This window comes from Lithobates pipiens, unplaced genomic scaffold (assembly GCF_037356315.1).
Source record: "Lithobates pipiens isolate NorthernLeopardFrog02 unplaced genomic scaffold, aLitPip1_a1.2 Scaffold_18, whole genome shotgun sequence".
Taxonomy (NCBI): domain Eukaryota; kingdom Metazoa; phylum Chordata; class Amphibia; order Anura; family Ranidae; genus Lithobates; species Lithobates pipiens.
In genome coordinates, this window is record NW_027507758.1 from 405,699,855 (window position 1) to 405,844,033 (window position 144,179).

The 144,179-nt window shown below is 43.7% G+C and overlaps 3 protein-coding genes across 8 annotated transcripts in view; 1 reads left to right on the plus strand and 2 right to left on the minus strand.

Annotated features, from left to right (window-relative positions):
- Positions 1–4,879, plus strand: part of GNB4 (G protein subunit beta 4) — a 153,837-nt gene extending 148,958 nt beyond the window's left edge. For all 5 annotated transcript variants that reach the window (XM_077487924.1, XM_077487926.1, XM_077487925.1 and 2 more), the window contains exon 10: positions 1–4,879. This exon is cut by the window's left edge and continues 3,692 nt beyond it. The gene's annotated coding sequence lies outside the window, so the exon portion shown is untranslated.
- A 38,899-nt stretch (positions 4,880–43,778) lies between these two features.
- On the minus strand, positions 43,779–108,276 carry MFN1 (mitofusin 1). 2 transcript variants are annotated; one of them, XM_077487928.1, is made up of 18 exons: positions 108,171–108,276; positions 101,247–101,369; positions 99,323–99,458; positions 97,032–97,194; positions 93,031–93,155; positions 84,235–84,343; positions 83,940–84,047; positions 82,336–82,489; positions 81,392–81,459; positions 73,845–73,966; positions 73,455–73,581; positions 71,741–71,845; positions 71,339–71,441; positions 68,629–68,855; positions 61,519–61,671; positions 58,496–58,692; positions 53,237–53,371; positions 43,779–47,800 (listed from the first exon to the last, which is right to left on the minus strand). In XM_077487928.1, the coding sequence occupies exons 2-18, from the start codon at positions 101,359–101,361 to the stop codon at positions 47,731–47,733; spliced, it is 2,217 nt and encodes a 738-aa protein (XP_077344054.1). In that variant the 5' UTR covers positions 101,362–101,369; positions 108,171–108,276; the 3' UTR covers positions 43,779–47,730. The 2 variants fall into 2 exon arrangements, with proteins under 2 accessions (XP_077344054.1, XP_077344055.1); XM_077487929.1 differs by lacking the exon at positions 108,171–108,276 and adding an exon at positions 107,397–107,418.
- Positions 108,277–117,053: 8,777 nt separating this feature from the next.
- On the minus strand, positions 117,054–127,723 carry ZNF639 (zinc finger protein 639). Its single transcript, XM_077487931.1, has 5 exons — positions 127,537–127,723; positions 122,565–122,634; positions 122,150–122,245; positions 120,910–121,017; positions 117,054–118,974 (listed from the first exon to the last, which is right to left on the minus strand). Exons 3-5 carry the CDS (start codon positions 122,232–122,234, stop codon positions 117,872–117,874), a joined length of 1,296 nt encoding a protein of 431 aa, XP_077344057.1. The 5' UTR covers positions 122,235–122,245; positions 122,565–122,634; positions 127,537–127,723; the 3' UTR covers positions 117,054–117,871.
- Positions 127,724–144,179: the final 16,456 nt, after the last annotated feature.

Genomic DNA, 144,179 nt, shown 5'->3' on the forward strand with positions numbered 1-144,179 from the left:
TTTTTTTTTTATATTATTATTACTGTGCCTCTCACCATGTTTCTAATGAAGAAAGTGCCAAGCAGCCATACAGACCTCTACATTCTAGGGCACTTTTTCTGCCGAAGTATTCTAATTCAGTGTGAAGGACCAGTAGGGTAATGGTCATAGTATTGCACTGCACTAGTGCCACTTCCCCTTCTACTAGCTAACTGCTTTTATTTTGTTTGATTTAAATCTGCCAAGGCCACTGAAAAAATCTGCAGAATAGATTACAAATGATTAAAGCTGAATTCTAGGTTTACTGTTCTGTTAACTAGTTCATTTGGGCCAAGGTAGCCCAAACAAACTATTTTCTACACCATTGGTCTCCAAACTATGGTCCAGGGAGCAGTTGCAGTTCTCTGTTTGCTTTTATCTGGCTCTTGGGGCAATATTCCTCCCACTGATACAAGGCACAATTTCTCAAACTGATCCCAACAATGGGGCATAATTCTTGACATTGACACCAATGATGGGGCAATATTCATAGTTAGTAAGGTTGAATAAAGACACCAGTCCATCCTGAGTGTCTACAATTGTCCCTGTATATTGCACGCTCACATCGATCCCTACACTCAAAGAGCCCACAATCCAAGGTCCCCATTCATATACTAGGGCCAATTTTGTACAGAAGCCAATTAGCCTACCTGCATGTCTTTGGATTGTGGGAGGAAACCGGAGTACCCGGAGGAAACCCACACAGGCACAGGGAGAACATGCAAACTCCAGTAGTGTCATGGTTGGGATATGAACCAGCGACCCTTCTTACTGCTAGGTGAGAGTGCTAACCACTACACCACTGTGCTGCCCAATATTCCTTCCCCTGATACCAACAGGGAATTTTCTACTCACACTAACCCCCCTGAAAGTCTGATGGGGACAGTAGGCTGCCCCCTTTGTTTAGAAAATGTGGAGACCCCTGGTCTCCACTAACAGGTGTGCCAGCTGGGCTCCTTGTATAAACTGTATGTAACCTCAGCTACATAACCGTGTACAGTGCTTTGTTCCAGCAGTGGGATATGAACTCTCATCCCACTTCTGAAACAAAATAGATGGGCTGAGCACTGCTTAGCTATTCATAAGCAGCTTTGTATTCTCTGGCTTTTTCTGATTGGCCCAGTAGGAGGTTATAACGTTATTCGCCCACCGCAGCAGAATCAGAGGAAGCTTTGTATTCAGAGAATGCAAAGCTTCCCATGAATGGCTGAGCATAATCCAGCCCAATTCTCCTCTCACTCCTGGCAAACAAGACTGTATACTGTAAGTTTAGACCCCTTTCACACTGAGGTGTCTAAAAATATTGCCTGAAAGGCGCCTCTCATGCCTCCCCAGTATGAAAGTCTGAATGCTTTCACACTGGGGTGGTGTGCCTGTGGGACAGGGAAAAAAAAAGTCCTGCAAGCTGCATCTTTGGGGTGGTTTGGGAGGGGTGTATACATCCCTCCCGAAACACCCTGTCCATTGAAATGAATGTGCAGCTCTGCCAAAGCATCTGCAAAGCGCTTTTGGCAGCGTTGCAACAAGGCACTATTTATTAACCCTTTCTTTGGTTACTAGCGGGGGTGAAAAGTGCCGCTAAAATTAGCGGTGCTTTACCACTAACGCACCCCTGCCCCAGTGTGAAAGTAGCCTTCGTTTGTACAGCGGGCACACCTGCTAGTGTGCAAAAGTTGGCCCAAGCAAACTAGTTAAAGGAAATGTAAACTTGGAGTTCAGCTTTAAGGTCCCCTTTGAAAACAACTTTGAGATCATACTCACTAGACATAATGAATATAATAATTTAAAGCAGAATAAATCATAAAATACATGGTTGGCGTACATATATTTATATACAAATCTGGGTCAATCTTCTGAAACACACACCTGACACGCAGGGACTGCCAGTTAGGTGAGTTGTCTATTGCACAGTTGTGGCTTTTAGTTTAATTTGCCAGCCTATAGGACAATTGGTCAGACGTGTTTTGATTTTGTCTGTTGAACAGAAAGGTGAACCTGCAGAGCTGAGATAGGAAATGGCAGTTTCACCTTCTTAGCTGTGCAGGGTGGTACCATGCTGTAAACCACAAGGTTGGCTCAACAAAAATAAAAATATTTGGGTATGAAAAATGGTTGACAGGTTTGTATTTCAGCTGTTCATTTAGTGTTTTTGTTTGAGTTCTACGCTAATGTGACTTTAAATAATTTTTTGTTTTTTTCATTTAACCCCCTCCCCTGCTTCCCCGATGGTGAGCTGGCCACACACTTCAGATAGTCACCCACATAGAGGATCCAGCATTTTCCTGCAGAAATCCTCTTCTCTGCAGCCGCCGCCGGGTCCTGCACCACTATGTTCATCTGTGACGTCATTGGGAGACTGCGCCAGCTTTTATGGGTTCTGGCACAGCTTACCGATACTGCGCTACTGGGCCCATCCCCCTCCTCTGTTAGTGAATGGGCTGCGGTTCGGGACTCCCAGTGCCTCCTGGGATATGCACGTCGCATATCCCAGGAGTCGTTGGCACTGATGTCATTCATCTAGGTGGGCTGAAAGGTAATAATAAAAAAAAAAAACATGATGTGGGATGCAGCGGAGCCAAGTCAGTGGAATGGGTGAAGATCCACTATACCTAACCACACTGCAGTGCCATCACCTTGTCTTTATAGCCCCCAACCTTTTAAGATTTCTCACATTTAAACAGTGGATGTGTTTGTTGTGCAGCAGCTGGGAGTACCAGGATATCTGGGTCTCGGCCTACCTGGGCTTTGTGCAGTGCTAATTGGATATCCAGAGCACTATAAATACTGTATGTAACTCTTTGGCTTGTGTTGCTGTGAAATGATTGAGAGTAGTAAGCAGGATTTTCTAGTATTTTATAAGAGTACATGTGAAGTTTACTATGAATAGACACAAAATGACGGTTATGGTAAAAAGCATTTAATTCACACTTTTCTCTAGACACTATCTGTGCCAGTTGTGTAGTATATGTCAGGTATTGCATCCTTGATTGTACTTCCTGATCACCAGGGTGCCCACATACTGATTTTGTGATATGGTGATGCCTAAGATTCATTAATATATTTGTAGCTGATGTTAGTTCGGTGGTTCTGATGAGGAATCAACAATGTGCCAATATCTGAAATCTCTGTTATGATGCCAACTGTAGCGACTGACTTTTCATTCTAAGCGTGTTTCACTCCTGACATGTGGGGCAGATGCTACCAACGTGGTTACCCCAGCCCACTCACCTCTCTATGTATACCAGGGGTGAGGCCTCACATTGCCAAATTCTAGCAAATGACAGCATCTGACACTTCTAATGTGCATATAAAGACTGCTCCATTATATATGCACAGGCATGTTTGTGTGTTAGGTGAATAGGAGACTTTCTGCACTAGAATTGCCGGTTTTTAAGACTTGACACATTCATACACAAGTGTCTGTGTGTGCCAGTATAATAAAGAGACTAATCGGGGGCGGGCTAAAAGCATTTTTTTGAACAGCCAGGCACTTTTGCTTTATACCTCACAGAATTTCTAAATGTTCAGCTGTGAGCTATAAATTGTACTTTGCCAAAATATGCAAAGCACAGCAAACTGACCCTTTTTCAGCCTGCATGAGCATTAGAAGGATCCTTTGTATAAGAAGACCCAAGCATCTCTATTGGACTAGTATGTGGTTCTCCTAGTCCCTAGTGGGGCAGGCCCTGCTTTCTGCCCTGTGTGGGACTATATTGTATAGTGATCTTTCTCCTGCCACCATAACCTTCTCTCCATTCAGTACATTCCAACACTATGGTGTAATAAAGGACCGTTACCACTACAGGCCTCATATACTGTATCCTGGTGCCTGCGTAATTCAAGCACACCCTGAACATTTGTATCCGCAATGAGGTTTTCCGGAAGAGTGACAGAATGTGCGAGTGCGTTTCATGTGCAAGTAATGAAGCATGGTTCATAGAGCACCTTGTCTACTCTCTGGCATGCATGCTAGTGAAATATCTTCCTGAAGTTCAGAGGCACCACTGGCCTTGTCTCTTTTCTCTTTTTATCCAATTGCTGGTTGTATAAAATACATGCAGAATGTTTTAATGCCGTGTTGTATGGTAATATGTGCAAACAGTGTTACTGATTGATATAACCTAATAACACATATACATGTGTCTCACCAAATCTTCTACCACACAGTATGATAGGGTTCGAATATTATGGACTTCAGTGGAGACTAGTTCTAGAACTTTGCAGCCTTTTATTGCTTTCTTTACATAGTGGTGCTTAATCCTGTGTGTTTCTCCATTCTGGGGGAATAAAGGCAAAAAGAAAAAAAAAATAATAAAGAAAAAAATAAATATATATATTAAACAAAAAAAAAAATCTTCTAACATGTGAGTTATACACTTTATATCCATTGAAAGTCCAGGGTTTAGTTGCTTTTAAAGAAACATTGTTTGGTTGCTGTAATATACACTTTAAACAATTTGACAATTCTAGCACATTCATTTTATAACATTTTTACTCATGTGTTGCTGACTTTTGACAAAAGGCTTTATAAATATTGATTCTGAATTAATTCTGCACTGCCTTTTGGATTGTGTATGTATTAAAAACTGTCTTAAAGGTTTTAAGCCAATTAAAAACCAGGACATGCTTTTTTTTTTTTTTTTTTTTTTTCATTTCTTTTATTCTGTTCTCCTTTAACAGTCGCTGTTGTATAAACAAAAACAAAATAATTCCCTGTGAAATAATCACTTGCTATAAACGTTTTGTTTATATTTTTCCACATTTGATTTTTTTTTTCTTTGTATTTGTACAGTGGCTCAGTGAAACCAATATGTTGCCATGAATTGATATTGTAACCAATAAACAAGTGCTTTTAACCAGAGGACTGTTGTACATTCTTGTTCATGAAAAATCATGTTAAAGGCTAAGTTCATTTTTTTTTTCTAAGTTCCAGCGCCCCTGTACCAATATATTATTAAATGTATCCCCGTTGCAGAAACATAAGATTTCAGTGATTTTTTAGAATGAGGCCTTATCTCAGCCCTGGTGTGTTCCATAGAAAGGTTTGACTTCCTGGTATGTATATTTGAAACATGAAAACTGTTAAGACACAGGAAGGAGTTCACCAGCTGACTTCATTGACACACACGCACACTGCACCCACCAGCTATGTTTGCACGACATTCTGGCATCCCTCCAGGTGTGCAAGGGCCTGCCTGATTGAATATTGAGTGAATAGATAGATCAGTGGGTCCTCCTATTCCATCGTTTTTGGGAAATTGTAGAGATGCATGCATGCACATGGTAGCACATGCACACACAAGTGTAAAAAAAACTGTAAAGCAGAGTGTGTAGGTGCAGACCTGCCCATAGGAAACTTTTTACAGCAGGAAAATGGATGTGTAAATAGGCCCTTAAAAAGCATTTAAAGCCAGGAATTATTACTTTTTTTCTGATGGCAACTAAAATTTTTGGAATGACAATGGTCACCAGGATGAAGGGAGGGTGCTGCATACAGCAAAGCCTGAAGTTCTTATTAAAACCCCTTTCGCTCTTTAAATTGATTGTAAAGTCTTTTTTTTTTCTTAAATTAAAATAACAGCTTTATACTTGCTCCATGCAATTGTATTGCACAAAGTGGCCCTGAACCTCCTCTTTTGAGCTCCCCCACTGGTGCTCTTGGCTCCTCTTCTTCACAGTGCACCATCATAGGAAGCTGCTTCATTTTTTGGCATACCTGGTAACTCGCTCTGTGTGCATGTATAGACATGCATTGCAGCTCAGCCGCACTCCCTGCTTCGCACAATTTGACAGTAGTAGGAGCCAATGGCTCCAACTGCTGCCCCTGTCCTTTGAATGCAGGGAGAGAGCCGCTACAGATGGGCACATTGCTGATCGACTGAGCTCTCATAAGTATTTGGGTGGGTCGGTTCCATACAAATGCTGGCACATTTTTTACCTTAATGCAGGGAATGTATTAGGACAGTGATGGCGAACCTATGGCAAGCGTGCCATAGCCGGCACACTGAGCCCTCTGTGGGCAGGCGAGAAAATCCTGTACGAGGTGTATCTCATCCACACCACCTCTCCCCATAGAATTACATCTCCCACATGGCTCTGGGGCCAGGGGTGATGTGTCTAGGGTGGGCGTGGACGAGATGAAGCGGTGCTGCTGGGTTGGAAGGCAGGCAGACCACATGGTGGGGATTAAGCCAATGGGGGGCCATGATGGTGCCTACTAAAGATGCCCAATCACAGGCCTTTCTCATGCCCGGGAGCCCAGTCGGCTGATGTGTGCATTATTGGAGTGCTGTGGCAATCGTTAAAGTAAGTGTATATGCTGTGTGGGGAATAAATGTTTGCTTGGACCAACTCGAAGGGTATGGCCAGAATAATGTGTATATGTGGTCTGTGTTACACTTCCTCAAAGCTGTCAGAGAAGCATTTTCCATAGGATATGAAGAGGGAATAAATTAAATCTGCAGACATTTCATGCTTTGTGTTGGCTATTCAGGTTTATCTGGCTGTGAATGCCTCCTAGATTTTGCAGAGACCACTGCAGTACAGCGAGAAGTGAAAACGTATAGTTGTGGTCTCTGCCACCCCCCTGTATTTCATGACAACAATCACCAACAGACACAGTCCGGAATCACTGGCATTATACAGGGAGGAGGTGTAGAGCTGCTTCCGGGAGTGTGCATTCGACGTGCAATGAATTGCACAGGCATTGTGAATGAACTGCATTGCTACAGTTGTCCTTGAGTGTTCACTTTCAGTACGATGTTTCCTGGAAATAGGGCTATGAACCTAGTCAGGAATGAGAGATTTTCTAAGAAGTCTTCCGCTTTAGCAATGCAGGGCAACCAGTACTTTAGACCATTGAGTTGTTGCACCACCTTTAGGAGAGGACTAGGCATAACATGTAATGAAAAAAACTCAGAACTTCTAGTTCCGCCCAAGGGGTGGTCCCTTAGGTAACAACCCCTCAGCCTGCCATGCAACTTCAGTTTTATTTTGCTTCGTGAAGAAGGACCTAGGAACCCTGACGGGCCCATCGGTCCATGTTTTTTCTGCAGACGCTTTGCTTTTTGCGCAAGATTAAAAATCCTGTGATCTGCTATCAACAGCTGGCTGGGTGACAGACTGGATACCCTTATCTTTGTAGTCTCCCCAGCCTGACCAGCGAGTGTGTGTAGACCAGAGCTACGCGCTGGGTCGGCCACGACAGGCCCCAGCTCCAGAGGTGGCCGGTGAGCTTTTGCTCCGGGGCACACATATGACTGGTCTACTGATGTCTGTGTCACAGTGCCGGGCCAGTAGCCACCCCGTACTGATCGGAGAGTGGGTCTGTGATTGAATGTCTCCCAGCTCTGCAGGACTGGTAAGTACAGCTCTCCCTGCTTCGGTGGGGCTGAGCAGCTGGGCATTCCCTGGGAGGTCGATTCGGGGGTCCCTCACCTCCCTCTCTTCTCTCCCTGTCCTTATCTTCCCTCCCCCCTCCCTGTGGGGGATGCTGCATGAGGCTGCTGAGCGGTGTGTGTGTTATATGCAGGGGCTCTCATCTGGTGGGGGACTGCGCTGGGGGTGACTGGACGCTGTACCTGTCGATCGCTGTAGCGCTGTTCACTGCCATTCTTGCCTGCTTTTCACTGTCCCTCATGGTATACAGTGTTCGGCGGTCATCTTTGGTGGGGCAAGGAGTAGCATGCTTTCCTGTAGCTCGGCGGCCATCTTCCCTGTATCTATGTCCTTTATACTGGACGCTCGGCGGCCATTTTCTTGAAGCCTGAGTACGTTTTTGATCAGTTTCGGCTCCATTTGCAGCAGCGCTGGCCAGCTCAGTGGGTCCTATGCACCTGGGAGCAGACACAGGCACTACTACCTGGACAGTGCAGAACCAGTCAGGGTGGTGAGTCCTGCGGGAAAGCCTCTCAGCCAGCAGCAGTTAGGAGGGTGGGACCATCACTGTCCTAAGTCCCCATCAGGTGGCAGACAGGGTAGGGTCAGCATGGCTTCAGAAACTGGTGTTTCTTCCCCGGAAATCAAGGCAATTGCAACCAGTTCGCCTGCAGACTGTGCAGTGCCTCTGGACGCTTTGTTGGCGGTCCTCAATTCGTTCGTTGCCAAGATGGAGGCGGTGTGTGGGCGCAAAGGTGCTAAAAAGCGGTCCCCCCACCACACCATCCTCCAGGGAATGCTCTGACGCAGACTCTGGCCCTGCTGAGGCTGGTGACCCCTGCTCTGTCGTTTCAAATGACGCTGACCAGGACAGTGAGGATGAGTCACCGTCCGGGTGCATGCGCGACAAAACTCTTGTTGAAGCACTTATCACAGCTGTGCATGATACCCTGATGATTCAGGAGCCAGCAGATCCCTCTGCTGATGGGGCGGTCCCGTAAGCCAGCCCGTTCACCTAAGGTGTTCCCGTATCTGACTTATTTTGATAAGTTCATTTACAAGGAATGGGGTCAACCGCAACGGACCTTTTCAGTCCCCAAATACATGGCGGTGCGTTACCCCTTTGAGGAGAGCCTTCTCAAAAAAAATGGTCGCTCCTCTGGTCGTGGACCCCCCCGCCCCAGTATCCAGGTTAAACAAAGTAACCACGATCCTGGTAGAGGGGACTCCTGCATTTAAGGAAGCTAAGGACAGGAAGGCAGTGGCTTGTTCCTTGTTTACGGTTGAGGGGTCAACCATGCGCCCAGTACTGGCATCCGCACTTGTGTCGCAGACACTAACCGAGTGGGCAAAACTGTTGCACTGCGAATTGGGAGAACAGGCTTCTCTTGTCTGCGTGGAACTAGTAGCCCAACTAGTGCAAGGCCTGAAGTACATTTGTGACGCAGCCTTGGATACCCTTCCTCTGTTATCCAGGGCTTCAGTGTCAGCTGTGGTGCTGAGGCGCCTAATTTGGTTAAAATGCTGGTCTGCTGACCAGGTATCCAAAAAAGCCCTGACGGATCTTCCCTTCCTTGGCAACTGACTCTTTGGTTGATATTATTAAAAATGCCACAGGTGGTAAGAGTACACTACTCCCACAGGCCAGGAAGGCTAAGGAGCCACGCCATAGGCAAGTGCCCTCTTTCTACGCTCACAAACAGCTTTTTCGTCCGCCCAGGGCGCTTCGACCAAGCGTCCCCAGCCCGATAGGACGACCTCTGAAGGACCAAAGCGTCCCTGGAACCGCAAGCCGAACAAGCCTGCGAGCAAAAGTGCTACCACATGAAGGTTTGCCCCCGCCCGCAACACGGGTAGGGGGTCGCCTTCGGGCGTTTGCAGCTCGGTGGACCTCTCGGCTGTCCAACCAATGGGTCTGCGATCTGATTTCTTCAGGCTACACGATAGAGTTCCTCTCTTGGCCGCAAAACAGATTCTTCCCCTCCAGCATACCTGTACTCGCGGCTCGCCAGGAGGCCCTTTTGGGGGCGGTAAGGGACCTGCTGAGTCGTGGGGTGATAGTACTGGTTCCGGAATCAGAACGGTTTCAGGGGTTCTACTCAAACTTGTTTGGACGTACCCCTTCCTTTTTGGGGACTACAATCTTGGACCTGAAAGCCCTCAATTACTTTGTGAAAGTACAGAGGTTCAGAATGGAATCCGTTCGCTCAGTAGTCGCTGCACTCCAAGGGGACTCCCTGGCGTCCTTGGACATCCAGGATGTGTACCTGCACATACCCATATGCCTTCGGCATCAAAAGTTTCTGCGATTTGCAGTTGGGGAAGCCCACTACCAGTTTGTGGCTCTCCCTTTTGGTATGGCAACAGCCCCCCAAGTCTTTACCAAGGTATTGGCTCCTGTATTGGCGTTGTTGCGGGATCGCGATTGTGGGATACCTAGAGGATCTCCTCCTGAGAGCATCTTCTGCTAGAGTTGGAGGAGGATGTGGCGATCATGGAATTTGGGTGGCTGTTGAACCTAAAAAAGGTCGGTGATCGTACCGACTCTGTGTTGGGAGTACCTAGGCTTGCTGCTGGACTCCATGGAAGCGAGAGCGTTTCTCCCTTCAGACAAGCTGCAGACTCTCAGAGCCGCGGTAAAACTGTTGATGAACCGCAGGTGGTCGTCGCTACGCTTCTGCATGTGAGTCCTGGGACTCATGGTGGCCTCCTTCGAGGCAGTACCATATGCCCAGTTTCACACCAGAGTCCTGCAGAAGGAGATTTTGACAAAATGGGACAAATCTCCGTTGTCCCTGGATCGCCAGATTCAGGTGAGCCAGTTAGTCAGGGATTCCCTGATCTGGTGGCTGAGGTCCCCCCGGCACTTCGGTCCTGGAAGACGTTCCTACCTCTGAAGTGGACAGTGATCACAACGGATGCCAGCCTATCCGGCTGGGGTGGAGAAATGGGAGTTCAGTCGACCCAGGGCCTCTGGTCGGTGGAGGAATCCAAGTTGCCGATCAATCTGCTCGAACTGAGAGCGATCAGGCTATGCCTCTCCACATGGTCGATAAGACCTCAAGGTCGTCCGATAAGGATCCAGTCAGACCACGCCACGGTGGTGGCATACGTCAATCACCAAGGAGGAACAAGAAGCTCCCGTGCGAGCTGTTTTTTTTTGTGGGTGAAAAAGTTTAGTTATTCCCACACACTGTCGATTTTTTGTGGGTTTAAGTTTTGGCACTGCTTAGGGACGTCCCAATGGTCTAAAGAGAGGAGCTGTCAGTTGGTGAATATAAGAGAAAATAGAATTTTTTGTACTCGCAGTAAAATCCTTTTCTCTGTAATTCACCGACTGACACAGCACCCCCTCTACTATTTTTTTTTTCTTTAAGTTATACTGCTTTTTGACGTACTGAAGCTGCATGGCAGGCTGAGGGGTTGTTACCTAGGGTGGAGCTAAAAGTTCGGTGTTTTTTTTTTTCATTACATGTTATGCCTAGTCCTCTCCTAAAGGTGGCGTAACAACCCAATGGTCTAAAGAGAGGAGCTGTGTCAGTCAGTGACTTACAGAGAAAAAGATTTTACTGTGAGTACAAAAAAAATACTATTTTTATAGTTAGTAGAAGAGTTCACTATGCGAAGGTCAGTGATTTCTAGTTACCGTTTAGCAGATTCCGTTTTCTATTTTAGCTGTGGTTGGTGCATATGAGTTGCACCGTGCTAGTCTACTTTTCTCATCTGTTGCTCTTCTTGAGAGTAAATGTAAACTCTTGACTTTTATATCTTTTTGCTTTCAGCTTGGTGTGTCACAAACATATAATATATAAAAAGGATTGACAATGTTATCACCCTAAAAAACACTCAAGGGCCCAGGCACCGTACACATGCGTTCCACTGTCAAGCATGCACAGCATAGTGGCTAATCACATACATAGCTGCAATCAGATTACTGCTCCTCATGACCCAGCCCAATGATTTCTATTGTGTTCCATGTTCACCCCCCCAGACATCACAGCACACGCTCATCAAGTGCTGTATATGTTGGCAGTCTGAAATAAATACATTGGTTTAATGTTACTGTTTGGGCACTGGGGCTCAAAAAGGTTCAGCATCACAGTATTAGGATAACGTGTAGCCTTTATAACCACTTCAACTGGCCCCCCTAACTATTACAGTTGAGACATGCCATGTGTTCTCAATCAAATTGTCGAACCATCAAATAAATGGCTGTTGTCTTAAGTGATCACCATAACAGTTGATGATCAAACAAAGACCAAGATGGCAGGTTTCTTGGCTAAGAGCAATAGGAGGGTTTAGTTCCACTTTAACCAGTTCAGCCCTGGACCATTTGGCTGGTCAAAGACCAGAGCATTTTTGTGATTCGGCACTGCGTCTCTTTAACTGACAATTGCGCGGTCGTGCGATGTGGCTCCCAAACAAAATTGATTTCCTTTCCCCCCCCCCACAAATGGGGCTTTCTTTTGGTGGTATTTTATTACCTCTGCGGTTTAAATTTTTTGCGCTATAAACAAAAAAACAGCGACAATTTAGAAAAATGCAATATTTTTTGCTATAATAAATATCCCCCAAAAATATATATTTTAAAAAAAAAAATTCCCTCAGTTTAGGCCGCAAAAGTTAGTGTCTACAAAATAGGGGACAGTTTTATGGCATTTTTACTGTTTTTTTTTTTCTTTTTTCTTACTAGTAATGACGGCAATCTGCAATTTTTTAGATAGGTATCCCCACGGACATAGAGTCCGCGATCACACTCAGAGCTAGTGGCGGCACGCACGCTCCCACAATGCCGTGTCTTAAAGGACAGAATACAGATACGTTAATATGCATGTACATGCCCTTCAGCCGACGTATATCGGTGTGAGCCAGTCGGCAAGGGGTTAAAGTAAAACTTTTTTTTTTTTATAGTCATGTGAAAAAGAAGTACAACCCTTGGAAACGATGTTCTTTTTACCATTTGAACAGGTATATTTTACACTCTTATACAGTGCTTACAGAAAGATACAAGAATATTTTCTATTTATTCAACAAAAATTTGAATAGCTGTAATTGTGAATTATGGGAAAAACAGGATTTTTTTTTATAACAGCTTACCTGTAAAATCCTTTTCTTTGATGTACATCAGGGGCCACAGAGCCCTAGTACTTACTATGTGGGTTATAGGGCAAGAAGTGTACTCCCTCTATAACCCCTCCCACAACTGGGAGTGCTCAGTTTTGTAGCCAAGCAATACAAGTGTATACCAAGAACGGAGGGACCTCTGTGTCCCCTGATGTACATCAAAGAAAAGGATTTTTTTTTACAGGTAAGCGGTTATAAAAATCCTGTTTTCTTTTCTTTTCTTACATCACGGGACACAGTAGCCATAGTACTTACTATGTGGGATGTCCTACCTATAGCAATGGCAACTGAAGGGAGGGAGACAGAAAGGAGGCCAGAGGACTCAGACTGCAGCCTGCAGTATACTGCACCCAAAGGCAATAGCCTCATAACCTTTAATATCGATTTGATAAAATCTGATAAACGTATGAACAGAAGACCAAGTCGCGGCCTTACAGATCTGAGCCATAGAAGCCTGATGATGCACCACCCAAGAGGCACTAATCGCCCTGGATGAGAAGGAAGAATTTTCTTCTTTGAGTCTAAGCTTGAACAATCACTTGACTAATCCATTTGGAAAATAGTCAATCTTGACGCGGCCTGTCCACATTTTGGACCCTCTGGCAGTACAAACAAAACATGTGTTTTGCGAACCTGAGCGGTAACCTTTAAATAGACTCTGATCGCTCTTACTACATCAAGGGAATGTAGTGCCTTCTCTTTCCTAGATTGAGGCTCTGGGGAGAAAGAAGCAAGAATAATATCTTGGTTTAAATGAAATCCTGTTACCACTTTTGGTAGGAATTCATCCTTATGCATGATCAAATATGGCTCTTTACAAGACCAACCAGAAAGATTATCTTTCTTGTCAAAAGAACCAAGGGAATTTCTCATAAAGGCTCAAACGGCTGATTCAACAAAGCCAATAAGACCACATTTAAATCCAAAGGATTTAGAGGTGCCTTGATAGAGGGAATAAGCTACGCACTAAGATTAGGAAGCAAGAGGCCATTGAAAAAACACTGACATGGCCGGGATCTGGCCCTTGATAGAAGTCAAGGCCAACTTCATTTCAGATCCCATTTGCAGGAATCAGGGATCCTGCCTATGACATACTTCCTGGGGTTCCATCCCCTCGATTAACACCAAGAAACATATGCCTTCCAGACTCTATAGCAAATGATTCCGGAAGCTGGATTCCTGGCATTAATCAAAGTAGACACTTCCGAAGGAGATCACCCACGATCCTTTATAAAGTAGGATTCAACCATCAAACCTGTTAAATTTTTCATCTGTAAGGTAGGATAAAATACCGGACCTTGTGCGAGAAGGTCTGGCTATAATGGCAGAGTCCGAAGCACTCCTACTGCCCTCTTTATGATCTTGGTAAATGAAGATCTTCTGGGACCCACCAGAATCACCTCCTTTCATTCCTGCTTGATCCTGCGGAGAAGGCGCGGAAGTAGCAGAACTGGAGGAAACGCATAGATCAGAGAAAACTGATCCCATGGGAAGACTAATGTGTCTGTTCCTCCTGCTAGCGGATCCCTTGTCCTCAACACAAAGTTGTCGAATCTGGAGGCGAATAGGTCCATGTCCAGAATACCCCATCTCTGACATATCGCTAGGAAGATGTGGTGGTGAAGAGACCATTCTCCCGGAAATAATTGTTGGCGACTCACGTAGTCTGCCTGCCAATTCTCTATTCCTGAAATGAAAATTGCAGATAGGCAAGGAATGTGGGCTGCACGACTTCTCGTGCCCCCCTGGTGATTGATGTAAGCCACCACCGTGGCCTTGTCGGACTGAATCCTGACAGGTCAGTTCCATAGTCTGACTGTCCAAGATTCTAGGGCCAGACATACTTCCTGAATCTTCCAAAATATATATATTTTTTAATAATCAGGAGTGCTTTATTGAACTTTAACATAATACAGAATCTACATACAAGGTATACAGTTAACATTGTACAAGGTCATTATAGTAACCATAGTGAAACATGAAGATAAGTAAACTAGAGGATACCAATTGCAGTGTTACAGCCCGGGGGGGGGGGGGGGGGGGGGAGAGAGAAAGAGAAAAAAAAAGGGGGGGGGAGAGAAGAGCAGAAGAGAAGAAAAGGGAGGTGGAAAGAAGGGAAGGAGAGGGAGAAGAAAAGAAAGACAGTGAGGGGAACGAAAAAGTAGGGGGGGGAGGGGAAGCAGAAAAATAAGTCTCTCCTAGTCTACTATCCAGGGGCAAACCCAGTCCAGGGGGACCACACCTTGTCAAACTTCCAAGGACATCCCCTACTCATATATGTTAACATGTACATGGGTAACACAGTATCTAGACGTGTGGAGACTTCGGCCAAGCTTTAGGGGCAAAGGTCAACTGCGGGAAGTCGGAAGTCATGCTCTTCGGAAAGTGGTTCCTGCCTTCTTCTGCACCCATGCCCTTCAGCATCAAAGCAGACTTCATCAAAATCCTTGGGGTCTGGTTTGGAGCAGAGGGCGCAGCCCTGAAGTCCTGGGAAGAACGACTGACAAAAATGCGACAGAAGTTTGGACTTTGGAGCCTCCGAGAACTCACCATCGAAGGTAAAACACTGGTACTCCGCAGCGAGATTCTCCCTGTGTTGCAGTACCTCGCCCAGGCCTGGCCCCCCCGGGTTAACACCTGCAAGGCCATCACCAGGGCAGTGTTTCACTTCATCTGGAGCTCCAAAATGGACAGAGTAAAGCGGGCGGTTATGTTCAAGGAACCCCTCAAGGGCGGTAAGGGCGTGCCCCGACATCGCCACTCTACTGAGGGTCTTCTTTGCCTGTAACTGCATCCGCAGAACTTTGGTGGACAGAACTGTAGACTCTGGTGGTAACTCCATGTCCCGTTTTTTCCTCCTGCCTCTCTGGAGGTCCCTTGGATGGGACAAATGGGACAGCTCCATCCCCTACAACTGGGACACTCCTTGGTATTACTTGGACACTTTCAAGTTTATTAAGGAGCTGGGGCTACATGGAGTGAAGCCCGACTTGTGGAAGCCAAAAACTATCCACAAGTTGATCAGAGCATCGGACATTGTTGAGACTGTTCCAGGCCTCCCTTCAGCCACTTGTAAAGTGGTCTGGAGGAATGTTTCTTCAAAGAGACTTACCAACAGGCACAAAGATCTGGCATGGATGGCAATCCAAGGGGGGGTTGCCACTCAGGACATTCATGCATGCCAGAAACCTGTGCAGATACAGACACTGCCCCTTTTGCATCATCCAGGAGGAAACTGCTCTGCATGTTTTCTGGGAGTGTCCCTTTGCACAGAGCCTGTTGAGGGCTCTGGAACCTGATCTCAAAGACTTTGTTCCACAGACTGCCATTACACACTTTGGTGTGCTGAACGGACTCTTTTGTGGAACTCATTCACAGGAGGACATTGATAGTGCCTGGCGGGTGCTGTGTTGCTTTAAGGACGCTGTTTGGTGTGCCAGAAAGCGCCTCATCCACCAGAGGGAGAGGATGTCCATCAAGGACTGCCGCAGACTGATTCACAGTCTGCTCAGAGACTATCACCTGATGGACAAGGAGGAAGAGGAGGTCTGAAGATTTCCCCTCCCCCCCCCCCCCCCCCCCCTCCCACCACTATGTACCCTTTTTGGCAGTTCAATAAAGCTTCGGGCCTGTGAACTCTTTCCCCTCCCCACCTTCTCCGCCCCCCCCCCCCCCCCCCATCACACCTGTTGCTCATTGAAATGCCATTTTGACTTTGACTAAGACTGTATGACTTGATGACATGTTTTTGGTAATGCTTTCAGGGTAATGCAGCGTAATGCATGATGTGATGTTTCGGGGTATTATTACTCTGCGCAACACATCAGGCATCATACCGCAGGATGAATGTAATTTATATGTATGCTTGGAACTGTATTGTTATGTAGTGTATTTATGCGCTGCGTCGCAGTACAGTGTGGAATGTACCCTGTTCAAAGTATTTTGTTTTTTGTATATTTTCTTGCAAAAAAAATGGGTAACACAGTATTTATTTTATCCTCCCATGCAGACACCCTAGGTGGAACTGGGGATGTCCATCTTAGTAGGATCTCCCTTTTAGCATAAAAAAATAAAAAAAGTATAGAAATGAGTATTCTACTGTGGTGCGGTCTCTGGGCATCCTCCTGTATTCCCAAAAGAGCAAGTTCTGGCGTTCTGAGGACTGACAGATCCATACGGACATTCCCAGAACATGTGAAAAAATGTGCCGAGATGCGTTCTACAGCGTGGGCAGTGTGGGTCCCTGCCAGCGTACATCTTCGACAGTCTGACCGGAGTAAAAATATACTCTATGAAGAAATGTAATCTGAATCAGCTTGTCACCTGCTGCTATCATTACCCTGGGACCATGATTTAAACATTCTTCCCAATCTTCCCTAGTGAGTGTTGGGATGTCACTTCGTCACTCCTCCCACAACCTAGCCATTCTGGGAATGTCCTTAGGCAATAGGGTGTTATACAAGGCCGAGAGGGGCTTCCGCAAGGCACTATCAGACAGGAGATCCTCCACTTGGTCCAATTGGAGCAGGGGGGGGGGGGACCGGAAATTGGGCCCTAACTGTGTGGCGCAGTTGTATGTAGCTAAAGTACATCCACCCCGGGAGACCATGCCTCCCAGCTAGATGTGCATATGTCAGCAGTGTACCTGTAGGCATGATGTCCCTAAGGGTCCTTATCCCGTATCTAACCCACACCCGATGGTCCGGAATCGTACGAAAATGATGTAGGGTGGGGTTACCCCAAAGTGGCTGAGCAGGAGACCACCGTTTGTTGCCCGAATACCTACGCCTAGCCACAACCCACGCCTTCAATGTAACCTTTGTCGGGATTGGGAGATCCGAATAGGCCCTCACCCCCCTGTATACCAAATCCTGAAGGTCCCGTCTCACGCCCACCCGTGCCGCCTCCACACACACCGCGGCATTAGAGCAACTCCCTTCAAGCCACCAATAAGCAGTAACCAACATTGCTGCCCAGTAATAAACCCGCACATCAGGGAGGGCAAGTCCCCCCAGATGTGTAGGGAGGCGCAGCGTAGCCCTAGCCAAGCGTGGAGTCGCGTCATTCCACAAAAAGGAGGTGAGGCAGCCATCCAGTTCGCGAAAAAAAGAGGCCGGGACCCACACCGGACTATTCCTAAAAATATAGTTGAGTTTAGGCAGCACCATCATCTTAAAGATGCTGACGTGACCCAACAGATTCAGTGGCAGCCCAGCCCATGAACGAAACCGGTCCTTAACAAAGCTGAGTAAAGGGCATACATTGAGAAGGTAGTATTGGGCGGGGTCTCTGGACACCAGCACTCCCAAATACTTAAAGGAGGACACCCATTCCAATGGGCCAGAGGTCGGTCCACCACAGTCCCCGCCGTCCAAGGGGAGTAGAATAGATTTAGCCCAGTTCATACGAATACCCGAGTGGGCTCCAAATTGATCAAATATTCGCAGGGCAGCTGCTAACGAGGGTCCAGCATCACTCAGATAGAGAAGAGCATCGTCCGCATATAGCAAAATCTTCTCTTCCACTCCATCCACCACCAGCCCCTGGACTTCCGGGGACTCCCTAACCAAGATTGCCAAGGGCTCTATTGCCAAGGCAAATAGCCCAGGGGATAAGGGACATCCCTGGCATGTGCCTCTGTGGAGCGGGAACAAATCCGAGAGTCTATCGTTGGTGCACACCCTAGCCTTGGGCGCCCGATAAAGCAGTTGCAACCAATGTAGAAACCCAGGGCCAAACCCAAAACAACGGAGTACCTCCCAGAGGTATCCCCACAGTCAAACGCCTTTTCTGCATTGAGAGACGCCACCACCCTACAGCCACTATTGTCATGTGTGACAGACAAGTTGAGAAAAAGAGACGTATGTTGATGTCCGTACCTTTACCTGGAATGAAGCTGGTCTGGTCGCCATGAATCAATTTAGCAATGACCGACGTAAGGCGAGTGGCTAAATCTTTTGCTAGAATTTTGGCGTCTACGTTTAGTAGAGAGATGGGCCTATATGAGGTGCACTCCTGTGGGTCCTTACCTGGTTTGGGAATAAGGAAAATGACTGGCTCCTCCATAGACTCAGGGAGGGCCTCAGCTGCCCCAAGTCCTGAGAACAAAACAGCGAGTTTAGGTGCAAGGAGCTCCACATTTTGTACATAAAATTCGGAGGGCAGCCAATCCATTCCCGGAGTCTTACCCGACTAAAGGGCCCCAATCGCTGCCTGCACCTCCTCCAATGTGATTTCACTATCCAACATATCCCTATCCATATGAGACAACGTAGGGAAGGGGATCTGCCGCAGATAATTCCACAACTGCTCTGTATTAAACCTGGCGCGAGAGGCATATACCCCCCTAAAATATTCCAGAAACCATAGGTTAATGTCCGTAGGGGAGGACAGCAGTTCCCCACTGGCGTTTCGAATCTGGGCAATATGTGTGGACCCAACCTGACCCTTTGCCAACCAAGCAAGCAACCGCCCATTTCTATCACCAAATTCAAATATCCGTTGCCTAGCGTGCAGCATAGATTTTTTAGTCTGCTCCACACTATACAACGAAAGTTCCCTCAACGCTCTCTGCCAAGTCAGGTAGTTGGAGTCACTGGGGTCCAAAATGTAGGCCGCCTCGTGCCCCCCAGCCTCCTCCTCCCGCAGGGACCGCTCAGCCTCCCTCTGTGTGTGAGAAATATGGGAAATGAAAGTCCCTCTCGTCCAGGCCTTAAATGCATCCCAAGCACTCGGCACAGATGCCAATTCCCCATGATTAGTCCAATACTGACAGAGCGCCTCAGTCATTGAATCCTTTAATCTGTCATCCGTCGCCCAGAAAGCCCGATAAGCGCCACAGTCTCAGTCTGGTAGGTCTATCTAGAGATACAGCCAGGCACAGTGGGGAGTGGTCAGAGATGCCCCTGGGCAAAATATTGGACCTCCTGTGTCCACACAAGCGCCCCGGATGAAGCATAAACCAAGTCAATTCGCGAGAGGGCCCTGTGGGAAGCCGAGTGGCAAGTGTATTCCCGGTCATGAGGGTGATGATGCCGCCACACGTCAGTTAATGCAAACGTGGTAGCCCACTGCTGCAGGTCTGAGGAAGGCCTACATCCGGGGTGTAGCCTATCAAGATCATCCCTAGGGGCCAAATTAAAATCACAGAATATAATAACCTCTTGTGTAGAATACCCCATCACTATCTGCATAATATCATAGAGAACTGCAGAGTCAGCCGAGGGAGGGGGGGGGGGGGGGGGGGAATACAGACCCACTAGAACCAGGTGCCTTCCGCAAATAGTCATATGTAGGATCACATATCTTCCCCCAGGATCAGTAAGGACGTCCAAAACTTGGGACGGGAGTGATCTCCGGATCAGCATACTGACCCCCCTAGCATAACTCGAGTAGGTAGAGTGGTAATGCGTGCCAACCCACGCCCTCCGAAGGCCTAGGATCCACTGACTCACTAAATGCGTCTCTTGGAGTATACAAACGTGGGGGGCATACTCCTGCAAGTATTTAAACACCAGCGACCTCTTAATCGCAGAGTTCAGCCCCCTCACGTTCCAAGATACAATAGAGACACTAGCCATGCTGCACAACATAAGGCCACCAGATCCCAGCCCGCCCACCCCCCTCCCCGCCCACCCCCCTCCCCCATCCACCAGACCCCAGAGACCGCACCACACCTCACCATGGTAAATTGGTAAATTGCAAGACCATCCATGTATGCATGTATACCCCTGCAGGGCAGCTCACTCCTTGCAGTACATTAGCAACTCCGAACAACAAAAAAAACCTTAAACAAAACCCCACCGTCTGCAACTGCAGAAACTGAAAACCCCCCACCCCGCACCCCCCTAAAACTGGCGATGCATTGGATACCGTACCCGATTACAAGAACGTAACAAAAAGGACTAACAAGGGGACGTTAGCTGTCAGCAAAAAACACCACCCTACAAGACAGTAGAGATGCTGGATAGCTAACGGGTCAATAATCACCTGAGCACGCTCAGGGGCCCTCAACTTAGCTGGAACATAGCACAGATAATTCCTCCCTCCTCTAAGAGATCTCCCAATTGCATAGTAAGACATACATTCCCCCCCACCGCGCCCCCCCTCCAGACACCTTGGATGGAGTCACGCGCCCCCCACGCCGGAGCCAAGGCGTCCAACTCCGGAGGTCAGAGCGAACCCACACAGCACCGGGGCAAGGTCCATTGCCAAATGTCCAGGATTCCAATCACCGCTCAGTATGATCCCCCCCCCCCACCCCCACCAAGCACACCCAAAGGTGACCCAGGCAGAGAAGTCAATTCCTCACGTGACATCCGACAGTTCCTCGAGGACACAGCGGGGGGGGGGGGGGGAGGGAGACACAACACCCTCATCCAGGAGCAATAAAGTGAAAACAAATCCATCAGTCTGGCAGGGCAGCGCATCCATGCAAAAAACCTGGCGCAGTGATGGTCAACACCGCACTTCAGCCGCCTTGGTTAGCCAGCAGTAACAAAAAAGCACTAACCATAAGTCCAGTGTCAGAGGAGGGAAAACAGGTACTGTCCAGAGGGGGAGCAAAAATTAAAGCATAAAAAAGAAAAGGGCAAAGGAGTAGAGAAAAAAGCAGGTAGAGAGCGTTCTCCCTTCACCCCCCGAGGAGGCAGAGTCTCCAGCCAGGCGGCAGCATCCCAAAGGGGGGGTAAAAAATTGCACCGTCTCACCATCCTGGACTCTCAGCTTGGTGGGAAACAGGACGCTATATTTAATGTTTCTTGCCCGCAAACCTGCCTTCACCTGGTTGAATGCACGGCGTAGTTTCTGTGTCTCCAGGGAATAGTCTGGGAAGAAGAGAAGCTTGGCATTGTGGTACATCAGTTCTCCTGCCCGCCTGGCAGCCTGTAGAGCTTCGTCCCGGTCCCTAAAGTTTAGCATGCGGAATATTAATGTCCGAGGGTGGGCTCCGGGCGGCCCCGGAACAGGGGGTACCCAGGGCGCACGTTCCACAGTATAGTAGGGGGAGAATTGCGCAGCCGGTAGTAGGATCTGTAGTAACTCCTCCACAAACACTGTCGGATTTTTCCCCTCCGTGCCTTCCGGCAGACCCACCAAGCGGAGGTTATTCCTCCTATTCTCGGTGTCGTCCACTTTATACTCAAGGGCGGGCACCCTAGTTTGGAGGGAGCGGATGGAGGCCGTATGTTCCGCCACCGAATACTCTGTCAGGCCAGTCCGGTGTTCAACCTCCGTCACCCGGGACCGCAGCTTGTCCAGGTCCTGCCTGATGAGCCCAATATCCACCTGCACTGCCTCGATCTTATTAGTGAGAGCCGCCTGACAGGTAGCGATTGCCGCCATCACTTCCTGAAATCCAATCTGCGTCTCGCCCGCCGAGCTCTCCATCTCAGTCTGCGAGGCCATGTGACACAGACGCCTCGGGGGGCCGCCGCACGCGAGTCTTCTTGCGAACCGGATTCCTCGGCGAGCAGCGAAAAATGGAGTCTCTTACCCCTGTGCCTTGTTTTGGAGGACATCTGCTGCAAGCTAGCCAGTGTTTGAGGCCCAGAGTTAGTCAGGGAACAGGATAAAAGCAGGATAGCCAGCAGAGCTCTAAATCTTGCTTCCTCCTAGATCGCCATCTTGGCCACGCCCCCTCCAAAATATTTATAGGCAAGGTCCTCTAACCTGGACCATCTCCCCTGGACAGAATCTTCTTCCAGGGCTGCTCCCCAGCCTAGAAGGCTGGCATCTTGTTGTTAACACTTTCCAGGATACAAGTAGAAAAGATTTTCCCTTTAGCTGAATAACCACCAATTTAGGCTCTGACTTACGTCGGGAGCAAAGCGTATTGGAAAAAAAAAACAAGGCCTGAATCTTTTTATTCCAGACCGACAGGATGGTGTTTTGAAGCAATCTTGAGTGAAAACTGCGCGTAAGGGATGGCCTAGGAGGCCACCATTTCCCCTAACAATCTCATGCACAGCCGAATGGAAGGATTTTTCTTTGTTTTGATAAGTTGAATTAGTCCTACAATGGAACGGATTCTTGTCTGGGGTAAGAATACCTTCTTCTATACAGTATCTATAACAAGCCCCAAGTACTGTAATCTCCTTGATGTTTTAAGGAGGATTTTTCTAGGTTGAATATCTTACCCAGAGATTCCAGGTAGTTTACAGCTGTGATCAGACTCTGGTTTAGACCTGAGACTGAATGATCTATTAAAAGTAGATTGTCTAAACCTCTAACCTTTCCACCATCATGTGTCACAGTTAGTATGAGGTTCATCTTTGGTTTGCACCAACCATCTCTACTGCATCTTTAATGCATCAGTCCACATCACAATGTTTTAGGGTTATTTTTAGGACTACAATATTTTTTTTTTAAATCTTACAGTACAGGGCACAGGATCAGGACCTAGACTGTACACTGGCAAACAAAGCTGTAAGAACAACCCACTACCAGCAAGTCTGTTTTGTTTTTTTGCTAGTGTTCTTGGGTGATAGACATATTCTGTCTGTACACCACTTTTTAAAAATAATTTTACCAAGATTATTCTAGAAAGTTTCTAGCTGCTACATTGTTACTGCGGGTCCCCTATTTGCAGCTTTCCGGGTCCCCTATTTGCAGCATTCCTGGGCTGAGCCTTGGGGAACCGCACCTGGATACCCACCAGGAAGAAGGTAGAGGCTTTCAATTTTGCTTTGCGCACTGTGTCCTGCATTAGCACTCACCTTGACGCGTAGCGCAGCGCATTGTTAGCTGCAGGGTGCTATTCATATCTGGTGCCATTGTACATCCAACAATGGAGCCCTGTCCTTATGGCTTAAGTCCTTATATGCCAGCCAGAAGGGTGAAGAATTGGATGGGGGTTTGTCCTTAAAATACTAGTCTCTTGCTGGGAGAACCACAAGTCTGGCACATTAAGTAATGCCCCCCCCCCCCCTTTTGATAATGGCCACAGTACTGTTGCTCCAGCCCTCTGCAGCTTAGTTGTGGAACACAGATTGCAACACGTTAGGATAAGCATAACATGAATCACATCAGATGTTTCCATGATGATATACATGAAAAACAGAACCGCAGATAGTGTGATATTGTATGGTGTTTAATGATTTAAAAAAAAAAAAAAGGGAGGGGGAGTTTACACGTACAGTAAATCCAATAAAAAAAGCTTGTTAGTATTATATAAACATGAGCAACGATTCCAGAAGTGTTACCTGACATGTTTCACCCTATTGGACATCATCTTGGGTGTGAGGCTCACATGTAATCACATTTTTATATACACACACACACACACACACACACACACACACACTATATATTATGCACACACACTATCATATATATACATATAGATATATACACACACACACACTATATTTTATATATATATATATATATATATATATATATATATATATATATATATATATATATATATATATATATGGGCAGGTATCAGTTTTGGCTGTCTTTTTTCAGCGACCGTTGGCAACTCACTTATTGGTGCGCACGTTTGTTCAGGGGGTTTGGCATGAGGCTCCTCCTGTACGACCGCCACTGCCGTGGTATTTGAATCTGGTGCTCTCAGAAACCGCCATTTGAAAACATTAGGGAGATCCCTTTATTGCCACTCTCTCAGAAAGTAGTCTTTCTAGTGGCTATTACATCTGCAAGGCGGGTTTCTCAGTTGGCGGCCTTGTCATGCAAGTCTCCAAAAGCCCCATACACACTATCAGATTTTCTGCTGACTTTTTCCTTCAGATTTACCAAAACCATGTAGTACAAGGGCCTGCCTGATTGCATACAAATTGAAACTCCTAAGGTTTGACCTCATATTATATGGTTTTGGTAAATCTGAAGGAAAAACTCAGCAGAAAAACTGATAGTGTGTATGGGGCTTTACTTGGTACTTCACAAGGATAAGGTGGTGCTGCGTCTGGAGCCTTCTTTTCTTCTGAAGGTTGTTTTCGGCTTTTCATCTACAGTAAATGAAGAGAAAAGAGCAAAGAGGAAAAAACTGCGCTACGGAGTGAAAATGATGTTGGACGGAAGCTGCAATTCAAATGTACACAAAACAGAAAAGAAAAAAAGAACTGCGCTAACCTCAAATTCCCAAAGTGAATGGGAACCCACAGTATAAGCCTTGGTGTCTTAATGTCTCTAAGGCCACCTCAAAAAATATAGTGCATACTGTTATATATACAAATATGTAAAATTGGCGTGTGTCCGGCCACTGCACGCTTCTGTTTTGAGCCTGCTTTTAAAGTCTTTTATGTAAGTGTATACGTTCGTTATTTGCAAATTAAAATCATTGGTTTTACACTATCTGGAGCCTATGTTTTTCCCTATGTGACACCACGTTGAGTTGGGAGTGATATGTGGAGCAACAGCCATAGCCCTATTGTGTGAAAGATTTGGGATCGCCTGAGGGGGAACCGCTACCTGGATATCCTTTGATTGTTTTTTGCCTGTGGTGACCCTCTGTAACGGGGGGTCTCTCGGATCTGGTAAGGAGCCAATTCATTCATTTGGTGATGGGAAAAGCACATTATACTCCTGGAGAAGATTATTAATTTGTGCACTTCCAATTCAGCTCTTCATATGAAGTTTTTCTTCACTGGTGTTTGTTTACCATATGGACACTTTATAGCAATAATTTGTCATATAATTATATGGAAATTATATAGAGTTTTTTCATAATATTTTTCTTGGTAATCTATTTTATGTTCTTTTTCAGTTTTAAGAAAACTTTCATTCTTTATTTTTAGCAGTATATGCACAGAGATCTATACAATCTGTACTGTGTTTGGGTGATTCACATCATTGACACGCACTTGTGCCTTATCTTTGTATTCAATTTTACATTGTGCTCCCGTCTTTATGTCCTCGGCTGTCGATCCCAGGGAGGTTGCTTTACATTCTTTGGATGTGGTCCATGCTCTGCGGGTGTATCTGTCTGCTACAGCTCCTTTCCGGTGGTCGGACTCTGTATTGGTAGCCGTCGGTCTCGTCTGCCACCATTTTTCGGTGGATCAGACAGATTGTGGTTCAGGTTTATGCCATAAGGGGGCGGGCGCCTCCCTTTCCTGTCACGGCACATTCTACCAGGGCAATTGGTGCCTCTTGGGCTTTCTGACATCAAGTGTTCATTTCCCAGGTGTGTAAGGCGGCGACCTGGTCATCAGTTCACACTTTCACCAAATTTTATAAAGTTGATGTGAAAGCATCTTCAGATGCGTGCTTCGGCCACAAGGTTTTGACGCCTCTGAGGAGGGAGTTTTTTGTTATGGGTGGGAGTTTATGTTCTTGCTGTTCCCACCCCTCGGGAAGCAGTACAAACATAAAGCAAACTGAGCTGCTGGAAGCAGAGTGAGGGGTTATAGCCAGTAGGACCGCCCCTGGGCGGTGCTGTGTTTTTTTTTATGGGTTCTGCCTACTCCTCTCCTAAAGGTGCCGATATAACCCTAAGGTCAAGATTAAAGTGCTGTGTCCATTAATGAACATCAGAGAAAAGGATTTTATGGTGAGTACAAAAAAATCTCTGTTTTCTTGCCCATTTTTTAGAGAACATGAATGATAACACAAACATTTCTTTTACTCATGGTTAGTGTTTGGCTCAAGCCATTTATTATCAATCAATTGTGCGTACTCTTTTTAAATCATAATGACAACATAAACTACCCAGATGACCCTGATCAAAAGTTTAAATACCCTGGTGATTTTGGCCTGATAACCTGCACAAAAGTTGACACAAAGGGGTTTGAATGGCTATTAAAAGGTAACCATCCTCACCTGTGATCTGTTTGCTTGTAGAGTGTGAGAGTGTATGTGAGAGTGTGAGAGTGTATGTGAGAGTGTGAGAGTGTATGTGAGAGTGTGAGAGTGTGTGTGAGTGTGTATGTGAGAGTGTGAGTGAGTGTATGTGAGAGTGTGTGAGAGTGTGTGTGTGTGTGTGTGAGTGTGAGTGTGAGTGTGAGTGTGAGTGTGAGTGTGTGTGTGTGTGTGTAAAAGGTCAATGAGTTTCTGGACTCCTGACAGACCCTTGCATCTTTCATCTTGGGTTGCACTGCCGTTTCTGGATGCTGAGTCATGGGGAAAGCAAAAGAATTGTCAAAGAATCTGTGGGAAAAGGTAGTTGAATTGTATAAAACAGGAAAGGAATATAGAAAGATATCCAAGGAATTGAGAATGCCAATCAGCAGTGTTCAAACTCTAATCAAGAAGTGGAAAATGAGGGGTTCTGTTGAAACCAAACCATGGTCAGGTAGACCAACTGAAATTTCAGCCACAACTGCCAGGAAAATTGAGATGCAAAAAAAAAAAAAAAAAAACACAAACAACATCAGGCGAAACACAGGACTCTGAAAACATGTGGTGTGGCTGTTTCAAGATGCACAATAAGGAGGCATGGTCGAGTCACCAGAAGAATGCCATTTCTATGCACATGCCACAAAGTATCCCACTTACAATATGCCAAACAGCACAGAGACAAGCCTCAAACCTTCTGGAACAAAGTCATTTGGAGTGACGAGAACAAAATTGATGTCAAACATGCAGTTCATGTAAGACAGACCAAGAATTTACAGCAACTTGGAGTAGATATTGCGTGGGAGTTCCCACACTTTTTTTCCCCAGGACTTGACCCCTGGTCTGCACATGCTCGATGGCCAGGCTGAGAAGATTACCAGGATCTATGTTATCCAGCCTGTCACCCAGCCTGGCTGTGGATTGTAGATCACAGGAATCAAAAATAGCTAAAAAGAAAAAAATTCCAAGGACCATTGGTCCCCACAGGGAGCCAGGGTCCTTCTAGCCACTTCAGCCCCGGAAGGATTTACCCCCCTTCCTGACCAGAGCACTTATTACGATTCGGCACTGCATCACTTTAACTAACAATTGCGCGGCCGTGCGACATGGCTCCCAAACAAAATTGACGTCCTTTTTTCCCCACAAATAGAGCGTTCTTTTGGTGGTATTTGACCACCCCTGCGGTTTTTGTTTTTTGCGCTAGAAACATAAAAATAATGACAATTTTGAAAAAAAAAAAAAAACACGTTATTTTTAACTTTTTGCTATAATAAATATCCCCCAACAATATATAAAAAAAAATTTTTTTCCTCAGTTTAGGCCGATACATATTCTGTTACATATTTTTGGTAAAAAAAATAAAATCACAATAAGCGTTTATTGATTGGTTTGCACAATAATTATAGCGTCTACAAAATAGGGGATCGTTTTATGGCATTTTTATTAATTTTTATTTTTTTTACTAGTAATGGCGATGATCAGCAATTTTTATCGTGACTGCGACATTATGGCGGACACATCGGACAATTTTGACACATTTTTGGGACCATTGGCATTAATACAGCGATAAATGCTTTAAAATTGCATTGATTACTGTAAAAATTTCACTGGCAGTGAACGGGGTTAACCACTAGGGGGCGAGGAGGGGTTAAGTGTGTCCTAGGGGAGTGTTTCTAACTGTCAGGGGGGCGGGCTTGTGTGATGTGGACACTGATCACTGACAGTGTCCTGTCATTAGGCAGAACGGGGAGATGCTGTTTACATCGGCAGCTGTTATAGTCAGTAGGACCGCCCCCTGTGCTGTTTTTTTATGTGTTCTGCCTAGTCTTCTCCTAAAGGTGGTGATATAAACCTAAGGAGTGATAACAGTGATTAGGGGCGCTCTACAAATATTAACTAAACCACTAATTTACAAACACTGTGGAAAAAATATTTAAGACAATATAATAATCAGCAGAGTGAAAATATGCACATATAATGATAACATTCATTACACTGAAAAAATAATAGTGAACATTGGTGAACCACCATAAATAATTCAAATAATTAGCAAAGTAAAGTCCAAAATGACGTGTCTCTACAATAAATTCTGCTGATCCAGAATATGGAAAACAAATATTAATCGTGATAAAACAGTAAGTCGGGATAAAAGGCGTGCGACTCCCTCCACCATAAACGCAGCACTACACCAGTTGTGAAGATGCAAGTCCAAACTGCTTACCAGATCCGTTTGACCACTTTAATTAAAAAGTCAAATAACACTTGTACAGGAAAATGCCTGCTCATATGGATAGTGATGCAAATGGCAGTAGCTGGGATGTCTCTCTTCACAGACTCAAGCGGCAAATGTGGAAGAATACAAAAAGATCCATAGCATAATACTGACTTTAATAAAAAATACGTAAAAAAAACAGACAGCCAAAAGGCTCCTTACATGGTTATGTGCCCGACCTGGCACTGGGACTGCTCGCTCTGACCAAAAGACTCACTCTCCGAATCATAGAAGGCGTCCTTCCGCAATCGATATTGGCGTGCGTTCCAGGCCTGTCGACGACAAACCAGAGGGCCGGAAGTGGCGTCGAATAGCGTGACCAAGTACCGCTCCAAACCTAAGGTCAAGATTAAGGTGCTGTGTCCACCAATTAACGAAAGAGAAAAATAATTTTATCCCCTGACGATTTTGTATGTTTGCCCACTGACAAAAAAATGATCAGTCTAGAACTTTATTGGTAGGTTTTATTTAACAGTGAGAGACAGAGTAACAACAAACATATCCTGTGCTCCCCCTTGGCGCCCTACTGTGGGCCCCCTCTGTGCTCCCCCCTCCGTGTGTTCCTCTGGGCTCCTGTTCATTCACCTTCAGTGCAGATGAGGGTGCAGAGAAAGGGACTGGGAAATTTGTGTCCTTAGTCCCTTCCCCAATCTCAAAGGAGAGATATCAGGGGTCTGTTTAGACCCCTGATATCTCACCAAAGCCCCCCCCCAAAAGGGTTGATAAAAAAAATAAAGAATTGTAATAATATAATAATATTTAAAAGGTTAAATTGTAAAAATAAAATAAAAATAACACTGACACCATCCACTCCCACCCACCCCCCTTTTATTGAATACGTCCAGAAAGTCATGGTAAACAGAAGGCACAAGTTTAACAGTTTCAGGGTCCATAATTGATGCAAAGGAGTGGTTCTTCGGGATTGGGTGAAGGAGGAAGGCAGAACTCTCTGCAGTAATTTGAAGGAAAGGTCACTTCCCCTGTGGCCCAATTCATGAGGGGGTTATGTGCCTTCAACCAGGGCTGCCCAAGGATGATAGGTAATAGGGTAGATGTAATGACATCTAAACGTAGAAGCTCACGAATACCCAGAAGCTGTAAGACAGGCATGTCCAAAGTCCGGCTCGCGGGCCAATTGCGGCCCCGTTACGGTTTCAAGCAGCCTATCTGGTTATTTGGACAAGTATATCTTTGGTGGCCCCCAACAAATCCCCAAGCGCCGGGGGCCACAAAATATATATATGCTGGCTGCCTTGGAGGGGATAGGGAGGGGGCAGGATGAGTGCCATACACACAGAAGTATTACCTGTTTACGAGGCGGCCTCTGTAATAGGAAGTCCCATTTCCTGCGCTGCCATTGGACGATTGTTTTGTCCATCATAGGAGGCGGGACTTTGTATTAAAGAGGCCACCTCGTAAACAGGAAATAGTCCTGTGTGCACAGCACTCGTCCCGCCCCCTCCCAGGCTGCAGATGGGCATGGTTAACTCTGCACTATAGCAATGAGTCTGCATTCATGGCAATGGAGATGCTGCAATGGTGGTGCTGCATTCATGGCAGTGGGGGTGCTGCAATGGAGGTGCTACATTCATGGCAATGGGGTGCTGCATTCATGGCAATGGGGGTGCTGCAATGGTGGTGCTGCATTCATGGCAACGGGGTGCTGCAATGGTGATGCTGCATTCATGGCAATGGGGATGCTGCATTCAGGGCAATGGTAAGGCTGCATTCATGGCAACGGTAAGGCTGCATTCAATGCAACGGTGGGGCTGCATTCAATGCAACGGTGGGGCTGCATTCTTGGCAATGGTGGTACTGCATTCATGGCAATGGGGGTGCTGCATTCATGGTAATGGTGGGGCTGCATTCATGGCAACGGGGTGCTGCAATGGTGGTGCTGCATTCATGGCAACGGGGGTGCTGTAATGGGGGTGCTGCATTGATGGCAATGGGGGTGCTGCATTCATGGCAATGGCGGGGCTGCAATGAGGGTGATTCATGGCAATGGTAAGGCTGCATTCATGGCAACAGTGGGGATGCAGATGGGCACTGAGCCTTATTTTGCTGAAACTTCCCTCTTGAAGTGAAGGTACGTGTTATACAGCGATAAATACGGTATATCCAAATAACAAGCCCAAACTCATCTTTTCACCACACAAAACCACAAAGGCAAGAGAATTCTTGTTGGTGCCGTGTATTAGTGCTTGGCCGAACAGACAGACCGAATTTTAAAGGTTCAAAGAATGTCAGGCAAAATGGTCGGCCCTCACACATGAAAAAAGTTTGGACACCCCTGCTGTAAGACATATTGGTTCAGTCTCTAAAGTGACAGATCCCGATTTAATACCTGAACCATCTGCCAGGTGGACTGGTTCTTCTTGTTACCTGAAGAGACTGGCAGCAGGGTGTGGTATTGGCTGGAACTTAGTGGCGCCACTGTAGAAGATGGAAGGAAGGGTTTCCTATGATGTCCTTGGGAACAAGTCTGTAGAAAACGCCCCTCATCACCACAGTAAAGACAGAGGTTGTTGCGGCGATGTCAAAAGCGTTCTTGTTTGGACAGAGGAGGCCTGGGAAAGCTGGCATGTGGAATCTTCTCGACATAAAAATTTGTTCGGCATGGTCGGGAAGGAGGCAGGTGATGGGTCCACGGAGCAGGCAGGCATTAGGTGAAGATTCCCGACTCTTTCCAACTGTCTTGCATGCAGGCGATGGTCAATTTGTATACATAGGTGGATTAAGTCATTCAGGGAGGTAGGTATTTCCACTCTGGCATGTTCATCCTTGATGGCTTCTGACAGGCCAAGACAAAATTGGAAATGTATTGCTGAATTATTCCACTCGGTATCAGTTTTCCACAAACAAAAGTTCGAAACGATTGCGAGAGCCTGGAGGACACCATCCCTGAATATAACTGAAACTAAACAGAGTCACACAGGCAATGATTCATGCTAAGATAGAGGCAGTCGTTCTGGATAGAATCCCGTTATTTAATAAAATATGGCAACCTTGGGTGGACCATTTCCTACCGAAAGATTTTGATACTTGTCTTATGGCTCCTTAGCCCAGAACGGGCTCCAGTTTGTGGTTCGTGGTTCTCGTGGGCCTTCCGACCATACCCTTTTTCTCTTATCTCTTCTGTCTTGCCATCTGGTATCGCCTCTTTTCCTTTTTTGTGTCCCTACTCCTTTTTTCCTCCTCACCCCTCTCCTTGTTTCCTACTTTCTTTTCCCCTCCCTCTTTTCCTTATATGTGTAAAATGTATCCAGCGGAACTCTTCTTTCTACCATTACCCCTGGTAATAGTTGTCATTACAACAGTGTTTGTCAAATGTTTTTCCTCCTTTGGAAACCGTCAGTTTGCTTTTACTCGGCCCTCTCCTCGGATGTTATATGTCCACTATACTATATATGTGAAGGGTCCATAAGCTCGCTTTAGATTTTTCTGGTGTATCCACTTCTGCAAATTTAGGTAGCAGCTCATTTGATTATTTTCTGTTACTGTTACCACCGTAAACTGTTCTGCTTATTCCTGTGTGAATTACTTGACTTTTCAATAAAACTATTTGAAACGAAAAACACCTGTCCCCCACATATGTCCCACTAAAATCACATGTCCCAATGGTTATCTGCACACATATGTCCGTGATCTCCTGCGCACATCTGTACATGATCATCTGCGTACATCACACAAACCAATTATTATACACTTAACAGAATTTTTTTTTTTTTACCAAAAACATGTAGCAGAGTACATTTTGGCTTAAATTTATGCCAAAATTCGATTTTATTGGATATCTTTTAAAATAGAAAGAAAAAAATATATTTTTTTTTTCTAAATTTCCACTTTTTTCACTTATATCACAAAAAATAAAAAACAGAGTCCTGAATAAATACCACCAAAAGAAAGCTCTATTTGTGCGAAAATTATAAAAATTTTATTTGGGTACAGCGTAGCATGACCGCGCAATTGTCATTGAAAGTGCGAGAGCGATGAAAGCTGAAAATTGGTCTAGGAAGGAAGGGGGCGAAAGTGCCCAGTATTGATGTGGTTAAAGGCGTGTTCTGGTGCCAATTGGCGCTAGGGACACACTCCTGCGCATGCACCACGCACAGGCATTTGTAGCTGCCCGTGAGCACGTGCATGCGCGCTAGGCGATTTCCACTGGTTTCCTTACACTGTGTATGTATATATACATACAGTGCCTTGCAAAAGTATTCACAACACTTTGGCATTTTTCATGTTTTGTTGCCTTACAACCTAGATTTAACATAGATTGTTCGAGGATTAGCATCATTTAACTTACAGAACATGCCCACAACTTTGAAGATTTTTTATTTTTATTTTTTTATTGTGAAGCAAACAACAAATAGGACAAAACAGAAAAAGTAAATGTGCATAACTATTCACCCCCCTAAATTCAATACGTTGAAGAGCCACCGATTATGGCTATCACAGCTCCAAGTCACTTTGGATAAGTCTCTATGAGCTTGCCACATCTTACCACTGGGATTTTTGTCCATTTCTCCTTGCAAAACTGCTCCAGCTCCTTCAAGTTGGATGGTTTGTGCACAGCAATCTAATTATGACCACAGATTTTCTATTGGATTGAGGTCTGGGCTTTGACTAGGTCATTCCAACACATTTACATGTTCCCCCTTAAACCACTCAAGTCGTGCTTAAGCAGTGTGTTTGGGGTCATTGTCCTGCTGGAAAGTGGAAGGTGAACCTCCACCCTAGCCTTTAAATCACACAGAGTGGTTCAGGTTTTGCTCAAGAGTATCCCTGTATTTAGCACCATCCATCTCTTCCTCAACTCTGACCAGTTTCCCAGTCCCGACTGCTGAAAAACATCCCCACAGCATGATGCTGCCACCCACGTTTCTCTGTGGGGGTGGTGTTTTTTGGGTGATGTGATGTGTTGGGTTTGCGCCAGACATAGCGTTTTCTTTGATGGCCAAAAAGTTAAAATGTTAGTCTCATCAGACAAGAGCACCGCCCTCCATACATTTTGGGAGTCTCCCACATGCCTTTTCACAAACTCAAAATGTGCCATTTTGTTTTTTGCTGAAAGTAATGGCTTTCTTCTGGCCACTCTGCCATAAAGCCCAACTCTATGGAGCGTACAGCTTATTGTCGTCCATGTACAGATACTCCAGTCTCTGCTGTGGAGCTCTGCAGCTACTCCAGGGTTACCTTAGGTCTCTGTGCTGCCTCTCTGATTAATGCCCGACTTGCCCGGTCCGTGAGTTTTGGTGTGCGGCCGTCTCTTGGCAAGTTTGCTGTTGTGCCACATACTTTCCATTTGGTTATGATAGATTTGATGGTGCTCCTAAGGATCAAAGATTTGGATATTTTTTTTATAACCAAACCATGACTTGTACTTCTCAACAACATTGTCCCTTACTTGTTTGGAGAGTTCCTTGGTCTTCAGCGGCAGTGTTTGGTTAGTGGTGCCTCTTGCTTAGGTGTTGCAGCCTCTGGGGCCTTTCAAAAAAGGTGTGTATATGTAATGACAGATCATATGACACTTAGGTTGCACACAGGTGGACATCATTTCACTAACTGGTTGCACCAGAACTTTTTATGGGCTTCATAACAAAAGGGGGTAAATACATACACACATACCAATTATCAGTTTTTTTTTTTATTTCTGAAAAATCATTTTACGTATATATTTTTCAAATTTTACTTCACCAACTTAGACAATTGTGTTCTGATCCATCATATACAATTCAGATGAAAAAAAACATTGAACTAAAGGCTGTAATGAAACAAAATAGGTAAAAAGCCAAGGGGGTCAATACTTTTGCAAGGCACTGTATATATACACATACATATACAAACACATTATATTACCAAAAGTATTGGGATGCTTGCCTTTACACGCACATGAACTTTAATGGCATCCCAGTCTTAGTCCATTGCAGCTATAACAGCTTCAACTCTTCTGGGAAAGCTGCCCACAAGGTTTAGGAGTGTGTCTATGGAAATGTTTGCCCATTCTTCCAGAAGGGCATTTTTAAGGTCAGGCACTGATGTTGGACGAGAAGGATTGGCTCACAGTCTATCGGGTTGAGGTCAGGACAGTCAAGTTCCAACACCACAAACGCACTCATCCAGGTCTTTATAGACCCTGTTTGTGCACTGGTGTGCAGCTATGTTGGAAAAGGAAGGAGCCAGTCCCAAACTTGAACAAATGTGAACACACTGCATAGACCAGGGGTGTCCAAACTTTTTTCAAAGAGGGCCAGATTTGATGAAGTGAACATGTATGAGGGCCGACCATGTTGCCTGAAATTCTTTGAACCATTAAAATTCGGTCTAAGTGTGTCCGCCCGAGCACTAATACACTGCCCAACAAGAGTTCTCTTGCCTTTGTCGCGCTCGTTCCCGACACACAGACGAATGCTCTGCTCTTTAGGGGTACCGTTAATTCTTAATGGTAACCCACACATTGGAAAATGTGGGGTGCTTTTGGTGCAGTGCAATAAAAAAAAAAAAAAATAAAAAAAAAGTTTGGGGACTTCTTTCCCTGCATTTTTGTGGGTAGGGAAGCCCATTGAAATGAATGGGTTGCCCTACACGCAGCCACACAGATGTGAACCAAGGGCTTGTTCACATGTCAGGTTGGAGAGGCAGTAAAACCACATGGTTAAGCTGTTTTTACCACCCCCCACTTCTCCCCCTTTAGCTTCAGAGGGAGCAGCTGGGGGTGTACACATGCATTGGCTGTAGCTGGAGGTATACCCAGGGTGAATGGGCCTTCACTGCAACTACCCCGCAACTGTGTGGATTGCACAGTTGTGGTATAGTGATGCTGCATTTATGGGCTTAAAATAGGTGGTGAGGAGGCAACATAATGCCTCTTTACTGCCTTTCAAATGCCTCTGAAAAGCGATCTGTGTATGGATTGCTTTCCAGAGGAGCAGCAGTCCTGGCTGTCATCGCACACAAGCCCCACAAAAACAGTTCTAATGGAACAAGGATGGGGGGGGGGGGGTCCGGATTAAAAGTAACATACACACAGACACATATGCACACACATACAGACACATACATACAGACACATGCACAGACACATAAATAAAGCCCTTTTAACACAAATCTAGCTTTTAGCACAGTACTGTACCTTTCCAGCTTCCTCATTCAGTGGGGTATTGCACTGTAGGGGGAAGCAGAGAGCACAGCACACTCCCCCCTGCACTTTACTTTCACTTTTGAGGCTGAAGAGCTTCTCACAGTGCCGATGCACAGCTCGGCAGGGGATCGCTCATCTGACAGCCCTGATCCCGTGGCACACTGGTTGAGAGAGGCTGGTTTAGATAACCAGGCGGGCTGTTCAAAACTGGACCGCAGGCCGCGATTGGCCCACATACTGGACTTTGGACATGCCTGGCATAGACAGTACAAAAAGAAAAGAATGCCTAAAAAAAAAACTAAAATTAGGATTTTTTTCTACCGCTTACTTGTAAAATCCATTTCTTGGAGTACATCACAGGACACAGAGCAGCCATATTAACCAACTCGGTTATTTGCCACCTATAGGTGAATAGACACTGGCAAACCAAAGACAGGAAGTCCTCCCCTATATAACCCCTCCTACACAGGAAATACCTCAGTATTGTAGCAAGCAATAAACTTCCCAAACAAGAGGGGAGGGATCTCAGCGTCACTGTGATGTACTCCAAGAAAAGGATTTTACAGGTAAGCTGTAGAAAAAATAAATATTTTCTTTATCATACATCACGGGACACAGCAGCCAAAATAACTAACTGGGACATCCCCAAGCAAAGCTTTTGAGGGGTGGGAACCCATTATGACCAAAGAAACACCATCACAACAGGATCTATATTGCTGCCTGCAGTACACTGCGTCCAAATGCAACATCCTCCTGAGTCCTAACATTCGCTTGATAAAAACAAAGAAAATGTGGCGCACAAAACAAAAAATATAAAACGCATTTAAAGTAACGCATTCATGTGTAAAACTCCAAAACAGGTACTGAAAGTTCAGTGAATCCACAACAGATCTCCCTCCACCTCATTCAGCAGAGATGAGGATAATAGGGGTCCCCTTACCATCAGTGCAACGATAATGCACAAAATAAAAAAGCCACTTTGCTCCACTACTCCTCACAAGCAGTACACTGGAACCAGAAATCTCTCCAATCATGAACAGGTATTAAGATTCCCATGCAGTTCAGCAGTCATGTGGATATAGAAAAACAACAACGCTCATTGCGCAGATATCTTAAAAAAACGATGCCCAATTTATTAAGAAAAAACAATTCCACTCACATTTAAGTTGATTAAAATAGGCAAAACAACTGAAGCGTCCATCGCTTCAGCGATAGTCGCTGTAGTGCAGTCTGTCCAAGTCCCACGTTAAGCCAGGCTCTGCCCAACGTTTCGTCACTTCAAAGTGCATCATCAGGGGCATCTGTGGCTCACAGTCTATCGGGTATACCCTTGAATGGATGCCAGCCAATCATGAGGTCTCAAATTCCCACAAAATCTAAATCCTCCTTGTACAACAGTATTGCTAGTTCACCCATCTTGTCCGCCAGGCTCCTGGCATTGGTGCACATGCCACGTAGTTTAGACCGGTCGAATATTATCCTCTTATCAGGTGTTCCGATATTGCAACTAGGACTTGCTACTATACTTACCTTGGGTTTATGTGCTTTGGTCAACTTATCACTAATGCCCCCAATACTACCCTCTGGAATATGTTCTGCGCCGACTATCTCTACCTAGCTCCCAAAATCATTCTTTAGGACACTCCATCTGCCTGTGACTGTCATTGGTGCCAACATGGACCATGACAGCTGGGTCTTCCCCTCCCAGTAATCTGTCCACAAGATCCATGATGTGCTGAACCCGAGCAACCCGGTAGACATCATACAGTATGGCGCTTCAGGTCTTTGTTACAGATTGCCCTCTCTGTCCTAAGAATTGAGTCCCCCATCACCAGAATCTGTCTTTCCTTTCCCTTCGCGTCCCCCCCACTCTCACTGGAGGAGTTCTTCCCCAGGCAGCTAGGAGAGTCCCTCAGCTCCAGCAGTGCTGGTCCCTGACTGGTTTCACCAATGTCACTCAATGGAGTGTTCTTATTGGGATGCTCCAGCCCAGGATTGGCCTCCCTGGCAATTTAACCTGTCATCCATCTACTCTTTCCTAGTGCCTGCACCTCTGTCTTCACCTGCCTCTGTGCTGGCCCCTGCTAGAACCTGTCCTGTCAGTTCCTGGCTCTCCTTTAGTATGGAAGGACTTCTCAGTGCTGACCGTTGCTTCCCCAGATTCAGAACCTGGGCTACCAGGGAAACAATGTGCTTACATTTTGCACAGCAGTATTCACCCTTGATCGGATGATCAAGGAAAGCATACATGCCGCAAGATGTACGAGTCGCCTCTCCACACCCACCTGGCACCATACCTATTTGATGAGGATTGGGAAATGTACCTTGTCCAAATTACCTAACAACTATCTTCCTGACACTAATACTTAACAAGACAATATACAGGTACTCACAGGCCTACGTGCACCCGCAGACCTATGTGCACCCGCAGACCTACGTGCAATCACAATACACAAGTATACACAAGTAGTGGATGTATACACCGAAGACCAGGTAGCAGCCTTGCAAATCTGAGCCATCGATGCTTGATGATAAACTGCCCATGAAGCACTTACTCTCCTGGTAGAGTGTGCCCTTAATAGGAAAACGGTGGGACCTTACATCTTAATCCATACGCCTGAACAATCACTTGGCCGAGCCATTGGGAAATAGTCAACTTAGATGCTGCCTGTCCAATCTTGGGACCTTCTGGCAATATAAACATAACATCAGTCTTCCACATCTGAGCCAACATTCTAAGATAGCTCATACTACATCAAGAGAATGAAATAATTTCTCCTCTGTAGACTGTGGATTTGGAAAAAAGGAAGGCAGCACGATATCCTGATTCAGATGAAAACTGGACACTACCCTAGACAAAAACTCTGGTTCTGGCTTTCTGGCATTCAACATGGTGGACAATACTGGCCCAGAAATTCCCGGTGTTTTAAAATCCTAGTTTCAACAGCCAAACCATTAAATTTAGAGACTGTAAAGCAGGATGGAATATTGGACCCTGCAAGAGCAGATCCAGATGGAGTGGAAGAACCCATGGGTTTCCCACTGCCAATCTTACAAACTGTACATACCAAGTGCTTCTGGGCCAGGCTGGAGCTACTAGAATCACCGGCTTTCTCTCTTCCCAGATCCTGCCCAGTAGCCTTGGCAACAGCCAGTTTGGACAGAAGGCATATATCAGGGAAAACTGATCCCACGGAATTATGAAGGCATCTGCCCCTAATGCAAATGGGTCCCTGGTTCTGGACACAAAACGGTCTACTTTCCTGTTGAACCTGGATGCCAGCAGGTATGTATCTGGAACTCCCCCCTCCCATCAGCGGCAGATCGGTGCAAAGACCTCTGGATTTAGGAACCACTCCCCTGGAAACATTTGCTGGCAACTTAGAAGTCTGCCTGCCAATTCTCCACTTCTGTAATAAACACGGCTGATAGGAACGGAACAAATCTTTCTGCCCAGGTCAGCATGCGATCCACCTCCTTCTGGGCTGTCTGACTACTGGTGGCTTCCTGGTGAGGGATATATGCCGCAGCTGTGGCACTGTCAGACTGGACCATCACAGGACAGCCCTATAATCTGGAAGCCCAGAAGCTTAGGGCCAAGCTGCCTGAATCTCCAAAATATTGATGGGCAAGCTCCTCTCCCTCCAGGATCACCCTCCCTTGGCGGTGAGCTCTTCTAGGACTGCCCCCCCCCCCCCCATCCAGAGAGACTGGCGTCTGCCGTTACCACCCTCCAGGGACTTTCCTTTTTCCAGATTCTTGGTTATTATCCCCCAACTGAGACTCTAACGCACTTTCAGCCGAAGTGACATGCTCCATTCCAGAGCCTGGACAGTCTTTTAGTGGTCTGGAGTGGAATTGTGCATAAGGGACTGCTTTGAATGAAGACACCAGTTTCCCCAGCAGCCTCATACACAGACGAATGGAGACATCTCTTTTCCCTTCCATGACTTAGAATAGGTTTTTAATGGCTCTGACTGTCCAAGTTGATAAAAAATGCCTTTGCCTTTACCGTGTCTAATATTAGCCCCAGATACTCTAGGTGTTGAACCGGCTGCAGGGCCAATTTTGACCAGTTCAGAACCCAACCCAGACGATCTAAGAATTGAACGGGTTACATTCTGCCTCAGGTCTGGAACCCCTTGATCTGTCAATATAATAGAACATCCAGGTATCCTGCAACCGATATTCCCTGAGATCTTAGAACTGCCAATACCGGAGCCAGCACCTTTGTGAATAAAGGAGGTGCCGTGGCTAACCCGAAGGGCAGCGCCACAAACTGAAAATGTTGGTTGCCTACTGCGAATCGCAGAAACCTTTGATGGGACCTGCAGATTGGCACATGTAGATACATGTCCTTAATGTCTATGGATGCCAAAAATTCCTTTCCGTGAAAGGAGGCTACGACTGAGCGAACTGATCCATCCGGGAAAAGCGAATGTCTAGAAACCGATTCAGAGCCTTGAGATCCTGAATAGGCCTTACATCTCCGTTCAGCTTTGGGACTATGAAAAGATTTGAGTAAAAGCCCTCGAACCTCTCCTTGGTTGGAACCTCTGAAATCACTCCTTGTGACCTTAGATAACCTATTGCCTGAAGAAAAGTCTTTCTTTACCGAATCTATGGGGACGTTGGACCTCAAGAACCATGGGAGGGGGGAAGCCCCCGGAATACTATTTTGTACCCCTGAGACAGCGTAGAAATAAACCACTTGTCTCGGATCACTTCCTCCCAGAAATCTGAGAACTCTAATAGCCCCTCTCCCTCCTGCAAGTGGGGGCACACCTTTATAAGGAGGACTTGGGACTGGATTTAGGGAGTCTCTGAGCCCAGGGCTTTTTCTGCCCTTGGCCTTAAGGCTTTCATCCAGACCCGGATGGCTGAGGCTGTTCAAACTGCATGAAATTGGAAGTGCTGGATACTGCAGCACTAGACACCTTAAAAGGAAGGTCATTTGCTCCTCCTCTTAACTGGTAGAAGTGTACTTTTCCCCCTTGAAATCTTCTGGATATATTTATCCAGATCTTTTCCAAACAGCCACTCCCCATGAAAGGTGAAACCAGCTAATAATCTTTTGCAAGGTAATTCTGCAGATACGTTTTTTTAACCAAAGAATCCTGCACATATGTACTGATAGCAGGGCCAACCGGAAAACACCTGTTGTATGGAATCCTTAAAAGCATCTACTGGCAAACATAAGGCAGGAGGTAACTCTGCCAAGTCCTAAGCAGATACCCCCTGATCGGGGACACTCTTAGATACCTGCTTCACTTGATCGTTTAAAGACCGACAGATACCTATAGCTGCCATAGCCGGTTGTGCAGCAGACCCAGCAAAAGCAAATTAAGCTTTTAATAAAGACTCCAATTTCTTATCTGCAGGACAGGTAAGACTCTTATTCACAGAAGAAATAGCAGCATCCACCGAAGGCATGCCCCATTTCTTTATAAACTTTTCCTACATAGGATACAAAAGTGCAAACCTTTTAGGAGGAATAAAAAGCTTATCAGGGTGATCCCAGTCAGCATACACAATTTGCTCTAGCAACGGATGCAAAGGAAAAGTTTGCGAACTCTGTGGAGCCCGAAGATAGCCTAGAGATGAAAAGGCAATCTCAGGGGCCTCTACAGGCGGAAATTTAAATCCTGATTGGACCATCTCTGTGAGGGAGTGGATTAACTGTCTCTGAGATTGAGAGGCTGAAAATGTTAATTCAGAACACTCAGAAGTGGAGTCTGTGGCCTGACCTCCCTCCCCGTCATGTACTGCCACTTCTTCCACATCATCTGCCCAATCCTGTTCCAATGCAGGTGGGGGCTCAGGTGAAATGGCTCTATCCCTTATCCTTCCACCTTGGGAAACTGAAGCAATCGTACCTGCTATCTTTCACTCCAGCCCAGCTAGAGCTGATGCCAAGTCGTCCTTCGAGACGTAGGTTGAGGCAGAAGCATTAGCTGTTGCTACAATGCCTGACAACTTTAATGCCTCAGACTGGCCAGTTGCCTCAGGTCTTTCAGGAGAGTTAAACACAGCAGATGTAAGGCTACCATCCTCCAATACTGATGGTGGTGCACGTGCGCCCCTTCCCGCTGTACTTCCCACACTCCTCTTCTGGGAAGATATGCCCGAGATAAAAAAAACTTCAGGTAACACAAGCGCCACCTTATGCACTCAACCGTCCTGCAAAAGACTGCACCCAGTCTTTGCAGTACACAGCTCTTACAGGACCTGCAGTGCCCTAGTCCATCCACCCAGAGTGACTCATGTGCCCAGCTAATGCCGCTGTGTCCCTTCTGGCCTGCTTACAGACACCAAACCAGGAACACTTCCTAAATATGCCACTTTCGCCCCTATTGTGCATGTCCGGCATGCATGCTTTTATCACATGCAGGCTCGTAGCATACCGCAAACCTCTCACTTGCATGATCTCCGCGCTGTTCCCACGCATGTGTCTACCATAGCCACATGAACAGCAGGCGCTGCCACAGACTAGGTGTGCAGACGGAGGGAACCACGAGCTGCCTGCTGCTGGGTTTAACCAGGCTGGGGCTTTTCCATGAGAGAGCCCCCGCTGGCCGTCACTGCCCCAAGTGGATATAAAAAAAACATAGCACCTGGTCCCACTCAAATTAAGATGCTGTGTTTTTTTTTCTGTTTGTGCAAAAAGAGAAAAGCTTAAAAAAAAAAAAAAAAAAAGAGAAAGGAATCTTCCCCCATCATGGAGGGTTTCTGTCTCTTGGACCTTCAAGGACCAGGTCCCCCTTGAATTTGGGTCCACTCCCTTGGACCTGTAAAGTACCTTGCCGGATTTCCCTTGGAGTATTTTTCTTACCCAGGGTCCAGTGCTCAAAGGGTCACATTACAGCCAACACCTCAGTCTTCTTAATCGAGGTTTGAGTACCATTTTAGTGCATCACCATCCGGATGGATCCAATTATATAGTTCCTTAAATCTTTTAGCATCTGTTTCCAGGACCATTCTGTTAGCTAGATCATGGAGAGCTTTTCCAATCATTACCATCACCTTACAAGAGACTGGCGAAAAAAACTGAGTTACTTCCTGTGTAGGAAGGAAATTACATAAGGGAGGACTTCCTGTCTTTTTGGTTTGCCAGTGTCCATTCACCTATAGGTGGCATATAACCCAGTTAGTTATTATGGCTGCTCTGTGTCCTGTGATATACGATAAAGGGGAAAAAAAAAAAAAAACACACACACACTGCAAATGCATGCAAGACACACACACAATAAATGCAGAGATTGCTTTGTAAACAAGCCATAACATGTATGTGCAGACGGTAGTGCAGGATATTTAAACACCTTTCTACAGCCGACTCCCAGCCCTTTAAGTAGGTTCTAAATGCTGGGAGGTGGAGGTGTGCATTCCAATCATCTGACCACTGTTATTAGCAGTCAGAGTGGTCACATGATCAGAAAGCTCCCGATCGCAAGTATGCACCAGGAGTTTGCTGGTACCCGCTGTAACTGTGGAGGGAGTGCACTCAGCACAGAAATCCCTTTACATAGGAGACGCATATATGAGTCCTCACGGCACTAAAGCCCACCCACCAAGAGGCCGCATATATGCGTACCTCTGGCAGAAACTGATTAAACCAGGGTTCTGCAACACAGTTGTTCAAAGGAATGTATTTTCCACTAGTATCCATAGTGTTTCGGCTGAGCCTTAATGCACATTTGGTGTTCATTTACATTTTTTATATGTTTTTATTATTAGACTTACATCTAACTAATCACGCTAATGCCCTATTAACTGTAGATCAGAAAATTGATTCAGGGGTTCCCAAGGCATAAAAAGGTTGAGAAAGGCCAATTAAGATGATGAGAAAGGGCAATTAAGATGATGAGAATGAACACACCAAGTCAATTTTAAGCGTCATGTGTTCAAGTTTACATCTGTATTTCCAGGCTTGGGGACAACCCCGCTGAAGTTAGAGTTAGAGATTCTGGTGACCACTCAAAAAACAAGGGAAAGTCAGTTCACTGAAATCCCTGTAATCTGAACATGTCTACGTAAAAACACAGAAGCAACTGTGGGAAATCCATATGCTCACTTTATTGTTTTGTCTCACAAACAGATTTATATACATATATATATATATGTAAATTGAATAGAAAAATGACACCTGCATCTTAAATATACCATAGCATCAGGAACGGAAAGGAAATTGTAAACATGTATCAAACCTGAATAACTCATTGTAGCCCTTCTGCTCATCTCAGTTTAACTTAGTCTTTTTGATGGGAAGGGATGCATGTTTTCAATATACCTATGGGCCTTTTTGGCTGCCCACACTAGCCATCATTTATATTGATCCAGGTACAAGAAGTGAACAGACTAGAGAGTGTCTAATGAAGTATATTCTGCATTATTAAATCATGCGCTGTCTCGATTTTCCATCTAGACAGTTTTTGTATCTCAAAAATCCAATCATTTCTGCAGCAATTATCAGGGGGAAAAAAAAACAGTATATAACCCTCATAATGAAGAGTCGCAGCACATTAGCTGCCTTGCCTAAAGGGGAATGATCATAAAACCGACAATATTTGGGAATTGTAGGCCAAGATCTAAGACTCCTAATAAAAGCTGGCACAGAGGCTGGTATTGCGGCCTTCCTTCAGAAAATTCTAGTTGACAGGCTGGCTGACACTCTTAGTTTAAAGCTTTCAAGTGACTGATGAAGATGAGTAAAGTCACAGAAAGCTAGGCGTGCTAATCTACATACTTGTTTCAGGACAGTGACAAGCTACTGAAGCATGTAAAATGCTTTTACGTGCTTCGGCGTTGTCTTAATATATGGGGCAAAAATCAGTTCAGGCACAAAACCACATTTAAATGAGCCCTACAAGAGTGCTCCAGCTGGAGAAATAGCCAACATACTTGTTTCTTAGTTGCAGTCTATCTAAATTATAAGGCTATGTTTATACTTGCAGTTGGGGGTGGGTAAAAGACCACAAAAAACAAAAAAAACAAACACACAGCTGAGATGCATTTTTACCACTCTCCAACTACTCCCCTTAAGCCATTAAGGCAGTGGACAGGGATGTACACATGGCACAGCAAAAACTATCCCATTGTGTTCTGAACGGAACTGCGTCTCAACCTTTCAAGCACTCCTCTGTGGATCACTCTTTAGAGGTACAAGCTTGTGTCAACAAACCCTATTAGTTTTGCCACAATAATGTTCAATCATGGCCAGAATCCACTTGTTACGTCATAAAGCATCATATCAGTGTCATCTATCGGCTTACAAAATCACACTTATGGATACCTGTACATAATCCATGTACAGTGGGGAAAATTATTTGATCCCCTGCAGATTTTGTAAGTTTGCCCACTTACAAAGAAATGAAGGGGCTATCATTTTTTTTTATCATAGCTGTATTTTAAATGATAGAGGCAGAATATCAACCAAAAATCCATAAAAAACACATGGTACAAATGTTATAAATTAAGTTGCAGTTCGGTGAGTAAAATAAGAAAATTTGAACCCAAAGCAAAGTATGACTTGCATGTGAATCTTCTTCCCTCAGCCAGAACACTGAAGATAAGTCATGGATGGCTCTTTCAGCATGACAATGACCCAAAACATACGGCCAAAGCAACAAAGGAGTGGCTCAAGAAGTAGCACGTTTAAAGTCATGGAGTGGCCTAGCCAGTCTCCTGACCTTAGTCATATGGAAAATTTATGGAGGGAGCTGAAACTTCGAGTTGCCATGCAAAAGACAAAAAACCTTAAGGATTTAGAGAAGATCTGTAAAGCATAGTGGACCAAAATCCCTCCTGAGAGGTGTGCAAATCTTGTCACCAACTACAAGAAACGTCTTACCTCTGTACTTGCCAACAAAGGTTTCTCCAACAAGTACAAAGTCATGTTTTGCTTGGTGATCAAATACCTATTTTACTCACTGAACTGGAACTTCATTTGTTTTATATGTCTTTTTCTGGATTTTTTTTGTTGATATTTTGTCTCTATCATTTGAAACACACCTATGATAATTATAGACCCTTCATTTCTTTATAAATGGGCAGATGTACAAAATTTGCAGGGAATCAAATAATTTATTTTCCCCACTGTATACAACAGATCATTGAAGATGTAATCCGTTACCTCTGCTTTGAGGACTGCCATCACATACCCATTGCTCGGTTTACATTTTGCCTGTCTGCACTGTAGCTACATAGCAGGCCAGAGAAAAATGAAGGCATCCAAGTCCACATTCTTGTGTGAGGCAGCTTTTGGTGCCAGGACCTAGAAACTATGTCGCACTGAATGTGTGTAATCACTTGAAAAACAGTCCACAAACTTCTGGAAGAATCTATCCCATGTGTTTGAACGTTTCATCACACTTTCAAAGAAAACTGTCATGAGATGTTAGAGAGCCGTCATTGTTGACTGTACATCTGAAGACCTACCGGTCATGCAGACTCTCTTGCTTAATTACTATAAGAGCGTATTCACACATTGGGGGGAGGAATTTCACAACTGGAGCACACATAATCTACAGACACTGTACATAGTAACCAATCAGTTCCAACTTCGGTTTGTGCAGTTAAACTTTGAAAATGAAAGCGGATTGGTTGCCATTTACAGCTGCTCCAGATTCTGTCTGCTACTGTATCTTGCTTTGTGTATTGCCGTTCATTTTTAATTGCAATGCAATGTGCTTACACCAAACAAATGCACATACCTAGTTCTCAGCAATTTGCAATGCATGCAATAAGTATCATGTGCATTGCCTTGCAGTGCACTGGATAATTATGCAGGTATGTTTTTCGGGCCTTGAACACTCAGAGGACCCTTAAAAATGGATGCCTAACACAAGAAGTCATGGCAAAAACGTACATCAACATACACAAATGTGAATGGGCCCGTTTCCTGTCCCAAAACAGGAATGCAAATGTAGACCTGACTTTACTTTTCTGATATGCATACATGACTTGGATTACTGACTCAAAGTATTTAAAGTAGAACTATAGCTAAAACCTCTTTTTTTCACATTGGATAGTGTAAGGGGGAATTATAAACCCTTTATTGTTGCCATCTGTGTTTGGGGAGATTTCCCTTCTTCGTCTGTTCCACAGCAATAGCCAAAGTGAGGGAATCCCTGGTTGTCACCAGAATTAGTGTCCCATTGTAAGATTTTCCCCCTTTTACTGTTCTGGGGACAACCCAAATCGAGGGATTTTTACTTTACCTTTCGATGGCAACAGTAAACATGACAAATAGAGAGGATGAATCTCCCCAATGGGGACGACAGCAAAAAAAATAAAAATAAAAAACTGACAGGTGTTCTAATCCATCTTCACTGTAAAACAAAAAAAAGTTTTGCATTTAGGTTGGGAGGTCAGAACAGCCAAGAACCCAACATATGCAGAAAGTTTAGCAATGTTCTTGACAACTACATGTCAAAGACCTCTGATATTTAAATGTCTAAATAGAAACTAGCTGCTCGTACATTTATAAATCCCAAATGATATTCACCCAAGTAGGCACAAGGTGGGGTGTAGTGAAGCAGAAATGCAGTGTGGACTTATCTGCCATTTTCAAACATTTGTTACAAACGTTTTAATAAAATATTACATTTTGCATTCATCAGTGTGTACATATTTAATATATATTAAAATAAATATATATGTGTTTTACGTTCAAATGCTCTTAAATCAAACTTTAAATTTAGAGGAACTTCCAAAATTGTCTTTAGAAAAAAGTGAAGATGGGTGAAATAAGGATTCAGGTAGCAAAGATAAATTTGTAACCTGTCTGCCAGCTAGCTGACCTATAACTGTGTAATACCAACTTTTGTAGTCCTGAAAGCATAGTACAGTATCCCGCGAGCAGCCTTAACACTGAACAGCAAGTGCCACATGGTTTTCCAGGTCCAGCTGGTAAGCGATATAACCATTAGTTAGGTGGAACCCATTGAAAAGCTTGAGATTACTCATCTCTACAGAGTTCAGAAACTTTATCCTTTTCACATTTTTACTTGTCCTGGTTAAGAAACATCTTTGTAAAATGATCCAGCTCATTTTCAAGATGGACCGCTTTGTTTCTAGAAAGAAAAAAAAAGGATAAAAAATAAAATAGCAGCTTCAAAAGGTGAAAAACTAAATTCTAAGTATAGCAAATTATTTAGGCAAAAATTGTAGTGACCTATTCAAATATAACAAATAGAAGTAAATCACTCCAGTTGTGAAATATATCTGCATATAAGTAGTATCCAAAAATGATCACACATCAATCAACCAGATCAACTAAATGTTCTTAAAATAACATGGGGATGGTACATAATAAAATTTGTCAACTGTACTCCTGTTGCTTCAAGACAGACCAATTCTATTAGGATCACGGTGCTGGAGGACTACAATAGTCAATATTATTCCACTATAGGAGTTCAGACTGCAATATCCCTAAAGGATAGCTGTTATAAGGAAGATATTACATCTAGCATTGTCCTCCACTGTGCCATTTGCTTTCGCATGAGAGTATTAGGGTTGATAGTAGTCGAGAAAGTCCCCTTAAAGTGGTTGTAAACCCTTTACAACCACTTTTGCCTACAGGTAAGCCTATAAGGCTTACCCGTAGCTACCGCAAATTTCTCCTAAACTTGTATAGTTTAGGAAATATTCACTGTATACGCATGTGCCGACGTCATCGGCACATGCGTAATGAAAAGGCAGCTCATATGCGCAGTTTCTTCAGCTAATGTGCCGCTACTGGCAGCTCCCACGTGCATGTGCGGCAGTAACGTCATCGCAGCTCCGGCCAATCACAGCACCGGACCCCACGATACCTGTAAGTAACTCCGGGAGACATGTTGCTGGCCAAAGCGGTGTGCAGAGATCGCTGCAGGGGCTTCAATGTAAGGTAAGTATATCATAATGAGCCAGTATGATATGCATACTAGCTCATTATGCCTTTGTCTTACAGGTTTTTTTTTTTTGTCCCTTGGGTTTACAACCACTTTAATCGAATCTCACTCCAAACATCTGCAATGCAATATTCTGTCATCATTGAGCAATGGTCTCTGGAGAGGCCAGTTTAGTTGATGCCAAATGCTCCTTGCCTTGGTGACTCTGGAATTTAGCTCATGAGTTGAATGTTTTTTTCTTCCCATCTTTGGGAAGATTCTCATGATGGACACAAGTCTGTTGGGCTTGGGAGCAGTCCTGGGCACCCTGTTGGTGCAGGTGCTTACTCATTTGAGGAATTTCACACCGAGATTACACTGCGAGACAGTAGATTTAAGGAACTATATAATTGGACTGTAGAGCTGCATCACAAGACCACCAGGACCTAAAACTACATGACTTTTGGAGAAGTAGATTCAAGAGGTGGCAGGTTAATATTTGTTCTGCCCCAAATCTGCCAAACAACTGTGGTTCTTTGCTTTGCCTGCGGCAAAAGGACCTGAGCCTTCTCCCGTGAGGACTCCTGATCCTTATTAGCTTAATCCTTTCCTACATCCTTACCTAAAGGATGATCCTCTGACACCTCATCTTCTCACAACATGAAAGGAAGGGAGGGAGAGTGCCCAAATTTGTGACCCAGGTGTTCCAACCCAGTGAGAATCCCCTAGAGCTGGTAGCACAGGCGAGAACGGCTGCTATAAACTTCTCCCTGGATCAGAGGAATATGCCACGGAAACGGTGGAAAGACCAGATGAGGGCAGGGATTCAGAACTGATCTGGCCCTTAGGTGAACCATTACAGAGGAAGCTATGCTGGGTGCCCTCTTCACCTAAGAAATTAATTTGGGAGCGCATCCCTTTATTCCTTCTGGGCACAGCCTGCATACACAGTACCTCTCTCCACACAGGTTGCTCAGACACAGCCAGCCCTCCACCAGCAGCTGAGCAGCAGTACAGCCACAACAACTGTGGCTTCCAGCAAGTAGGCACTCAATAACTCAAGTGGCATGGGGCATGACATTCTCACAGGTGATCACCACCCTGAATATGTAGCGCACCCTGCCAAGGACATTGCAGGATGTCAGGTACCATGTTGACTGGCAACATGACAAGCCATGCCTTATATTCTTTGCAGAGGAGTCTGAGAAATCTCTCTTTTGGCCCCAGGGCTGTAGGAGACTGATCCAAGCCCTTTCCTTTTTTCGCATCAGGGGCTTACAGAAATAGGCAGAAAATTTACAAGCAAACACCCATACAAAAATCTTCAGAGAGACTTCACAGGTACATCCATCATCTAAGAACACTAACAGAAAGCTTAGGCCAGTGTGAGAAAGCCTGCCTTTATGTCTAGTAACCTGTAGGTGGCACCATAACCCATGCAGGCATGAATATGAAGAAACCCCGTGTTCTGTGATTAAGAAATCTTGTGTCCCTGTGAGATCAGGAAATGGTTTCTACAGCAGCTGAAAAGACCTCAATTCACTTAGGACACTAGTCATGCTGGTAGTAGGAGGGGTTTTCCTGGGCTGATCTACAGTTTGTTTGCCAAAGTCCAATGCTTCTGTAGATGGCAGTATAACCCACAAGTTAAAATAGAACTAAAGCCCAAACTTTTTACGTTTTCATTTTTGCTAGAGTATGGGATGGTTATAACCCCTGTCAGTTTCATTTTTTGGTGATGTGTGAGCTACAAAGGCATAGGAAATTTGGTCAAAATTGATGGAAAGTTGAAGGCAATACGTTATCTACCTTACATCTATCAGTCCCTTGCACTCCAGATGTTGGGCTTTTGGGTGTCCTTAATTACTTCCTACACAGGACCCGCAAATGAATCCTGGTTCGAATAATACTGTTTTATGCCAGAAAATTAATACTGTTGCAATCGAAGACTGTATCCACTCCAAGTGTTCAAATGTTGTTCCGTATGACCATTACAAACCACTTTGACCTACAAGTAAGCCTAGATTAAGGCTTACCTGTAGGTCCAAGAAATATCTCCTAAACCTACATGGTTTAGGAGAGATTTGCCAAAAGACAGGCACCGCTGTCTACGGCGCATGTGCCTTAGACAGCAGCACGCAGGCGCACTGAGAGCGCCACTGTCAACAGTGATATGCCGCGAATGGCGGCTCCCGTGCACATGCGCGGGAGTGACGTCATCGTGGCTTCATCGAATGACAGAGGCGGAGCAGCGAGACCCACTGAGAAGATGGATGCTCCAGACTACAGGGGACAGCGGTGACTTTGCTGGCTGTGTCAGGTAAGTGACACATAATGGACTACTATGCGATGCATAGTAGTCCATTATGCTTTACCTTTGCAGGGAATCAAAGAGGAAGTAAACCCATCAGGGTTTACTTCCTCTTTAATAAGGTTATACCAATCTTTAGACTCATTTACAAGGGCAGGGCCTGCCCCAAAAACTTTACCAAGATCTGACAGCCTTGGCTTGATATTGAAGACTCCTTTTGGAAAGACACCCCGCTTTCCCAACAATAGGAGGTTTCACCCCCCTATTAGGGGCATAGAGAGCCTATGATAAATAACTACCCTAAAGTTGAATACAATAATCCTATTTTTTGGTTAGGGATCAGTGGAGGGGGCGAAGGTGGAGTGTCACTCTGCCGAACTTCCGGCGGGCAAGTATGAATGGGTGGGTATGGATGTTTTGGATGATGAATGCCAACTATTGTCTACAGCACTGGGACTTGCCAAAACTGGCCCTGTGTGGTCCACGTAAAGTAACCTGAAACACTTTTAGACAAAGGTTTGCTCCTCCGTTGAGGAATAAAGGAACAAAGTGCATCTGGGTCTGCAAATCATGTGTTTTTTACACACATATTGGTTTAACGTTTCCTATACAGTCTGGGCCTGCATAGTGCTAGAATTATTCTGTACGAATAGACAGTAAGTGCATATACACATTTACAAAGATGCATATTTTGTGCACCTTTGCAAACTCGTATTTCGCAAACTCTGCTCATGCATTGTGTGTAGAATTTAGGCCTCATGCTGTTGGTGCATTGCAAGTAAAAAAAAAAATAAAAAAACTGGTGACTAGTCACTTCAGCACATAGGTGTGTGAAGGCAGAAATTTTCAGAGCCATGTGTGACAGTCTGAAAAGACTCTTCCCCAGAACATTGGAGATCACCATACTGCAACCCAAGTTTTATTTTCTAACCACATTTTGCAAAGGTGTTTAATGTACTCCAATTCCCTTTATTACCCTGTGTGTAGACAGGAAAGGTGTAAAGCATTTCTGTATGTTACTACAATGATTTTACATTCTGGCTAACCCTGAACACAGGATGTATACAGTACATGGGGACATCAGTTGTTAACACAACTAGGGTTGCCACCTCCCCAATATATTAGGTTGTCTTGCTAGTGCTAGTATTGCAAAAAAATAGTTTTCATACACACTGACACAAACCGCAAACACACAATCACCTATTCCAAATGTATTGTTTTCATTGCAATAGCATACATTGCATAATTAATAATTATAAGTAAAATAAAGAGGGTAAAAATTTATTTGCCCTGGATTCCCAGAGCTAGCAGTGAAACTATCAAGCAAAAAGTTGTTCAAGCTCTAATACTGCCTTTTCCAGGGTACATTATGAAGTGCAGTGCCCAGGACAGTGGGAGGAGCATTACATTAAGGAAAGCCAAGCTGAGAATCGTTTCTGTAAGATTTAATAATGAGGTGTAAAGTCAGTGTGGTTTGGCAAGATATCAATGCACAATATCTCCGAAACCAAAGCGGCACAAACATTTTTGCAGCAGAAGCGAATGACGTGTTTGTCTTTAAAATTCAACAACACTGGGTGCAAAGTGGGCGGGGCTTGCGTTAAATTGAATGTTTAATATATCATAAACCGAACTGGCACAAACGCTCATTTTTGCGGCACAAACGAATGGTATATTTTTATTCAGGTTTTACAAACATGGGGTGCCAACTTCACACAGCTTGGAAAATACATGTGCGTAACATCGCCTTGTGCTAAAAAATGCATAGGTGTGAACCAGGCCTTTACTATATACATACTTGAGCACGCACATGCTCATTTTCTACTACACTAAAGCAATGGGAATTTTCCCTGCACTGCAGTTCCTTATGCATGTTTCTTCTGCAGAGAGAAAGTGTTGTTGGGGCAGGACTGTTGAAGCTCTGCCGCCATAGATTTCAGTGATCATGGGGGGTGTACATGGACACTGCTTAGGGCCTGCAAGAGAGGAGGTAGAGACTGCTCGATCTGCAATGAAAGCGGCTGGAGATGGAGTACTGCAGAACAAAAAAAAAAAAAAGTCTATGGAGGGAACTGATATGCAAGACCATTTATGCACTGACAAGTTCAAGACAGGCTTGTGACATTTGCTGTATATGAAAATTCACCAGGCAAAGCTATTCATTTAATGTTCTCTTCCAAATAGAGAGCACAGCTGTAGTAGATTTGCCAACACAGAGATGGAAGAGGGACTTTTTATGAACTGAGATGAACTGAAACACCCTCCCACCCATTAATTGCCCCATTCTTAGACATTCATGGCTTCACAAAAATCCACTTAATGATTACCTGGAAAGTTTGGCTTGGTTTTGAACTTTCTCAAGCTGTTTTATTTCTTCTGACCGACTGTTGATGGATTCCATTAGGTCTCTTTGAGTCATATCAACCTGCTGGCAAAGTCGGGTAAATACGTTGTCCAGCTCCCTGAAGAAGGTATAAATGTGATATAAATTGACATTAATCAAAAGTCAAACATTAACATGCTTTCCATTAGTGATTATGTGAAGAATGTGGGTGAATTAGAAAACGATAAGTGAACAATTCATAGCTGGGAAATGTAAAGTTTTTTTTTTTTCAGTTAAGATTTGATTGAACAAACCTACACAGAGAGAGACAGCAGTGCAGATACACAAGCATTGAGCAGGACAAAACAGAAAGAAGAGACTGTTCTTTCATAAAGAACAAATAAATTGCCGCACGTCACTATCCAGGTTTGCTGCAACCACAGGTTAGGACAACAATGAGCTTGTAATCTGTATAATGGCCGCAGGAGTGTAACCATGTAACATTTTACAAAGCTATAATAAATGATCATTGCAATTTGCTACTGTAATGATCTCATAAGCAGGAGCTATTCTGATTGGCTGATAGTTACAGATCAATACATCACCTATCAATAGGATGTTAGTGGAGGTTCACTTAAAGTATAAGGCAAGCCTACACTGACACAAATCTTAAGCAGGTTTGAATGATAAGCTCTACTTAAAGATGTTTTATTTTTGACTGCTGCTACATTGCAAAGGCTCCTGCTTTTAAGGGAGGTGGACGGTTCCTACTCCTACCTTACCACCCTTCTGACTACCATTTAATCCTGCAAAGGCCTTTAGAGTGGATACAGTAATGTGAGGATGAATGGGTGTCACTAACTGAATACTGTTCCTACACCTCTGGGAGAGTGCTGCAACATGATGCATTACCACAAAAGATGAATAGACTCTTACTGGCCTAGTGCTTTCCCTCAGAACACCTCTAGTGCCAGTGTGGACACAGCGACATGATGTCACTGCAAAAGATGAATGGGGAGACACAGGTCAGAGGGCTGACCATGCTGCAAATTCAGCTAAAGTAACATACAGTGCCTTGCGAAAGTATTCGGCCCCCTTGAACTTTTCAACCTTTTGCCACATTTCAGGCTTCAAACATAAAGATATAACATTTTAATTTTTTGTGAAGAATCACCAACAAGTGGGACACAATTGTGAAGTGGAACGAAATCTATTGGATTTTTGAAACTTTTTTAACTAATAAAAAAATGAAAAGTGGGGCGTGCAAAATTATTCGGCCCCCTTGCGTTAATACTTTGTAGAGCCACCTTTTGCTGCGATTACAACTGCAAGTCGCTTGGGGTATGTCTCTATCAGTTTTGCACATCGAGAGACTGAAATTCTTGCCCATTCTTCCTTGCAAAACAGCTCGAGCTCAGTGAGGTTGGATGGAGAGCGTTTGTGAACAGCAGTTTTCAGCTCTTTCTACAGATTCTCGATTGGATTCAGGTCTGGACTTTGACTTGGCCATTCTAACACCTGGATACGTTTATTTGTGAACCATTCCTTTGTAGATTTTGCTGTATGTTTGGGAGCATTGTCTTGTTGGAAGATAAATCCCAGTTTCCATTTCAAAATGATCGCTTGCACAGTGCTCCTTGGGATGTTTAAAGCTTGGGAAATCTTTTTGTATCCAAATCCGGCTTTAAACTTCTCCACAACAGTATTACGGACCTGCCTGGTGTGTTCCTTGGTCTTCATGATACTTTCAACAGAACCCTGAGACTATCACAGAGCAGGGGCATTTATACAGAGACTTGATTACACACAGGTGGATTCTATTTATCACCATCAGTCATTTAGGACAACATTGGATCATTCAGTGATCCTCGCTGAACTTCTGGAGTGAGTTTGCTGCACTGAAAGTAAAGGGGCCGAATAATTTTGCACGCACCACTTTTTAGTTTTTTATTTGCTAAAAAAGTTTAAATTAGCCAATAGATTTTGTTCCACTTCACAATTGTGTCCCACTTGTTGGTGATTCTTCACAAAAAATTAAAATTTTATATCTTTATGTTTGAAGCCTGAAAAGTGGCAAAAGGTTGAAAAGTTCAAGGGGGCCGAATACTTTCGCAAGGCACTGTAGCGTGGTCGGCTCTCAACCAGACATAGGGGGCTAACCATAAGGATGGAGGATCAACAGGTAAATAGTTGGGAATGATTGGAGTAATAAACGGTTATATGTTGTATAATACAAGATGATCCTTATTTTAGTAAACTGCATTTTGCCAGGAGTTCTGCTTTAATACGATATTGCTTATAAATGTTCTGGCATAGATTAAGCTTTTCAGAATGTTTATATGCGATATGTTCACAAATAGCTAACACATTAAGATTATAAACACACACACACAGTGGGGAAAATTATTTGATCACATGCAGACTTTGTAATTTTGCCCATTTACAAAGAAATAAGGGGTCTAATTGTTATAATAGGTGTATTTTAAAATAATTGAGACAGAATATCAACCAAAAATCCAGAAAGCACACACGATACAAATGCTATAAATTAAGTCGCAGTACAGTGAGTAAAATAAGTATTTGATCCCCAAGTAAAACATAATTTAGTACTTAGTAGGTGGAGAAACCCTTGTTGGCAAGCACAGAGGGAAGACATTTCTTGTAGTTGGTGACTAGGTTTGCACACATCTGAGGAGGGATTTTGGTCCACTCTTTACAGATCTTCTCCAAACCCATAAAGGTTTTTTGGCTATCGCTTGGCAACTCAACGTTTCAGCTCCCTCCATACATTTTCTATAGGATTAGGTCTGGAGACTGGCTAGGAAACTCCATGTTCTTAATGTGCTTCTTCTTGAGCCTCTCCTTTGTTGCCTTGGTGTTATGTTTTGGGTCATTGTCATTCTGGAGAACCCATCCATGACCCAACTTCAGTGTTCGGTTCTCATCCAAGATTTTACAATACATGGTCCCATCTATTAGACCTCAATGCAGCAATGTCATCCTGTACCTTTAGCAGTGGAACAGCCCCAAAGCATAATGCTTCCACCTCCATGCTTGACTGTAGGTATGATGTTCTTGGGGTCATAGTCTGCATTTTTCTTCCTCCAAACATGGCAAGTCGAGTTAAGACCAAAATTTACCTTTTTGGCATTATCTGACCACAGCACTTTCTCACAATCCTTCTCTGAATAAATTAGATGTTAATTGGCAAACTTCAGATGGGCCTGTACATGTGCCTTCTTGAGAATGGGGACCTTTGACCTTGCAAGCGCTTCAGTATTTCAATCCCTAACAGCGTATTGTATTACCAATGGTTTGTTTGGCGACTGTGGTCCCAACTGCCTTGAGATTATTCACAAGCTCCTCCTGTGTAGTTCTAAGCTGATTGTTCACTTTCTCATGATCATCCTTACCCCATGAGGCAAAATCTTGCATGGAGCTCCAGACTGAGGGCGATTGATGGTTATTTTGTATTTCTTTCATTTGCGAACAATCGCTACAACAGTTGTCTACTACTCACCAAGCTTCTTGCTCATGGTCTTGTAGCCCATTCCAGCCAAGGCCTACAACCGTGTCCCTGACATCCTTTGACAACTCTTTGATCTTGTCCATGATGGTGAGGTTTGAATGGAAGAAAGATTCTGTGGACAGGTGTCTTTTATGCACATAATGAGTTATCATTAGAGGAACCTTATTAAAGGGGTTGTAAAGGTAATTTTTTTATTTTCTACATAGGTTCCTTTGAGCTAGTGCATTGTTGGTTCACTTACCTTTTCCTTTGATTTCCCTTCTAAATGTTTTTTTGCTTTGTCTGAATATCTCACTTCCTGTTTCTCCTCAGTAAACTTCTCACCATCATTGGAGCTGGTGGTTAGTCAGCCAGAACAGCTTACTGAACAGCTTACTGAGGAGGAACAGGAAGTGAGAAATTCAGACAAAGAAAACAAAGAAAAAAAAACATTTAGAAGGGTAATCGAAGGAAAAGATAAGTGAACCAACAATGCACTAGCTTAAAGGAAGCTATGTAGAAAATAAAAAATGTACCTTTACAACCCCTTTAAATTGACAGGACTAATCTGTGTACCATATCAGAATATACTGTAGCAGGTCTTTGGGAGCCAGAATGATTGTTGGGGGTTTAAATACTAATTTTACTCACTGAACTGCAACTTAATTTATAACATTTGCCTTATGCGGCTTTTTCTGGATTTGTGGTTGATATTCTGACTATATCGTAAACTTAAATCTGCAGGGGATCAAATTATTTTCCGTGTGTGTATATATCTATCTATCTCTCTATACACACACATATACATATATAATTTTCAAGGGTAGCCATGTCACTCTATGCTTGAAGTAAATTTCCAGGTGCTCACTCACAAAAATCTATATAAATCCAAATCTGCTTTAGAGGCACTCGCAGATCTTGCAGAGGAGGAAGATCAAAAAAAGCTGTGTTTTTTTGTCAAAGACTTGAGAAAGATGGACTGAGCTTCATGGAAATGTTGACAATAAAAACACTGCTGTTTTTGATCTTCCTCCACTCAAAGATCTGTGAGTGCCTCTTAAGCCCCATACACACTATCAGATTTTCTGCTGAGTTTTTCCTTCAGATTTACCAAAACCATATAATATGAGGACAAACCTTAGGAGTTTCAATGTGTATGCAATCAGGCAGGCCCTTCTACTACATGGTTTTGGTAAATCTGAAGGAAAAACTCAGCAGATAATCTGATAGTGTGTATGGGGCTTAAAGCACTTTTGGCGATAGATACACATACACACACTTCAAGAAGACTCTAGTTTAGTTTGGCACCAACAGACTAACAAGAATGTAAAGCAGTTTTACTGAAATTTGAACAGAACTAGGTTTCAAACCAAATGTGAAAATAAACAAATACAATAAAAGAACCCGGAAGAAAAAAAAAAAAAAAAAAGATAGTGTTAGGTAAAAAGGGAATCAAAAAGGAAGACAGGACTGAGAGGAACTAATGCGTTTCTTAGAGTAGGCAACCTTGACACTCCAGCTGTGGTTAAACTACAATTCCCAGCATGCCTCTACTTCTGGGAGTCATGTTGCTTTAATGCCTTACATTGCCTCCCAGGACTTGTAGTTTCAGAACAGCTGCAGTGCCAATATGGCCTACCCCTGGTGTATCTTCTACTCCAAAAATGATTGCTTACTACAATTCTTTAGATCTGTTAGCTATACAAGTGATTTTTAGAGGGCATAGGCTGTAAACGTCTTTGTAGATGACCTTACTTTTGCACTTGGTGACTGCAGTTTGCACTGGTAATGCTAACAATCATCTGCAATTTGTCTGTCGCATAGTTTACAAACTGTTTCTTGAAAGCCCTCTCCTTGGCTCTTGTGGTCCACGTTAGCCTCTCATACATGTACAAACTGCCATATGCCAACAAAGAACATCCAATAAGCTTCCAGCCCACGGTTCTCCAGATCTGCACATAACGAAAAAAGGTTATCACTTAAAAACAAATGTGCAGCTGTAACATTTATAAAGAAGGGTGTCAACTTATATTTCAACCTGTTATAGTATTATAGCACCAACCTAAAGGAGGTCTGCTTAATTTATGTAGTGAAATTTGAACCATCTGCATCAAACCTCTGCATCAAACCTCTGCATCACTTCTCTTCTGCACCCCTCTCTTTCACATGCCAAAATGTTACTCTTGCATTACTCCAACCTCCCTTGCAGAACTCAAGGTTCGATCCTACAGAATCTGCATGACTAATATGGTAAGATACACGGGAGCCTCCTATATGAGAATTAGGCAGGAGATAGAGGGTAGATAAGATTCTAAAAAATATTCTAGCTCCAATTTCTGATGGAATAAAACCCAGTTGAATCATGGAGGCATTTAAGCAATCAGGTTGTCCGAGGGTCCCACAATGGAGATGCCATGTGAAGGCTCGAGGGAAAACACTGACACTCACCCACTGAAGAGGAGTCAGAGCCCTAGTAGAGCTCTGAATAGCCAGTACTTGTCCTTCCTAACAACGCAGGTCCAAATGTCCCTCTTGGGAGGGACAGCTATGATGGATCTGATGGCTACCATGACCTTACCAGTCCCTCTCTCTGGGAAAGAAAGCAGTGGTCAGGTTGGGATACAGTACTTGTGACCAAACTGGCAAAAGGAACTAGAGCAAGAATCCTTTTATCCAGGAGAACCCAATGGGACAGAGGTAGGTCTGTTAATCTGTGTGGTGGCATAGGAAGGTAGGAGGGAGAGAAGCTAAAGAGAGTTGAAAGTGAGGGAAAACCTGAAAGGGCACTTTTTGCACCAGCTTGGCCAAAGGGCAACTACCCAAAAACCTGCAAGGATTAACAAACCTCCACACTTGAAAAAGTAGGGGCGCACATTCAGAATGGTTTCTTTTATCAGGTTTCTTACCCCAGACCTTGCAGGTGGCTGGGAAACCAGGTTTAGGGGGCCTAGTCATTTCAACTTAAAATGTAGGTGAAGGAGAGGGAGAAGACTTAGTCAATCTTTCATTAGATTTATGTTGACGCAAGTGGATGTTCTGTCCTCAAGATGTATCCTTGATGATAATGTTAAGAGTAGGTCCTAAGAGACATCATCCCTCAAAAGACTAAAGTGGGCGAGACCCCCCCATGATGCAGTGTCCACAGCCAAGCACTTTAACTTGAATGTTCTGTGTATTTGTATAGATATCAGACGAAGACAAGAAAGACAAGAAAGACAAGTACACGGGAGTCATCACAGCTAAAGCACAGGACTCCTGTTTCACATGCTCTATTATAAAAGGATAGACTGCTGCAGTAGAGAGATATCTTCTGATAGATTTTAACCATTCTGCCATAACTTGGCAAATTGAGCTTACAACCAAAATCGGTTAAAGGGCAAGGACCACAAATGAAATGTATTTTAAAAAGAGGGATTCTAGATGTTGGTCAGTAGAATCCTTGAATGTGAGAATACCCTTTAATGGTCTAGTGGTTTTCCTGTTAAGATGAGTCGCTGTCAGATCCACAGTGGGTAAATAAATGCCATTTAAAAAAATCCTTTTCAAATAGTAGCAGGTCCAGTAAGCATCTGGGGAATATAATGGACCCATCGGGGTGCTTCCAATCCCCATAGAGGAGTACCTGGAAAAATGAGTGTAATGGGAGAGTCTTTGCAGCTGTAGGAGTTCTGAAAGACCCAAGAGTGGAGACAGCAGGCTGATCCCCCAGATGCAAGTAAGTACAGACTGCATCAATAAGAACCAAAAATTGTCTCTAAAAAATCTTATATAACAGGAGAAGACTACGATTCCTCAAAAACAATCTAAGCAGGGAAAGATTGAGGGAAGCCCTTATCAAAGTTAAACAGTAGAACAACTGGTGGCCCTAACTCTAACGCTGTGGGCAGATCAGAAACCGACTCTGCAGAAGGCACAGGAGCAGGCTTGGAGCCTCTGCAGGCAGCGAAAAAATGGGTAATTTGGCTACAAAATATTGTGCGACTGTAGTAGAGACCGTGGATGATAAGACAGGAAACTTATCAAACGGTACACCAACGTTGAAATACTTTTGGAAGGCATACAGCAAGTGTTCCCAGAACCATTAGGGGAGCGTGAGCTGGGGTCACCAATTGCATTTTGTGTCTAGATATAGACATGTTGCGACCATGTGATAGTGAAACAACTAAGTTCAGGGTATGAGATAAGGTCTCAGGTACTCATATAAAACTCAGACAGCTGGTAGCCAGTGAGAGTCAGATAGCTGGGAGGTGATCAAAGGCCCTATAGGCAGGCAGCAGGAATGGATAGGAGATATATTTTTGCCAGTATCCAAATCCAAACCTGACAGCATATGTGTCCCATCAATGGATGAAAAAAAGTATACGACTTTAAATTGACATAGAGACAAAAGAAAAAGGCTAATCTACATTACTCTACAATTTATATATTGCAATAACATATAAAGTTGGAATCCATCAATCATATAGGTAGCCCAGGGAGCAAATCACTGTAGTAAACTAACATCTATACTCATTGTTAATGCATCCTATCATTTGCAAATTTTAAAGGGGAAAGTATGGTTAGTGTTTGGGGGCTGGAATCTAGGGTAACGGCTGTTCAGCCCCCAAACACTAACAGTACTTTCCCTGACATCTTTTTTGTTATAATATGTAGGATATTTACAATAAAAAAAAAAAATTAAAAAAAAAAAACAAACTTGATTGGAAAGTTTTCCACATGGTATGAAATCCTTTAAAACAATAACCTTTAGTAAACTTCACCAACAGAAATTATCTTACCATTCCTCCTACAATAATCACTCCCATAGACCCTCTTGAGGTCAAGGATGCCAATCCAGACATCACTGTAACCATGATATCATCTTGTGACATGGAATCTGGAGTCTGCCCTGGGTTGGCACTTGTGGTAGGTGTGCTCACAGGTCGGGGAACCTTAAGAGAACAGAGTTGAGATGTATCAAACCTGAAACCAATTAATTAAGAAAAAGGCAATGTGCACATCAGATATAAAAATGTCAGAAACCTTGCTAAGTGAAGCAGGCCTATGATTGGCAGGTCTACTCTGGGATTTCCGAAAGGAAATAAAGATTCTGTCTGGGTTTTGTGACCGATCATCAGCTGTATACACTAAAAGATTATTTCTTTATTTGGGGAGTCCAAACCAAATACATTTTCAGCTTAAACAAAAATTTGTACTTTGCCCACACCCCCCTTGATAACAGCACATACTTACTTTTCATTCATTTCCCCACCATTCTGCCCAGCTGCCAGAAGTGAGGAAGTGAAGAGCTGTGTACATTCAGAGTCACTCCTGTAAGAGCTTACCATAGGTTTTCAGGAGTTTCTTCTTGCTCCTATCTGAAAACACTCTCACATGGTAAGAAAAGTATTTTGCACACTCCCCACAACTGAAGAAAGTGGCATGGGAGCAATGGAAAGTTATGAGCCGCTCAGAAGAGGTGGGCAAAGCGCAAAATGCTTTAAGATCATCTATATCTACTTTGTCCAGTGCATCAAACTACCCATCATACTACCACTAACCACTACATCTGGCAAGGGGATGACTAGCAGAGGTGCTGAAAGTTTATAGGCAGAAGTGAGTCAGGAAATTCTCTTTAAAATGTTAACACTTAAAAGGATAAGTTCACTTTAAAAATAAAAATAAATAATAATAATAAATGCACTTTTTTTGCAGGTAAAAAATGTGCATTTATAAAAAGGAAATTTTCAGGATCCTGCAAAGCATTGCACCAGTGATCAGTAGATTTCTGGTGCCATGCAGGTCTCCTGCAGATCTGTCAAATGTATCAACTTGCACATACCTCGTACGAGGAAGCCAATACATTCTGACAGGAAGACTCGAACTACCAGAGAGCTCACAGCGACGTGGTAGTTTATTGAAAACTACAAGCCGCCAGATGCAAAGGCTGCTGGACCTTGTAGTTTTCAATTAACAAAGAAGGGGGGGGGGCGCTGCATTCTTAACAGGAATATGGGTGTAAGATGTTACAAAAGGTGAACTTAACCTTTAAGAGGGGATCATTTTGAAGTTGGCCAGCGTGAAAATGTACTGCAATACATACCAATCAAGAATCCCTGTTTATATGTTTATTATAAATGTTGTAAAGCGAGGTTCACGTAAAATTTTATTATATATATATATATATATATATATATATATATATATATATATATATATATATATATATATATATATATATTACACATATTATATACATATCTCACTGTAAAGAGGACCGATCAAGCCATATTCTTATTACAAGGGATGTTTAAATTCTTTGTAATAGGGATAAAAGTGATCAAAATAAAAATAAAATTAACAATAAAAAAAAAAAATGTAAAAAAATGTAAAGCGCCCCTGTCCCCATGTGCTTGCACGCAGAAGCGAAACCATACGCAAGTCCCACTCACATATGAAAACAGTGTTCAAATCACACGTGAGGTATCGCGCGAACATTAGAGCAATAATTCTAGACTTGGACCTCCTCTGTAACTTAAAGTATGTAACCAGTAAAAAAAAAAAAAAAAAAAAAAAAAAAATAAAGCGTCGCCTATAGGGATTTTTACGTACCGAAGTTTGGTGCCATTCCACGAGTGTGTGCAATTTTGAAGCGTGACATGTTAGGCATCTATTATTCTGCGTAACTTTTTTTTTTTTTTTTTAAAGCATTAAACTTTTTTACTAAAAAAAAAGAAATGTTTGAAAAATTCCTGCGCAAATAATGTGCTAGATAAAAAGTTGCAACGACCGCCATTGTATTCTCTAGGGTCTTTGCTATATAAAAAAAAAAAAAAAATAAAAAAAAAAAATAAAAAACATATATGATGTTTGGGGTTCTATGTAATTTTCTAGCAAAAAAAAAAAGATGAATTTTACATGTAGAAGAGAAATGTCAGAATTGGCCTGGATGCGAAGTGGGTAAACAGACTTTGAACGCTCTCACCACATCAAGACAATGTAGTGACTTCTCTTCCCTGGAACATGGTTTTGGAAAAAACAATGGCAGGACAATATCTTGGTTCTGTCCTCATGAATAATCAAGTATGGCTCTTTACAAGAAAGAGCAGCCAATCCCAAAACCCTCCTCGCTGAGGCTATAGCAACCAAGAACACTAGCTTCCTTGCCAGAAGGACTAAGAGAATATGCTGTAGAGGTTCAAATGGCTGTTTTTGTAACATTGACAAAACGAAAATTCAAGTCCCAAGGGTTCAAAGGTGATCTAACTGGCAGATTAATCCACTTCACCCCTTGCAAAAAACCCCGGACTAAAGAATGTGTAGCAAGCGGTCTTTGAAATAAGACCGATAAAGCTGAGACTTGGCATTTAATAGTACTCAAGGCAAACTTCATCTCTATCCTTAATTGTAGAAAGGCAAGCATTCTGCCTTTGATATACCTCTGAGGGTGCCAACCCTTGGATTCACACCAGGAAACCTAAGCCCTCCAGACTCTATAATATATAGTTCTGGAAGATGGCTTCCTTGCATTAGAGATAACTGACCCGGAAAGCCCACGTTTCTTCAGAATGTGGGTTTCAACAGCCAAGCTGTTAAATTTAACGTTCGTAAGGCAGGATGGAATATTGGCCCCTGTGAGAGCAGGTCTGCCCGTAGTGGAAGGGACTATGGATCCTCCACTGTCATCTTTACGTTTTCTGCATACCATGACCTTCTGGGCCATGCTGGTGCTACCAGAATTACCGCCTTTCTTTCCAGCTTGATTCTGCGAAGAAGTCGAGGTTCCACATGCGAGTGGATCCTTCGTTCTGGACACAAAGTTGACTAACTTCAAGTTAAATCTGGACGCAAGAAGATCTACGTCTGGAGTCCCCCATCTTTGGAAAAGAACCCAAAAAATGTCGGGGTGAAGAGACCATTCCCCTGGGAATAACTGTTGGTGACTCAGGTAGTGCGCCTGCCAATTCTCTACTCCCAGAATGAAGACTGCCAACAGGCACGGAACATTCCTTTCTGCCCAAGTTAGAATATCGTTTACCTCTGTCTGTGCTGCAAGACTCTTGGTACCCCCTTGGTGATTGATATAGGCCACCACTGTGGCATTGTCGGATTGGATCCTGACAGGACAATCCCCTAACCTGGAAGTCCAGGCCTTCAGAGCTAGACGCACTGCTCTAATCTCTAGGATATTGATGGGCAAGGCTCTTTCGGTTCTTGACCACTGTCCCTGGACAGTTATCTTCTCTAGTACTGCTCCCCAGCCTGAAAGGCTGGAGTCTGTCATTACCACTTTCCAGATAACTGGTCTGAAGGATTTTCCTTTCAGCAGATTCTGGGTTAGTAACCACCAATTGAGGCTTTGGGACACCCTTAAGGACAGCCACATTGCCAAGTCTAAAGCGTAGATCGTTTTGTTCCAAGCAGATAGAATACTGTTTTGCAACAGTCTCGAATGGAACTGTGCATAGGGAACTGCTTTGAATGAAGCCACCATCTTTCCCAACAACCTTATGCAAAGGCAAATGGAGGGATCTTCTTTCGACCTGACCATCTCTACCAACTCTCTTATGGAGTTGATTTTTGCCTGAGGTAAAAACACCTTTTTCTGGGCTGTACTCAAATACTCTAGCTTTTTTTGCGGTTTTAAGGAAGACTTCTCTAAGTTGAGGATTAAACCCAGACTTTTCAGGTAATTGGTTGTAATGCGTACACTTGGATCCAAACGAGCCATCGATTGGTCTATTCGCAATAGATCGTCTAGGTACACCAAGACTGTTATGCCCTGTGCCCTTAACCTTTCTAGAGGTGGGGGGCCAGTACTTTTGTGAACCCCCGGGGTGCTGCGGCTAGCCCGAAGGGCAAGGCTACAAACTGAAGGTGCTGCTGTTCTACTTCGAACTGCAGAAACCTTTGGTGAGCGGGAAATATAGGGACATGAAGATATGTATCCCTGATGTAGATAGACGCCAGAAGTTCTCCTCCATTTAGGATAGAAACTACTGACCCGATCGACTCCATGCAAAAGGACCGGATCTTCAGGAACTGATTTAAATTCTTTAGCTCTAGAATGGGTCTGACATCTCCATTCGGGTTTTGAAACCGTAAAGAGGTTTGAATAAAACCCCAAACCTTGCTCTTCTGTGGGGATCTGCATGATCACCCCCTGAGCTAGTAATCGGTCTAATGCCTGAAACAGAGATTGTCTTTTCCCTGGATCTTTGGGAACGTTTGATCTCAGAAAACGAGACAGCAGAAACTCCCGAAATTCTAGTTTGTATCCTAGAGACACCGTGAAGATGACCCATCTGTCTTGAATTTCCTCTTGCCAGATTTCTGAGCATTGCAGAAGCCTTCCTCCCACTCTGGCGAGGGGGGAGGCCCCTTCATAATCGTGCTTTAGTATTCTGCTTTGCAGATTTCCAGCCCCAGGTCTTCTTCTGTGCCTGGGCCCGACACTGAGGCTTTCCTCTAGAGTCTGAAAGTGGAGGCCTTTGCCACTGCCTAGAGGTGGATGCCTCTGGGGTAGGGCAAAGAGTTTAAATGAAGGACATTTATATTTATTGTATTGTATTATATTTTCTTTTGACTGGCAAAAGAGTACTCTTCCCACTAGAAATCGTTTGGATGTATTTGTCCAAATCCTCCCCAAATAGTCGATCACCATGAAAAGGGAAACTAGCCAGAAGCCTTTTGCAAGGTGCTTCAGCTGACCAATTTTTTAACCACAGGGTCCTAAACATGTGGACTAGCACAAGCGCAAGGCGGGACGCCTGGTGAACAGAATCTTTCATGGTGTCTATGGCAAAACATAGCTCCTTTGGTAGTTCGGCCAAATCGCAGGCCTGTTGTGCAGGGACCTCTTTAAGGGCCTGTCTAAACTGGTCCCTTAGGGACTGACAGATGCCTATTGCCGTAAATGCAGGCTGAGTAACGGCACCCGCTAAAGAAAAAGAGCATTTTAACAGAAATTCCAATCTCTTATCAGTTTGATCTTTAAGTATTTGTGCATTGTCTACTGGACAAAGTTAGGCTATTATTCACACTGGAAATCGCAGCGATAATCGCTGGTACCTTCTGGTACCATCTTTTGGTGAATTTCTCCTCTATGGGATAGAGTGCTATGAATCTCTTTGGAGGTAGAAAATGCTTATCTGGGTGATCCCATTCAGTATAAGCTTTTCTAATAATGCATGTACAGGAAACACATGAAAAGGCTGTGAAGGTTTTAAGGAACCTAAAGAAGAAACAGAACTATCAGTTGACTCTGCTAGAGGTAGCTTGAAAGATGCACAAACCATCTCTGTAAGCAATTGTATCAGCAATTTCTCAGATTGCAAGGCTGAAAAAGGTTCATCTACCATTATTTCCTCTGCAGAGGAGTAATCGGTTTGCCCTTCTTCGGGATCACCTGAGGGTAACCCCTCATCCTCTACCCACTGGTGCCTTGGTAATGAGTCTGAGGTGGGGGAGGGGATCTAACACGCTTTCTATCCTTTTGGATAGTGGATGCAATTAAAGTTGCTAATCTTCCTTCAAGGCCCTGCAGGACGGAGGAAAATGCATTTTCAGTCACGTATACAGGAGCTGAAATGTGAGAAGCACTTGCACCACTAATTGGTCCCAATGAATCACCCTGGCTTGCCATATCTGGTATCTCAGGAGAGGATGACAGTGTGGAGACACAACTGGTGTTCCCAGCACCTGAGGGTAGAATTATTGACCTATTTGGGGTGTCTTTTTTTGGGAGCCATAGTGCTGAGCACAAAAAAACCGAGGCACTAAGTAAATGCAAAACTCGCTGAGCAAAATAGTTTATCAAAATACAATGCTAATAAAGTTCAGCTTTTAGTTGTTATCAATGTTATTTCCTGTACTGGCAATGCCTGCATCCCTTATGTGCCCCGAGCACTCGTGTCCTGTGTGTCAGTTTCAGCTGTGAGCGTCTGCCTCCGTCCCCAGCGTGTGCTCCTTGTGTACTTGCATCCCCACACACGGCGCGGCGCCTTAGCCATGCCCGTAAGCCATGCACATAAGCCGTGCCACCCCCCTCTGTTTTTAATTAGCCTTAGTCCGCGTGGACGGCTGACATGCTCCTTGAGCGAGAGGGGAGGCAAGGGAGGGCAGGACGGTGGGAAGTTTTAAAAACCTTCTGAGGAAAACAGAAAATAAATTCTAAATGAAAAAGCTGCTGAGGATATAACAGTGGGCACTATGTACAGGAGAGGAGTGTGTCATCAGTTGGCAGTATGGAGACGAGTGTGGAGGGTATCACAGTGGGCAGTATGTACAGAAAAGGAATGTATGACAGTGAGCAGTATGCATAGGAGAGGAGTGTGGATAGTATGACAGAGGGCAGTATGTATAGGAGAGAAGTGTGGAGGGTATGACAGTGGGCACTATCTACAGGTGAGGAGGATGTAGGAATCTGGAAAGGAAAAATTTAAAGGTTTGTGGAAGGATGTTTAGGGACTGCGTAGTGGTTAAGCGGGCAATACATGAATTGAAATTAAGCCAATTAGGCAGAGACCAGCCATAGTCAATCTATGTATGGGCTAGCTGGTTGTACACAAGTCAATCTATTAATCGACTTGAGTACAATCAGCCTGCCAAGTTTTTTCCCAAAACAGTCAGTGTTGCCAGCTATAGTTAGCAACACTGATCATTGTATTCTGTGGCTTGGGAAGGCTCTCCACTGGCAGAACACAATAACACTGCAGGATTGATTCCCCCATCCACAGGTGAGGTGTGTGGTGACAGGCTGTAAGCAAGGATGGATCTATGTAGTGTAACTGGACTGTTGTGAATTTGAACCTTCTTGGCTCCCAATTTTGGCACTGCAATGTAATCAACAGCTGGGCTGTTCAGTAACAAATTCATTTGAACTGACCTATTCCTATTGCTATACTCACCTGAAAAACTGGTTCTGCAAAGCTTAATAGAAGGCGAGCATTTTTGGACCCCAAATACCGATTAACAAGTGACGTCCAACCAAATGAAAAGCGAAACATAATGTCTTCCTGGAAATCACAGCACAGCTTCTCACAATTCAGATTGTAGCTGAGGTCAAATTTCTTGCATGGCATCGATGTGCCATATTCCTTTTGAACAGCAGGTGGCAGCAACGGTTTTAAGTTTTCTGCAATTGGAAAACACATAGTTAAAGTAGAATTAAAGACAATACAATTATTATTATTATTATTATACAGGATTTATATAGCGCTAACAGTTTACGCAGTGCTTTACAATACTACTTTTTTTTTTTTTTTTTCCATTTTAGAAAGAATAAGGGAAGGTTATAACCCCTGTCAGTTTTTCTAGCCTGTCCAGGAAGCATAGTGGGTGGGGTTTTCTAAGGGTACCACACCAATTAATTTTCCTTTTACAAATGAGGCTTCAAGTGCTTTACAGACCAACAAAAAAATACTGCAGATTATATATGCTATAGCAGAAACATTTCATGAGATTGCAAGCAGAAGATAAACGTATAGGCTTAAAAAGAAACTAACTCCACTTTTGTGAGGAAAAACAAAATATATAATATATCCTTTTCAAACTGCAGTGCTGTAATTTTCTATAAAATGCAATGAAATAAATATAGCAACATGGAGGCCTTCTGTACAGAGATGTTATATTGGAACCAGCCCGCAGAAATGTAATTTCCCGCTTGTGTGGTTGGCTTGCTGATTTTCCCAGAAGTCGGCACCAAAATATGAATTCCCTGCAAAGGTAAAGCATAATGGACTACTATGCATCGCATAGTAGCCCATTATGTGTCACTTACCTGACACAGGAGCCAGTGAAGTCACCGCTGTCCCCTGTAGTCCCGGGACATGCGCCGTAGACAGTGGTGTCTGTCTTTCGGCAAATATGTCCTAAACCGTGTAGGTTTAGGAGATATTTCTTGGACCTACAGGTAAGCCATAATTTAGGCTTACCTGTAGGTCAAAGTTGGTTGTAAAGGTTTACAACTACTTTAATTCAGCTTTCCACTGTTAGACGTATGGAGTGGATATCAGACACTTTAAGGGGAATTTACTCAGATGTCTCAGAGCGAACCATTCTGGTCATGTGATTGGCTCTCAGCAGCACCTTCAGGGGAGAGGAGGGACAGGCAACAATAGATGCCCCATAGTAAGCTTATGGGTGATGTCCCCACCCAGGCATTCCATCCGTTGTCAGTGCTCTCTCCTCCCCCCTGAATCTGGCTGCTGGGGACATCACGTGACCAGAATGGATCACCAGTCAGCAGAGTTTGACAGGCGTCACAATCTGTGAATCTTACCTACTAAGATCAATGGGACCACAATACAACCACTAGTCAAACCTGATCTGCAGTTGTGGCGAGGTCCTACAACGTAAAACTGATATTCAATAATAATAAAAAAATAAATAAAAACACAGGGGGGAGCAGTATAATGCCCTCTGAAAAGAAATGAATCACTTTTCAGAGGGCATCAAGCATTACTGTCTGTCTGAAAGAGCCCCAAGTGAAAAATGTACCTTCACTTTCACAGTTGATTACTACCTTGCCAGTAATTAGGCTGACGGATCAGACTAAGGCCTGGTTCACACCTATGAAGTTTGCCTTTGATCCGTTTCTACAGTGCTTTTTGCACTCGCGTTTTTAATGCTATTTTTAAAGCTTTTTTTGGCCAATTTGCTGTTGGGCAGATTTAGAAAATGCAAAACGCGTCAATGCAAGAAAACAAAACGACATTCTTTTCTGCAGTGTCTCCATGGAAGTCTATTGAGCCAAAAGAAGCTTGAAAAGTCCATGACCCGTTCCAAATACGTAGTGGCTGAAAAAAAAGCATATATGTGGATGTGTCCCATAAGAAACCATGTTAAATGGACTGTAGGGCGTTTCTGAAAAAAAGCACCAAAAATCGCATAGGTGTGAACCATGCCTCAGGGTAGGTTCAGGTGATTCATATTTCAGTGGCCAGTGAAAAGCATGGCTAGACCCACAAAGACTTTTATTTTCCACACCCGAGTTGCAGGGTTACAGGGGCAGAAGTGGTCATCACACAACAGGTTTTATCAACTTCGCACATCTGATAGAAAAGCATGTATTGACTGGAGTTTTCTTCATAAATGCTGCAATGCCTGACTGATGAATGGCCTGTGAAAGGACACCGGATTACATCCACTACCTTTCAGCAGGTCCAGTTGAAACAGGATATGGATTAAAGGACAGACATTTCAAAATTTGAAGACATTATATTGAGCAGTATTAGGCCTCTTTCACACTGGGGCGGGAGGTGCGTCGGCGGTAAATCGCTGCTATATTTAGTGTCGCTTTACCGTCGGATTTGTGGCACTATTCGGCCGCTTGCGGCCACAAAATGGTTAAAAACAGAGGCGCTTTGGCAGCAGTATAGCCACGGTGCCCCGTGGATTTCAATGGGCAGGAGTAGTGCTTCTAGCAGGACTTTTTTTACCGTCCTGCTAGCACAATGCTCCAGTGTGAAAGCCCTCGGGGGTTTCACACTGGAGACACCGCAGCGGCTGTTTCAGGTCGGTTTGCAGGCGCTATTTTTAGTGCAATAGCGCCTGCAAAACGACCCAGTGTGAAAGGGGTGTTCACCAGGTGTCATTTCAGTGACTAGTGGCTGTTACCTATTATTTCCTCTTGTGCTTTCTGTATAGATGTATTCACTGCGGCAGAACAGCGATCAGCCAGCTTTCTCCCCATTCCCTTCTCTATGTGTGAATTCAACTCCTACAAGAACAAGAGCAAGCAGATATAGATATAACAGAAATGATCAATGTCCAACATAAACACAAATAGGAATATGCATTTTGTCAAACAACCCCACCTGCACTGCAGCTTCTAACTGATCATATGCAATGAAACATGTTTCACCAACACAAATTTTAGTCTCAAACTGTATGACAATGTTTAGCAACACTTTAATAACACTACATTCTCTCTACTACAGGTAAACCATGAGAGTCTGAGAAAACAATATCCAAATACAGTCAAAATAGTACAGAAATAGCTTGAAATATACAGCTTACGTTTTTATAATGCTTCAGGAACTGTAGTGATGGGTGAAAGTCACCATCAAACTTGTCTACCAGGGAGGAAAGATGGCAGATCTCATCCATCATGGCATTGGAAACCTGTCAACACAAAACAAGGGCTTACTCTTCCAGAAGACATCATGCATATACAGTTGTGCTCATAAGTTTATACACCCTGGCAGAATTTATGATTTCTTGGCCATGTTTCAAAGAATATGAACGATGACACATACTTTTTTCACTCATGGTTGGCTGAAGCCATCTATTATCAACTGTGTTTACTCTTTTTAAAATAATAAATCACAACAGAAAACTACCCAAATGACCCTGATCAAAAGTTTACATACCCCAGTTCTTAATACTGTGTATTGCCCCCTTTAACATCAATGACAGCTTGAAGTCTTTTGTGGTATTTGTAGATGAGGCTCTTTATCTTCTGATGGTAAAGCTGCCCATTCCTCTTGGCAAAAAGCCTCCAGTTCCTGTAAATTCTTGGGCTGCCTTGAGTGAACTGCACATTTGAGATCTCCCCAGAATGGCTCAATGATGTCGAGGTCAGGAGACTAAGATGGCCACTCCAGAACCTTCACTTTATTCTGCTGTAGCCAATGACAGGTCGATTTGGCCTTTCGTTTTCGATCATTGTCATGTTGGAATGTCCAAGTACATCCCATGCGCAGCTTCCTGGCTGATGAATGCAAACGTTCCTGCAGTATTTTTTGATAACATACTGCATTCATCTTGCCATCAATTTTGACCAAATTTTCTGTGCCTTTGTAGCTCACACATCTCTAAAACATCAGCGATCCACCTCCGTGTTTCACAGTAGGAATAGTGTACCTTTCATCAAAGGCTTTGTTGACTCCTCTCCAAATGTAGTGTTTATGGTTGTGGCCAAAAAGCTAAATTTTGGTCTCATCACTTCAAATGACTTTGTGCCAGAAGGTTTGAGGCTTTGTCTCTGTCCTGTTTGGCATATTGAAAGCGGGATACTTTGTGGCATTTGCGTAGTAATGGCTTCTGGCGACTCGACCATACAGCCCATCTTTCTTCTGCCTCTTTATTGTGCATCTTGAAACAGCCACACCATGTTTTCAGAGAGTCCTGTATTTCACCTGAAGTTATTTTTGGGGTTTTCTTTGCATCCCAAACAATTTTCCTGGCAGTTGTGGCTGAAATTTCAGTTGGTCTACCTGACCGTGGTTTGGTTTCAACAGAACCCCTCATTTTCCACTTCTTGATTAGAGTTTGAACACTGCTGATTGGCATTCTCAATTCCTTGGATATCATTTTATATTCCTTTCCTGTTTTATACAGTTCAACTACCTTTTCCCGCAGATCCATGCTTTCCGCATGACTCAGAATCCAGAAATGTCAGTGCAGCACTGGATGAAAGATGCAAGGGTCGGTCAGGAGTCCAGAAACTCATTGACCTTTTATACACACACACACAAAACACTAATTACAAGCAAACAGATCACAGGTGAGGATGGATACCTTTAATATCACCAGGGTATGTAAACTGTTGATCAGGGTCATTTAGGTAGTTTCTGTTGCGATTATGATTTAAAAAAAGAGTAAACCCAGCTGATTGATAATACAGGCCAATCAACTGAACAATAAACCAGTAAGTAAACACACTACTAACTAAATTGAAAAATATAAACATGATCCTGTGACTACTCTTACAGCAGAATATATTCCTCACCTGTGCGTTTACCACCTCTGCGGTGTGCATTATCCGCTTCCTGACATCCTCACTTAGGATCTGCATCTGACACTGGATAAACTCCAGCCTATCCATTCCAGACTCCCTGTCTTCTATTGCACCCATTCTGAAAATGCCCAAACAAACTAAGTAAATGGATGACAGTGGACAACACCACATCTTATTTATATACAAAACCATAAATCATAGTTGATGAACACAGAATATGCTATTGTAGTTATATATTCTAAAAATAAATAAAATAATTATGTTATGTTAATATATCCATCCACACAGAACACTGGGTTTATTGTTAAAATGTAAAAGAGGATATGTTAAATCAAAATATTATATGGTATTTATTAATGAATAGAGTGCATGCAATCCTACCTCTTATCAGCAGCCTTGATGTTTATGGAATCCATTATTGCTTTCACAGTATCTGTTATTTGTTTAGCTCTGATAGTGTGGTGTTCAAACTTTGTTTTCACTGCTGACTGCGAGATACACTCCTGTGGGGTCCAAGTCACAACACATTACTGTGATCCCCTCCAAACCAGCCAGGAATAACAAACGGGTAGATGGCACTGAGCAGCACCAGAGGAGAGGCCTTGCTGCAGCTCACGTAAAACGCAAATAAACATAAAATGATTAAAACTAAAATGTAGTATGGCATAATGCAGCAGCAGACCTACGTCCTCCCTACAGTCTGCATAGCACAGTAATGTGCACTGGTAATGTGAATAAAAACAAAACAAAAACAAGAGTGGAGAATGGTAGGCTACTACTGTGAGAGGAAGAAAGGAAGTAGTATGGGACAGATTCCAGCACATCAAGGCAATTAAAAGATGAATTATTGCCACATGTTCAAATAGATCTAAACAGAATGCAGAGCCCCGGACTGTGCTGACTTTTCAAAGTTTACAAAAATTGACCATTTGTCCATTTTTCGTCCAATCGTTTTTTTTTTAATGGAAGAATAATAGGGCTTTGATCTGTTCCAGAAAACATGGATGTTGATGGAAGCAGATGTAAAACGGATGATTATCATTTTTTTCATAGAGATGCATTGATGTCCATTTTTCATCTGTCAAGGTTTGTGCGAAAGGAACCATACATTAAGAGACCATGCCTAAATGCCTAAAACTAAAATGTTTCTTTGTATAGCCATCTTTAACTCTGTATTTGTACAGAACACTATGGCCTATACATAAATACATTTTCCGCTATTCTCCCTTATTGTTATTTCATTTGTATTTTACAAAATCAGAGATAAATGCAGTTTAAATGAGGACCACTGTAAACCCTGTGCCATATTTTATGTAATTCTGGTCATCAGGAATGGACTATGTGGATGTTCCACCTAAAGTAAAATTAAGGTAAACAGGTTTTTCAAACTAAGCGCATGCTAAAAAAATAAATAAATAAAAGAAGTTTACTTCAGTGAAAATCGCATACCAATCCACTACATCCATAAATATAGGCGCATTAAGCTATATGTAACTCTTGACATTTCTTGTGAAGGATGGAAAAATGGGCTTGGTCTGCATTCTGCCTTCCTGTTGATCAGTTTGGCAACACGTCACATTAAATGAACAATAGGAGGTGAGTGTTGTAGAACATGCATGGGGGGGGGGGGGGGGCTTGAGGAATAGCTGTAGAAGCTGATCCCACACAAGGTTAGCAAAAGCTTGTTTAGTTTTACCTAGAAAGATTATGCTCACTGGCAAGCAACAAAACTCAGCTAATTTTAGTAAGCTTTTTTGCCATTAAAGGGTCTAGATTTAAACAGTTGCATTGCCAAGGACAGTCTTGTTGTTCCTGAAAATAGACATACCTTTACGGCCATAGGTGGAAGACTGACATGTGTGTATCTATTGGGAGCTCATCACAGTTTTGCTACACTACACTGATGATGTACTTGTGGAATGAAGGCAAGTGAATTTCAAATTGAGGAGTTTTGGTCAAGAACAGTAATATCTTTTTGACATACATATCAAAAGAACAAATGGAGGATAGGATGGTATATATTTCTTTTCAAAGTTGGTCTATAAAGATTGTGGCAATGTCCTATGCTTTCTTATATTTATTGCTACAGTAGACACCAGAGATTTTAATAGGTGTGGTAGATATGGGTTCAGGGTCAGATTAGTATTAGATATATTTCTGCTTATAAAGAAATTTTTGTTTAAAGCTGAACTCTGGGGAAAATTTGTCTTTTCAGTGGTACTTCTCCCCACATTGCAAGTGTTAAGTATAAATTCACCTTTAGTAACGTTACATGCATATTTATGGATTTCCTCTCCCATCACTCACACAGTTGCGTCATTCAATCACAGCAATCTATAAATGAACGAACTACAAGTCCCACCTTCCACCATGGCAGACTGCTTGTAATTCTCAATGAACTACCAGCACCCTGATAGTTCACTGACAATTCCTGCAGCTGACTAACTGCCTGCAAGTATGGAGGTAAGGGCAGACAGTGTCTGCAGGAGCCTGGCATTGCACCCGTAAACCACTGATCGTTGGTGCAATGCTTTGCAGACTGAGTTAACCACTTATGCACCGCCTCACGCTGATGTACATCAGCAGAATGCCATGGCTGGGCACAAGCATGTACCTGTACGTTGCTTTTTAAGTGCCCAACCGTGGGTCAGGAGCGCGCCGGCAGCGGCGTGCTCCCGACCTGCTCCTGAGCTCCGTAACCGTGGCCGCGGGACCAGCAGAACCGATCGCCGCTACTGTCCCGTGATCGGGTCACAGAGCTGAAGAACGAGGAGAGGTCTGTGTAAACAAACCTCTCTGCTTACCTGTGTGGCTGTCACCGATCATCTCTTCCCTTTTATAGGGAAGGACGATCAGTGACGTCACATGCCATGCCATGCCCCCCTACAATAAAAAAAAAAAAAAAAAAAAACACATAACGTCATACATATCACTACACTGCTCCCTAGTGGTTAACTCCTTCACTGCCAGTGTCATTTACACAGGAATCGGATATCCGATGTGTCTGCTATAATGTCACAGTCACAATAAAAAAAAATCGCTGATCGCTGCCATTACTAGTAAAACAAATAAAATAATAAAAATGCTATAAAACGATCCCCTATTTTGTTAACGCTATAACTTTTGCGCAAACCAATCAATAATTGCTAATTGTGTTTTTTTTATAACCAAAAATATGTAGAAGAATACGTATCGGCCTAAAAACTGGAGGAAAAAAAATGTTTATTTATATATTTTTTGGGGATATTATAGCAAAAAGTAAAAAATATTGTATTTTTTTCAAAATTGTCGCTCTATTTTGTTTATAGCGCAAAAAATAAAAACCCCAGAGGTGATCAAATACCACCAAAAGAAAGCTCTATTTGTGGGGAAAAAAGGACGCCAATTTTGTTTGGGAGCCACGTCGCACGGCTGTGCAATTGTCAGTTAAAGTGACGCAGTGCCGAACCGCAAAAAGTGGCTTGGTCCTTTGGCTGCAAATTGGTCCAGGGCTTAAGTGGTTAAAAAATAAATGCACATTTTTTTTTACGTGTAAAATCATGTGCATTATTTTACTAAACATGAACGTAGCCTTAAAATGCTCATTTTTGTCAAGGGGAACAAGTAACAATCTTATCTTGCTCTGCAGGCTTCCTCCCGGTCGCATGACTTCTCTTTACCACTTAATCAGTCAAAAGCAGTCTGACATCACATCATACAATACAAGACTAGTAGTCCTGCATTGTATGTGAGGATGCCAAGGGTCCACCCTCAGCCCATTAGAGAGAGAAGTCCACCAGCTGCCGGAGAAGGGAGGGACAAGGCAAGTATAGTTGCTTTTTCTGTCCCTTGGACAAAATTTGTATTAAACCCTTCTAGTGAACAGGAGGTCCCACTGTAAGGGTTATTTATGTCTCCCTAGAGAGATTTATGTGAGAGATGCCTTAAAACAACTTTTTCTTTTTGATATTTACATTTGCTATCAGCTAACTGCATCTCTGAATCTTTGTTTTCTCTGAAGGTAACCTTCTTGCACAACACACTTGGTCTGAATTACCTATGTTTGTCATAAGTTTATGCTAAAAGTGGAAATCCCTTTAAAATAAAAGCAGAAATCTAGATTAATGAAGGGTAACATTTAAAAATGAAAAGTTAAAGTAAAAGACATGAAAAGGAAAAAAAGCACAGAAAAAGCAAGGAATTATTGTTCCCCAAAGAAGTGAATCTAGAGGTCAGCAATGACGAACAAGAGCTTGGAAAGTGACCGCACACTGTGGGAGCTAGATTAGAAAGCAGCAGACATGGAGATGGGACTAAAAGAGGAGAGAGGTTAGTAACTGCATAGCAGGGAAAGTCACAAGTTAGGAGAACCGTCTACATTTTTTGCACAAAACATCGCACATAGGAGGAAATCTATATTTCATAGAAGGAAGAGGAAATTATACATTTTATAAATTACCAGCACTGCACAATGACCAATATATAAAGTCCAATAACTTTTTTGTTAAAGTGTTTTCACTAGATTTGGCATTTTCCAACATTTGAGTAACTTACAAATCATTTGCACATTTTATCTTTCTTGCTTTTCAATACTGTATTTTTTTTTAATGGAATGCTTTATTCTGAAAATTTTCCCCCAAAATGTAGCTTTTCAATATGTCTGTCAGAGTTTGTCCTCCACTCTAACCAAAATGTTCAATGGGGGAGGAACGACTCCTAAAGCTGATCTCCATGTTTTGGCATAGGTTAAATTGTTTGTTTGGACCAGGCTAGAGATCAGGTTTAAGTAAATATTTAAATTATTTTTTTTAGGCTGCAAAATGTATCCAACCCCACAGATGCTTTATAAATAGGACAGATTTCATTCTATGGGTCATGTGACTAAAGCAGGATTTTGTGAAATATGGCACTACCTGGTTATCTTAAAGCGGAGGTCCACCCTAAAATGGACCTCCGCTCATCGGAATCCCCCCACCCTCCGGCGCCACAATCGGCACCTTTCAGGGGGGAGGGGGGTGCAGTTACCTGGATAATCCAGGTAACTGCACCCACTTCCGGGCTAGCTCTCTGCGGAACGGGGCATACGTTACGCCCCGTTCCGCAAGCGCCCGCCCCCTTCAGCAAGTCCCCCTCTGCCTGCTGGGAAACACACAGCTCCCAGAGGCAGCGGGGACCGTCCGGATTGCGCCGCGCGGCTCGCGCATGCGCAGTAGGGAACCGGGAAATGAAGCCGAAAGGCTCCATTTCCTGATTCCCATACCCAAGATGGCGGCGGGACCCGGCAGCCGAGCGAGCGATCGGCTTCGGGTGCCGACATCGCGGGCGCGCTGGACAGGTAAGTGTCACTATTTAAAAGTCAGCAGCTGCAGTATTTGTAGCTGCTGGCTTTTAAAAAAAAAAAAAAAAAAAACGCGGAGTCCCGGTGGACTCCCGCTTTAAAGCTCAAATGTAATCTTAAAAAAAAAAAAAGAAAAAAAAAAGAAGAAGAATGAAATTAATTGCTGACTATAGTCAAAAGTAAAAATAAAGCAGGGAGTTGGGCAGCTGTTATATTTTATAACGCATTCATTAAACAGTTGTGGGGGAACTACTGAAAACATTTGCGTTTACTCAACATTTTCTCAATAGTCACCTTCACCAAGTGGCCGTGGCTGCTGGAAGTATTGTAACCCCACACATTTAACTTTTAATGAAAACTTTGTCGTTTAATAAAACTAGTGCAGTGCACCAGTCCTGCAAATTAATATGCAAGCTTCTTACCAGCAGTTTATCTGGAAGCCCCATCATTATGTTAGATAGATATGATTTTATAATATACAGGTCTACTAGGACGTGCACAGATGACAAAAACACCATGAAAACATTTACCCATGTCATCCTAAATGGCCGATTCAGCCTGAAGAAGAACCCTGTCTTGCAGGTGTGAAACTCACATGTACAATGCATCTGGAAAATACTCACAGCGCTTCACTATTTCCATATTTTATGTTTCAGCCTTATTCCAAAATTGATTAATTTCATTAATTTTCCTCAAAATCCTACAAACCATACCCCATGATGACAACTTCTTTGCAAATTTATAAATAAAAAAAAAATGGTATGTACATAAAGTATTCACAGCCTTTGCCATGACACTCAAAATTGGGCTTGGGTGCATCCTGTTTCCAATGAGGTTTCTACAACTTGATTGGAGTCCACCTGTGGTAAATTCAGTTGATTGGACAGGATTTGGAAAGGTACACACCTGTCTATATAAAAGATCCCACAGTATGTCAGAGCACAAACCAAGCCATGAAGTTCAAGAAATTGTCTGTAGACCTCAGAGACAAGAATGTATTGAGGCACAGATCTGAGGAAGGGTACAGAAAACATTCTGCAGCATTTAAGGTCCAAATTAGCACAGTGGCCTCCATCATCCCTAAGTAGAAGAAGTTTGGAACCACCAGGACTCTTCCTAGAGCGGGCCATCCAGCCAAACTAAGCAATCAGGGAGAAGGGCCTTAGACGGGGAGGTGACCAAGAACTCAATGGTCACTCTGACAGAGCTCCAGCGTATAGCTGTGGAGAGAGGAGAACCTTCCAGAAGAACAACCACCTCTGCAGCACTCCACCAAGCAGGCTGTATGGTAGAGTGGCCAGACAGAAGCCACTCCTCAGTAAAAGGCACATGTCATGGCAAACATCCTGTCTGGATGAAACCAGGCACTGCTCATCACCTGGCCAATACCATCCCTACAGTGAAGCATGGTGGTGGCAGCATCATGCTGTGGGGATGTTTTTCAGCGGTAGGAACTTGGAAACTAGTCAGGATCCAGGGAAAGATGAATGCAGCAATGTACAGAGACATCCTTGATGAAAAGCTGCTCCAGAGCACTCTGGACCTCAGACTGAGGCGAAGGTTCATCTTCCCACAGGACAACAACCCTAAGCACACAGCCAAGATAACAAAGGAGTGGCTATGGGACAACTCTGAATGTCCAAGAGTGGCCCAGCCAGAGCCCAGACTTGAACCCGATTGAACATCTCTGGAGAGATCTGAAAATGGCTGTGCACCGACGCTCCCCATCCAACCTGATGGAGCTTGAGAGGTCCTGCAAAGAAGAATGGGAGAAACTGCCCAAAAACAGGTGTGCCAAGCTTGTAGCTTCACACTCGAAAAACGTGAGGCTGTAATTGGTGCCAAAGGTGCTTCAACAAAGTATTGGGCAAAGGCTGTGAATACTTCTGTACATGGGATTTAATTTAGTTTTAATATTTATTTTTTAATAAATTTGCAAAGATTTCAAACAAACTTTTTTCCCGTTGTTTGTAGAATTTTGAGGAAAATAATTAATTTAATCCATTTCGGAATAAGGCTGTAACTAAAATGTGGAAAAAGCGCTGTGAATACTTTCCGGATGCACTGTAAACAGCCCTTTCATCATGTGAGGCAAGTTGGGATTGCTGTGGCAGGAGTGCCAACAAGGTGGGGACAGAGTTGTGTAAAACAGATGTTTAATCCCTTTATTGGATATTGTCTTACACTACAAAAATTCCTAAAGCATATGCATGTTGGTTAGGATCCTGTAACGCTTTGTAAAAGATTGTAGTTGACAAACCTAGGGTGATGGGAAAAAAAAACTATTTTACAGTAAACCTGTACTCCATTTTAAACCTTTAAAAGTAAAATCCCTGCCTCTAGGTAGACACCACAAGGTGCATACTATTCATGTTATTATCAATCAAGTTTCCTCAGTGCCCCTCCCAATTTATGTCTACTGCAATGCAAATATCCAATGACTACCTTAGTGAGTCTTGAAGTCAGGACCCAGTGAAATAATAATCACAGGAAAGCACAGATTGGGCTTGTTTTCTATATGGCAAATTTTAAGAGTTTAAAATGAAGTACGGGTTTGCTTCTGCCATACATTTAGCTGAAGCCTACAATAAGCAGGTAGATATCACTGTACCTCAAACAACTTCTCGAACCTTTGAAATTCCAGAAACCTGGTCTGAAATCCTTCAGCAAGAGCGCCACCTTTTAAACAACAGAAAACATTGCAAATGCAACACATGCAATAATGTTTATATATAACAGGAAGTGATACATGGCAATACATGTTAATGAGAGTATAATTACAGAGATTCTCCAGGAAAAACAGAAAAATTCTTTCTACCCTCTCAAGTGGGCTGTTACGGCAATAAAGTCACATTTGCAATCGGTTCACAAGCAAGAAACTGCCAGCAACAGAATTGCTAGAAAATGCAGGGATAATAATCAACCGCTTTCTACAAACCCAATAGAAAAGCAGGAAGCTGAACACCAATTACATCAGGTCACATCCAGCATTATTAAACCCAGACACTGCACACTGTAGCCCTACCTTGGACTGCTCCTCTGTAAAATGTCCCCCAATACAGGCTTGATCACATAGTTTTCTATGTGTTGCTCTCTATCTGGGTTTGATAGTGAGGTGGCTATTCCTCACTGTCAAAAATGCTTCAAAATGTAAGCAGATGGCAAGAAAGCAACTTGTCACTCGTACAGCCGGCAAGGGAGCGATACGTGCAAGCAGGGGAGTGTTCCACTGCCTGCATGCATGCATGTATCCTCGAAAGCGATCCTGCCACTAAAGAGTTATTGCTAGTGACAGAATTGCTGGTTTGTTGCAAGTGGGACATTAGCCTTATTTCTACAGGAGAGGTGAGAACTGTCTAAAGCCTCAGCCCTTTTCCTGAGTTTAGAGGACACTGTCATAGTGACTTAGGGACCTGTATGGCCATACACAACAGCACTTGCTGAACGAGTAGTCTTGTCCAAGCATGGCTGTTCTCCAATAAGGTCTGACACTCTTGCCAAAACAGAATATAAAAAGGAAAAATTTTCACAAATAATTGCAGCGGTTTCACCTACCAGCCTCGGGCATTCCTTGTGCCTTGTGCATTCTGGCATTAAGAACTTCTTTGGCAGAAACAAAAAATATGCGGTTTTGTGCTTCCAAACGATCTACAACCTTGAGCTCATCCACCAGGAAAGACTGACATCGCTCAGTATGTTGTTTCCGTACCTGTACATGGAGATATAAATGACTGATTTGATATATTACAATATATCATTAGGAAATTATTTTTAATCAAAAGGCAACAAAAAGTACAAGCTGGTTTAAAAAAGCAACACATTTTCTTTGGTAAAGCATGAAATTATACACACTCATCTGCCATTTTATTAGGTACACCTGTTCAATTGCTTGGCAACACATTTTGCTAATCAGCCAATCACATGGCAGCAACTCAATTCCTTTAGGCATCTACATGTGGTGAAAATGACTTGCTGAAGTTCAAACAGAGCATCAGTATGGGGAAGAAAAGGGGATTTAAGTGACTTTGAAGGTGGCATGGTTATTGGTGCTAGACAGGCTGCTCTGAGCATTTCAAAAATGGCTGATCTACTGGGATTTTCACACACAACCATCTTTACAGAGAAAGGCCCGATAAAGAGAAAATAGCCAATAAGTGGCAGTTGTGTGGACACAAAATGCCTTGGTAATGTCAGAGGAGAATGGGCAGACTGGTTCAAGATGATAGAAAGGCAACAGTAACGCAAATAACCACGCTTTACAACCAAGTATGCAGAATACCATCTCTGAATGCACAACACATCGAACCTTGAAGCATATGGGCTACAGCAGCAGAAGACCACACCAGGTGCCACTCCTGTTCCGCTAAGAACAGAAAAGTGAGGCTACAATTCGCACAGGCTCACCAAAATTGGACAACATAAGATGGGAAAAACGTTGCCTGGTCTGAGGAGTCTCGATTTCAGCTGCAACATTCAGATGGTAGGGTTAGAATTTGGTGTAAAAAAACCTGAAAGCATGGATCCATCCTGCCTTGTAACAACAGTTCAGGCTGGTGGTGGTGGAGTAATGGTGTGGAGGATATTTTCATGGCACACTTTGGGCCCCTTAGTACCAACTGAGCATCGTATTGTTGCTGACCATGTCCATCCCTTTATGACTACAGTGTAACCATCTTCTGATGGATACTTTAAGTAGGATAATGTCACAAATCTCAAAACATCTCAAACTGGTTTCATGAACATGACAATGAGTTCACTGTACTCCACTGGCCTCCACAGTCACCAGACCTCAATCCAATAGAATCCATCCCAAGCACCTTTGGAATGTTGCTGAAAGGAAGATTTGCATTATGGATGTGCAGTTGACAAATCTACAGCAACTGCGTGATTCTATCATTACAATATGGACCAAAATCTCTGGGGAATGTTTCCAACAACTTGCTAAATCTATACCACGAAGAATTAGGGCAGTTCAGAAGGCAAAAGGGGTCCAACTCGGTACTAGCAAGGTGTACCTAATAAAATGGCCGGTAAGTGTATATTATACATATATACATACATACAGATTATTAATGTCTGAATTAGGATGGTTTTTCACAAATTAAGTAAAGGCGTGTTCTCAATTTCAAGGTGGACAAGATAAACAAGGGTGTACTTACATCTTCCATGGACTCCGGTTCGGATACAGATGCATCCCACCGATTATTTAAAATAAAAATATTGGGCTTCGAAAGCCTTTCATTTACTTTATGGAAAAAGTGTTTTTCCTAAAATAATGAAGAGAAAAAAAAAAAAAACATTAACCGACTGTCAATCTTTATCACTGATGTAGTTGTAAATTTACAGTACATAGCAACTCAACTCTGACAGAGCTCATATTCTAACAGCAAACGTCATCTGTGTAAATTGCAGTTACCTAAAGTCCTGCTTTATAGAAAAAAAAACGAAAGTTACCGTGTTCATAAGCGTGGATTCAGAGTTGGCCACCAAGACAAAAACATCAGCATCCAAGCAGAATTTATCAATCCAGCTGTCTAGTTCAGTGGTCACATCTGTTCCTGGACTGCACAAGTAAAAAAAAAAAAAAAAACACAATGTTTTTTGACAACATCTAGGTATCTTATAAAAAAGTATTTCTTTGAAAATGATTAACTATCATACAAAAACACATCAACATCATCTGGGCTCTCATCGTGGAGGTCAACATTTAGCAAAAAGGACATAGAGCTTCTAGAAGCTCTCATTTTGGAACCACATATTAACTGAAGAAAAAGCCCATTTAATTTCAGTTTGTACCTGAAGGGAAGGAGATACAATTTACATTATTCAGCATTCACAGGACCCTGCAGGCTCCACATAACATGGATACTTCTAGAAGAACACCAATTTGTTCCTTTGTTAAAAGGAGAAGTATGGTGAAAGCCTTTCTTTGGTCACACTTCTCCTATGGGTCAAAAGAGTGTAGTTCATTCTGCACTCCTGTGACTTGTTTTCAGCCGACATCAAGCTTGTTGGCCGATGTCACTCAGCCGGTCCAGGCTAAGGAAAGATTCCGACTATATGGTCAGAATTCACCCAGATGCCTGCATTAACACCTAGCTCAGCCTCTCAGTATTCTGCTGAGATCCTGAGCTAGCCCCTCCCACCCCCTGCACAGCCCAGTGCTCTGGTGAGTGCTGGAGTGGAGAGCAGAAAACCGCTGACTGACAATCACAGCTTTCTGCTCAGAGCAGAGGGAGAGAATTGAGAGATCAGCAGTGTTTGACCTAGAGGAGTATAAATGTTTGTTTTTATACTCTTGAACTGCTCTTTTAAGCTATTGGTATTGGTAGAAGCAGAGCAATCTGTACATACCACAGCACCAAGGAAGTAGCTAGTGGTGGGAATTAGGGCTTAGCTGTTGACATTATACAAAATTAAAACATGCATACCAATAACAGCACTACTGCACTGTTGAGTTAGGAAACACTATATTTAAACAACTTTACAAAGATATAAATCTTTTAAACCCTGGGTGTATCAAGTGACCTTTTATATGAACGTTTAACCATGGACTTTGGTGTATCTTCTATGTACCACAGTATTTTAATAGTTTCGCACATGCCTGTAAATGCTATCCCCAACTCTAGTATCTTGTGTATGCAAGAACTGTTTGGGTTTACAATTGTTTAAAAAAAAAAAAAAAAAAAAAAAAAGTAACTTCACGATACATGGCACACATTGCAGAAAGAAAAATACAATGTATACATAGTAAAATTAGGAAAAATGTAAACCGCGCTAGGAAAAATAATAATGTGAAATTAACAAACTAACAAAATAGGCTGCAGCAATAAATGTGATATGGCACCCAACAGTAATAAAGTATATACAAAGCCGCGCCAACCCTCCACTACATATAATATAAAAATAAGATTAAACAAATAAATAAAATAAAATATGAAAATAAATACTGATACAATTATGCAAAAAGACCTCAAATAATGTGTAGATGACCAAAAAAGTCAAACATGGCATTAAAGTGAAAAAAGTCCAATTAAAGAAAAGTTCATAAGTGAATCCAAATGACGGACGTAAGTGTTCTTAAATGACAACACCACAGTAGTTCAACACTTTCCAAGGCGCGTGAGATACCCGTCACCATATGTTGAATGCGCTTACCAGAAAATATATGGAATGAAGCATATACAAATGATAAGTGGATGACATCCAGGTTAACCTTCCTCAGCTGGGTCAGCACTCCATCTCTTAGCGGTGTTTCCAAGATAATAGTCTGTTCAGTGGTCTCGATATGAAGCACTCAGAGACCCCCAGAAAAGAAAGGGACTGACATAGCGTAATAACGTAGGAACAGTTTAATAAATAAAAGTAATGCACTTACAAGTACGTAGATAAAATACAGCATATAGAAGCAATGTAAAAAGCCGGCCGGCAAACAGGAGCCCGTCCTCCTCTCCTACAACGTGGTGGCGTCACTGCGTGCCTTCCCAGACGCGTTTCGTCATACCTGACGTTGTCAATGGGGAACGGGCAGCGCAGTGACGCTCCGCCTAATAAAGCTAACGAAGGGAACCAAGCCTCGTATTGAAATACGAGGCTCAGTAACGCTCCGCCTAATAGAACTAACGAAGGGAACCAAGCCTCATTTTGAGATGCAAGACTTAGTCAACATACGCCATTACGGAAAATGGCAAATAACCCCAATACGAGCGCTATCTATCCAGAATTGAAATATTATAGTAACCCGTAACGAACACACTTAACGTCTGTTAAATAGAACATCATAGATGAAAATCACATCCAACAGAAATATTGTGTGTTTAAAAAGAAAAGAAACATTAAAAAGTAAATAAATAAATGTGCTCGTGTAACACGAATAGAAAGTTGGCAATATCTAAATCGCGTAACACTTCATTATCGCATATCCCTCCGTGAAACACGAACGAAAAAATCAGTTAAATCGTGAAACGAAGGAATAACATCCAGTCCTTCTAACTGGATTGGCGCGAAAAAGACGTCTGCATATATGGTGTCGTATGCCAAATAGTATGCTGACAGTATGAAGAAATCGCATACCCTTCGCAATACACGAATAGAGATAGAAAATCAAAAGAAAATAAGTAAATACAAAAGGATTATTGGAGAAAATTATTTCACACAAATCCATGGGTATAGTGTTTATCTAAATAGAAAAGACAAATGAAATAGATGTTAATAAAGAATATATATATATATATATATATATATATATATATATATATATATATATATATATATATATATATATATATATATATATATATATATATATATACTATGGAGTAGTCAATGCGCATAGATCCAACCGTAAATAATACGAGTTGGATACCCGCACATGGGCCAAACCCCAGAACAACATAAAAATAAGATTAAAAATAAAAATAAAAATAGCCTAATCTGTACGATCAATGGATCGTCTATAATAAAAGGATCCATATATAAAAAAAATAATACATATACCTAAAATGTATATCCAGAAATGGCGCACATATCTAGAATCTATGGACCAGTCTAGCATCTCACAACAGGCAAGGCCAAAAAGATATTGTATATAAAAAACTAGTATAACATTCGAAGTACAAAAAATACATAAATTAAATGTATAAAAAATATATATGAATAAAGAATCTAAACCAAACAGATAAAAAGAGAGGTTTAACTAAGAGTTATCAATGAAGGCGTTGACATCGGTGTCGATATTAAGCCCAAAAGGGGTTTTGAGACGGTGGACCCAAGACATTTCCAGTTTAGAAATTTCTCTTACTAAAGAGCTGCCCCGCCAGTGAGGCTTATATTTATCAATCCCCAAGAAAAGGGTCTTAGAGGGGTCTTTACTATGAAATTTCAAATAGTGTTTGGACACAGAGTGGTTGGGGAAACCAATGATAATATTACTTATATGTTCATTGAGTCTCACCTGTAGGGGGCGCTTTGTGCGTCCCACATATTGCAGCCCACAAGGGCACTGCAACATGTACACCACTCCCACGGTGGCACATGTGATGCATGGTTTAATGCTATGGTTTAATCCAGTAGCTGTACTGCGAAAAGTGGTGGTCCGTCTCTGAACACAAGAATTCAAGGAACAGACCCTACACTTACCACATTTGTAAAATCCTGTGAGCTGGTCAAAAAAAACCCTACCTCTAGCTGGAGGGTCTATGACATTTGGTGCCAAACGATGACGGACTGACGATGCTCCTCTAAACACTATTTGGGGCCTCTCACTAACCACATTTTTTAAGGTAGCATCCCTGCTAACAATGTGCCAGTGTTTGTTTATCAATCTCTTTATGCTCTTCTGTTGGAAAGAGTAAGTGGTAATAAAGGGGACTTTTCCTTGAGTGTCATTAACACGTGGGCCCCTTTCGACCAACAAATCGGCACGGTGAATATTGGTCACTTCATTAAGAGTCTTAATTAAGAAATCTTGTTGATATCCTTTTTCTAAAAATCTGGAGGTGAGAACTTCGGCCTGTGCCAAAAATTCCTCAACTTCAGAGCAGTTGCGCCTCAATCGGATGTATTGACTTTTGGGAACTGATCGAAGCCAGGGGACATGATGGCAACTATCAGTCGGGATGAAAGAGTTCCGATCAGTGTCTTTAAAGAACGTTGAGGTGACAAAACGATCTTTTTTTTATAACAATATTAAGATCTAAAAAATTTATTTTCACCTGACTTATCTCATAACTGAGATGTATGCCCCTTTCGTTATCATTCAAGGAATCCATAAAGTGTCTCAAATCTCACTCATGGCCATCCCAGAGAAGGAGGATGTCATCTATATACCTAGCCCACAAAACAATCTGAGGTATATCGTGGGCATAGATGACATCCTCCTCCCACCTGGCCATAAAGAGATTAGCCAGGCTGGGGGCATACTTTGCCCCCATAGCAACTCCCATTGTCTGTCTGTAGTAATTTGTCTTTTCTATTTAGATAAACACTATACCCATGGATTTGTGTGAAATAATTTTCTCCAATAATCCTTTTGTATTTACTTATTTTCTTTTGATTTTCTATCTCTATTCGTGTATTGCGAAGGGTATGCGATTTCTTCATACTGTCAGCATACTATTTGGCATACGACACCATATATGCAGACGTCTTTTTCGCGCCAATCCCGTTAGAAGGACTGGATGTTATTCCTTCGTTTCACGATTTAACTGATTTTTTCGTTTGTGTTTCACGGAGGGATATGCGATAATGAAGTGTTACGCGATTTAGATATTGCCAACTTTCTATTCGTGTTACACGAGCACATTTATTTATTTACTTTTTAATGTTTCTTTTCTTTTTAAACACACAATATTTCTGTTGGATGTGATTTTCATCTATGATGTTCTATTTAACAGACGTTAAGTGTGTTCGTTACGGGTTACTATAATATTTCAATTCTGGATAGATAGCGCTCGTATTGGGGTTATTTGCCATTTTCCGTAATGGCGTATGTTGACTAAGTCTTGCATCTCAAAACGAGGCTTGGTTCCCTTCGTTAGTTCTATTAGGCGGAGCGTTACTGAGCCTCGTATTTCAATACGAGGCTTGGTTACCTTCGTTAGCTTTATTAGGCGGAGCGTCACTGCGCTGCCCGTTCCCCATTGACAACGTCAGGTATGACGAAACGCATCTGGGAAGGCACGCAGTGACGCCACCACGTTGTAGGAGAGGAGGACGGGCTCCTGTTTGCCGGCCGGCTTTTTACATTGCTTCTATATGCTGTATTTTATCTACGTACTTGTAAGTGCATTACTTTTATTTATTAAACTGTTCCTACGTTATTACGCTATGTCAGTCCCTTTCTTCTGGGGGTCTCTGAGTGCTTCATATCGAGACCACTGAACAGACTATTATCTTGGAAACATCGCTAAGAGATGGAGTGCTGACCCAGCTGAGGAAGGTTAACCTGGATGTCATCCACTTATCATTTGTATATGCTTCATTCCATATATTTTCTGGTAAGCGCATTCAACATATGGTGACGGGTATCTCACGCGCCTTGGAAAGTGTTGAACCACTGTGGTGTTGTCATTTAAGAACACTTACGTCCGTCATTTGGATTCACTTATGAACTTTTCTTTAATTGGACTTTTTTCACTTTAATGCCATGTTTGACTTTTTTGGTCATCTACACATTATTTGAGGTCTTTTTGCATAATTGTATCAGTATTTATTTTCATATTTTATTTTATTTATTTGTTTAATCTTATTTTTATATTATATGTAGTGGAGGGTTGGCGCGACATAGTAAAATTAGCCGCATTAAAACAATCAATGTTTTTTATTTTTTTAATGCTCTTTATTTCCTAAAAGTGTATAGAAAAATTTTAATTTTGTTGAAAAACCAAACAAAAACTCTTATTTGCTCTCCTATAGGCATACAAATCACTTTATTATATGTTATGACAAAGTTGTTGTCAAATTAATTGCTCATAACTGGAAAATCCCCCTCTTTGACACCAGAATAAGTGTCCACTAGAAGATTTCCCTTGCCTCCCGAACTTTAAAATTTTACATCTTCTATCATTTTGTTTCAGTACAAATTGTCTCCAGCACTAATAGCGAGGGTAAATGTCCCCAGCCAAGAAACGCACATTAAATGCTACCTTTGGAGAATGTACCATGTTTCAGCTTTTGTGTACCTTCGAACTATTAAGGAATGTTAAGGGTCAGTTATGACAGTCAGTGACTAATGCCGCACACACGATCAGAATTTTGGTCGGAAAAAAGCTCTGATGGTTTTCCCGATGGGATTTCGCTCAAGCTGTCTTGCATACACACGGTCACACCAAATTCCGACTGTCGTACAACACGTACGATGGGACTAGAAAAAGGAAGTTCAATAGCCAGTAGCCAATATCTTCCGTCTCGTAGTTGAATCTGAGCATGCGTGAGTTTTTGTGTGTCGGAATTGCATACACGTGATCTGAATTTCGACCAGCAAAATTCCAATGTAGCATACACAGGGGGTCGCATTTTCTGATGAAAAGCTCTCTTGATCTTTTGCTGGCTGAAATTCCGACTGTGTGTACGCGGCATAATACATTAGATTAGATCTACTTTACAGAACTAAAGACCAGGAATACTTTGCCAAGTACTTTTTTACTTTCAATTCCAGTTTATTATGTGTTGTAATATTTTTCTGTAAACATTTTTTAAATATAAAAATCTCTTAAATAAATTTATAATCGTTAAACTAAATCTCAGATTTCTCTAAAGCAGAAATTAGCGAGGCGCTGAGAGCAGACTTGAAAGACTTTACAGCGTGCATTATAAACTTTAAAGAAGACTTTCTGCACAGTGTCTACAGCTACACAGGTTGGAGAGTGCTTTTTCAAAGCGTATTTACTGCTTGCTAAGAATATGTAAATAGCGGTTATTACTGAAATGGTGCCTTTATATATTCTTTTGCTACCAAAAGCCTAAACATCTGTCAAGTTTTTGCATTACCAGGCAATGTTAAAGGCTTTTTCCCTCCTCCATATGTTCCTATTTGCAGTAGTGTGGCTTAACATACTAATGGGCAAACAGCATTAGAAAGGAACTGCATCTGACACTACCAAAAGGTCGGGTTGACACTGGTACGACATGACAGTCGTACCACTTTGGATCCGAATTTGTCCTGCGACTTGAAGTCTGACATGCGTCCGACTTCAACGAACAGGGATCCAACTTTGATCCACAACAATATCACGCACTGCGTCTGGTATGAATTTTTAAGGGGAACCAACCACGCCAAAAAAAAAAAAATAGCATGGGAGTCCCCCCCCCCAAATCCATATGGGGGGTGGGTGCTTTGGGGCACCCCAAGGCAACTTGTCCCCATGTTGATGAGGACAAGGGTCTCTTCACAACAACCCTGGCTGTAGGTTGTCAGGGTCTGCGGGCGGGGGACTTATCGGAAACGGAAACCCTCTTTAGGCATGATGGGCAGTGATGTCATAAGGGGTGGGGCTCTGGTGACCCCGCCCCATGCCAATATAAGTAGTGGCACAGCACATTAGAGCGGGAAAGAGTGTCGAGTCAACATCAGAACAACAATAGAGGGAGAAGACAGGGCAAAAGAGCGAGAAAACAACGGACAGAGGGAGAAGAATCAGAGCGAGAGCGGAGAAGAGTCAGAGCGAGAGAGGGGAGAAGATATCGGAAGAGTCGCCGGAGCTTTTTTTTTTGGGGTGAATGGGTAGGGGTACAATGTACCCCATACTCATTCACATAGGGTGGGGGATCGGTCTCTGGGGGCACCCTTGATAACGGGACCTCCCAGATTCCGATAAGCCCCCCGCCTGCAGACCCCGACAACCAATGGACAGGGTTGTTGGGAAGAGGCCTTTGTCCTCATCAACATGGGGACAAGGTGCTTTGGGGCGGGGGGACCCCCCTGACCCAAAGCACCCCCCCCACGTTGAGGGCATGTGGCCTGGTACAGTTCAGGAGAGGGGGGCGCTCACTCATCCCCACCCCCTTTCCTGACCCGCCGGGCTGCGATCTCAGATAAGGGTCTGGTATGGATTTTGGGGGGACCCCCGCTCCGTTTTTTTATGGCGTAGGGGTTCCCCTTAAAATCCATACCAGGCCAAAGAGTCCGATATGCTCTTGGAGGGGGAACCCATGCTGCTTTTTTTACATTTTGACGTGGAGTTCCCCTTCAAGATCATCAGAGCACAAGTCGCATGCCAAAGTCGGACCAGTTAATATGACGAACCGACTTTAGCGATATTCAAAGGGCTAAAGTAGGACCAAAGTAGTGAATGGAGTATTTTTAAAGGTGGACCGACTTGTGTCGGACCAGTTAAGACGGCTCCCATAGGGAAACGTTGATTTTCACACATCATGCGACATGAGCTCCCAATGTCGATGCGTTTGTCGTACCAGTGGGAACATGACCTTAGAGACTATACGTGTTACAGATAACGTAATCAGTCTTTCACCTGTCTCTTTCCTTTACTCTCATTATTCCTTAAAGCAAAAGCAGTGCATCAACATTTATTTGGCCAGCATAAATGAAAGTTCCACAGAAAAAACATTTGAAATAAAAATCAATATCCTGGTATGCGATTACAGGCTGATCATGTACAGGAACACCATTTAATAAATCCATTGTGCATAGAGTATAGAATCCATTACATATAGAGTTTTGAATGTATTTTGTTCTGCTATGCACCAACATTATCGTTAAACTAGCTTCATAGAAGTATTTTCAGCACATACCTGTCTACCAGGACCAGATCATCTCTCAGAAGGGCACACTTTCCCTTTGGCCAGAAAACATGCACAAGGCAGCCCACTTCCAAATCGTTATCCATATGAAGCGCATGAGCCAGCTGATTCACAGTCTACATACAGAAAACACAAGTTCCACGGGGAGTTATCACAAAAATGTATACACTTGTAAATATATGGTTTTAAGAGTACGTAGCCATAAATATCACTTCAACTGAATGTAATTACTATGCTGTCTTCTATAAGTGATCAGGATGACAATTATGTAGTCTTTTAAGCTCCCAGGAACGACACTACAAATGAATAACAGCCACATCGGTCTTAAAGTGGTAGTATGGTCAATTTTTTAACTTTTACCTACAGGAAAGCCTATAATAAGGCTTACCTGTAGGTAAAAATAATATCTCCTAAACCTGTACGGTTTAGGAGATATTCCCCTCGGTATGCGCCGCTGACTGCAGCGGCGCATGCGCACAAGGGGGTTCTCTCCGTGAAAATCCGGCAGCGCTCGTGCGGCCGGACTGAAATCTCCCGCGCGCATGCCACTCACAGCGCCGGAGCCGCGATACCCGGAAGAGACGCCGAGGGAGCATGTCGGCTCCCTCGGCGTGGATCGGGCCAGATGTCGGGGCCTCGTTCTAAGGTAAGTATTTCATAATGAGCTAGTATGCGGTGCATACTAGCTCATTATGCATTTTGCTTTGCAGGTTTAAAAAATAAAAATAAAAAAATTGCGGGTTTACTACCGCTTTAAGCCTTTACAATCTCTAGTACTTTGCTATTAAAAAATAAACATACATCTTTGTTTAAAAAAGACAGTAAAACAAAGGCTACAAAGTCATACAAAGTGACATCATAGAAAGCGCCTATACAGTTAATATAGAAGCATTTTATAAACATAGGAAATGACTGTACATATATAACCACACCCAATCAAATGTTCCTTCTGTAATCATAAAAAGTGAAACGTCAGTACTAGAGGTGCACCGAATGGAAATTTTGTTGCCGAAACCGAAAATGCAGGATGCCCTTGGCTGAAAACCAAAAATGACAGTTTTTTAAAAATATTTTTACATAGAATTGTATTATATTCAACTTTTTAATATTTAAATGAACATGAATTTATTGTCGGCCATTATTGCCAGTTAGCACAAGAAAAGCTCAAGAAAAATGTATCCCTTTGAATTCTATGTATGTCTTCACACTGGTCTGTTGCGATTCCATTGTGGTGTTAAAAATCTTGCTTGCTGCGTTTTTGGTCAGTTGAACCGCTTAAGAACTGCCTCACGCCGATATACGTCGGCAGAATGGCCCGGCTGGGCACAATCGCGTACCTATACGTTGCCTTTAAGTGCCCAGCCGTGGGTCACGTGCGCACCGCCCCTGAGCTCCGTGACCGCGGGACCCGATCGCTGCCGGTGTCCCGTGATCAGGTCACAGAGCTGAAGAACGAGGAGAGGTAAGTGTAAACAAACCTCTCCCCGTGCTTCCTACTGAGGCTGTCACTGATCGCCTGTTCCCTGTTATAGGGCAAGACGATCAGTGACGTCAGACGCCAAGCCACGCCTCCCTAGTTAAAAAAAAAAAAAACACACACACTTAACCCCTACACTGCCACTGACATTTTTACAGTAATCAGTGAATTTTTAATCGCTTTATTAATGCCAATGGCACCAAAAATGTGTCAAAATTGTCCGACGTGTCCGCCCTAATGTCGCAGTCACAATAAAAATCTCTGATCGCTGCCATTACTAGTAAAAAAAAAATTATTAATAAAAATGCCATAAAACTAACCCCTATTTTGTAGATGCTATAACTTTTGCGCAAACCAATCAATCAATAAACGCTTATTGCGATTTTTTTTTTACCAAAAATATGTAGAAGAATACGTATTGGCCTAAACTGAGGGGGAAAATTTGTTTTGTTTTTATATATTTTTGGGGGGATATTTATTATAGCAAAAAGTAAAAAATATTGAATTTTTTTCAAAATTGTCACTTTTTGTTTATAGTGCAAAAAATAAAAAAAACGCAGGAGGTGATCAAATACCACCAAAAGAAAGCTCTATTTGTGGGAAAAAAGAGAAGCTACTACACAATACAAATATTGTCTGAAACACTATGTCCAGCAGACTATTTAGCTTGAATTTAATAACATTCTATACTTGTCTCATCTGTCTGGCTGATAAAAGAAACAATCACAGGCAAAAGCACCCCAACAATTTGAATGCATTATGAATTGGTATCATTGCCATGAACCTAAACTGCATAATAATGCCAAAAAAAGGGCCTATTTGACACTGTACTAAACAGGAGAAGGACATAGACACAGGTGAGCAGGGCTGCGGACGACAGAGGCATATACACTGACCACAGTTGTCAGGGCTCAGCAGCCATGATGAACCATGGTCAGTTTACATAGGGGAGGGCAGAAACTGACAGGATCAACCAGGTATTTCAGGTGATAGAAAGGGACAAATCACACAGCACAAGCACTGTGCTGTATAACGATTTAAAAAGGAGCACAAATTATTATTTTTTTGTTCCATCCTAAAGTGGAGCTTCCGCTCATTGGAACCCCCCCCCCCCCCCCCGCCGGCGCCACAATTGGCACCTTTCAGGGGGGAGGGGGGTGCAGATACCTGTATAGTACAGGTATTTGCACCCACTTCCGGCATAGATATCCACAGAATCTGCGGATATTTACGCCACTTCCTGCGTGTCCCCCGCTGTCTGCTGGGAAACACACGGATCCCAGACACAGCGGGGACCATCCTTATTGTGCAGTGCGACTCGCACATGCGCAATAGGGAACCGGGAAGTGAAGCCGCAAGGCTTCCCTTCCTGATTCCCATACCCAAGATGGCAGCGGCAGCACCCGAGAGCCGATCGAGAGATCGGCTTCGGGTGCCGACATCGCAGGCACGCTGGGCGGGTAAGTGTCCTTATTTTAAATGTCAGCAGCTGCAGTATTTGTAGCTGCTGACTTTTTTTTTTTTTTTTTAAACGGCGGAACTCCCGCTTTAATTGCATTAAGATAAAAAGCCTTCTGTTTGCGGCAAACTAAAGACTTAGTGATTTTAAAGTAAGATGCCACTGCTGATCTCTTTCTGAAAATACTAGGTTCACTCTGGACTCACAACTTTGATTTTTTCAAGTATGCAACAGGTTAAAGTGGATCTAAAAATGTTTGTATTGTTATTTTTGGATACAATAAAGAAGGGTTAAAACCCCTCAGGTTTTTGCTTGTTATCTGTGTCTCACTAGGGCGATTTCCATTTACTTCAACTACATAAGAGAAGTAGTGTTTTAGCTAAATCTCAGCTTTGCTGTACATGCACAGCTTGACCCAGCACTCTACCACTTCCCATGCATTTTAGTAGTTCATGATTTACAATGAATAACCAAAGTGGCTCGCAAGCAGCAGGGGGGTAAGCTCTTACAGGAAAGTGTGATTTGCATAAAGTATAACTTCAAGCAGTGTTCCAGTTTTTTTTTTTTTTTGTTTTTTGTTTTTTGAAGTCAGCAACTACAAACACTGTAGCTGCTGACTTTTAACAAGGGCACTTACCCTGTCCAGCGAGGCCGCGAAGTCGGTCCCCCAAGGCCGATCCGTCCATTTGGATTGGGTGCCCGTTTCCTACTGCGCATGCGTGCAGCGCTTTGTGAATGGCCCTGTTGTTTTCTGGGACACACAAGTCCCAGAATACAACAGGGCAGCTTGCCGAAGAGGAGGAAGTGACAGAACAGTGCTGCGGAATAGGAAGAGGCAGATAAGGAAGACTGTCTTGCAACAAGGTGTTTCTGGTAAGTAAAACAATTTTTTATATATATATTTTTTGTAGAATTTTCATTTTTTATTTTAGGGTGGACCTCCGCTTTCAGTTTCTTTTTTTATCTCTAGATCTACCAACTGTTTTGACAGCAAGTAACCTGTGCAAATAAATTTGTATGTGCTCAGTTAGATTAGCACAGGTTTACAAGAAATACCTTAACACTTTTCTTTTCTTCAGAGCCTTCCGTCATCAAATACGCCTTATCTCCATCTGTCCCCTCCACACTCAGGAAGCAGTTGGTAGTGTGTCCAATGCCACTGGGTAGCACCCTGTCCCACAGCATAGAGTTTATCACTGTGCTTTTCCCACTGCTTGTCCTAAAAAACATTTACATAGAAAATATAAATTCTCTTTTTTATACTTGTTCATTCCAAGGTGTCCTCTTGCAGGTATTACAATAAAGCCTTGTACACGCGATCGGACTTCCATCAGACTTTTCTGTGGATTTTTGTCTGAGGGGGCGTTGGCCGTGAAGTTGTTCTGCATACACATGGTGGAACTTTTTCAGCCAACGTTCCCCAAATCACATGGTTTTTCCGCTCTTTACCGCCACCCGTTGGGCAATTTCTGCCATTCTTGTCTGATCTTTAGCATTGGTTCTGAGCATGCGTGTTTGTACTTTGGACTTTATTCCAATGGACTTGTGTACAGCGAACATTTGTCTGTTGAAAAGGCAAAAACAATTGTCCGATGGAGCATACGCACAGTCGGATTGTCTGATAAAACACGTCCGTCAGACCGTTGTTGTCAAAAAGTCTGATTGTGTATTTGGGCCTTTAGAAGCAGCATTATTGTGGCACTGGGACTTACACAATTCTGTAATTTTATGGAGAAAGCATTAAATCATGATCAAAGACATTCCAGTCACCATGATGACTGAGAAGTATTCCACTTACTGCTGAAGCTGTCCTCAGTCATATCAGCAATGCTGTGTTCCCTGCAATCACACAGAGTAATGACTACGGTACAATGAGCGGCTGCTACCAGAGCAGGATGTACCCCAGCTGCAAGCACTGCATGAGTCTTCTCTATGGTTTCTACTAACCAAAGCACAACTGTAAAAGAAAATGCAGGAACCAATAGGTTCCAAACCCATGCAAAACAATGACCAAAAAACAAACTACAATAAAGAGCTGCGTGTTGTAAAGTGTAAAAAAACAAAAACAAACAAAGGAACCGTGCTCTTATATCATAAATCACCATAGTGAATAAACAAATACATCTTCATTTGAATTATAAAAATAAGATATAAAAATTGTGAAGTCCATGTATAGATCCCATGCGTGAATAACATCCTCCGTGAGCATGGGAAAGGTTTCTCTCCACCCGCATGCAGACACTATGCACTCACCAGACTTAACTGACATTACAGGGAGTCAAATTACGCATATGAGAAAATCCAAGATGTCATACATAAGGTCACCCGGAATGAATCCAAACCGCTGCTGTCATCCATTCATTATACAAGAGGTTTGGATTCATTACTGTGACCTCATGTATGACATCTTTGATTTTCCCATATGTGTAATTTGACTCCCTGTAATGGGGTTAATTAAGTCTGGCGAGTGCATAGTGTGTCTGCATGCGGGTAGAGAAACCTTTCCTATACTCACTGAGGACGTTATTCACGTGTGGGATCTATACATGGACTTCACAATTTTTTTTTTTTTTTTTTTATACTGTATTTATTGGGGTATAACACACACTTTTTCACACTGAAAATCAGGTGCAAATAGTGTGGGCGTGTTATATGCCGATACTGCCATTTGGGCTGCCTAGGAGGGAATGGGGAGGGGGGCGGGATGAAAGCAATCAGATTACATACAGCGAGAATCTCCTGTTTACTCAGCGGCCTCTGTAATAGGAAGTTCAGTCTCTTGGGCCGGCATTGGACCAGTGTTCTATCATATAACTTTGTATTAAAGAGGGCGCCGAGCAAACAGGAGATTCTCACTGTATGTAATCTGATGGCGCTCATCCTGCCCCCCCTCCTTGTCCCTTCCGAGGCAGCAGTAATCTGAGGCGAGGCTGCAGATGGGCACTGATCAGGCTGCATTCATGGCAATGGTGAGGCTGCATATGGGTTTCGAACAAGCTGCAATGATGGGCAATTGTGAGGCTGCAGATGGGCAATAGCGAGGCTGCAAATGGCAATGGTGAGGCTGCATTAATGGGCACTGACCCTTATTTTGCTTCAAAGTTCTTTATTTAAAATTTAAGTTTTTTTCCTGAAACTTCCCTCCTAAAATGAAGGTGCATGTTATATGCTGATAAATATGGCAATTCAAATGAAGTTGTATTTGTTTATTCAGTATGGTGATTTATGATATAAGAGCCTGGTTCCTTTTCACATAGCACAACTGTGCTCATGCAAGCTGAATGTCACACTTCCTTGTGTCCTGACAAAATGTACAAAAGAATAAACCATCAGAAGCAACTACTTACCTGCCAAAGAACGCCACCTTCATGTGCCTTCTTGACAAAACCTCGCCAATGCCAGCCAGTTTTTGCTTGAAACTCTGAATCTTCTTGAGGTCATCTTCGGTGGTTATGTTTTTTAGCTCTAAATTTCGAGAGGTTTCTGTAAGAACATAAATGTGGACAAATGTAACCACTAGCAATGCATGTGTGGCATATTTTTATTTCAGGCTTCCTGTGCCCTTTATTTTTACTTAGTGATCAGGTCATTCAAATATTTCCTGTCCTTGGCTGGGAACATTTACTGTATGCAATATATTTTTAAAGGGGGTTTCAGCTGGTTTGCATCAAATCGTGAGAGATGCTCTCATTATATACAGGAAAGAAAGAGTCTGAATGTAAAATGATTTGTGAAATAAAAAAATCCATCCACCACACACTAAATCAACTTAATCAAAGTGGTTCTCACTGGGGTCACTAACACAGCTGGCCAGCTTACACCTGTTTTTAATGCAGGTCGGTGTTAAAATGGGCTGGGTTCACATTGATGCGACATGACTGTTGTACGACTATCATCTTACTTTGCCCTGCTACATCTGTCCTACTTTCCATCCGACTTGAATGAACAAGTTAAGTTTGTGCTCCGAATTGCGATAGTACGACTTGTCCTTCATCAAAACAATCCCAAAGTGACAAATTATTTTTACTGCTGCTGTAATCACCCGATGTCACAACTCGGATGGTTATTACAAGGATCCTACTTGAACCGACTTCAATGATATTCTATGGGCTGAAGTAGGACCAAAGTCGGACCAAAGTAGTGCAGGGAGCAGTTTCAAAGTCGGACTGACTTGTGTCGGACCAGTTAAGACTTCTCTCATAGGGAAACATTGATTTTCACATGTCATGCGTCATGATGTCCCAATGTCGGAGCGTTTGTCGTACCAGTGTGAACCCAGGCTTATTGTGAAAGCTTAAGGCCAGGTTCACACTGGTACAATAAACGCTTGGACACTGGGAGCTCATGACGTGTGAAAAACAATGTTTCCCTATGGGAGCCTTCTTAACTGGTCCGACACAAGTCGGTCCAACTTTGAAAATGCTCCCTGCACTACTTTGGTCCGACAGCCCAATGAATATCACTGAAGTCGGATCAAAGTTGAATCGCCTTCTTGACTGATCCGACTTTGGCATGCAACTTGTGCTCGGATGATCTTGAAGGGGAAAGCCATGTCAAATTTAAAAAAAACAAACGGCATGGGTTCCCTCTCCAAGAGCATACCAGGCCAGACTCTACATACCAGCCATACCAGACTCCACTCTTCGCTGATGTCTTCTAACCCTCTCCGGTTCTTCTCCCTCTGTCCACTGTCTTCTGCCTCTGCTGGGCCTTCTCCACTATCTTCTCGCTCTTTTGCTGGGTCTTCTCCGCTGTCTTCTCCCTCTGTTCTTCTTTCGATGTTGACTTGACGCTCCCTCCCGCTCTAATGCTGGGTGCGCGGTGTGCCACCATTTATATTGGCATGGAGCGGAGTCACCAGTTGAGGTCATCTTGAGGCCCTGCCTCTTATGGCCTCACCACCCGGGGCATGTTGGATCCCTGTTCATTGAAGTCAGATGCATGTCGGACTTCAAGTCGCAGGGCAAAGTCAGATCCAAAGTGGTATGACGGTCGTGTTGTACCAGTCTGAACCCATCCTAGTTGAACAAGCTGAAGTTAGAAGCCAATTGGTTACTATGTACAGCTGCACCAGATTCTCTGTCGACAAGTTTTACTAAATCTCCCTCAATGTATCTACTGTGGTCACAACCCACCAGTACCGAATAAATATTCTGTTTGGGTCCTTTTAAATTGGTTTATAATTTTACTCTGATAAAATGATTGCTTGACATCTAGAATGGTCTGGTAGTTAATCCATACACTAGCCTGTGAACAGATAACCACTCTTACCTTCTACAAAGATAACTCCATCACTGATATATCCCACAAGCTGGTCAAAAATAGACGTGATGGCCCTCTTTGCCTGCACAAAGTGCTTTAATGGGGATACACTTGTTCCCTCCATGTCTTTTCCTGTGCAGACAACAACAAAGAGATTGCTAATTAAGAACAGCACAATACAGAACAACAAAATGAATAAAATAGAACTGAATGAAATTGTTTATTTTTTTCGTTTGGATAAATTGTTATGTCAGTAAGGAAATGGTTATAACTTTTTCTTCACTTCTTGTCCCATAGTCACCACAGGAAGTTAGAGGAAATCCCCCCAAAAGTAAGGGAGGTTGGGCACTGATGTGAACAAGGCCTGGCTCACCGTCTCCGCTCCAATTCATCCCAAAGATGTTCTATAGGGCTGAGGTCAGGACTCTGTGCAGGCCAGTCAAGTTCCTCCATGTCTTTATGGACCTTGCTTTGTGCACGGATATGCAGTCATGTTGGAACAGGAAGGGGCCATCCCCAAACTCTTCCCCCAAAGTTAGGAGCATGAAATTATCCAAAATGTCTTGGCATGCCGACGCCTTAAGAGTTCCCTTCACCGGAACTAAGGGACCAAGCACAACCCCACATAATCCCTCCTCCACTAAATGATTCAGACCAGTGCACAAAGCAAGTTCCATAAAAGACATGGATGAGCGAGTTTGGGGTGGAGGAACTTGACTGGCCTGCACAGAGTCCTGACCTCAACCCGATAGAACACCTTTGAGATGAATTAGAGTGGAGACTGTGAGCCAGGCCTTCTTGTCCACATCAGTGCCTGACCTCACAAATGCGCTTCTGGAAGAATGGTCAAATATTCCCATAGACACAATTCTAAACCTTGTGGACAGCCTTCCCAGAAGAGCTGAAGCTGTTATAGCAGCAAAGGGTGGGCCAACTAGATGGGGATGCCATTAAAGTTCATGTGTAAAAGTCAGGTGTCCCAATACTTTCAGTAATATAGTGTATATTCCGTATTCAGGAAGTTTTGGATGTGTAGTGTTTTTTTTAAGGGGTATTGGTTGGTCTCCCCACAGACCTGACAGGCTTTCACTACCAAACAACTCATATATAGGCTCACAGTACTCTATAATAAAATCTGAGGCCCCGATGAAGCGAGACTGCCCGCCAAACGTGTTGGCGTGTCAAAAGGATCCAAAGGCCAGAAAACGTATTACCTTGGATGGCTAACTTGCCTAGATGTTTTTAAACTTTTAATATTTGTGATATTTCTAATAAAATGTTAAAAATTCTTTATAGAAACAGTTAGTTCATGTCTGTAACATACCCAGGGAAGTAGATAAGTCCTATATATCCTTTGTACCTCTATATGTATCACTTTTAGGGATGGTACCTCCAAACATTTAAGATTTTGAAATACCTTACCCCTGCACATAAAACTATCTTTGAAGCATTTTGTGTATTTGAGATTATTGTGCTGGGTGATGGGGTACTGCTGAACATTACTCTCTACAGTACACTATGTTATATGGCATTAAATCTCACAGTTTCCCATGTATTATGAAAGGAATGTCTGACCTCGCTCTAGCTATTCTTCATTTTCTGTTTCACTGAAATGCTGCCATGAATTACACAATGTCCCAGTCCTGCATGAATGAACAGGGAAATGGACATTCCACCCACATAGCAGTTTCCACATTTCTTCTAACTACATGCAAGCGCAATTCGGGAAACTCCAAATGTACAAGATTATTAATAAGGCGTACGCAAAAACCCAAATGACAATAAAGCATGCCATAAACTACAAGTCAGAGTAGCGTGTCATTTTGGTAACACAAACATTAGTTGATCTGTTTACTAGCTAGAACAGACAACAAGTGGTTGTCCTTGGAAAGGTCAGAGACAAGTGGTGTCACTCACTTCCCAGTAACATTCTCACATGTACAGAACCTGCTGCCTGACATTACACTGTAACTGGAGAAGAAGGGACTGATAAACACAAACCACACTAGTATTTTACTTTGCTACACTGGCATGTATAGTCAAAAGTATATTGCAAAAAAAGGCCCAAAAAAACAACAAAAACAAACACAGCAGCACACGCAAGGCAATACAATGAAGGCAAAATTCTGAAAACATTACACTCAGCTCACACTAGTGGTTTCAACACGTGGATTCCCATTGTATTATACAGTGTCTGTACACTTGTAGCTTGACGCCTAAAAAAAGTACATGAGCTTTTTTTTTTGGTGCATATTTGCACATTCGTGGTCTCATGTTTTTGTGCCATTTCTCCTAGTAACTAGCTTTCCACTGGCTACAACAAGAACACATAACCCCCCGAAATGCGTGTACAAAACGCTTATTAAAAAAAAAAAAAGGTCCCCATGCTTTGTTGGGTGCTACTTATATTGTTATAGGGGATTACTATGTTCCCAAGGATAAGCCATTTCCAGCATGCTAGAAAATACCTTTCATAGACTCCACCCCTCTATAAAATTGACACTTATACAGGACAGGCACCTTTTTCATCCAATAATAATAATATCAATAGCCGCTTACAAATGAAAACCCCTACCGCAGTCACTCACACATTTGCAAACTAGGGATCCTTTTTTTATCACAGATAATTCAAATATTGCTACAAATGTTCAAATGTATCATCTCGCTGAAAAGGGGATTACAAACTGAATATTGCTGATAGATTTAAATAGAGCCAAAACAACTAAGGCCCCTTTCACACTGGGGCAGTGCGGGCGTCAGCGGTAAAGCGCCGCTATTTTTAGGCTCCAGTGTGAAAGCAGCCAGTTTTTTCAGGCGCTATACAGGTGCTATTTTTAGTGCTCTAGTGCCTGAAAAACGCCTCAGTGTGAAAGGGGCCTGATCGATTATGAAAAGTTATCAACCATTTTCATTATCGATTAGTTGGCCTGCATACAGAATGCATTAATTGTTTATATATCTGGAAATACAGTGCAGCACACATACAGCTCAGTACACCATCCATACATGTCAGAAGATACAGTGCAGCACACATACAGCTCAGTACACCATCCATACAGCTCAGTACACTGTCCATACATGTCAGAAGACACAGTATAGCGTCCATACAGCTCAGAAGACACAGTACAGCACACATACAGCTCAGTATACCGTCCATACATGTCAGATGGGGAGACCTGCACAGATAATCAGGGCATTGATCATCAGTGCAGCCCCAACAGTGATACCAGTAGTCAGTGCTGCCTTTCAGTGCCACCCATCAGTGCTGCATATTAGTCCCTCTTCATCAGTGCCACCTCCTCAGTGCATATCAGTGATGGAGAAAAATTACTTATTTACAACATTTTCTAACAGAAAACTAAGATGTTTTTTTCTGTCTTTTTTCGTTTTTTTTAGCAAAAAAATAAAACCCCAGTGGTGATTAAATACCATCAAAAGAAAGCTTTGTCTCAAAAAAAAAACAAAAAACTATTTAACCACTTCCGGACTGCTGAACGCCGATATACGTCCTAACTTTGAAGAGGAATATCATTGTTATGGCAGCCGCTAGCTGCCATAACCACAGTATCCTCTTCTTCGGCCGACAGTCCAGTTTCGATAATGGTGGTGTCTGTGGCGTATTCACCGCAAGACCACTTTTATCAGTGGCCCTCCCCCGCTCCAGGCGATTGGATCCTCTTCCTTGCTAGGTATGGAGATGAGTGAGGGCAAGATGGCCCCCACCCGTCTCCATACCATTGCAGGGCAGAAGCGACGCCAAAACGGCACTTCTGCCCATAGCTCTTAAAGGGACATTTTTCTTTTTCAAATGACAACTTTTTTTTATTTAATTGTTTATTGCATTTTAGTGTAAATATGAGACGAGAGGCATTTTTGACCCCAGATCTCATATTTAAGAGGTTCTGTCATGCATTTTTTCTATTACAAGGGATGTTTACATTCCTTGTAATAGGAATAAAAGGGACAATTTTTTTTTTTTTTAAAGAACAGTGTAAAAAAAAAAAAAAAAAAATGTAAAATAAATAAAAAAAAAAAATTATTTTTTTTCTTGACAGGTCCCGTCCCCGCGGAGCTCACGTGCAGAAGCGAACGCATACGTGAGTAGCACCCACATATGAAAACGGTATTCAAACCACACGTGAGGTATTGCCGTGATCGATAGAGCGAGAGCAATAATTATAGCCCTACACTTCAGCTGTAACACAAAACATGCAACCTGTAAACAACGACTATGGAGATTTTTAAGGGTAAAAGTTTGTCGCCATTCCACGAGCAGGCGCCATTTTGAAGAGTGACATGTTGGGAAGGGATGAGCTCAGGCTTGTTCACATGGACAACGTGCTAAGCCCACCAGGAAGTCGCCGCAACGCTGCGCTAATAACAGGCAGTGAGACATTGCCCCGATGTGCGGCTGCAGAGATCGAGAAATGTCTCACTGCCTGTGATTAGCGCAGCGCCAACTTCTTGGCGGGCTCACCACGTGGTCCATGCAAACACGCCTGAGCTCATCCATAATGTTGGGTATCAATTTACTTGGTGTAACATTATATCTTTCGCACTATAAAAAAAAAACAATTGGGCTAACTTTACTGTTGTCTTACTTTTTCATTCAAAAATTTGTATTTTTTCCATAAAAAAGTGCGATTGTAAGGCCGCTAAGCAAATATGATGTGACAGAAATTATTGCAACAACCGCCATTTTATTCTCTAGGGCAGGCATATGCAATTAGCGGACCTCCAGCTGTTGCAGAACTACAAATTCCATGAGGCATAGCAAGACTCTGACAGCCACAGCAATGACACCCAAAGGCAGAGGCATGATGGGATTTGTAGTTTTGCAACAGCAGGAGGTCCGCTAATTGCAGATCCCTGCTCTAGGGCGTTAGAAAAAAAATTTTTATTAAGTTTGGGGGTTCTAAGTAATTTTCTAGCCAAAAAAAGTTTTTATCTTGTAAACAGCAAATCTCAGAAAGAGCCCGGACCTTAAAGCGGGAGTCTGCCGTTTTTTTTTTTTTTTTTAAAGCCAGCAGCTACAAATACTGCAGCTGCTGACTTTTAAAATAATGACACTTACCCGCCCAGTGCGCCCGCGATGTCGGCACCCGAAGCCGATCTCTCGATCGTCTCTCGGGTGCTGCCGCCGCCATCTTGGGTATGGGAATCAGGAAGGGGAGCCTTGCGGCTTAATTTCCCGGTTCCCTACTGCGCATGCGCGAGTCGCGCTGCACAATAAGGATGGACCCGCTGTCTCTGGGATCCGTGTGTTTCCCAGCAGACAGCGGGGGACCTTTGGAAAGGGGCGTAGATTCTGCGGAAAGGGGTGTACCTTCTGCAGATATCTATGCCGGAAGTGGGTGCAGATACCTGTACTGTACAGGTACCTGCACCCCCCTCCCCCCTGAAAGGTGCCAATTGTGGCGCCGGAGGGGGGGAGGGTTCCAATGAGCGGAAGCTCCACTTTAGGGTGGACCTCCGCTTTAAGTGGTTAAATACCACCAAAAGAAAGCTGTCTCAAAAAATAATTTAATTTGGGTGCAATTGTCCGTGCAATTGTCATTCAAAGTGTGACAGCACTGAAAGCTGAAAAATGGCCTGGGCAGGAAGGGGGTGAAAGTGACCAGTATTCAAGCATTTAAAGCTAGTTTAGAAAATGCAATGCTTTTGCACTGAGCAGCCCCGATCCTCTTCTTTTTGGGTCCCTCACCAGCGCTCCTGGTCCCTCCCCCTCGAACAATGCCTCCAGGGAAAGCCGCATTCCTTGGAGGCACTGGTGCATGCTCGCTCCTGAGCCACTGCTCTATGTGTCCATGAGACACAGAGCCGGGCTCGTGCCCCCGATCTACTCTCTCCTCATTGGCTCACTGGCTATGAATGACAGCAGTAGGAATCAATCGGTGCCCGCTGCTGTCTTGGCTATCCCAGGACTCCTCTCCTCATTGGCTGAGTCTCTCGTGCATATCAGTGGATCAAGGGGGGTGGGGATCAGCACACAGTAGGTTTTTATCTTCATGCAGCCTATATAACTACTTTAAATGAATGGGTTTAGATCTGCTTCAAAAGTAGAAGTCCAGGCTAGAACTAACTAAGCTTAAAACTGCCCCCACCCACCTTCTAACACCTATACTAGTTACCCTGTAGAAGGAATATACTCATACTTACCTATTTTAATTGCGCTCTGGTGCGGTAATTTCGAGAAATGCCCTCCGAAATGCCTCTGATGGGTCTGCATGTGCGCAGTACGCAATGTCACACTCCACCTGATATGTCGATCAGCTGGCGGGACGTCAACACGGCGCATGTGCAGATTGTTGGAGGCAGCATCTGATAATCTGATAAGCGCCGAGAGACAATTAAATTGTCAAGATTCTGCCTCACTGTCGCGGGGCGGGTTTTGGCTGTACTGAACGGCGTGCTGTCTATGGCCTCTGACAATTTGCGCATGCGCCGTGTTGACATCACATCAGCTGGAGTGACATTGCATACTGCGCATGCGCAGACCCATCAGAGGCATTTTTTCGATGGAGGGCGTTTCTTAATAGAACAACGGCATTCAAATGAACGGGCTGCCGTACCTGCAATGCGCATGCATACATGTGTCGCTAGTCTAAGGCAGTGTGCTATAAGCCATCGGTCCTGGATGTAGAAATGGTGGAAATATGTAAAGGAATGAATGACATGGCTCCACCCACTAACCAAAAAAGAAGTGCTAACCCTCCTGATTGGTGGACTTATGTAAGAACCCCCAGGCCTAGTCAGAGATGAAGAGTCCTTCATCCCCACATTGCCTTTCAGTTTCATGGTCTGTGCACTCCAAGCATGCCCATTATTACATAAGACAGGAGGCTCTCCTGTGACGTGTTTGTGTACTGCTGTCCTTCCTATGGAGATCTACAAAAGAGGAGACCCGGGCTTTACTTCAGGTGTACACATTACCTTCCTCCGCCGCCCCGGCCCACAGCCACAAGTTGAACTCTCACACCGGCGTATTGACCTCTGGTAACCTGATCAGCATACAGCCAATCAGAACACGGGGTGTGCCTCACGCACAGATCGCCGGTCTGGTTACAAGAGGCAGAAACGTCTATCCCATTTCCGTCCCCGCCTCCATCTTGGTGACTTCAGTTCCAGCCTCCTTTCTGGACCCTTGTCCCTGGAAATGCGAGCCGCAGAGATTCCTCATATTGTAGGATATACATGTCAGTATGATATGTCCGCCCTGTCCCTTCCTTCACGTCATAGGGATCCTCAACCCACAAAGGGGACCCTGATGTGCTTCATTTGTGATTCTCCCTAAGGAAAAGAAAAGTAACTCCACATTTGCCTTCCCTACCTTTGTTTGAGAGTGTTTTGAGATATCTGTATAAGTGCAAAATAAAAAAAACTGTTGGCCATGTCAGAAATTCAGTGCTGTCTTGTGCACACTTCCTGAGTTATTTCCAGGAGCCTTATTGGAACTGTCCCTGATTTGGAGCAATGTCCCTGATTTAGAGGGCTTGTCCCTGATTTGGAGCAATGTTCCTGATTTGGAGCAATGTCCCTGATTTAAAGGGACTGTCCCTGATTTAGAGGGACTGTCCCTGATTTAGAGGGACTGTCCCTGATTTGGAGCAATGTCCCTGATTTGGAGCAGTGTCCCTGATTTAGAGGGACTGTCCCTGATTTGGAGCAATGTCCCTAATTTGGAGGGACTGTCCCTGATTTGGAGCAATGTCCCTGATTTCAAGGGACTGTCCCTGATTTGGAGCAATGTCCCTGATTTAGAGGGACTGTCCCTGATTTGGAGCAATGTCCCTGGTTTCAAGGGACCGTCCCTGATTTGGAGCAATGTCCCTGGTTTAGAGGGACTGTCGCTGATTTGGAGCAATGTTCCTAATTTGGAGGGACTGTCCCTGATTTGGAGCAATGTCCCTGATTTGGAGCAATGTCCCTGATTTAGAGGGACTGTCCCTGATTTGGAGCAATGTCCCTAATTTGGAGGGACTGTCCCTGATTTGGAGCAATGTCCCTGATTTCAAGGGACTGTCCCTGATTTGGAGCAATGTCCCTGATTTAGAGGGACTGTCCCTGATTTGGAGCAATGTCCCTGGTTTCAAGGGACCGTCCCTGATTTGGAGCAATGTCCCTGGTTTAGAGGGACTGTCGCTGATTTGGAGCAATGTTCCTAATTTGGAGGGACTGTCCCTGATTTGGAGCAATGTCCCTGATTTCAAGGGACTGTCCCTGATTTGGAGCAATGTCCCTGATTTAAAGGGACTGTCCCTGATTTGGAGCAATGTCCCTGGTTTAAAGGGACCGTCCCTGATTTGGAGCAATGTCCCTGGTTTAGAGGGACTGTCCCTGATTTGGAGCAATGTCCCTGATTTCAACGGGCTGTCCCTGATTTGGAGCAATGTTCCTTTGTCCCTCTTTCCTCCTCATTTGTCCCTCGGTTTGGTCTGATCTATATAGTTGTATATAAAATGCAGGGCCAGCCCAGCTATGGGACCCAGTGGGACCATTGTCCCAGGTGGCACTTTAAGAGATGCGGCAGCCGGCCAGAGCGTTCAGGGAAAAGTTGTCAGGAGTACCCGCCGGCCACTGCTGCACACCCTAATCACTGTGCTGTCTTATGATATCGGCCCGCTGGGATGCTGTGAAAAGTATCCAAGGAATGTGTAGCCCACACTGCCTGTGAAACAGTTTCACATTGAGAAGATTGTGAGGCTTGTAAGAGCTGCTGAGTCTGTGATACTGTCAGCTAATATACCTGTATGCAGGGAGAGAGATCAGCTGTCACAACTCAGTGTCATGTCCAGAGTGGGCGGGACCAAACAGCTATCAAATACCAGCCAATTGAATGTGGTCTGGGAGGTACGCTACATTTATGTGGCCCACCCCTTTCTTAAACAGCCTGATGATTGGCTGGTGTTTGATAGCTGCTCAGTCCCATGGCTCTGCCCACCCCTGACATCACCGCAGAGTTGTGACAGCTGATCTCTCTCCCTCAATGCAGTTACATTAGCTGACACACACTGAGGGGCTCTGGCAAGCCTTATGATCTGCTCAATGTGAAACTCCCCCTCTCCTCTGTCAGTGTCCATCAGTGCTGATGCCTATCAGTGCCAATCAGTGCTGCCTATCAATGCCAATCAGCGCTGCCAATCATTGCTGCCTATCAGTGCTGCCTATTAGTGTCAATAAATGCCACCTATTAGTGCTGTTCATCAGATCAGTGCTGCCTATTAGTGCCAATCAGTGCACCAATCAATGCTGCCTATTAGTGGCCATCAGTGCTGCCTATCAATGCCAATCAGTGCCCATAAGTGCTGCCAATCAGTTCCCATAGTGCTGCCTATCAGTGTCAATCAGTGCTGGCCATCAGTGTTGCCAATCTGTGCTGTCTATCAGTGCCCAGTAGTGCTGCCAAATAGTGCCAACCATTGCTGCCTAACAGTGCCACCAATCAGTGCTGTTGATCAGTACCAATCAATGCTAACCATCTGTGTTACCCATCAGTGCTGCCAATCAGTGCCAATAAATGCTAAAAATCTGTGCTACCTATCAGTGCCAATCACTGCCCTTCAGTGCCCCACCAATCAGTGTCAATCAGGGGCACCTATTAGTGCCCATCAGTGCTGCCAATCAGTGTTCATCAGTGGCCATCAGTGTTGCCTATCAGCACTGCCAATCAGTGTCCATCGGGGCAGTGAGCGCAGGGATGGGGAGATGAACTCTGCAGCCAGACACATTGTCCACATGGCGGGAGGGGCGGCCTGGTGGGATACAACTAACTAAAATCTGTTGATATTTATTAATGCCACATGCCAGTCTTTAGTATAATAGGTAATCACCACACTACTATTTACAATAAACTACTGGAGGTAAAACAAAAAAAAAGTGTCAGTAAAGGCCTGCCGCTGAGCACTTACGTATTCCCACACCACAAAAAAAAAAGTGGAGCCCTAACTTACTAATCAATAACATAACAATAAGAGATTCCCTCTAATGTATGGAAATCTCAATAAACTTCAATATTACCACAATACCGGTCTCTGTGATACACAACTTCACATCTAATTCAGACTGAGAACAAGACATAACAAATGAAACTTAGCAGGGATGGTGGAAACCCCTCTACAGATAATTGCAATACAAATTTACAACTTTTTAATTGGGAGGTTCACGCCATTGTAGCATTTTGGAATTAAAATTTTTTAGATGGTTACACTTAATTGTATATGTTTTAGTCACTATTATAATGTGAATTATTGCACTTGAAGTAAATTTTGCACCACCCCTGCTAAGTCCATATCTCTATGGACCTTGCTTTGTGCACTGGTGCTCAGTCATGTTGGAACATGAAGGGGCCATCCCCAAACTGTTCCCACAAAGTTAGGAGCATGAAATTGTCCAAAATGTCTTGTTATGCTGACGCCTTAAAGCGGTTCTGCACCTAAAAAAAAAATATTAAAAGCCAGCAGCTACTAATATTGCAGCTGCTGACTTTTAATAAAATCACACTTACCTGTCCCAGGGTCCAGCGATGACGGCGGCAGATGACGAGCAATCGCTCATCTCATTGCTGCCCCCGCCGCCATCCTCTGTCAGGGAATCGGGAAGTGAAGCATTACAGCTTCACTATCCGGTTCCCTACTGCACATGCGCGAGTCGCGCTGCGCGTCTCTTATGGTCCCCCACTGTGTCTCTGGGAACTGTGTGTTTCCCGGAACACAACAGGGGGGGGGCGGAGCGTCTGCAGGGGTCTGCGGCGGTCTGCCCGGAAATGGGTGCAGATACCTGGATTATCCAGGTAACTGCACCCCCCTCCCCCCTGAAAGGTGCCGATTGTGGCACCGGAGGGGGGGAGGGATAAGATTAGCGGAACTTCCCCTTTAGGGTGAAGAACCGCTTTAAGAGTTCCCTTCACTGGAACTAAGGTGTCGCCAGGATATCAAGCCGATTCGCGCCCCCGGTGGGTGCGCATCGTGGTGATCATTGTTGCGGTGTGTCAGTCTGACACACTGCAACACTGATTTAGGTAAAGAGTCGCTGATGGAAACTCTTTACCATGTGATTAGCCGTGATTGGACACAGTGTAAACAAAAAGAGCCGATGATCGGCTTTTCTCACTCGTGTCTGTCAGACGATCGGCTGCTCCTCTGACGGGGGGGGGGGGGTCTGTGTTGATTGATTATCAGCGCAGCCCCCCCGAGGATGCCCACACTGGACCACCAGAGACGCCACTAGGACCACCAGGGATGTCACCACCAGGTAGACCACCAGGGATGCCAATCAGTGCCCACAATGGATGCCAATCAGTGCCCATAATGGGCATCACTGATTGGCAGGCATTATTGTTTGGCACTGATTGGCATCCATCAGTACCATCTATTAGTGTACATCAGTGCCACCTATCAGTGCCCATCCATGCCACCTATCCGTGCCAATCCATCCCGCCTTTCAGTGCCCATCAGTGCCACCCATGTGTACGCATCAGTGCTGAATATCAGTGCCCATCAGTGCCACCTCATCCATGCCCATCAGTGAAGGAGAAAACTTACTTATTTACAAAGTTTTGTAACAGAAACAAAAAAAAACATTTTTCTTCCAAAAGTTTCGGTCATTTCTGTATTTGTTTAACAGAAAATAAAAATCCCAGAGGTGATCAAATACCACCAAAAGAAAGCTCTATTTGTGTAAAGAACATGAAAAAAATGTCAGATGGTTACAGTGTAGCATGGCTGTGCAATTGTCATTCAAAGTCATTCAAACAGCGCTGAGGCTACATTCACACCTCGTTTCGTATTCAGGCAGAAAGTCATGCGTTTTTGTACAGGTCAAAAGGTCACCAATGTAAAAAGCAGAAAAACGCCAAAATCTGCCCCAATTGAGCTACAAAAAAAGCTCCAGAACTTTTTTGAGCTTCAGGTGATTTAGAGTGGAGATGTGAACCATCTCTATAGAGAATAATAGATTTTTTTTCTCCTCCAACATTTTGGCGCTTCAGGCTTCAAGCTACAAAACGCTGAAGTGTGAATGGGGCCTGAAAGCTCAAAATTGGCTTGGGCAGGAAAGGGGTGAAAGCACCCTGTGGCTCCCAAACAAAATTGACGTCCTTTTTTTTCCCCACAAATAGAGCTTTCTTTTGGTGGTATTTGACCACCCCTGCGGTTTTTCTTTTTTGCGCTATAAACAAAAATAGAGCTACAATTTTGAAAAAAACTAATTATTTTTTACTTTTTGTTATAATAAATATCCCCCAAAAATATATAAAAACATTTTTTTCCCCTCAGTTTAGGCTGATACGTATTCTTCTACATATTTTTGGTTAAAAAAAATCACAATACGCGATTATTGATTGGTTTGTGCAAAAGTTATAGCGTTTACAAAATAGGGGATAGTTTTATGGCATTTTTATTAATAATTTTTTGTTTTACTAGTAATGGCGGCGATCAGCGATTTTTTATTGTGACTGCGACATTATGGCGGACACATCGGACATTTTTGGGACCATTGTTCTTTATACAGCAATCAGTGCTATACAAATGCAGTGATTCCTGTGTAAATGATACTGGCATTGGAGGGGTTAAGTGTTCTTAGGGGCATGTTACTAACTGTGGGGGGCTGGGCTTTGTGTTAGTGAACACTGATCTCTGCTCCAATCACATGGAGCAGAGATCAGCGTCACTTGTTGCTAGGCAGAATGGGGAGATGCTGTTTACAATGGCATCTCCCTGTTCAGCCACCCCCATGAGACGATTGCGGGTATCCCCGCGGCGATCGAGTCCGTGGGTCCTGCGACCGGCACGCGAGTGCACCGCCAGGGCGGCATATAAAAATGGACGTACCTGTACGCCAATATGCCTGCCCGTGCCATTCTGCCGACGTACATCGGTGTGTGCCAGTCGGGAACTGGTTAAACTGCCTTCCGCAAAAAAGTTTTATCCCTTGTGGGGTCACCAGTACGGTATTTGTAAATTGAATTCATATCCCCTCTCAAGGGTCTCTTCTCCAGAGAGAATAAGTTCAGTGCTTTCTTCATAATTAATATCCTCCAGACCCTTTATTAGCTTTGTTGCCCTTCTTTGTACTCACTCCATTCCCAGTACATCCTTCCTGAGGGCTGGTGCCCAGAACTGGACAGCATATTCTAGGTCAGCCCTCAAAATTTAGGGCTGGCAAGGAAGGGCTGTCTGGGAGCGAGGGGGGGGGGGGGCGAGCACTTCCGGCCGGTGAGTCCTTTTCCCAGCGCTCACGGAGGGGAAGAGAGAGAACAGAGCCAGCCCGATGATAAGAGCGCAGGGAACATCACTAGTGGCTTTGATTTCAATGGCCGTGTGTTCCCTGCACTCGCTTTCACACAAAGCCCCGCCCCCTGGTCCCAGGGAATTTGATAGACAGATCACCCGTCCAACACGGGACAAGTGATGTGTATCAAAGTTCCCTGGCCAGGGGACGGGGCTGTATGGGACGCCGAGCGGAGGGAACACATGACCATTTAAATCAAAGCTGTTCCAGTAATGTCCCTCGGTGCTCATATCATCCGGCCAGCAATGCTCTTCTTCTCCTCTGCTCCCCTTCATGATAGACACAGGTAGGCTGCATTGGTGGACAAGGGTGAGGCTGCATTGGTGGACACGGACAGCTGCATTGGGGGACACAGGTGAGGCTGCACTGATGAGCATGGATAAAGTTGCTTAATTTTGCATAAAACATTTAAGGGTAATTTCATGATATAATTTATGAGGTCGTGTTTAGGGGTGAGGCAGGGTAGGGCTTGGGTGGGGCAACTGGTGGCGAGTAACCCTTGAGGCCTGGCTAGTAGCTCAGGACTTGAAATTTTGAGCCCTGCTCTAGGTGAGGCCGGACCAGAGTCTTGTAGAGTGGGAGAATTATCGCTTTATCTCTTGAGTTAATCAACTTTTTAATGCATGGCAATATTCTGTTTGCTGCAGCCTGGCATCTACTAGGACCCCAGGTCTTTTTCCATCCTTGACCCCCCCCCCCAGTGTATAGATTGCATTCATATTTTTGCCACCCAAATGCATTAGTTTACATTTTCTGCATTAAACCTCATTTGCAGTTACCCACCCCATTAAATTGTTCATATTTTCTTGCAAGGTTTCCATATCCTGAGAAGTTATTTCCCTACCTACCCCTGACCATTCCGTGTACTCCCCATTTTCAATTCAGTTTTCAATCCATGTACTCGCCCTATAGTCCATGCCAACTGACCTTATTTTGTACAGTAAACGTTTATGGGGAACGGTGTCAAATGCTTTTGCAAAATCCAGATACACATCTAGGGGCCTACCTTTATCTAGATGGCAACTCACCTCCTCATAGAAGGTTAATAGATTGGCAAGAACGATTCTTTATTAATCCATGCTGATTACTGCTAATGATAGTTTTCTTTACTAAAATCTTGTATATAGTGCCTTATCATCCCCTCCAGGAGCTTGCATACTATAGATGTTAGGCTAGCTGGTCTGTAATTTTCCAGAGATGTATTTTGGCCATTTTTTAAAATATTGGTGCTACATTGGCTTTTCTCGTGGTGTGGTTAAAACACAGCGCATCCATGTGAAAGCAGCCTTATAGGGGGTTCAGGACAGTAAGGACTTGTTTACACTTGCAGTTTAAGAGGTAGTAAAACCCTAGTTCATTGTGACCTGTGACCAAATCACTTAAGTGGCCCTCGCTCTTCAGAAGATTGAGCCTGTATTATATAGTAAGACAAAGGCTGAGTTTATAAATGGTATGAAAATGTATTTACCATAAAGATTCAACTGGCTGCACAGAGAACAGGTGAATGATTGGACCAGTTCTTTCACTAGAGCTTTGGAGAAAAGAATGATGTGTAAGGTGCAGCATCTTAAAGTACCGAGATTTCAGTTTACCGTAAAATCAGATAATATAAGATATTTTGCCATTGGGTTTTTCAGAGAATAACGACACCAAAAGGACAATTTATAAAGCAATAGTATAGGCTTAGACCATCTTTAATGCTGGGGCCACTCGAGCATTATCGCTAAAGTGCCGTTCTTCGGCTGCTAGAGGGAGTTTTTAACCCCAGCCAGCAGCCACTGAAGGGTTTATGAGCGCCTGTTTTATGAATGAATTGTAAACTGCAGACACAGGGTGAAGTAAACACAGGTGGGTCATACAGAGAAGGAATAGTGATACCTGCTCTTTGTTATGCTTCATCACCTGCCTTAGGCCCCATTCACACTTGTGTGACTCCAAAGTCGTGTGATTTACAATGCAGCTTTGCATTGCAACATTGGCTGATGACAACTATCGCTTTGATGACCTTAAGATGCAATTTTCATGAGTTTACAATACATTGCAGTTTATGGCACTCAAGTCACAACAAAGTAGTGCAAGACCCTTTTTTAAGTCACATAGATTTGAATGGCTTTCATTTAAATACATGGGCTTGCAACTTTGTATCCAAAGTTGTCCATCAAGAAGAAGATATAGGATACTCAAAAAACCCACTAATTGTTTAAAGTATAATTTGTTTTTGTTCCCCTAGGGCTGTATTGTCCATAACCCTACCAGGTAAAGCATTTTAGAATTTTTATGTGAAATGTTTACTTTGTTTTAAATATTTTATACTTTGTAAATATAACAAACAGATATGTGGTCATGTGTTAGGAGTATATATGCAAGGCTGTGAGAAATGTGTTTGTTGTCATTGTATACATACAACATCAATTAAAAAGTAGTATCTATGACAAGTCGCACAAGTGTGAATGGAGTCTTAATTTCAGTTTATGAAATGATAATGTAATAGAGTTGACAATAAAACCACCAGGTGATTTTATGGAACAGTAAGTTATAAAGAAAATACATTTATTGTTGAAAATCAAAAACAAGGAGGCGTGTTTTAAGTGCAGGACAACCACAATCCAGACTTCTTTTTTTTTTAATTCGTACTACAGTTTATAGCAAGCTTTTCTATTTTTTGTGGGTTTTTTTCTGGCACAACAATATCCAATAACATCCTGCTTCATTTGGGGGGAAAAAAACAAACCAAGATTTCAAATTACTACATAAAGCACATTAATTAACCGGACATATTCTTGAGCACATAAGCCTCACATGGTGCAATCGCACTTACAATCACTTGCGCAACACACATTTACAAATTGAAATTCATTAAACCAACAGAGCAGTCCCACTTTAATGTATACATGCAGAAAAAAGATGAAGATCCTGCTTCAAGTCATCGTCAATAGACTCTATGCCAAGTGTACCATACACCAAGCCAGCACATCATAAACGCACAAATACACAAGTAGAATGTTAAAAAAAAAAAAAAAATATTTAAACAGGCGATTATAAAAAGAAACCTTTTGATATAATCTGATAAATATCTCCATCAAGCATGCATGTGATTTATGTTTAATGCTTTCACTAGAAGGAGTTATACATCTACTGCATTTGAAATAGGAGTGTTTAACATTTGCACAAATGACATTCCTGGGAATTGTATATTCTGTTATTCTTAAGTCTTTAGCTCCCATTGCGCATCTTATCCGTTTCTGGCAATATGATCTGAAAAACAAAGAAGCAGCTAGGATGCCTGTGTTTTGCTCTCAACCCAAACTCCGAGTATTGTTTTTGCTTCTTTCTCTGGACAATGCGCTCTAACTTGTTTTCTCGTGTGTTTGGTTATGGGTTTTAAGTTCTTCTTCAGATCCATACCTCAAAAGGCAGTTTGTACACTTATGGGGCAGATCTGCAGAATGCCGAAAATCTAAGTGAGTTTTAAGGTCCTCTAGCTGACCTGTCGAGTATTCGCAATATTGGCACAGGTAAACACCTTCTGATGAATGCAAGTTTAAATGCTCACTGTACTCTAACATGCCCGAAAAGCCCTTCCCACAGTCATCACAGACATGTGGGTAAAAACGAGTGTGTTCTATTGCTACATGCCTATTCACATTAGTGTGGAGCCTGCTACTGAAGCCACACACCTGGCAAACAAAGAAGTTTTTACATTTATCAAAGCTGATCTTGTTTAAGAGACTGAATTCTCCCCGTGTTCCATTGTTATAGGCATCGCTTATCTCAATAAGACGGCAGGTGTGTTCGTTCACTACGTGACTGTGCAAATCTTCTGGATCGTTGGTCTCATGCTCACAGAACTGGCATAAGTACTGTTCATCACAACTATGCTCCTGAAAGTGCAAGTACAGTTCGCTACTCGTGCAAAATTGCAAATCGCATTGTTCGCACCAGTAAAGAAAGTCATTAAAATGGGCATCTGTCACATGCTGACTGAGGCTCTCATAGGAATTGGTCTTGTAATCACAATGCTTACAACTCAGTTGCTCCTCTTCATGTTCCTTTTCGTGTTCCATGAGCAAGTCTTCACTAGAATAGCTCTGTTTACATACTTTGCAAATGTGAGACTCTGTGCACTTATGCTTTAAGATCATATGCTGTTTTAGATCAGAAAAGTATTTGCTGTTGTAGTCACACTGGTCACAACGGAATAGGCCAGCGCTGTTGGCCCTGAGCAGTGGCCATTTTTGTGGTGTTGTCAGGTTAGAGGAGGGACTGGTTTCTGGACTTTCCTGTATTTGTAATGGGATGTCCTTTATTTCTTCTTCTGTTACAGGTGAAGGAACACACTCAGGCTCTTCAGTATGGACTTCCACTACTGCATCTTCATGGATTGGTTGAGGAATTATTGTTGGAGACTCACAATTCTCCCTACTGTCTCCATTGGTACTAGGCTGTTCTTCTGCAGAGCAAACACAACATGTTATTTAACAAACCCATGCAGCTACGGGTATTGCATATTTACATAGTAGGTGAGGTAAAAAAAAAAGACAAAAGTCCAACCTATGTGTGAGATTATATGTCAGTATTACATTGTATACCCCTGTATGTTGCGGTCGTTCAGGTGCTTATCTAATAGCTTTTTGAAACTATCGATGCACCCTGCTGAGACCACCACCTGTGGAAGGGAATTTCACATCCTTGCCGCTCTTACAGTAAAGAACCCTCTACGTAGTTTAAGGTTAGATCTATTTTCTTCTAATTTTAATGAGTGGCCATGTGTCTTGTTAAACTCCCTTCCACAAAAAAGTTTTATCCCTATTGTGGGGTCACCAGTACGGTATTTTTAAATTGAAATCATATCCCCTCTCAAGCATTTCACCGCCAGAGAGAATAAGTTCAGTGCTTGCAACCTTTCCTCATAACTAATATCCTCCAGACCCTTTATTAGCTTTGTTGCCCTTCTTTGCACTTTGTATTAGAGCTTACCACATCACTTGTGTTTTTACTAGAAAAAGCTACGGATCTCTGCAAGATCATATCAATAGCTCTTCTTCTTATTTGTCCTAACTGGGTGTTAGTAAAAACTTGCACAGGTGTACCATGCAAGACTGTAAAGAGTTGACCACTAATGAGTAATGCAACATTAGTGCTAGAACTACTACAACGAGAGCCTGATCTAAGGGAAGATGTCTAAAAAAAGGGACTATGACATTTTTTAAATATATTGTTTTTATTGGGTTCTCATATTACCAGGCTGTAGCAATTTTTCTTTAAAAATACAATAGCCGGAAAAATAAACCATAAAACATATTTTGTATCACTTTACTGCTAACATTTTTAGACTAATGCCAAAGATTGTTGAATTATAGGTCCAATTTTGTTTTTACATGTTCACCAAGTTTCAATGTACACAAGGATAGCATTTGGTATATCTTGTATATGCATATATAAAACCAGCTGACCTAAAAACTGAAGGCTAGACCCAGGTGCTGCTGGGTAAACAGCGAGAACCACACTAATGTCTAACTGTTACTTAGAAGCAGCCATATTCTGTCCAGTGAAAGGGTCTCCAACACATAAAACAAAGATGCCAAAGTACCCCCACCCCTTGACCACCACGCTGACATGAATGGAGCTTGCACCATCACACTTACAGTGGTTGAGCTGGTTTAGTGGTGAGAAATTACAGACCTAAGATTAGATTGATCAATCTGGGAACTAATATGGCTTATAATTCATCACAAATGAAAACATTTATTCTGTCATTTGTCTTTTACAAATGCACAAAAATGAATGTTTCTGGAGCAAGACTTTTTTTTAACCCACTTCCATACTGGGCCTATTGTGGCACTTCTCTCCTACATGTAAAAATAATTTTCTTTGCTAAAAAATTACTCAGAACCCCCAAACATTATATATGGATTTTTTAGCAGACACCCTAGGGAATAAAAAGACGGTCATTGCAACTTTTTATCTTGCACGGTATTTGCGCAATAATGTTTCAAACGCCTATTTTTGGGGGGAAAAAAAAAAACTGTTTCATGAATTAAAAAACAACAAAACAGTAAAGTTAACCCATTTTTCTTGTATAATGTGAAAGATGGGGGTAAATTTGTAGTAAAGCCCCGCTCACTTTAGCACTGTTTACAGGGGAGCTTTTCGGATGTTTCCATAGAAGGGGTTACAATCTCCTGCGTTATGGCGTTTCCGAATCGCTGCCCATTTATTCATATGGGTAGGACGTTTTGGGAATGTTCCCCACCCACCCTAAATATCCTGCTTGCAGGACTTTTCGGAATGTCCTACAAGCACACCGCTCGAGTGTGAAAAGTCACACTCGAATGAATGGGAGGTGGTTTTAAAAAAATAAAAAATACCAACAACATTCACTTACCCTCAGGTTCTGGAACTTTAGGGTCAGCTTGTATTATAGAACACACACTGTAGCAGTGATCAAAATATATTCCATTGTTTTCCACAGTTTTGACCGGAACAACAACATCTGAAGAAGAGTATTAAAAAGGGTCATTGCCAACTCACCCAAAACACACACAGTCTGCCATTTCTTGGAAACTGTTAGAAATCGCACAAGTGTTTTTTTTAAATTTCTTATAGCTAACCATAAACACCATACCTCCGATACAAAATAACTCCCTTCAGTTTAACCAAAGAGAATGTTGAATATTGACAGGCATTTTCTATAGCAATACTGGCTGCAGGGTATGCTAAAGATAAAGGCTTTCCATATGGCCAGCAAGTCTACATCTAGGGCTTGTTATTTTGGGTTGCTTTTAGAATGAGGCTGTGGGAAGAGTGGCACACAGGTTGGTGTTTCAAAGGATACCTTGGGCTCTTTCACAGCTTTACAAATGCAGTAAGGCCTGGTTCACACTGATACGACAATCGCACTGACTTTGGAACACTTGTCACAATCAGAAATCGTTCCTGCATTACTTTTGGTCTAACTTACTTTGACTTCTGTTAAAGAAGTTGCATGCAAGTCGTGCCAAGGTCTGACTTTGAAGTCACAGGCAGTGTGAACCCAGGCTAATGCATATTTTTTGACATCTAGTTTTATTTATAAAATAAGTTTAAAAAAAAGATATGTTCCAATGTGGAGATGCAAGAAAAAAAAAACACCTATATGTATGTATTTTTGTGTGTTTCTAATGTATTTTTAGTGGCCCAATTAATATGCTTTGATGGGGGGGGGGGGGGGGGGGGACAAAAAACACTCTCCCAACAAAAGGCACCAAGCTGTAGTGCATGCATGTGCCCTAGCCATGGTATCATGAATTTGATTTCTACTTTAATTCCTTGAGGTCATGGTCATACAGGAGTTGGAGTCAGAATTGCATCCTTGAAGGTACCTGTTCCCCCCCCCAAAAAGTGCTAAATGTGGTGGCAGACGGTGCAAACTAGCAGAGCTTCCCTTTTGGGTGGAGCTCTTATTTAACCAAAACACCATCATTGTATTGCCACTTTAAACACCTCTATAGATTCAGTAGATGTAAAGTGCAGCTAAAAATACCAAATTCTGCTTTGACACCCCCCTCCCCAACTGCCTCCTCATTACTGCAATTAGAGATTTAGTTGACCAACCAAAGCATGGTAAACGCTTGTAAATACATTACCTGCTGATGCATTTGCATTTGTCTGTACTGCATATCGGGATGGAAAAGAAGTCTTTCTTTTCCGTTTCTTAGGATGTTCATTCATATCTCTGAAATCTGAAAACAGATACAAATATCATACCTACATCACCATGGTTGTATTTAAACAGGGAATAAAATGTAGACCAACAAATAACAATGTGAAACAACTATGGGCCTTAATTGTTTCATTCTGCACCGTCTCAGAGCAACATAATTTAAAGCTGCCCATAAACACGAGCTAAAGAATGAACGTCTGTGCCACCCAATGGCTACAGGGAAAAAAGACACTACCAAAGACAACTCCTCTATGATATGGTATTTAACGAAAGGCACTAAACATAACTGCAAAGCTGCATCTAAAAGCAGAATGTGTACGAGTACACATATGACTTACAGTTTGTGCCTACTCATACAGATGAATTCCTTGCGAAGTCCTAATCAGATATGCCGGATCAGCATCAAATCTAAAAGTATTAAAGACATCACAATAAATTACTGTCACAAGAATATCAGGTTTATCACAGTTTGATATTTTTTTTTTTTTTTACAGCAGAAACACTAAAAGCCCGATGTACCATGCTTTTACTAAGAAATAGGATTACTACTCCTAAGTGAAAAGTCTGAAGTGCTGCCAATAATTTGCTAGGGTTTACATTCAGTATGAAGAAATGGAACCATGCAGGGCTGCATTCTGTGAACAAGTTCAGTAAAAAACAAAACAAAAAAACAAATAAAAAAATTAAAAAAACATCGTAGACTGTCAGGAACGGGGCCGGTTAAAAGGAGTTCGTAGCGATTTCATGATCTGTCCATTTTTAAACGTAGAGATTTTAATTTAGATCAGACCTTTTTCCTTCTCTGTAAGATCTGGCAACAATCTGCAATCACACATTGCAACAGATTTTACGTTCCTGCACTTCAGAGCAGACAAAACATTTGCATACACACCATACTTTGGTTATACAGCCTTCCTTAGATTTACCAATAGCCGTGTAGAGGAAAAACTCACAAAGCGGAGCTCCACCCAAAATGGGAAATTCTGATTTAAGTACTCCTCCCCTGCCACATTTGCTAGTGGTTTGCTAGGTTTTATAGTTCTCCTCTCCCCCTCTGCAGTCTTCTGGGTCACATCAAAGGTCCCAGAAAACTGTCGGACCATTCGGTAGGCTGTAGCTAGCAAGTTCTAAAAATCAGTTACTTATCAGTGCCTGAGGTTTAGTGTTGTCTTCCCACAGCCAGTTCTTACTGCTGTGTGACCCCTGGTTCTGCCATCTTGGATATGGTAGCTGGTTCTGGTTGTGGCTTCCTGAGGAACCACAGATTGCTCCTCATTGTGCATGCAAAAGATTGTGTGGTGCATTGTGAATGGCCCTGCAGCCTCCTGGGACATGCGACGTGGTCTATGGAAGTGGGCAGGGCATAAGACATCATCCTCGCCTAGGTGAGGATTGCGGAAGTGGGAGCTGGTACTGATGAAATTGGTTCTCACTCCCCCCCACAAAAAAAAAAAAACTAACCCCGCTTACAGGCTTGGGTGAGGGGAGGTGGAAGCCAACCATCGAAACTTCACTTTATGTGTTAAGTACCGCTTTAACTACTGCTGAGTTTATTTAGTGTGTAAATCCTTTACCACTCTAATTATTTTATTATATATGCCACTGTCCTCTCCTCTCATTGCCAGTGTCCTCCTGGCCGGGCGGCCGCTAGAACTATGTCCCGGTTCTTGCGATAGGCGGCACACTGATAATGACGGTCTGGAAGGCAGGACATTGTTACAGAGACTGCCTGGTGAATCAATCTAACTCCATGACACAGTGAGATCGCACTACCAGGCACTGGTAGGCTGCATCTCATAGGCTCTGACGAGGCTGAATGGGCACTGGCGAGACTGCATCTCATAGTTACCAATAGGCTGCTTCTGATGGGCTCTGGTGTGGCTGCATTCATCTCGTGCACCAAGCCCGCAGTCTGACCATCTCGTGCACCACGCCCGCATATTGATATAATACTATTAGCAGTGGGTTTAAGAGAGATTGTAGACATACTACAGGATATGGTCAGAGATTGCATTTTTCTTGAGCTTTTCTAGCACTAAAAGATGCCAATAATGGCCAACAATAAATTCTTATTACATTTTAATTGATATTTATTAAAAAGTCAAATTTAATACCATTGGAAAAATATATAAATATTTTTTGGTACCAAAATTTCTATTCACTGGCCACTTTATTCTGTACACCTTGCTAGTACCGAGCTGGACCCCCTTTTGCCTTCAGATCTGCCTTAAAGGGATTGTAAAGTGAATTTTTTTTTTTTTTTTTTTTAAATAACAAACATGTTATACTTACCTCCACTGTGCAGCTCGTTTTGCACAGAGTGGCACCGAACCTGCTCTTCTGGGGTCCCTCGGTGGCTGTCTCGGCTTCCTCCCGCAGATGCTTCTCACGTTCATGCGAGCTCCCTCACATGGTGAGAAGCACCTGCGTGCGCGCTCCCGTGATACAGCCGGTGGCTATATCGCTGTATCACATGGCCCCGCCCCCCGGCGCTCCGCGTCAGTGGATGTGATTGACAGCAGAGCGAGCCAATGGCTGCGCTGCTTGCCATCCATCCACTTCAGCCAATCAGCGGCCAGGCTGAACGGTGAAAAGGACGGCGGGGGCGAGCGCGGGATTTTCGAGGGGTCAGGTAAGTAAAACGGGGGAGGGGGGGCTGGAGGCGCAGACAGCATCAGATGTTTTTTCACCTTAATGCGTAGAATGCATTAAGGTGAAAAAACATTTACCTTTACAACCCCTTTAATTCTTTGTGGCATAGATTTAACAAGGTGTTGGAAATATTTTGGTCCATATTGACATGATTGCATCACGCAGTTGCTGCAGATTTGTTGGCTGCACATCCATAAGGCCAATCTCCCATTCCACCACATCCCAAAGGTGCTCTATTGGATTGAGATCTGGTGACTGTGGAGGCCATTGGAGTTGAGTGACCTCATTGTCATGTTTAAGAAACCAGTGGCGAGATGATTTGAGCTTTGCGACATGGTGCATTATCCTACTGGATATATTGCTCAAAGCCCTTCAAGTTATCAGCATCATACTTTAGGTGAGAAATACATACCTTCTGCTAATTAAGCTACATTCATGCCCCACTATCTACTACTACAGAAAAATTATTTAATATTTGTATTCTTACTAATTATGTCCAGTGATATCCATCATCCCCAGATTCATCATGATCCGGGGTAAGCTCCCAGTTGCTTTTTGGCCCTAGTGGCCACTAGGGGCATTTGCTCCTGGGTTGGACTGTGTTTTTCCTCTGCTCAGGTTGGTTCTAGTCGGTAATAGTCTCCAGAATGTTTTTTTAGACCTATTTATGCAGTTTGATGACTAGCACAGATACCCAATACATACTGGAAGTTATAAGTGTTAAAATGAAATTTATCTTTGTGATTTCTAGAAATTTTGTACTGTATATTGATTACATCACTTTGCTACAAGTGCAATAATGTATACCGTAGTCTGACACACCCCTGAAGAAAGTAATATTTAAAACATATCAGGTGCTGCTACATATCATGGTTGACCTATTATGTGATATATGACGTGGGGATCATATTTTTTTGGGGCTATTCGATCTGTAACCACAAAAATGTTTTTATACATTGTAATCAATAAAACATATGTTTTTATTACTATATAAAAAAAATAAAAAATCCAGTGGCTACCTTTATAGTGGCATGTATATTTAGGGATGATGGTAATGCCCATATTTACACTGAATACCTCATTGTTAACATAAATTATCCTGCTGGAAGTAGCCATCAGAAGTCTGACTGTAGTCATAAAGGGATGGGCATGGTCAGCAACAATACTCACAAAAACAGGTAGGTTGTGGCCAGGGTTTACAAGGTGATCATTTACAGTCACTTTAAAGAGGAAGAAAAAACTCCCCTTGTTTGTACCTACAGCTAAGACTATAAGGCAGGGGTCTCAAACTGGTGGCCCTCCAGCTGTTGCAAAACTACAAGTCTCATGAGGCATTGCAAAGCTGACAGTTACAAGCATGACTCCCAAAGGCAGAGGCATGATGGGACTTGTAGTTTTGCAGCAGCTGGAGGGCCGCCTGTTTGAGACCCCTGCTATAAGGCTTACCTATAGGTACCGTAAATATCTAATAAACTTGCACCGTTTGAGATATTTACTGTATACAATATGCATGCCCTCTCTTCAGGACTCTGAGCTGCCACCTCCCGTACAGGAGTGATGTTGTTGCGGCTCCAATCACAGCGCCAGAGCCCGTGAAACCAGAACACCCGGGAAGATGGGGCTTCGTTCTAAGGTGAGCATTTCATAATCAGCTAGTATGCGATGAATACTAGCTTATTATGCCTTTGTTTTTGTTTTGTTTTATAACTGAAGAGAATACAATCTTGCTTTTAGATATACATCAAGGATTCATTCACACCAGACACAACAGGATAGACTGGCAGCTGGATCAGCCTCTCGGAAAGCCACTTAGAGCCTGACCCAGTCACTCCCGCCCCTCCAGCCCAGCGACTGACCACCACCACTCTACTCACCGAAGACTAACTCAGTGATCAGCAGTGTTTGATCGCTCAGTTCTTGGTGGTAGAGACAGTGGGGGACCGACTGCTGCATCCACCTAGGTGAGTATACATTTTTTCTTATATATATTTTATTTTTAATTCCCAAACTTCTCTTTTAAAACAGGTAGTAAGGAGGAGATGCATCACCTTCTAAAGGACTTCCTACACCTCTATATAAAAAAGAGAGGCAGCACAATCTGCAGCAAGTGTAAACTTTGCCTCACTGGGGATGAGGGTGCACAAGGCTCTCTGGATTCTGGATGGACAGCACCTTCCTTTTCTAGGATGAGGGGAGATCTATACAGATCCTCCAATAATCAGCTTCCTAGGAGCTGATGATCTAACACTGGCCACACACATTACACTCTATATGTTAGATCATCAGCTCCCAGGATGCTGATTATTGGGGGGTCTGTATAGGAGATATCCCCTCATCCTAGAAAAGGAAGGTACTGTGTCCATCCACAATGACCTCTACATACACTCATATGAATGGAGCCCTCCTCTGACCTTCATCACCAGAGAGGGCGGCAAGCCACATACCCTGGAGGTCTACACACCCCTTCTAGGCTTCAGCTAACGTCATACTGGGACTTGTAGTCCTCCAGCAACTACAAGCTAAAAAGACTGTCTGCCTCACCCGCACCTCCTACCGGTGAGCCGAAGGTCCTCCTCCCGGCCCAGCATGAATAAGAGAATCCCACAGGCGTTGCCGACCCGCACCCCCTGTTCCAGGTATGTACAGGGGACCACTTACCGCCCCAACCTCACATCAACTTGCCCCAGGACACGCAACCAGACGCTACGACAATACCCCACTCCGACCTCGGTCTCCTCACGTCCGCCTGGCCGGAAAGTCACGCAATATGGAGCTCATTCCTTCCCGAGGCCCGAGAGCAGCGAGTAACCGCATGAGAACAGAACGGCTCCGGTAAGATAGGAAGTGGGGAACGCGACAGCGACGCTGTGTGGTCGCCGGGTGGTACTACAGATTCTGGGAGGAGGGCTTAGAGACCGCAGGGATTCCATGGGAGCTTGGGTTTGAAAATCATCTGATTTTTACATGACTCATCTGCAGAATATACCCTGTCTATTCTTAGAACTATGCATTCTTTGCAATTTTTTATTAACTCGTGTAGCAGCCATAACCCTTTGTAGGGCGGCCTTGACTTGGGCTTACTGGTTACCTCTGCCTGGCTTGTTCTTCCACGTCTAGGGGTTCCCAGGGTTGATACCCAACAACTTGAACACTGGCACCAATAATGTCCTTTTGAAAGGTTTTATTTTGCAGTGATAACATCCAATAACACAGTCTCTTATAGGAACAGAGGACACGGGTGAAGAACTCAGGCACCTTGAACTGCAGATATAACAACGTCTCTAATTCCACCCAGAGAGTAGCCACTCGCAGCGGGGCACTTCAAGGCTTAACAGATCTCTAGCCAGAGATCGTGACAGTCAGCACGTTGACTCAAAACTGGAAACAATCCTATGAACGTACACGAGTTGTAATCAAGAGTGAACAGGAACCTTTTTACTCAGTACCTGAAACGTTCTCGGTCTCCTTAATAGTACTGGAAAAAGCGTGGATTCGTCAATGTCCTTCCCAACTCAGTAACCAGGCACTTCTCAGGATGCCACTTGTCGGCCTTCCTCCGAAGAGTCCTACTCCGGTCACCTTCACGAGCTGTGGTGCCCCTCCTAGCCGAGAGCACACCCGGACACCTTGAATTCTCCCTCAGTTACTGCACCTCGGACCAGACGGTTCCGAGACTCGGGAACAGACGGATCCCTACCCCAGATCAGACGGGTCAATTGGGGGTAACTAACAGAAACATGTTGCGGGATGTCGAACACCCCGTGACCGGGACCCCTCGCGGGGCTACCCTGGTCCTCTCCCTAGACACGTGACCCCCAGCATCTTAAGTACCCCGTCCCAGACTCCTCAGCGAGGCCCGGCACACCCACTGATTGGTTCCGAGAAAGCTGATACCCAAAACGTCCAACCAGACCTGATTCTGGCTTGTCATGTGTACCTCACTGTTCATATGACCAGACAGAACTTCTAACATTCTAACATAGTCCAGCCAAACTGATGTCAAGGTCAACCTATATAATTAACCCTCAGAACCCCTACTGTTCTGAGGCAAAAACTACATTTACACCTGTATGACACTTTGTCCAAAATGTCATCTGCTACACTATTATTGTATGTCAAAATAAAAATGTGTTAAAATAATACTTCTTTCTCCTGTTTTTCATTCTTTGTTGCAACTCATTGCTGCTGATCCTCTGCTACCCCTTCCTGTTTATATGCAGGTGTTTTGTCAGATTTGGCGAGCTGTCAGATTTTGTAACGGAAGTGACGTTTCGTCGCCACAATCTTGCTATACCCCAGACCCGTCTACAGTAAGGATACAGTGTTCCGTCAGATTAGGCGACCCATCAGAATGCATACCTCCCAACTTTTTGAGATGGGAATGAGGGATACCTATCAGCTAAAGTATGCAGGCATAGAACACACGCCCCCTTAATGGAGAATTTTATATATATAAAAAAAAAAAACAAGATTGGTTAAACTCACAAGTGCTTTTTTTACCACTATTCCTTTATATTGGCTTTTGGAATTTACAAATGCAGCAATTTATTATTATTATTATTATTATTATTATTCAGGATTTATATAGCGCCAACAGTTTGTGCAGCGCTTTACAACATGAGGGCAGACAGTACACTTACAATACAAATCAATACAAGACTGACTAGAGGGCCCTGCTCTTTAGAGCTTACAATCTAGAAGGGAAGGTCAAGTTGAAATGAAAGGTAATAACTGTGGAGGATGAGCTGATGGAGAAAATGAAGATACAGTTGTTAGGTGTGGGTAGGATAGGCTCCTCTGAAGAGAAGGGTTTTCAGGGATCGCCTAAAAGCTAATAAAGTAGGAGATAGGCAGACAGATTTGGGTAGGGCATTCCATAGGATTGGAGAGGTTTTGGAAAAGTATTAGATTTAGAAATCAGATGAAAGGTTTATCACTGGGAAAAAACATTTTGATAGATAAAAAGTGCAGTTTTTATACCTCTATATGGATCAGACCAAAATGAGGGACGAATGAGGAGGAATGAGGGACAGAGGGACATTGCTCCAAATCAGGGACAGTTGGGAGCTATGAGAATGTGTGACGTTTCATCACCACCATCTTGTTACACCTCATACCCATCCACAGTAAGGATACAGTGAGAAGGGGGCAAGCAGAAATCTTGTTACACCCACTGTAGTTTTTAATTTTACATTTATAACAGTAAGGGCCGGTTCACACAGCGAGGCGCGGCGAGGCGTCTCCGACTTGCCTCGCCGCGACCTGCGGGGATCTCAGCGGCGACTTGCAGAGGACTTCTGTATAGAAGTCAATGCAAGTCGCCCCCGAAGTCGCCCAGAAGTAGTACAGGAACCTTTTTTCTGAGTCGGAGCGACTCGAGTCGCTCCTCTCAGAACGGTTCCATAGTACTGAACGGGGGCGACTTGCGGGAGCGAGGCGAGGCGAGCCGTGTCGCCTCGCCTCGCATCGCTGTGTGAACCGGCCCTAAAGTGAGTTTATACAGTGAAATACAGTACTCAGAACTGTGTCTGAATGTTTAGATGTTGAATTTTAAATGCAGCGATCTTCTGGCCGATTAGCAAACCCGTGAGATCAGCAGGCTTGCCACTGCTTTTAAAAGTTCTACGTACTGTATTTCACTATATAAACTCAGTTTACTGTTAAAAAATAAGTGTAAAATGCAAAACTCCAGTGGGTGTAAAAAGATACCGCTTACTCCCTTCTCAGTGTATCCTAACTGTGGAGGAGTGTGGGGTGTAGCAAGATGGCAGCGACACACCGTCACTTCCATTATATATTCTGACAGGTCGCCTAATCTGACAGAACAGGAGCAAGCGGACATATTATAATATGCGGCTTATATAATGAAATACAGTATTTAAAAATCCATCTGACTGATTTGATGTTGAAGGTGGGTGAGCGAGCCTGCTGATCTCACAGGTTTGCTAATTTGAGAGAACACCGCTGTTTTGAAAAATCAACATCAAAACAGTGTGACGGATTTAAAAATAATGTCACTATATAAGCTGAGTTTACTGTTAAAAATAAGTGTGAAATGCATGACTCCGCTGGGTGTAACAAGATGCCTGCTTGCCGACTTCTGACTATCCTTACGGTGGATGAGTGCGGGGTGTCGCAAGATAGTGGCGTCAGAACATCCCTTCCGTTACAAAATCTGACGGGTCTCCTAACCTGATGAAACTCGCAGTGACAGTTAAATTTCTCTGCCAGTTTCTGATGGTGACAGTGGACCACACACTCCACTTTCATGGGAAAAAAGAGCAAATAAAGAGAAAATAATTTTGCATATACAACTGCGACTCAAGTCATATTGTAATTGAATGGTATTAAAAAAGTCCTTTTCAATCTGCAGCTTTGTCATTTTCTGTAAAGTGTAATGCAATATGGCTACCTGGATTGTTTTGTACACAGAATGTATACAGAACGCCCCCAGAAACATAATATCCTGGTGCCTCGCTGGCAGCATACATATGATAGTAGCCCCGCCTACTTCTTCCCATAGGACCAGTGCATAGCTATAAAAAGTTAATGCCCACACAACAGTCCATTTCCATTTTTTGTCCTCATGGAACTCACAGCCAGTGTGAAGAGAAGAAACCCTTACCTGCCACCTTTGGTGGTTTTACACTCAGGTTTGGCCTCTCTAAGTGCAGTCCCTGACTTTGGGATGCTAAATGCTCTGATAAGGCAGGGATCCCCCTTATGTGGATCTTTTGGGGTGAAAAATTGGGTACTAACTAGCCCCACATATAGCAGCGCAGCCAGAGCTTTGTTCCTCAGAAGAGCTGTCCATGTCTGGAGCCTGCCTCCCAGAAGTGAGTGGATCCACTGAACTGTGACACTGCATTTTCAAGATAAGTATGTTTTCTCATTTTGTGGAATTTATCTGTGAATGGACTCATGTGTTACATCTCCTCTTGGATGAGCTGCAGCTGCACCATGTTCCAGTATGCATTTTAGTGGCAATTGTGGAAGAGAAAGCTAAATTCTACATTCAAGAGAATAATGCATTATGGTGAAGTGGATAGAGCTCACATGGAGGTCATCTTTGGTTTGGGCAAAAACTACCCCAGTGGCCATCTTGGAGTGGGGCAAGACTACCTGGAAGCCATTTTGGAAGTGGGCAAGGTGAGAAGTTTGCCAGGAGTGGGAGACAGGCAGAAGAGTTGAGGAACAGGTGGTTAAAGACCCAACAGCTTACAGATAGGGCATTTGCATGCTTGGACTGCATGCCAGCACGCCCATAGCCACAGAGCCTGCATCAAGGGCCATTTCCTGCTGCTTAGTGAATAGATATGTCTTACTCATGTCTTAGGGTGGCAATATTATTATACCTGACCAAATGTCAGTATTCCAGCTGCCCTGTACGCTCACTGCATAACAAAGATCCACATGGTTCCTATAGGTAAGGGTCATCCGACCAGGTAGGTATTTGCTGTTAAAAGAGTGCATTCAGGTGCTATCTAACCTCTCCCTTGGCTAAGTAGCCCAGCCTGTCCCACTGACTGAAATATGCATGAGGGGAGCACCAGAAATCTAGTCCAATGTAGAGGAGATTCTCTTCTATAATGCAAATGCCAACACTATGGCCTGAAGTGTGTGTCATGACTACCTTAAAAAGGCAGACAGAAGCTCTCCAGCCCATTATGCTTAGCTGCAAGGAATTACTGTGAATCCTGGGTGAAGCTGCATTTACAGAGTAAATAGTGTGTCAAGCTTGCTTTAAAGAGGATGACAGAAGCTCTTCCATCCCACTATTCATAGCCGCAAAGCATTGCTATGAGCTTGGATGAAGTTGCCTTTACTAGTATGTCAAGATTGCCGTAAAGGGGTAGACAGAAGCTCTCATGCCCACTGATCATAGCTGAAAAGGATAACTGTGGGTCTGGGTAAAGTTACCATATCCACTGCATTCCAATACTATTGCTACCAACTGCATAAAGCCTCCCTCAGCAGAAAGCAGGCCAACTGCTGGCAAGGAAGAACAGAGAGGATAAGCTGGTACTTTATGTTCAGCCTAAGGCTTTGCAACTGTTGGCCATTTTCTTTAAGGTAGGTAAGTTTACCATGAGTGGAGAAGAACCAGAGGGACAAGGTAATAAACTTGCTACAGCATTTCCTCAGTCAGAAGTAGCAGCCTGCATTGCTTTCCAGGGACAGGTTCTCTTTGAGACAGTCCAGATCAACAGCATTAGAGATGTGACTGAAGTTGAACACTTGTAATTACTAGAGGAAGAAGCCTAGAGTACAGATTGCAAGGTCTTTTTCTCCTTCTAATTGTTAATGAGCATCTTTTCTCCACTTGTGGTCTCTGCATATCCTCTGAAGGTTTTCTGGGTCAAGGTGTTTCTGCCCCAATTGTGGTGGCAAACAGTTTACTCTCCAAAAGCCCATGGTGGCAATATCTGGTATGCATCTTAAAGCGTTAGGCTCCATTTCCCCTGGTGCAACTTTGGACACATAATGTCTCATTACAAGTCACAGCCCATTGATTTCAATGGCACCCATTCCAATTTATGTGATTTAGGGTTGCAGCAACTTTGAAAGGTTCCTGCGCTACTTTGATGCAACTTTGATCCACAGACTGTAAAGTTGGATCGGGGCTGCACTCGGGGTTGCAATAGTGGAAACATTACCTTAAGGGGCTGGGTTCAGATGCACGTTTTCCATCGGAAAATACATACTTTGCATTGCCTCCCTTCATCTGGGACACTTTTTGGCTTGGCAGGCATCAAAGATAATTAATGTTTCCATCCCTTAAGCAAATTCTGTGTCTTGCTTTTGGACTTATGCACTACCATTCTGGGATCCTGCTCCTTGTCTATTGGTCAGCACCTCATGTATTAGGATGCTGGACCTAGTACTAGCCTCAATACCTTCTTGAAATATTTTCATAGAGAGATCCTTAGATGGAGAATTATTGGTGCAGGTTCTGTCAAGCAACCTGACAATCATCTTGCCAGATATTCAAATATTCCAATAATTTGGATAGGTTTGGAGATCATCGATGGAACCGACTCCCCTTGGGTATGTCTGGATGGCCCTACTCACAGCTCAGGACAGAGTGCCTTTTCTCATTTATAACTTTGCACACTCTAGTCTCAGATTCAATCTGTCTGTACCAGGAGCGATCTGGATCTCCACTTTTGTAGGAGAAGCCTAGAACCGAGGGTAGCCTCATTGGAGGCAATTCCTTTCACCTGGTTTCACCCCAGGTTTTTACAGGCCTCTGTTCTTAAAAGAACAATTTGAGTCAGTCTATAGTCAGGTGATTTCCCTATTGCTAAGACTCAGAGGTCTGGTTCTAGAGCAATGAAGTCTTCTCTTCCTGTTTTAAGGAATCGCAGGGAAAGACACCTCAGACAGTGGACCATTCAGGGGAAGAGACCTAGACATCCATAATATCAAGGAGGTTGGTTGTCTTTGGGGTCTTGTTTTCCAAGGTAACATCCAGAAGTTCTGGGTTGTTTTATAGTTTATGTATCCAAGTAGACAATGCCATAGAGGTGGCGTACAATTTTCAGGTGGATTCAGAGTTTTGCAGTAGCAAAAGGCTAGATTGGTATCCTTGGCAAAAAGTCAGGCTCCAGCCTTATCAGGCAGACTGCATTTGATGGCAGTGTCTAAACCTATGAGATTGATTTATACCCCTGGAGTTATTCCTGGAGCTGTGTCCCGGGTAGGCAACTTCAGAGGTTGACTATGGGCCCCCTGAGGTCAAACTAGAGGCTAGTCAGTTTTGGCTTAGGTGCAGTGGTCCTCTGGTAGGATGCTCCTGTAATTTTTCACTACTTCCTTACCTTGTTCGTCTCACGTGTTTGGAATGGAAAGTGTTCCAGGCTGATCCAGGCAGATGTGGTACTCCAACCAAAAAGGGGCGCTGGACAGTTGATCTACTGGATCAGTATCATCTGTTCCCAAGGAATCTGTTTTGCCATCCAGCTTCAAACTGCCTTTAACAGCTTGATAATTGAAGCTCAAATTCTAAGACCGGGCATCATGGAGTCTAGGATTCCCTTGATGCTAAGCAAGGAGGTCTACTACTACTTCATGTTAAATCTATTGCTAGACATGTGGTGATTGCTTATCTTGATGTAAGCCTCAGGACTTTCTCCCAAAAAGTTTATTTGCTGGACAAGTCCTCTCCTGCAGCTGGGCCTAGGTTAGCATTTGGCTCTTAATATTGCTGCCCATGTGACTTTGTGGGATCTTAAGTAGTTTATTCATGGCCTTCACTTGGGGAGGTGACTGTTTCAGGCTGGTGTCTGGCATGGAACCTTTCACAGGTTTAACATAAGACAGGGTTATTAGAAACCAGTTCTCCATTTTGCTACGGTTAGTTTCTATCTATCTCCTCAAACAGGACATCCTTATTCAGTTCCTTGATCTGCATCCAGTTCACCCAGAGGAAGTTTCCATCTCTTGGTTGGATGTGGTCGGGATGGAAAGTTTTATCTCTCAGTCTTTACTTTACTCTTTTGTATTTCAAGATGGATCCTGTACTGATACTTTGATTTCTAGCTCCATCATGTCGACTCAGCAGACCATCAACCAACTCCATGGTCTAGGGTTCAGGTTCCATCATGTATTGACAAGATGCACTCTAATCTAGCTTTTGGCTACAGACTACAGATTAGCAGATTGGCAAGGCTGCCACCTAGGCTTCTATCCTCCCTTTCCCTGTGTTCTACCAGGGGCTTGGGCTGATCGTGGCCAGATAAATGCACTTGTTGCAGGAGCATTTGGGTGCTGTCTGTTGTCCTATTTCTGTCTGTGCTGTAATTTTTGGGGCATGCTTTGGGGGCGTGGTGAGGGTATCACAGATGGTGCTCAATTTGCTTTCTACCAGGCAGACCTTCACCCTTATCTGAAACCAGCTTCTCGTACAAGAATTATTGGGGAAGCTCTTCGAGCTGCAAGAAGTTCACAGCCTTGCTGTTGTCATGGCATCAAGAGTCTGTGGGCATTTGCTTGCCTATTCCATAGTGAGATGTCAGCCAACATGGCAGGCAGGGTAGCCAATCCGGTTCTATTATAGCGCATTCTTTCAGCACTACTGATGGGCTTAGTAGTCCTCACTACACCTGTCTTTGGCAGGCAGCCAGTAGCTTACTCACTTTCTTATGATCTAATTTGCTGAAGCTTCCCATCCTGGTTAACTAGTTATTGACCATCATATGTATGCTGCCATGGAGGCACCAGGAAAACAAAAAATTGTATCCTACTTACTGTAATTTTCTTTTCCTGGTGCCTATCCATGGCAGCATAGCAAACCCACGCAGTTCGTTCCTAGTGATGTACAGGGAATGGGCTGTTGTGTGGGTGTTAACTTTCTATAGCTATGCACTGGTCCTGTGGATGGAAGTAGGCGGGGCTACTATCATACGTATGTAAAATAGATTAATACTGTTGCGCACAACCTTGCCAGAAGAATTAAATAAATATTCTAGAAAGCTGCTCACATAACAAAGAGTTCTCTACACTCAAGTATAAAAAAGGGGGGGTGTTTTATGTGGCGCTAACTATAAGGAAGCTACATGTGTATACCCTAAAACCATAATGTAAATAATTACAATGCAAAAATAATAATAACACAGTCATGGGCGTCCGCAGCAGGGGGCAAGGGGGGTCAAGTGCCCCCCCCTGGAATCCCCAAGGTGTTGCCACTGCCACTGCCGCCGCCGCCGCCATGCTGCATTATTTTTTTTTCTGAGTCCGCTCTCTCCTGTGTATCACAGCGCTGGATGGCTGTGTTCGGCGGCCGCTCTGTAACACAGTCCCGCCCCCCCCCCCCCAGACCTTGTGTGATAGTAGAGAGAATCAACGCTCCGCCTATCACATGAGCCGGTCTGGGGGGGGCGGGACTGTGTTACAGAGCGGCCGCCGAATACAGCCATCCAGCGCTGTGATACACAGGAGTAGATGCCCATCCGTGCTACAGTGCCTGGATAGGAGGATTGAGGGGGAGGGGGGCTGCAGTGCTCTCCTCCACCACCGCACTCTCCTGCCCCCCTCCCTGCTCTTCTCTTCCACCACCGCACTCTCCTGACCCCCGTGCTCTCCTCCACCACCACACTCTCCTGACCCCCCCCCCCCAGTGCTCTCTTCCACCACTGCACTCTCCTGCCCCCCCCAGTGCTCTCCTCCACCACCGCACTCTCCTGACCCCCGTGCTCTCCTCCACCACCACACTCTCCTGACCCCCCCCCCCAGTGCTCTCTTCCACCTCTGCACTCTCCTGCCCCCCCCAGTGCTCTCCTCCACCACCGCACTCTCCTGCCCCCCCCCTGCTCTTCTCTTCCACCACCGCACTCTCCTGACCCCCGTGCTCTCCTTCACCACCACACTCTCCTGACCCCCCCCCCCCCAGTGCTCTCTTCCACCACTGCACTCTCTTGCCCCCCCCAGTGCTCTCCTCCACCACCGCACTCTCCTGCCCCCCCCCCTGCTCTTCTCTTCCACCACCGCACTGTCCTGACCCCCGTGCTCTCCTCCACCACCACACTCTCCTGACCCCCCCCCCAGTGCTCTCTTCCACCACTGCACTCTCCTGCCCCCCCAGTGCTCTCCTCCACCACCGCACTCTCCTGCCCCCCCCTGCTCTTCTCTTCCACCACCGCACTCTCCTGACCCCCGTGCTCTCCTCCACCACCACACTCTCCTGACCCCCCCCCCAGTGCTCTCTTCCACCACTGCACTCTCCTGCCCCCCCAGTGCTCTCCTCCACCACCGCACTCTCCTGCCCCCCCCCTGCTCTTCTCTTCCACCACCGCACTCTCCTGACCCCCGTGCTCTCCTCCACCACCACACTCTCCTGACCCCCCCCCAGTGCTCCCTTCCACCACTGCACTCTCCTGCCCCCCCCAGTGCTCTCCTCCACCACCGCACTCTCCTGCCCCCCCCCCCCAGTGCTCTCTTCCACCACTGCACTCTCCTGCCCCCCCCCCAGTGCTCTCTTCCACCACTGCACTCTCCTGCCCCCCCCAGTGCTCTCCTCCACCACCGCACTCTCCTGCCCCCCCCAGTGCTCTTCTCTTCCACCACCGCACACTCCTGCCCCCCCAGTGCTCTCCTCCACCACTGCACTCTCCTGCCCCCCCATGCTCTCCTCCACCACCGCACTCTCCTGCCCCCCCCCAGTGCTCTTCTCTTCCACCACCGCACTCTCCTGCCCCCCCAGTGCTCTCATCCACCACCGCACTCTCCTGCCCCCCCCCAGTGCTCTCCTCCACCACCGCACTCTCCTGCCCCCCATGCTCTCTTCTACCACTGTGCTCTCCTCCACCACCACACTCTCCTGCCCCCCCCAGTGGTCTCCTCTACCACCACACTCTCCTGCCACCCCCTCCAGTGCTCTCCTCCACCACCACACTCTCCTGCCACCCCCTCCAGTGCTCTCCACCACCACACTCTCCTGCCTCCCCCCAGTGCTCTTCTCCACTGCCACACTCTCCTGCCCCCCCAGTGGTCTCCATCACCACCACACTCTCCTGCCACCCCCTCCAGTGCTCTCCTCCACCACCACACTCTCCTGCCCCCCCCCCCCCAAAGTGCTCTCCTCCACCACCACCACACTCTCCTGCCCCCCCCCCCAGTTTTCTCCTCCCCTGTTCTTGCTGCTCTCCAGCTCTCCCCATCCTTCTCTAGCCACCATCCCAGTGCTTTCCCCCCCAGTGCTCTCCGCCCCTGTTCCCCCCAGTGCTCTCCCCCCCCCCGTGCCCTCCACTCCCCCCAGTGCTCTCCCCCAGTGCTCTCCTCTCTCCCCCTGTTCTTTCCCCTCCAGTGCTCTCCTCTCAGTGCTCTCCCCTCCCCCCAATGCTCCCCCCTGTTCTCCCCCCCCCCAGTGCTCTTCAGCTCTCCCCATCACTCTCTAGCCCCCACCCCAGTGCTCTCCAGCCCTCCTTACTCCCCACCCCTTTTCTGTCTGCACCCCTGGTGCTCTCCAGCCCCCCCAGTGCTCTCTACCCTCCGTGCTCTCCACCCCTGTTCTTTTTGGCTCCCCCTTAGCACCCTCCACTCCCCACCCCTGTACTCTCCTCTCCCCCTGCATTTTGCGCCCACCCATGTGCTCTCCACCCCCCATAGTGCTCTCCAGTCCCCCGTGCTTTCCACCCCTGTTCTTTCTGGCCCCCACTGGTGCTCTCAAGCTCCCCCCCATTGCTCTCCACTCACCCCTGCTCTTTGTGCCCCCCCCAGTGCTCTTCACCACCCCACACTCTTAGCCCCCCCAGTGCTCTCAGCCTACCGTGCTCTCTACCCCTGTTCTTGTTGGCCCCCCCAGTGCTCTCAAGTTCCCCCCAAGCGCTCTCCGCTCCCCACCCCTGTGATCTCCACTCCCCCTCACTCTTTGCCCCCACCCATGTGTTCTCCAACCCCGCCAGTACTCTTTGCTCCCCCTTCTCTCCAACTCCCACTCAGTGCTCGCCACTTCCCCAGGACCAGAGGGCAGGCTGACTGGGGCCAGAAAATGAGGACGGCTGAAGGTGCAGGTGGCCAGGGACCACTCCATCTCACAGCAGACAAATCCTCTGGAAGGAGCACCGTCCCCATCCAAAACGAGAACAGACCCTGCCTGCTGCTGGCCGTCATGGATATCCTGCTGGCATGCAAGGTACCGTACCAAGCATCAACAACACACCTTCCCACAGACAGAGACTGCAGACTGGGACATGGGGCACAGGAGGGGCTGCAATGATGTGCACAGTGAGACTGCATTCATGGCACAGTAAAGCTGCATTTGATGAACACAGTGAGGCTGCATTTAATGGACACCGTGGAGGCTGCATTTGAAGGGCACAGTGGAGGCTGCATTTGAAGGGCACAGTGAGGCTGCATTTGAAGGGCACAGTGAGGCTGCATTTGGTGGGCACAGTGAGGCTGCATTTGGTGGGCACAGTGAGGCTGCATTTGGTGGGCACAGTGAGGCTGCATTGGTGGGCACAGTGAGGCTGAATTTGATGGGCATTGGTGAGGCTGCATTGAGCTCTTGCATCAAGTCTGCAGTCTCTGTCCATCTCCTGTAGCATGTCTGCAGTCTCTGAGGGAGTCTGGAGAGGAGTCAAAAGTGGGAGCACCGCCGGGATGGGGGTCATGGGAGAAGTCAGACTTGTGTGGACTGTGGATAGGAGACTATAGGATAAAACCTCCAAGCTGGAGCCGACTGACTGAGCCCTGCACAGTGCACCTGAGAGGAGGTCAGTGAAAGCACCGCCAGGCCAGACGGGGGTCACTGATGTAAGGGGGGAGTGAATACGATAATGTAAAGGGCACTGATATAAAGGGTTTCCTCCTTATATTAGTAACCCACCCCCCTTACCTTAGAGTATTCTTTCTGAAGAAGGTGGTTCCCCCCCCCCCCCCACGTTCTGAGTTTCTGGGGTCCCCCTTGATGATTGATCACTTACCACTATTAACTGGAATTTGAATATATATATATATATATATATAATGTGATTTCATATCTATATCTAATGCTCTCTTCATCAAATGTGCTTTAAAATGTATGGTTTTCACTTTCATGAACAAGAAAATAATGACGTTATGCTGTTGGGCTGGTATAATAATGCTGTTGGGCTGGTATAATAATGCTGTCGGGCTGGTATAATAATGCTGTCGGGCTGGTATAATAATGCTGTCGGGCTGGTATAATAATGCTGTTGGGCTGGTATAATAATGCTGTTGGGCTGGTATGAAATTTTTTCCAGGGCTGGTATTTGAAAGCATGGGCGTCCGCAAGGTTCCTCAGGTGGCTGGGTACCAGGCCCATATAGCCTAGAGAATGTACATCTCTTTACATTGCAATACATCTGTTGTTGTCATATTTTTATCTTGATGAAAACAGCCAATCCAGTGACAGTATGAGATCAATATATGACCACAACAGATGTATTGCAATGTAAAGAGATGTAGATTTTCTAGGCTATATGGGCCTGGAACACAGCCGCCAGAGTCACTCCCAATACAAAGTGAAGATGAATTATCTCTTATATAACACAAATGTATTACCAGTGGAAAGATTTTCATGAGATTGTCGAAAAGGGGTGGAGCATGAGCGGCCTTGAAATGATGCCCCCCCTTGGAAAAAGTTCTGCGGACGCCCATGAACACAGTGCATAATGATACAGTACATACAAATGTGCAAATAGTGCCAGACAATAAAGTGCATAGAAGTATCCGTATTAAAGTGCAAGGAGATGTATATCAATATACTAAATAACATCAAGCAATCAATCCATGCAAATAGTGCAAAATGGTGTATAAAGCAAAAATGATCATGCCAAATAGAAACAAATCTTCAGAGATCAAAAATAGATCAATAAAAAATATATATATCCAGTGAAATGTGTAAGTACAAAAATAGTCCACTCAAATAATGTGCAATCCGTCCAAGCGGCTAATATTAAACCGTGCAATGTGAGCAAATAAAGTGCAATCTACATCCTTCTTCCAGGCTTCAGTGCTTAGCGTGCACCCCTTATTTCCCCCAGCCTCTCACCTCTAATAAAGGTCCCTATGGACCGGATGCCGCTTAGGGGGTGGTTGATAAACAATCTTCCACCTCTTAACAGTACCCCTCCGGGACCCAGACTCAGTTCATCCACTATCCACACAATGGGGATCTGTCTTGACCCTTTGAGAAAGTCACGTGATATGTGACGCAACGTGTCAGGGAGGAGTCTAGGTGTCGATCGTCACTTCCGGTCGCGGTCGAGACCGGAAGCACCAGTATTTACATCTGTATTTCTACTTTTAAATGTAAGTGTGGATATTTCTTATTAATAAAGTGATTTAACGTTACTACACATTGGCGGCCCCCTTACTCTTTTGTATATGAAACCGGAGTGTGGATAGTGGATGAACTGAGTCTGGGTCCCGGAGGGGTACTGTTAAGAGGTGGAAGATTGTTTATCAACCACCCCCTAAGCGGCATCCGGTCCATAGGGACCTTTATTAGAGGTGAGAGGCTGGGGGAAATAAGGGGTGCACGCTAAGCACTGAAGCCTGGAAGAAGGATGTAGATTGCACTTTATTTGCTCACATTGCACGGTTTAATATTAGCCGCTTGGACGGATTGCACATTATTTGAGTGGACTATTTTTGTACTTACACATTTCACTGGATATATATATTTTTTATTGATCTATTTTTGATCTCTGAAGATTTGTTTCTATTTGGCATGATCATTTTTGCTTTATACACTATTTTGCACTATTTGCATGGATTGATTGCTTGATGTTATTTAGTATATTGATATACATCTCCTTGCACTTTAATACGGATACTTCTATGCACTTTATTGTCTGGCACTATTCGCACATTTATATGTACTGTATTATTATGCACTGTGTTATTATTATTTTTGCATTGTAATTATTTACATTATGGTTTTAGGGTATACACATGTAGCTTCATTATAGTTAGCTCTAAATAAAACACACCCCCCCCATTTACTATCATACGTATGCTGCCATGGAAAGGCACCAGGAAAAGAAAATTACAGTAAGTAGGATACAATTTTCTGCTTTCCTGCATGTGAGAAGTTACTCTTTAATACTGTGTTAAAGGAGAAGTTCACCTTTTTGGGCAGAATTTAACTTTTTATAATCGACAGATGTATTTTCTATTGTCATTTGGAAGAGTGTTAAAGTGTAATGCTGTGTACACATAACCGGTTTTCCTGTCGGAATAAACTCTGACGTTTTTTCCGACAGAGTTCCGCTGAAACGGACTTGCGCACACACGATCACACCAAAGTCCGATCGTTTAGAACGCGGTGACGTACAACATGTACGATGGGACTAGAAAAAGGAAGTTAAATAGCCAGTAGCCAATAGCTGCCCTTGCATCGTTTTTGGTCCGTCAGAATAGCATACAGATGAACGTTTTTTCCGATAGGAATTGATTCCGTCAGAAAGATTTAAAACATGTTCTATTTCTAGGTCCGTCAGAATTTTCAAAAGAAAAAGTCTGCTAAAGCCCACACACGATCGGAATATCCGATGGAATGATTCCGTCTGACCTTTTCTGCCGGAAAGTCCGACCGTGTGTACTCGGCATCAGTAACCCCAAAAAAACTAATTTTACTTAGCCACTTAAGCCCTGAAAGGTTTTACCCCCTTAATGATCAGGCCATTTTTTGCAATATGGCACTGCGTTACTTTAACTGACAATTGCGTGGTCGTGCAACGCTGTAACCAAACAAAATTGATGTCCTTTTTTTCCCACAAATAGAGCTTTGTTTTGTTGGTATTTGATCACCTCTGTGTTTTTTTTTTGTGATATAAAAAAAAAATGGAGAAAGAAAACAATTCTTACTTCCTGCTATAATACATATCCCCCCAAAAAAGTAAAAAAAAAGTAATTTCTTTATCAATTTAGGCCAATATGTATCCTGCTACATATTTTTGGTAAAAAAAGTTCCAATAAGCATACGGTATATTGTACACAAAAGTTATAGGGTCTAAAAACTATAGGATAGATGTATGGACTAGATTTATGCACTATTTTTTTTTTATTGTGTTTATTGGTAGTGGCGATGATCAGCGATTTTTTTTTTTTTTTTTTTTTTTTTTTTTGCAGGACTGCGACATTGCGGCGGACGAATCTTGTTTTTTTTTTTTTCACAATAAAGTGGACGAATCTGACCCTAAGTAACACCAATGCAGTGATCAGTGCTAAAAAAATTAACTGATCACTATATAAATGACAATGGCAGGGAAGAGGTTAACATCAGGGACAATCAAAGGGTAAAGTGTGTTCCCTGCAAGTGTTTTCTAACTGTGTGGGGGATGGACTGACAGGAAGAACACAGAGGTTACTGTGTACATCCCTGTCAGAATGGGGATCTGTCTTATTTACATTGGCAGATCCTCGTTCTGCCTCTCTGTGGCGCGATCGCAGGTGGCCGACGTACATCGTGTGCGCCAACAGTATCTAATGCACGAAACAATGTACAGGTATGTTATTTTGCACAACAGAGCCACCCTGCCACAGTATATATGCGGTGGGGGGGTCTTTAAGTGGTTAAAATAGCCATTCTCAACCAGTGTTCCGTGCAACCCTAGGGTTCCTCCAGAGATGGCTAGGGGTTCCTTGAGCTATGGCTGATTTACCTCCTGTTTGATGGTCCCTACATAATTCTGAGGCAATGTCACTTGGAGGAGCCAGTGGTATGATATCAATGATCTTTATAGCTCTCTGTAAGGGGGATATTCTCACCATCACTGTAAAAAAGGGCATTCTTCTCACTGACCACCAAAGTGTTTTATCAGGGGTTCCCT

What these genes read in the sequence shown, in the direction of transcription:
- MFN1 (XM_077487928.1), bottom strand. Translation starts at nt 101,361, where the DNA reads ATGGAGGGAACAAGTGTATCCCCATTAAAGCACTTTGTGCAGGCAAAG. An exon ending in AAGGTGGCGTTCTTTGGCAG is followed by an intron (nt 97,195 to 99,322) that starts GTAAGTAGTTGC and finishes AATGTTTTTTAG; the next exon opens with GACAAGCAGTGGGAAAAGCA. An exon ending in TTGCAGAACCAGTTTTTCAG is followed by an intron (nt 61,672 to 68,628) that starts GTGAGTATAGCA and finishes TGTTCTCTTAAG; the next exon opens with GTTCCCCGACCTGTGAGCAC.
- ZNF639 (XM_077487931.1), bottom strand. Translation starts at nt 122,234, where the DNA reads ATGAATGAACATCCTAAGAAACGGAAAAGAAAGACTTCTTTTCCATCC. An exon ending in AAATGCAAATGCATCAGCAG is followed by an intron (nt 121,018 to 122,149) that starts GTAATGTATTTA and finishes ACTCTTCTTCAG; the next exon opens with ATGTTGTTGTTCCGGTCAAA. An exon ending in TAAAGTTCCAGAACCTGAGG is followed by an intron (nt 118,975 to 120,909) that starts GTAAGTGAATGT and finishes TTTGCTCTGCAG; the next exon opens with AAGAACAGCCTAGTACCAAT.